Source organism: Pristiophorus japonicus, chromosome 18, assembly GCF_044704955.1.
Source record: "Pristiophorus japonicus isolate sPriJap1 chromosome 18, sPriJap1.hap1, whole genome shotgun sequence".
Lineage (NCBI taxonomy): Eukaryota > Metazoa > Chordata > Chondrichthyes > Pristiophoridae > Pristiophorus > Pristiophorus japonicus.
In genome coordinates this window covers 49,565,006-49,709,184 of record NC_091994.1, presented here as the reverse complement: position 1 = coordinate 49,709,184, position 144,179 = coordinate 49,565,006, and the positions used below count along the sequence as shown (strand labels likewise).

The 144,179-nt window shown below is 46.5% G+C and overlaps 1 protein-coding gene across 2 annotated transcripts; it reads left to right on the top strand.

Annotated features, from left to right (window-relative positions):
* Nucleotides 1-36,738: 36,738 nt before the first annotated feature.
* Nucleotides 36,739-135,369, top strand: LOC139228706 (digestive cysteine proteinase 2-like). Of its 2 annotated transcripts, XM_070859976.1 has the most exons (9): nucleotides 36,739-36,941; nucleotides 94,080-94,190; nucleotides 97,646-97,787; nucleotides 99,608-99,730; nucleotides 102,293-102,463; nucleotides 105,633-105,857; nucleotides 113,923-114,085; nucleotides 121,899-122,004; nucleotides 134,952-135,369. In XM_070859976.1, exons 1-9 carry the CDS (start codon nucleotides 36,754-36,756, stop codon nucleotides 135,049-135,051), a joined length of 1,329 nt encoding a protein of 442 aa, XP_070716077.1. In that variant the 5' UTR covers nucleotides 36,739-36,753; the 3' UTR covers nucleotides 135,052-135,369. The 2 variants fall into 2 exon arrangements, with proteins under 2 accessions (XP_070716077.1, XP_070716078.1); XM_070859977.1 differs by lacking the exons at nucleotides 36,739-36,941; nucleotides 94,080-94,190 and adding an exon at nucleotides 94,425-94,550.
* Nucleotides 135,370-144,179: the final 8,810 nt, after the last annotated feature.

The following is a 144,179-nucleotide window of genomic DNA, read 5'->3' as shown; positions in this document are numbered from 1 at the left end:
TTACAACCACCTGAGGCAGAGCTCTTTAAAGTCAGTACGAAAAGAGGAGCAGGGCTTTGTGTTTGTAACATCCAATTGACATTACAGCAGTTCCTCAGTACAGCACCGAAGTGTCAAACTCCTGGTGTGGGGCTTGAACCCAAAATGTTCTGACCCAGAGTCATCATATCATAGGCAGTCCCTCGGAATCGAGGAAGACTTGCTTCCAGTCCTGAAGTGATTTCTTAGGAGATCCACATAGAGCACTTGCTTTGGGAGTGTCGTGTCTGTCATGCGAACTATGTGGCCTGCCCAGCGAAGCTGGTCGAGTGTGGTCAGTGCTTCAATGCTGGGGATGTTAACCTGGACGAGGACGTTGATGTTGGTGCGCCTGTCCTCCCAGGGGATTTGTAGGATCTTGCGGAGACATCGTTGGTGATATATGGTCCAAGATCGCTCCAACCTCTGGCGTTCAGCTACAGTATGCGGACGATGTCTGCGTCTGCGCACATTCTGAGGCTGATCTCCAGGATATAGTCGACGTATTTACGGAGGCATACAAAAGCATGGGGCTTACACTAAACATCCGTAAGACAAAGATCCTCCACCAGCCTGTCCTAGCTGCACAGCACTGCCCCCCAGTCATTAAGATCTTGGTGCAGCCCTGGACAATGTGGACCATTTCCCATACCTTGGGAGCCTCTTATCAACAAAAGCAGACATCGATGACGAGGTCCAACACCGCCTCCAGTGTGCCAGTGCAGCCTTCGGTCGCCTGAGGAAGACAGTGTTTGAAGGCCAGAACCTCAAATCTGGCACCAAGCTTATGGTCTACAGGGCAGTAGTGATACCCACCCTCCTGTATGGCTCAGGGACATGGACCATATACAGTAGACACCTCAAAGCGCTGGAGAAATACCACCAGCGCTGCCTCCGCAAGATCCTGCTAATCCCCTGGGAGGACAGACGCACCAACATCAGTGTTCTCGATCAGGCCAACATCCCCAGCATCGAAGCACTGACCACATTCGTCCCGCTCCTCTGGGCGGGTCACATCGCCCGCATGCCTGACATGAGACTCCCAAAGCAAGCACTCTACTCAGAACTCCTACATGGCAAACGAGCCCAGGGTGGGCAGAGGAAACGTTTCACGGGCACCCTCAAAGCCTCCTTGATAAAGTGCAACATCCCCACCAGCACCTGGAAGTCCCTGGCCCATGACTGTCCAAAGTGGAGGAAGAGCATCTGGGAGGGCGCTGAGCACCTCGAGTCTCGTTGTCGAGAGAATGCAGAAATCAAGCGCAGGCAGCGGAAAGAGCATGCGTAAAACCAGGCTCCCCACCCACCCTTTCCTTCAAACATTGTCTGTCCCACCTGTGACAGAGACTGTAATTCCCGTATTGGACTGTACAGCCACCTGAGAACTCACTTTTAGAGTGGAAGCAAGTCTTCCCCAATTTTTGAGGGACTGCCTATGATGATGATGATGATGATTCTATAATGTAATAATCTGCATGGTGCAGAGTCTACCAGTAGATGGCAGTACTGCATTATAATGTCATAATCTGTAAGATGCTGAGTTCACCAGCAGATGACAATACGGCCCTATAATGTAATAATCTGCATTTTGCAGAATCCGGCAGCAGAGGGCAGTACTGCTCTATTATGTAATCACCTGCATGGTGCAGAATCCACCAGCAGAGGGCAGTACTGCTCTATTATGTAATCACCTGCATGGTGCAGAATCCACCAGCAGAGGGCAGTACTGTTGTATAATGTACTTAATAACATTTGAATTCGGAGCAGGAGTAGGCCGTACCGTCTCTCGGGACTGCTCCACCATTCAGTAAGATCATGGTTGATCTTCGACCTCAACTCCACTTTCTCACCCAATCCCCATATCCCTTGATTCCCCTGGAGTCCAAAAATCTATCGATCTCAGCCTTGAATATACTCAATGAATCAGCATCCACAGCCCTTTTGGATAGAGAATTCAAAAGATTCACAACCCCGAGTGAAGAAATTAGCAAGGATCGGTGCTTGGGCCCCAGCTATTCACAATCTATATCAATGATTTGGATGAGGGGACCAAATGTAATATATCCAAATGCAAAATACTGCAGAAGCTGGAATCTGGCATAAAAATAGAAAATGCTGGAAATCTCAGCGGGTCAGGCAACATCTGTGGAGAGGAAGCAGAGTTAACGTTTCGGGTCGACGACCCTTCGTCAGAACTGGAGAGTGTTCGGAAAGAACGGATTCTTAACAAGCACTGAAAGAGGGAGGGGAAGAAAGAACAAAAGGGAAGGTCTGTGACAGGGTGGAAGGCAGGAGAGATTAGAGAGACAAAATGGATGATGGGGCAAATTCAAATAGTAATGCCAAGAGTTAGAAAAACATTAGTCGCGATAAGGTGTGAATGGCGGGATAATGACCAACAGCCATTAGAGACAAGGAGAAAAAAAGAAAGAACAGGCTCTGGGCTGGGGGGGGGGGGGGGAGGGGAAGGGGAGGGGGGCGGGGGGAGCTAAAGATGGACAGAGGTTACGCTCTGAAATTTTTGAACTCGATGTTGAGTCCAGAAGGCTGTAAAGTGCCTGAACGAAAGATGAGATGCCGTTCCTCGAGCTTGTGTTGAGCTTCATTGGAACAGTGCAGGAGACCGAGGACAGATTGATTCACAAATTGATTCTCCTCACAAGCACTTGAAGCAGCCTTTCACTACAGATCCTCCGAGTTAGAAAATGGGGTCCGTACTGTCGAGTACTGCTGCGTTAAGGTCAGGTGAGTGCAGCTTTTCTTCAGTGTCTTTTTCGGCCAGCGATCATATTGGCGAATTGTGGGCGAAATGCCGAAAATAGCGGCCGACCATAATCTGGGCGATAATCGGGCCCTAATTTCCACTTTTCATCAAATGTGGGCGATAGTCTGCATCTCGGCGCTTATATGGGCGCTAAATGGGCGATGATGTGCCGAAAGTCTCAGCCTATGATTCTATGCAGATTATGACATTATGGAGCAGTACTGCCCTCTGCTGATGAAATCTGCATTGTGTAATTAATGCACGGCCATCAGGGGGCGCCATGAGTCCACAATCACAATTAAAAAAAAATCTTGCATTTCTTGGGCACAACATCCTATTCTCAGGACATGTCAAGCTGCTTAACATCCAATGAATTACTTTTGAAGTGTATTATTTAGGGAAACGCAGCAGCCAATTTACCTTCAATTAAGTCTCATGAACCGCAATGAAATGAATGACCAGTTAAGCTGTTTTTGGTGTGTTGGTTGAGGGAAGAATATTGACCAGGATACCAGGAGAATGCCCCGACTCGTTTTTGAAAAGTGTGATGGGATCTTTTACAACCACCTGAGGCAGAGCTCTTTAAAGTCAATACAAAAAGGGGAGCAGGGCTTTGTGTTTGTAACATCCAATTGATATTACAGCAGTTCCTCAGTACAGCACCGAAGTGTCAAACTCCTGGTGTGGGGCTTGAACCCAAAATGTTCTGACCCAGAGTCATCATATCATAGGCGGTCCCTCGGAATCGAGGAAGACTTGCTTCCAGCCCTGAAGTGAGTTCTTAGGTGGCTGAACAGTCCAATACGAGAGCCACAGACTCTGTCACAGTCGTTGAGGGAAGGGGAGGGTGGGACAGGTTTGCCGCATGCTCTTTCCGCTGCCTGCGCTTGATTTCTGCATGCTCTCGGTGTTGAGACTCAAGGTGCTCAACGCCCTCCTGGATGCACTTTCTCCACTTAGGGCGGTCTTCGGCCAGGGACTCCCAGGTGTCAGTGGTGATGTCGCACTTTTTCAGGGAGGCTTTGAGGGTGTCCTTGTAACGTTTCCGCTGCCCACTTTTGGCTTGTTTGCCGTGAAGGAGCTCCACATAAAGCACTTGCTTTTGGAGTGTCGTGTCTGGCATGCGAACTATGTGCCTGTAAGTGAAGCTGATCGAGTGTGGTCAGTGCTTCAATGCTGGGGTTGTTAAGCTGGACGAGGACACTGATGTTGGTGCGCCTGTCCTCCCAGTGGACTTGTAGGATCTTGCGGAGACATTGTTGGTGATATATGTTCCAAGACCACCCCAACCTCTGTCATTCAGCTACAGTATGTGGACGACGCTTGCGTCTGCGCATGTTCTGAGGCTGATCTCCAGGATATAGTTGACGTATTTACTGAGGCATACAAAAGCATGGGCCTTACACTAAACATCCGTAAGACAAAGATCCTCCACCATCCTGTCCTCGCCGCACAGCACTGCCCCCCAGTCACCAAGATCCACGGTGTGGCCCTGGACAATGTGGACCATTTCCCATACCTCGGGAGCCTCTTATCAACAAAAGCAGACATCGATGACGAGGTCCAACACCGCCTCCAGTATGCCAGCGCAGCCTTCGGTCGCCTGAGGAAGAGAGTGTTTGAAGAGCAGAACCTCAAATCTGGCACCGAGCTTATGGTCCACAAGGCAGTAGTGATACCCGCCATCCTGTATGGCTCAGAGACGTGGACCATATACAGTAGACACCTCAAAGCGCTGGAGAAATACCACCAGCGCTGCCTCCGCTAGATCCTGCAAATTCCCTGGGAGGACAGACGCACCAACGTCAGTGTTCTCGATCAGGCCAACATCCTCAGCATCGAAGCACTGACCACACTCGTTCCGCTCCTCTGGGCGGGTCACATCACCCGCATGCGCGACATGAGACTCCCAAAGCAAGCGCTCTACTCAGAACTCCTACACGGCAGGCAATCCCCAGGCGGGCAGAGGGAACGTTTCACGGGCACCCTCAAAGCCTCCTTGGTAAAGTGCAACATCCCCACCGGCACCAGGGCCTCCCTGGCCCATGACTGTCCAAAGTGGAGGAAGAGCATCCGGGAGGGCGCTGAGCACCTCGAGTCTCGTCGTCGAGAGAATGCAGAAATCATGCGCAGACAGCGGAAGGAGCATGCGCAAACCAGACTCCCCACCCACTCTTTCCTTCAACCACTGTCTGTCCCACCAGTGGCAGAGCCTGTAGTTCCCGTATTGGACTGTTCAGCCACCTGAAAACTCACTTTTAGAGTGGAAGCAAGTCTTCCTCAATTTTTGAGGGACTGCCTATGATGATGATGATGATTCTATAATGTAATAATCTGCATGATGCAGAGTCTACCAGTAGATGGCAGCACTGCACTATAATGTCATAATCTGTAAGATGCTGAGTTCACCAGCAGATGACAATACGGCCCAATAATGTAATAATCTGCATTTTGCAGAATCCGGCAGCAGAGGGCAGTACTGCTCTATTATGTAATCACCTGCATGGTGCAGAATCCACCAGCAGAGGGCAGTACTGTTGTATAATGTACTTAATAACATAAGAATTAGGAGCAGGAGTAGGCCGTAACGTCTCTCGAGCCTGCTCCGCCATTCAGTAAGATCATGGTTGATCTTCGACCTCAACTCTACTTTCTCACCCAATCCCCATATCCCTTGATTCCCCTGGAGTGCAAAAATCTATCGATCTCAGCCTTGAATATACTCAATGAATCAGCATCCACAGCCCTTTTGGATAGAGAATTCAAAAGATTCACAACCCTCTGAGTGAAGAAATTAACCTCATCTCCATCTTAAAAGGGTGGCCCCCTTACTCTAAGACTGTGCCCTCTAGGTTTAGACACTCCAGCCAGAGGAAACAACCTCTCAACATCTACCCTGACAATCCCCCTCACAATCTATATGTTTCAATGAGATCATCTCTCATTCTTCTAAACTCCAGAAAGTATAGGCCCAACCTACTCAATCTCTCCTTATAGGACAACTATGGAATTATGGTTGTCATCTTCCAAAATTCCATAGATTCTAGAACGGTTCCCATCGATTGAAAGGTGGCTAATGTAAACCCACTATTTAAAAAAGGATGGAGAGAGAAAACTGGGAACTACAGACCAGATAGCCTGACATCTGTCAAAGGGAAAATGGTAGAATCTATTATTAAGGACATGGTAATATGACACTTAGAAAATAATAATAGGATTGGGCAGAGTCAGCACGGATTTATGAAAGTGAAATCATGTTTGACGAATCTGTTAGAGTTTTTTGAGGTTGTAACTAGCAGAATAGATCCAGGGGAACCAGTGGATGTGGTGTATTTGGATTTTCAGAAGGCATTCGATAAGGTGCCACATAAGAGATTATTGAACAAAATTAGGGCTCATGGGATTGGGGGTAATATACTATTATGGATTAAAGATTGGTTAATGGTCAGAAAATGGAGAGTAGGAATAAACGGGTCATTTTCAGGTTGACAGGCTTTAACTAGTGAGGTGCCGCAAGGATCGGTGCTTGGGCCCCAGTTATTCACAATCTATATCAATGATTTGGATGAGGGGACCAAATGTAATATATCCAAACGCAAAATAATGCGGAAGCTGGAATCTGGCATAAAAACAGAAAATGCTGGAAATCTCAGCGGGTCAGGCAGGAAGAGGAAGCAGAGTTAACGTTTCGGGTCGACGACCCTTCGTCAGAACTGGAGAGTGTTCGGAAAGAACGGATTCTTAACAAGCCCTGAAAGGGGGAGGGAAAGCAAGAACAAAAGGGAAGGTCTGTGATAGGGTGGAAGGCAGGAGAGATTAGAGAGACAAAAGGGATGATGGGCCAAATTCAAATTGTAATGCCAGGAGTTAGAAAAAACATTAGTTGCGATAGGGTGTGAATGACAGGATAATGACCAACTGCCATTAGAGACAAGGAGAAAAAAAGAAAGAAACAGGCTCTGGGGGGAGTGGGGGGCGGGGGGGGGGGGCGAGGAGGGGGAAGGGAGCCAAAGATTGACAGTGGTTATGCTGGATGTTGAGTTCAGAAGGCTGTAAAGTGCTTAAACGAAAGATGAGGTGCTGTTCCTCGAGCTTGTGTTGAGCTTCGTAATATATCCAAGTTTGCTGATGATACAAAGCTGGGTGGGAATATAAGTTGTAAGGAGGATGCAACGAGGCTTCAAGGGGATATAGACAGGCTAAGTGAGTGGGCAGAACATGGCAAATGGAATATAATGTGGAGAAATGTGAAGTTATCCACCTTGGTTGGAAAAATAGAAAAGCAGAGTATTTTTTAAATGGTGAGAGATTGGGAAATGTTGGCGTTCAGAGGGACCTGGGTGTCCTTGTACATGAATCACTGAAAGTTAACAAGCAGTACAGCAAGCAATTAAGAAAGCAAATGGTATGTTGGCCTTTATTACAAGAGGATTTGAGTATAAGAGTAAAGGCATCTTACTGCAATTACGTAGGGCCCTGGTGAGACCACACCTGGAGTATTGTGTACAGTTTTGTTCTCCTTACCCAAGGAAGGATATACTTGCCATAGAGGGAGTGTAACGAAGGTTCACCAGACTGATTCCTGGGATGGGAGGATTGTCCTATGAGGCGAGATTGAGTAGACTAGGTCTATATTCTCTAGAGTTTAGAAGAATGAGAGGTGATCTTATTGAAACATACAACATTTTTACAGAGTTTGACAGGGTAGATGCAGGGAAGATGTTTCCTCTGGCTGAGGAGTCTCGAACCAGGGCTCACAGTCTCAGAATAAGGGATCAGCCATTTAGGGTTGAGATGAGGAGAAACTTCTTCACTCAGAGGGTGGTGAATCTTTGGAACTCTCTACCTCAGAGGGCTGTGGATGCTCAGTCTTTGAGTATATTCAAGACAGAGATCGCTAGATTTTTGGATATTACGGGAATCAAGGGATATGGGGATAGTGCAGGAAAGTGGAGTTGAGGTAGAAGATCAGCTGTGATCTCATTAAATGGCCGAATGGCCTACTCCTGCTCTTAATTCTTATGTTCTTATTAACTCTTTCATCCCAGGAATCAATCTAGTAAACCTTTGTTGCACCACCAATAAAGCAACTTTATCCTTCCTCAGATTAGGAGACCAAAGGGGTGAAATTGGGTTCCTTTGCGCCTCCCGTTAGTACTTCAGGGAAATGAGTTATTGCCTGGGCTCGGTGACAACAGAGCCTCCCGTTAAATTGGGCGGGGGTTTTGCGGCGACACTAACAGGTCGCACTTCGCTCGACTGCGCCCGGCGATGATGATAATGTTCCCCATAATAGTTTATAGGGGGGCCACCATTTAAAGTCCGCGCATGCGTTTTTTCCCAATTAAAAGCCGGCTCAGCGGTTCTGCGGGACCGCATAGCTTAAAGGTTGCCAAATATCAGCCCCAGCCGAGATTTTTTTATATAGTGCCTTTTGTGGCCTCAGGGCATCAATGTTCCATCTAATTTATTTTTGTACTGAGCGGGCCACAAATGCCGTTAAGCACGGCCTTGTTGCCGTGAGCAAAGTTTAAAACAACAACAGCAACAACTTTTATCTCAATGACAGCAACAGCAACCACTTAAAGCATATATATAGTTGTGCCAAGGTGCCACCCCACTGTCTCAAATCATGAGACAATCAGACAAAGTTCAATACAAATTTTACATAACTTCTCTGCTTTTGAATTCTCGTCCTCTAGGAATGAACCCCAGTGCTTTATTCACACTTTTCTGACTTTTTTAACCAGTGTTGCTACTTTTAATGATCTGTGAATCTGTACCCCTTGATCCCTTTGCACCTCTACTCAACTATACTCTTATTTTCCAAAGAATAGGTAGCCTCCTTTTTCCTCCTACCAAAATGCACCACCTCGCACTTATCTATATTAAAATTAATTTGTCATTTACATGCCTATTCTGCAAGTTTGTTTATGGTAGAATTTATTAAAAGCTTTTAGTTTGTCATGTACGAACTCGATTTAAAAAATATTTGCCAGAAATGACTGGTATATAAAAGAACTGCATAATAATGCATTAACACTTCAGAAACATCACTCCAGTACATGGTTATGCATCGACAAATAATCCAAAAGCCAAGGTGAGCTGAAACAGGCTATCTATTCGTGCAATTTGTATTAATCTTATAGTTCAATGTATTAGCCCATCCCTCATGTCATTATAGCAATGGCTGCACAAGCAGCAGGAGCAGTGGTCGCCCTATGCCGTTGACATGCTGTACGGCCACATAAGTAATTAGAATATTAATCACAAAGCAACCAGAGAACCAACAAATATAAAGTACTGTAGTTCTTTAGTTCATACTATTAAAAAGAATTGAACAAAAATGGACATCTGTATTTCCAACTTCAATCACTTCCATTAATAAACGTGGTCTTCTTGAACCAGCACATCCCCTTGTAACATGTCAGAAATGCAGCACTTATTCACAAGTGCAGAAAAACACATACACAATTTGCATCACCGAGTTAAAAAAAAAGCTGGAAAAGATATAATTTAACAGAAATAAACATTCATCTTTCTTCCTGGACAGGAGAACCAATCAGACTGATTGGAAATGTTTACTAATATGTTGGCAAAAAGATGTTAATTTAGGCAAATTTCACTTCTAATAATTTTCTCTCAAACATTCTCCACAATATTAATCTCTGCTCTTATCATGAAAAGTGTTAAATTATTTTAGGTACTTCCCAATTAAATAGTGGGAAACAAATATAATTGTACTCTCAAGACTTAATCTCCTATTTCAAACATTTATACCAAATCAAAATTGTACATTATCAGTTTAATCAAAGTATTTTCTGTGTCTTTCTCAATAAACAAATAGCAGTTTCTTCTGAAATAGCTGCCTGCAATTTTTATACATCATTACATGACTCTAGTTTCTATTAACTAACGTTTAAGAGGAAATCTATATTTACATTATTCCTGGGACTTGTTAGGACTATAGAACGACAAACAAAATAAAATGGTTTGTGTTTTTCCCCTTTTTTGGTTCTTTTCCTAAACGTCTTAATTATATTTTTAAAAAAGCAATAAAAAGTAAGATGTATCTCCTACAAATCCTCCCCTGCCTGCCCCCCAAAACTACTCACTTCGGTCGATTGTTCAAAATCAAATATTGAGACATTTTAATTTTAAAATATTTTCAGCATTTCAAACCCTCTTTAAAAGCATTTGGACTTTAAGAACTGGTTGAAACTTGTATAGACGAGGGGAACATTGATTTTTGTTTCTGTTTCTTCCAAAATGATATTCGAAACTTTGGGGGAAAATGTGCTTTTAACACTCATTTTTTGTGAAAAGTTCATTAAAAATCTTTAAGTATTTTCCAGTCTCGTTGCAACTTTGACAGAAGATGTTGCTCCAAATTTCTCTTTCCCTCTTCAATGTTGTCGTTAAACATCCAACAAAAAATAATAAAATAAAATCTAATTCCAAATGGAGCTCAAATAAGAAAGTGAATGAAGTGGTTAAACTTCCTAAGAAGGCTCTCTATCCCCAGCCTTGGCGATGAGATGGGATCAGTTTTGGATAAGTTGTTTCCTCTTTTTCTGCTACCATCCCCTCTGTCTCTCACAGACTCTGAGCTCTCTGAGCCCCTTTCTCATAACATGATTTAAATAACCCTGATAGACTCTTTCAAAAAATGGACAACACCTGGTAAAATTTTAATGTTTAAAGTAAGTAAAACTAATCGCCCAGCAAGAAAATGGGCATTGCACACTCATTGTCGGTTTTTCTCGGCGGTTAAATGGAAAGTTAGCAATATGGGCGGTCGTTACCGGAATGGACGGTAAGTAGTAAAATTTAGTCCGAGGCTGCGGTTGTGCCTAGGGAGGGGGGAGCACTTAAAAATAAAATTTTATTTAAAAAAACGTACAAACCATTCCCAAGACAGTTTTAAACCTAATCGACATTTTTAAATTAAAAAAAAAAAAATAACTTTCCTTTATTTGCAGGGACCCCCCTTACCACTCTGTTTAAGCAGCTTTTACAGGGCGGGTCTCTCGGCGATCTGGATGTCGGCGGTTGAGGCCAACTTATGCTCTGGCCTCTCGTCGGGCGGAAAACCAGCTGTACCATCGAGAAAATCAGCGACAATGATGCCGAAAGTCTAGCCCATGGACTACATTGTCAGTCAGTGTACAACATGTCAATCGATAAGCAAGCAACCACCATCAGTACCATTACAGCCATGGAAATGGCCTCCCAGGGTGTGGCATAGGTTACGTATCGATTTTGCTGAGCTAGAAGGAAAATTGTTCATTGTGATTGATAGCCATTCGAAGTGGGTTGAGGTGTTTCCAACGCATAAAATAACAAGTAAAACATTAGACATTTTGCGAAGATTATTTTCTTCATTTGGCCTCCCAGAAGAAATAGTTTCTGATAATGGACCACAATTTTGTTCAGAAGAATTTGCACAGTTCGCGAGCAAAAATCGTGTGAAACATACCAAGGTTCCACCATACCACCCTGCTTTGAATGGTGCAGCAGAGCGCACAGTACAAATGTCCAGTTCTCTGTGCGGCATTGCAATTCAACTGGGCGGGAGCTCAGGGATCAGTGCACGCCTGCTCACCCATACACCTTAGAGGGATCAGTGCAGGGCATCCCAATGAGCTTTACTGCCAATGAAGTACTTTTGAAATGTATTCATTGTTGTAATGTAGAAAACATGGCAGCCAATTTGCGCACAGCAAGCTCCCACAAACAGCAATGCAATAATGACCAGATAATCTTTTTTAAGTGATGTTGGCTGGGGATAAGTATTGGCCAGGACACTGGGAGAACTCCCTTTCTCTTCTTCGAATAGTGCAATGGAATCTTTGACGTCCACCTGAGAGGGCAGACAGGTCCTTGGTTTAACACATCATCTGAAAGATGTCACTTCTGACAGTGCAGCAATACCTCAGCCATGCTAAAGTCTCTGGAGTGGGACTTGAACCCACAACCTTCTGTCTTAGAGGCGGTAGAGCCCACAGAGTCATTGCTGACACAGCTGTATTGCTACTTGTGGGCATGAAATGCTTCATTATCTGAGAAATTGCAAATGTAGCTGAACACTGTGCTAGGTATGGCTCCAGCCAGTGGAGAGTTTTCCCCTGGATCCCCACTGATTTCAGTTTCACTGGGGCTCCACACACAGTCGAATGCTACCTTGTTGTCAAGGGCAGTCACTTTGACCCCATCTCTGGAATTCAGCTCTTTTGTCCATGTTCAGACTAAGGCTGTAAGTGAACAGATTATTGATAAGTGTCACTTGATAGCACTGTTGATGACTCCTTCAATCACTTTGCTGATGAGTGAGTGTAGGATGATAGGACAGTAATTGGTCAGGTTGGATTTGTCTGGATTTTTGTGGACAGACATACCCCGTGCCATTTAACCTGGCAATCTTCTCCCTATACCCTCGAACTCTACCTGTTACTCTCTCTCCCTCCCTCCAGTTCAATCTATCACTCTTTCCTCCCCAACCCCCTGTTATGTATGGAGAAAGAGTCAGACTGAACACTGTGAGCTCAAAGTAAAGTGTGACCTTAGTCTTTTATTACAGGTCTCCCGAGTGCCTCTCCAACCTGTGAGGCCTCCTTAAATACCTGTGCTCCCAAAGTATTATGGGTCTCTTGGGACTCCAGGGGATGAACCCTTTGGTGGCTGTACAAAGTAAATACAAGTTTACATATATAACAACACTCCCCCCACCACCGCCCCTCCCCCAACATCAATAGTGTAACTATTTACAATGTGAGTCGATCTGGGGCCCTTCTTGCTCTGGTTGATCGTCTCGGTGTGAAAGCTGGTGTTGTTGAATCATTTGTTGGGCCCTCGCTGGGCTGCTGTGCAGCTGGCCTTGCTGGGCTGCTTGGTGTGTTGGGCTCTGCTGGGCTCCTGTGGATGATGATTTCTGTTTCGTAGTCAACCGTGGTGTCGGTTGCCACTGGTGTGTATGTTGGGGGATCAAAAAAGATAGGGTCTAAGGTGGGTTGCTAAGGATAGTCCGTGAATCTGAGTTTGATTTCGTCCAAGTGTTTCCGGTGAATGAGTCCATTTGAAAGTTTGACCCGAAACACTCTGCTCCCCTCTTTGGCCATGACAGTGCCAGGAAGCCACTTGGGACCTTGTCCATAATTCAATACAAATACAGGATTTCAAATATTGATTTCAATCTCGCGTGACACATTTGCGCTATCATGGTATGTACTTTGTTGAAGCCGCCTGCTCTCGACCTATTCATGTAGATCAGGGTGAACTAATGAGAGCCTTGTCGTAAGTGCTCTTTTCATGAGCAATTCAGCAGGTAGGATCCCAGTGAGTGAGTGGGGTCTCATGCAGTAGCTAAGCAGGACTCGGGATAAGTGAGTCTGCAGTGGGCCTTCAGTTACCCTCTTCAAGCCTTGCTTGATGGTTTGCACTGTTCTTTCTGCCTGACCATTGGACGCTGGTTTAAACGGGGCAGATGTGACATGTTTGTTCCCATTACGGGTCATGAATTCTTTGAAATCAGCACTGGTAAAACATGGCCCGTTGTCGCTCACCAGGACATCGGGTTAGCCGTGAGTGGCAAACATGGCCTGCAGGCTTTCAGTAGTGGCAATGGACGTGCTAGCCGACATTATCTCACATTCAATCCACTTGGAATACGCGTCTACAACCACAAGGAACATTTTACCCAAGAACAGGCCTGCATAGTCGACGTGTACCCTAGACCACAGATTGCAGGGCCAAGACCATAAACTTAGTAGCACCTCCCTGGGTACATTGCTTAACTGCGAGCATGTATTACATCTGTGAACGCAGGATTCTAAGTCCGCATCGATACCGGGCCACCACACGTGGGATCTGGCTATCGCTTTCATCATTACAATGCCTGGATGGGTACTGTGGCGGTCATTGATGAAGGTGTCTCTGCCCTTCTTGGGGACTACTACCACAGAAGACAGTCTGCCTGTATAGACATTTCATCTTTGCGCTGCTGGAATGGCTTTATCTCTTCCTGCATTTCCATTGGGACACTGGACCAGGTCCCGTGAAGCACACAGCTTTTGACTAGAAATAATAAGGGGTCCTGGCTTGTCCAGGTTTTGCTCTGCTGGGCAATGATGGGTGATTGCTCACTCTCAAATGCTTCCATAACCATGGCTAGATCTGCGGGCTGCGCCATTTCCACCCCCGTGGTGGGCAATGGCAGCCTACTGAGAGCATCGGCACAGTTTTCTGTGCCTGGCCTGTGGCGGATGGCGTAGTTGTAAGCGGACAACGTGAGTGCCCATCTCTGGATGCAGGCCGATGCGTTGGTATTTATCCCTTTACTCTCGGAAAACAAGGATATGTGGCTTATAGTCAGTTTCCAATTCGAATTTTAGCCTAAACAGATATTGATGCATTTTCTTTACCCCATAGGAACACGCTAACGCTTCTTTCTCAATCATGCTGTAGGCTCTCTCAACCTTAGACAGACTCCTGGATGCATAAGCAACCAGTTGCAGTTTCCCGAAATCATTAGCTTGTTGCAATACACACCCGACGCCATATGACGACGCATCACATGCTAGTACCAAACGCAACATGGATCATACAACACAAGCAACTTGTTTGAGCATAACAATTTTCTTGCTTTTACAAAGGCATTTTCTGGGCATTTGCCCCAAACCCATTCGTCCCCTTTTCATAGTAAGACATGCAGTGGTTCTAACAGTGTGTTGAGACCCGGTAAGAAGTTACCAAAGTAGTTCAGGAGTCCCAGAAATGACCACAGCTTCGTCACGTTCTGTGGCCTCGGTGCGTTCTTGATTGCCTCCATCTTCGCATTGGTGGGCCTGATGCCGTCTGCCACAATCCTCCTTTCCAAGAACTCTATTTCAGGTGCCAGGAAAATGCACTTCGAGCGTTTTAACCTGAGCCCCACACGGTTGAGTCGACTAAGAACCATCTCCAGGTTCTGCAGATGCTCGACTGTGTTCCGATCTGTGACCAAGATGTCGCCCTGGAAGACCACGGTGTGGGGGACGGACTTCAGTAAGCTTTCCATATTTCTCTGGAAGATCGCCGCCGCTGATCGGATTCCACATGGGCATCTGTTATAAACAAAAAGACCTTTGTGCGTGTTGATGCAGGTGAGGGCCTTCGATGATTCCTCCAGTTCCTGCGTCATGTAGGCTGAAGTCAGATCCAGCTTCGTGAACGTCTTTCCTCCCGTCAGTGTTGCAAAGAGGTCATCGGCCTTTGGTAGTGGGTATTGGTCCTGCAGGGAAAAACGATTGATAGTTACTTTGCAATCGCCACAGATTCTGATGGTGCCGCCTCCCTTGAAGACTGGAACGATAGGACTGGCCCACTCGTTGAACTCGATCGGTGAAATTATGCTCTCTTTTTGCAGCCGGTCTAGTTCGATATCTATACTTTCTCTCATCATGTACGATACCGCTCTCACCTTGCGCCCCCGGAATTAGGTGGATCTGCACTTTTGCTTCTTGGAATTTCCCAATGCCTGGTTCGAACAGTGAAGGAAATTTGTTTAAGACCTGGGCACACGAAGTGTCATCAGCGGGCAATAGCGCTCAGACGTCGTCCCACTTCCAGCATATCTTTCCCAGCCGGCTCCTGCTGAACAGCGTGGGACCATCGCCCGGTACCACCCAGATTGGTAGCTTGTACACCACTCCATCGTAGGAGACCTTTTCGGTAGCACTGCCGAGTACAGGAATCAGTTCTTTTGTATAAGTTCTTAGTTTCATGCGAACTGGAGTTAAGACTGGCCTGGATGCCTTGTTGCACCACAATCTTTTGAAAGTCTTTTTGCCCATGATAGACTGGCTCGCGCCCGTATCCAGCTCCATTGACACCATTTAGTTCAACATTAAGCATTATCGGGGGACAATTCGTAGTGAATGTGTGCACCCCATGTACCTCTGCCTCCTCGGTCTGAGGCCCTGGTTCATCGTGATCCTCCATGGACCTGTCCTCCTCTGCAACATGGTTGTTTGCAGGTTTAACAGGATTTGCAGCTTGCCTGCACACTCGTTGGAGGTGTCCCATTGTTCCACAGCAATTGCAAATGTACCCTTTTGAATCAGCATTAATGGAAACATTGATCATCCCCCGAGCGCCAACGAGGTGTTAATGGCCTTTCATTCATCACCCTTGATGGTGGACTCTGAGACATCTGCGGACATGCAGCTACAGGTATGTATGACCTGCCCAGTACGTTACGATTCGAAAACAACATCACTTTGTTCACAATACTTGTAGCAGCACTTGTGTGTTGAGAGATTTGCTTCGTATTGTCACTGGTGGCAATGAATGCTTGGGCTATCGCTATGGCCTTACTCAAGGTTGGGGTGTCGACAGTCAAAAGTTTGCGAAGTATGGTTTCGTGGCCAATGCCAAGTAGAAAAGGTCTCTGAGCATGTGTTCCAAATAGCCTTCAAATTCGCAATGTCCTGCAAGGCGTCTTAGTTCGGCAACATAACTCGCCACTTCCTGGCCTTCAGACCTTTTGTAGGTGTAGAACCGGTACCTCGCCATCAGAACACTTTCCTTCGGGTTCAAATGCTCTTGGACCAGTGTGCACAAATCGTCGTACAATTTCTCTGTGGGTTTCGCTGGAGTGAGCAGATTCTTTATGAGGCCATACATTGATGCAGAGGGTGAGGAGCATCACCCTTCGTTTGGCAGCGTTCTCTTCTCCATCCAGCTTGTTGGCCACAAAGTATAGAAACATAGAAACATAGAAAATAGGTGCAGGAGTAGGCCATCCGGCCCTTCGAGCCTGCACCGCCATTCAATAAGATCATGGTTGATCATTCTTTCAGTACCCCGTTCCTACTTTCACTCCATACCCCTTTATCCCTTTAGCCGCAAGGGCCATATCTAACTCCCTCTTGAATATACCAATGAACTGGCATCAACAACTCTCTGAGGCAGGGAATTCCACAGGTTAACAACTCTCTGACTGAAGACGTTTCTCCTCAACTCAGTCCTAAATGGCCTGCCTCTCATCCTAAGACAGTGTCCCCTGGTTCTGGACTTCCCCAACATCGGGAACATTCTTCCCGCATCTAACCTGTCCAGTCCCGTCAGAATCTTATATGTTTCTATGAGATCCCCTCTCATCCTTCTAAACTCCAGTGTATAAAGGCCCAGTTGATCCAGTCTCTCCTCATATGTTAGTCCAGCCATCCCTGGAATCAGTCTGGTGAATCTTCGCTGCACTCCCTCAATAGCAAGAATGTCCTTCCTCAGATTAGGAGACCAAAACTGAAAATATTCCAGGTGAGGCCTCATCAAGGCCCTGTACAACTGCAGTAAGACTTCCCTGCTCCTATACTCAAATCCCCTTGCTATGAAGGCCAACATACCATTTGCTTTCTTCACCACCTGCTGTAGCTGCATGCCAACCTTCAATGACTGTTGAACCATGATACCCAGGTCTCGCTGCACCTCCCCTTTTCCTAATCTGCCGCCAATCAGATGATATTCTGCCTTCACGTTTGTGCCCCCAAAGTGGGTAACCTCACATTTATCCACATTATACTGCATTTGCCATGTATTTGCCCACTCGCCTAACCTGTCCAAATCACCCTGCAGCCTCTTAGCATCCTCCTCACAACTCCACCCAGTTTAGTGTCATGTGCAAACCTGGAGATATTACACTCAATTCCATCATCTAAATCATTAATATATATTGTAAAGAGCTGGGGTCCCAGCATTGAGCCCTGCGGCACTCCACTAGTCACTGCCTGCCATTCTGAAAAAGATCCATTAATCCTGACTCTCTGCTTCCTGTCTGCCAACCAGTTCTCTATCCACGTCAGTACATTACCCCCAATACCATGTGCTTTGATTTTGCACACCAATCTCTTGTGTGGGACCTTTCAAAGGCCTTTTGAAAGTCCAAATACACCACATCCACTGGTTCTCCCCTGTCCACTCTACTAGTTATATCCTCAAAAAATTCCAGAAGAGTTGTCAAGCATGATTTCCCCTTCATAGATCCATGCTGACTTGGACCAATCCTATCACTGCTTTCCAAATGCACTACTATTTCATCCTTAATGATTGATTCCAACATTTTCCCCACTACTGATGTCAGGCTAACCGCTCTATAATTACCGGTTTTCTCTCTCCCTCCTTTTTTAAAAAGTGGTGTTACATTAGCAACCCTCCAGTCCATAGGAACTGATCCAGAGTTGATAGACTGTTGGAAAATGATCACCAATGCGTCCACTATTTCTAGGGCCACTTCCTTAAGTACTCTGGAATGTAGACTATCAGGCCCTGGGGATTTATCGGCCTTCAATCCTTTCAATTTCCCTGACACAATTTCTCGCCTAATAAGGATATCCTTCAGTTCCTCCTTCTCACTAGACCTTCGGTCCCCTAGTACATCCGGAAGGTTATTTGTGTCTTCTTTTGTGAAGACAGAACCAAAGTACTCGTTCAAGTGGTCTGCCATTTCTTTGTTCCCCATTATAAATTCACCCGAATCTGACTGCAAGGGACCTACGCTTGTCTTCACTAATCTTTTTCTCTTCACATATTTATAGAAGCTTTTGCAGTCAGTTTTTATGTTTCCGGCGAGCTTCCTCTCGTAATCTATTTTCCCCCTCTTAATTAAACCCTTTGTCCTCCTCTGCTGTATTCTAAATTTCTCCCAGTCCTCCGGCTTGCTACTTTTTCTGGCTAATATGTATGCCACTTCCTTGGATTTAACACTATCCTTAATTTCCCTTGTTAGCCACGGTTGAGCCACCTTCCCCGTATTATTTTTACTCCAGACAGGGATGTACAATTGTTGAAGTTCATCCATATGATCTTTAAAGGTTTGCCATTGCCTATCCACCGTCAACCCTTTAAGTATCATTTGCCAGTCTAATCTAGCCAATTCACACCTCATACCATCAAAGTTACCTTTCCTTAAGTTCAGGACCCTAGTTTCTGAATTAAATTTGTCACTCTCCATCTTAATAAAGAATTTTACCATATTATGTTCACTCTTCCCCAAGGGGCCTTGCACAACAAGATTGCTAATTCGTCCCTTCTCATTACACATCATCCAGTCTAGGATGGCCAGCTCCCTGGTTGGTTCCTCAATATATTGGTCTAGAAAACCATCCCTAATACACTCCAGGAAATCGTCCTCCACCGCATTGCTACCAGTTAGGTTAGTCCAATCAATATGTAGATTAAAGTCGCCCATGATTACTGCTGTACCTTTATTGCACACATCCCTTATTTCTTGTTTGATGATGTCCCTAACCTCACTACTACTATTTGGTGGCCTGCACACAACTCCCACTAACGTTTTCTGCCCTTTGGTATTCCGTAGCTCCACCCATTTTGATTCCACATCATCCAAGCTAATGTCCTTCCTTATAATTGCATTAATTTCCTCTTTAACCAGCAACGCCACCCCGCCTCCTTTTCCTTTCTGTCTATCCTTTCTAAATGCTGAATACCCTTGGATGTTGAGTTCGCAGCCTTGGTCACCCTGAAGCCATGTCTCCGTGATGCCAATCACATCGTATCCGTTAACTGCTATCTGCGCAATTAATTCGTCCACCTTATTCCGAATACTCCTCGCATTGAGGCACAGGGCCTTCAGGCTCATCTTTTTAACACACTTTGGCCCTTTAGAATTCTGCTGTAAAGTGGCCCTTTTTGTTTTTTGCCTTGGGTTTATCTGCCCTCCACTTTTACTATTCTCCTTTCTATCTTTTGCTTCTGTCTCCATTTTATTCCCCTCTGTCTCCCTGCATATTAGTTTAACTCCTCCCAAACAGCACTAGCAAACACTCCCCCTAGGACATTGGTTCCAGTCCTGCCCAGGTGCAGACCGTCCGGTTTGTATTGGTCGAGTTGCTCCACAAACGTTTCCCAATCATCTCCCTCTGAGAATTTCTCCAGGATGCCCACTGTTCTCTGCATCTTTGGGTTCGCTATCTGTATCTCATCGCCAGTTGTTATGGCCCCAAGTTTCGGGCTGCGCCTAAAAATGCTCAGGAAAAAAACGGTTTAATTTTCCGGCTCCTCGGAGCTCGAACTCAGCTTGGCGCGGCACGCACATCACAGTGGGGGGCAGAGCCAGACACTTGCGCCGATTCTCTAAGCAGTGGGGGTCGGGTCTAATTCAAATGAGCCAACGTCGTGCCTGCAACCCTGCGCGTGCGCGTTGGAGTGTGAAACAAACATTGGCACGTGGCCATTTTTAAAGGGACTGGAGAAAAAGTGAAGATTTGTCTCTTGGACCCCTGGAAAGGCTTGTAATTAAATTTTTGTGATATTTTTGTGTGTGAGGGAGTGCTTTTCGCAGCACTGTTGAATAAATCACCTGCTGAAATCAGTGAGTTCAGCTTTTCACTGCTAAACTTGCAGCATTGGTGCTGCATTGGTGCATGCAAATTAAGGACTGTGTGTTTTGAGAAATAAGAGTGCCAATTCAACTTTGCAATGGATCAACGTCCACCAAGAACGAAAAATTTCTTGCATGAAGAAGTACAGATATTAGTCAATGTAATTGAGCAGAGATGGCAGGAGCTAGATACCAGCAACAGAGGTCGCATAAAAGTGCCACCAAAAGAAATGAAGAAACGGTGGAACCAAGTTGCAGAAGATTACTGCGCAGTGGTGCATACCATGAGATCTGGAAGCCAGTGTAAAAAGAATTGGCACGACCTTGGTCAAGTAGTTAGTGTAAGTAATATTTCCCATTTTTAATTTAATCATAATTGCAACCTGGCTATCTGTATGTCCAACCTTGCAGACTGACACACTCTGTAAAAAGTAATATTTTACTCTTTGCAGAAGAAATTGGACCACAACAAAAGAAAGGCAACTCGGACAGGAGGAGGCGTGCCCAATCTGCATCCACTGACACCCTTGGAACAAAGGGTAGCTGCTATGATGAGTCGTACATGGAGAAAAGCAATCGGTACAGCACAAGCTGGGCCCGCATGCGAGGAAGAGGGTAAGTCCTGAAAATGCATCGTGGCCCTTTAAATCAACCTGCTGCCTAACCTGCTATGTGTGAGAGTACTCATGCCACCCATCCGGCCCCCTCCCTTGCTGTTAAACATTTGACTGTTCTGATGTATTTTGCAGAACATGATGATGATGATAATGTTGATGATGACGATGCTGCTGCTGCCAACCCTGAGGATCCTGAGGGTACAGAACAAGAACCAGTAGAACCAGCTGCGGACAAACCAGACTGGATGATGGCAGCGATGACTGAAATGTCTGCAGGGGAGAGCTTCCAAATTAATGTTTATGAGCCCCCATCAAGGGGCATCAGAGTTTCAACCCCTAGCATAGGTCTTGGTTCCACCTTCCATGGTTTTGCTTCTGATGTTGCGGGTCCCAGTGGTGCTGCTGGTATAATGCAGCATTCTACAGTCAGTGCACTACCGTCCGAGCCTGCGCCTCCCTCTCGCATAGGTTCTGGTTCCACCTACTATGGTTTTGATTCCAACGCTGTGGGTCCCAGTGCTGCTGCTGCTGATATCATGGAGCAGTTTACACCCATTCGTCCAACATCCCAGCCCATGGCTCGCACTCGAGTGCTGTCGTCTGGAACACCGAGCTCCCCACCATCCCAGCCCGAGCCTCTCTCTCTAGTACTGCCGTCTGCAACACAGAGCGTCCTACCATTCCAGCCCAAGCCTCTCTCTCTAGTTCTGCCGTCTGCAACACAGAGCATCCCACCGTTCCAGCCCGAGCCTCTCCCTCCAGTTCTGCCGTCTGGAACACAGAGCGTCCCACCGTCCGTGCCCCCGCCTCCCAGTGTAGTGGTGCCACGAGGCAGACCCAGGCAGGGGAGAAGGAGATTGGAGACACGCTCTCCTGAGATGCAGCGTGCAACAGATGTGGCTCAGGTTGTGGCATTGGGTGTGGAGACCAATGAGCTTACCCGATCACTCATCGGTGGCGTCACTGCAGTGGGTGAAGAGTTGACGGTCCTGACGGGAGAAATAGCAGTAATGACACGGGAACTTAGGGAGGGAATGTCCGAGGGAGTGCAATCGACGGCACAGGCCGTCAGGGAGGGCATGCAAATGACGGCACAGGCCATCAGGGAGGGCCTGGTTGAGGTAGCTGCTGCAATAAGGGCACACAGCCCGGCCAATCAAATGACACCCCCATGAGGAAGTGAACATTCACTGAGATATGGATGAGACATGGTTGCAGCCTTTCTTTGCTGCTTTTGTTCTTGTTCTTGATGTAGCTGTAGTAGCGCTTTTCAAATTGAAATTGTTTTGTAAGTTTTGTAACTTTACAACTTATAAGTGATCTTATGGTTTTTAAGTGATCTTATAGTGTAAATGCTCTCACATTTTTTTGTATCTTATTTAATTTTGCACCTAAAAAGTGATCCTGAAGTTTAAGTGTTCTTCAGAGTGTAAGATTTTTCACATTGAAACTGTTTTGTAAGTTTTGTAACTTTACAACTTATAAGTGATCTCAGGGTTTTCAAGTGATCTTATAGTGTAAATGCTCTCACATTTTGTAACTTATTTAATTTTGCATCTAAAAAGTAATCTTGAAGCTTAAGTGAATTATAGACCGGTCAGCCTGACATCGGTAGTGGGTAAAATGATGGAATCAATTATTAAGGATGTCATAGCAGTGCATTTGGAAAGAGGTGATATGATAGGTCCAAGTCAGCATGGATTTGTGAAAGGGAAATCATGCTTGACAAATCTTCTGGAATTTTTTGAGGATGTTTCCAGTAGAGTGGACAAGGGAGAACCAGTTGATGTGGTATATTTGGACTTTCAGAAGGCTTTCGACAAGGTCCCACACAAGAGATTAATGTGCAAAGTTAAAGCACATGGGATTGGGGGTAGTGTGCTGACATGGATTGAGAACTGGTTGTCAGACAGGAAGCAAAGAGTAGGAGTAAATGGGGACTTTTCAGAATGGCAGGCAGTGACTAGTGGGGTACCGCAAGGTTCTGTGCTGGGGCCCCAGCTGTTTACACTGTACATTAATGATTTAGACGAGGGGATTAAATGTAGTATCTCCAAATTTGCGGATGACACTAAGTTGGGTGGCAGTGTGAGCTGCGAGGAGGATGCTATAAGGCTGCAGAGCGACTTGGATAGGTTAGGTGAGTGGGCAAATGCATGGCAGATGAAGTATAATGTGGATAAATGTGAGGTTGTCCACTTTGGTGGTAAAAACAGAGAGACAGACTATTATCTGAATGGTGACAGATTAGGAAAAGGGGAGGTGCAACGAGACCTGGGTGTCATGGTACATCAGTCATTGAAGGTTGGCATGCAGGTACAGCAGGCGGTTAAGAAAGCAAATGGCATGTTGGCCTTCATAACGAGGGGATTTGAGTACAGGGGCAGGGAGGTGTTGCTACAGTTGTACAGGGCCTTGGTGAGGCCACACCTGGAGTATTGTGTACAGTTTTGGTCTCCTAACCTGAGGAAGGACATTCTTGCTATTGAGAGAGTGCAGCGAAGGTTCACCAGGCTGATTCCCGGGATGGCAGGACTGACCTATCAAGAAAGACTGGATCAACTGGGCTTGTATTCACTGGAGTTCAGAAGAATGAGAGGGGACCTCATAGAAACGTTTAAAATTCTGACGGGTTTAGACAGGTTAGATGCAGGAAGAATGTTCCCAATGTTGGGGAAGTCCAGAACCAGGGGACACAGTCTAAGGATAAGGGGTAAGCCATTTAGGACCGAGATGAGGAGGAATTTCTTCACCCAGAGAGTGGTGAACCTGTGGAATTCTCTACCACAGATAGTTGTTGAGGCCAATTCACTAAATATATTCAAAAAGGAGTTAGATGAAGTCCTTACTACTGGGGGAATCAAGGGGTATGGTGAGAAAGCAGGAATGGGGTACTGAAGTTGCATGTTCAGCCATGAACTCATTGAATGGCGGTGCAGGCTAGAAGGGCCGAATGGCCTACTCCTGCACCTATTTTCTATGTTTCTATGATCTTGGAGTGTAAGATTTTTCACATAGAAATTGTTTTGTAACTTTTGTAACTTTACAAGTTTTTAAGTGATCTTCAAGAGTCATATTAAAAAGTATCGTTTGATACAACAAATATTTCATTACAGTGATGTTAACTTTTCAATAAAATATTTTTTCATTAAAACTGTTTCATGTTCCATTAATACAACACAACGTAGGAACAACTGCAAAGAATAAACATGTCCATGCGCAAAAGTGGTCGCAGAGCCCTCAGGCATCAGTAGTTGAAGCGTTCACGGATGAGCTGCTGGCGCAAGGCTCGAGCAATTGTTAAAGGGGCACGATGGACGGCCCTCCTCCGAACTCGTGCTCCGGCATCAGGCACTTGCATGCTTTCCTTATCGTCGTTATCATCCACATCCTGCTCTTCCGTAATACTATCATCATGCACTGGACCCTCACGTAGGTCTTCTGGTTCCACTACCATCTCCTGCTGCCTCATGATGGCTAAGTTATGAAGCATGCAGCACACAACAGTGAAGTAACCGACAATCTGAGGAGAGTATAGCAACTGTCCTCCAGAATGGTCCAGGCATCGGAATCGCTGTTTCAATATGCCAATGTTCCTCTCAATGATGCTGCGCGTCGCAATGTGCGCCATGTCAGCTTCTGTCCGTGTCACACGTAGGGGCGTCATGAGCCAGGTGGTCAGGCCGTACCCTTTGTCTCCCAGTAGCCAGCTCTGCCCTTCTCGCTGCTGCTCAAACATGTCAGATATAACGCTGTCGGTAGGATGAACGCATCGTGGGTGCTACCAGGGTATCTCGCATCGACTGACATGATGCGCTGCTTGTCGTCACACACGTGCTGCACATTGATAGAGTGGAAACGTTTACTATTTCGGTCCTGCTCAGAATCCTCCACAGGTGCTCGCAAGGCTATGTGAGTACAATCAATGCAGCCCTGTACCTTTGGGAAGCCGGCAATCCTGAAGAAGCCCACAGCCCTCTCATGGATCGCTTGTGCGGTCATTGGGAAATTGATGAAGTCACTCCTTCGCGCATACAGTGCAGCCATGGTAAATGCAGGCATGTAATGCACATTGAGAGATGGCACACATATCTCCAGTTGAAGCCTGAAACGATCCCGAGGCATAGAAAGAAAGTGCAGCTGTTACCTTCACTGCAACAGACAAGGCAGTTGGTGTTCTGCTTCTGGGCTGCAAATCTGCTTTCACCATATCACAGATCTCAGTGACAACTTCTCTGCAAAAACGCAGCCTTTTCACACAATCAGCCTCGCTCATGTCCAGGTACGAGCGCCTGGCTCGATATTGTCGACGTGGGTAAGGTCTCCTGCCCATCAACCTATGAGCTACGACGTTCCTGTTGCGGTGAGCTCTAATCAATTCTCTCCTATGCAGTGAATTGATGGCGAACCATTGCATAATACGTGGTGTTGACAATGCAGCACCCATTCTGCAAATTTACGTATAAAACTATCTATGTGGCTGCCTCTCCCTGTCCAAATGGCCTCAGTCCCCCTCACAGCTCGAAGGCTGCTTGATTGCTGTGTCTTTGCCTGCCGTCCAGTCAATGACGATGCCCCTATCCCGTGGCCAAATGGCCTCAGTCCCCTCACAGTTCGAAGGCTGCTGCTGTATCTTCGGCTACCGTCGAGCCACTGACGCCGCCCCTATCGCATGGCCGAATGGCCTCAACCCCCTTCGAAAGCTGCGTGCGTGTTGCTTCCTCGGCTGCCGGCCAGCCACTAACAGAATGAAGGCCTGCGTGAAGCACCACAGCTCAGCTCGAAGGCTGCTTGCTGCCGCTGTTGGGGCTGCCGTCGAGACACTGACACCACACCCCTGCCTGTCTCCAACATGAAAAGCCAGCCTGAAGCACAGCAGCTCGAAGGCTGCTGCTGTTTCACACAGGTAGGAACATGGTTTATTTAATCTTTTCTTTGCTTATAAATTTTTATTCAGGTTGGATTTATTTGTATAATATTTGTATAAGTATGACTAAGGATTGATTGTAGAATTTAATGACTTCCCTTCCCCGCCCTCTCCCCCCACCTCGTTCCCTACGCCTAATTTGTAACCTACGCCTGATTTTCTAAAGTGTAGACAAGGTTTTTTCAAACGTACAAAAATCTTCACTTACTCCATTCTAAGTTAGTTTGGAGTAAGTTTTCACTGCCTAAACTTTGAAAACAGGTGTAAGTGGCCGGACACGCCCCCTTTTGAAGAAAAGATTCTGTTCCAAAGTGAAACTGTTCCAACTGACTAGAACTGGAGCAAACTAAATGCCGAGAATTCAAATTTCTAAGATACTCCATTCTAAACCAGTTGCTCCAAAAAAACAGGAGCAACTCAGGCCGAACCTTGGCCCCTATGTATGGAGAAAGAGTCAGACTGAACGCTGTTAGCTCAAAGTAAAGTGTGACCTTAGTTTTTTATTGCAGGTCTCCAGAGTGTCTCTCCAATCTGTGAGGCCTCCTTAAATACCTGTGCTCCCAAAGGATTATGGGATCCCTTGGGACTCCAGGGGATGAGCCCTCTGGTGGCTGTACAGAGTAAATACAAGATTACATGTATAACACCCCCCTAATTCAAACCGGCACTCTACTACTTTCCAGCTTTTTTTCCATTCTCAGTTCCTGTCGGCAATCTCTTCTTCCCATTATCCTCAGGTAAACAGAAAATGCTGGAAATACTCAGCGGCTCAGGCAGCATCTTTGGAGATAGAAAGAGAGTTAACGTTTCAGGTCGATGACCTTTCGTCAGAAACGTTCGACCTGAAACATTAACTCTGTTTCTCTGCATGACCCGCTGAGTATTTCCAGCATTTTCTGTTTGTATTTCAGATTTGCAGCAACCGCGGTATTTTGCCTTTGTATCCTCAGTTAATGTTGGCACTACAATGCCCTACTTCTATCTTCACTTACAGCAGCAGCAGGAACAAGAGTAGTGCCTCTGGGGATTGCCTGATGTGCGCTGATTTTTGCCGGGAACCCTAGTTCCCTGATGTCTGTGTCAAATGTGGACGGTTAGAGTGTTTAATTCTATTTTATATCAGTAAATCGGGGAATAAACTTTGTCTTACTTTAAATTTTGGGAAGTTCCAGTGGTCAAAAGATTAAGAAATCCTGGCCATGACAAGATTTCACTTTTTACTGTTTCTACCTGACCACAAAAGCAGAAGAAATACATTTGGACAAGTATGTTTCTCAACCTTTTTCAGCAGCAACTGTTTTGCAAGATAGAGCTTGGATGGAGTGATGAAAAAACGGACTTTGGGACGAATAATGTGATGTTGGCCCAACAGGCTTCTGTACATCAGGTGCCCGAGCCCTGTGTTATAATTTATCACCTGTCACGTGCCCGGTTCACTCAAAGTTGGAAAAATGCTAATGCTGTCCTGGCTTCCTGATGTAGGCCGAGTGCCTGAACAGTGCTCCGGGTGCCCAGTGCCCACATAAAATGGGTGCTGACTGGGCCACAAGGGTCACCGGGCTGGGGTCTTCCTCTGAAAGTAGACTCATTGACGTGTCCCCCTCAGAAGTTTCCAAATCACCTCTAAATGTTACCTGTAGTTTGGTGTAGTTTAGTTTTTTGCCTCCTTCAATAAAAGTTATTGAATGCTGGATAAAACTTCAGCTTATGTAATGACCAGCCCTTGTCCCACGGCCTGTCCAATGTAATTATTCATCTTCACATGTTGCGAGGCCTACATTCAGGGCTGCTTCTGAGCTATCAGCTTTTTTGGCGTTCTGTACCAGATTGTTTTTGTAGCTGTTGGTCAGCTTTGGCTGGTTTGCTGGATTGTCGTGTCAGCTGCAGCTCAGTGGGTAGCACTTTCACCTCTGAGTTAGAAGATCATAGGTTCTAGTCCCACTCCAGAGACTTGAGCACAGAAATCTATCTGACTTCCAGTAATGTACTTGCACCAAAACATTCTACACTCCACCCCAACCGGAACCATGTGATCTCCTGGGAGAGGCAAAAACCAGATAACCCAGGCCAATTGGAGAAAATAAAATATGGAAAAATTACTCACTGACCCATCCAGGTGATCAAAACTAGTCCAGGAGATCACCCTGGCTGTATTCGATTCCCAGCAGTACTTACCATCGTATCTGCGCCAACCAACAAGAGGCTATCCAGTCTAATCCCACTTACCAGCTCTAGGTCCGTAGCCCTGCAGGTTATGGCACTTCAAGTGCCCATCCAAGCACCTTTTAAATGTGGTGAGGGTTTCTGCATCCACCACCCTTCCAGGCAGTGAGTTCCAGACCCCCACAACCCTCTGCGTGAAGAGGCTCCCCCTCAAATCCCCTCTGAACCTTCCACCAACCACCTTAAAACTATGCCTCTCTGTAATTGACCCCTCCAGCAAGGGAAATAGACCCTTGTTATCCACTATATCCAGGCCCCTCAAAATTTTGTACACCTCGATGAGGTCTCCTCTCAGCCTCCTCTGTTCCAACGAGAACAAACCCAGCCTATTCAATCTGTCCTCATAGCTAAGATTCTCCATTCCAGGCAGCATCCTAGTAAATCTCCTTTGAAACTCTTTTGAGTTCACCTGTGAAAACATAAAAACAATAAACGGTGCCACCCGACCTGGGTGACACTCCAGACATTTTCAAGGCCCTTTTTTTCCCCCCTTTTTTTTTTTGGTTTTTTTTTGTGTTTTTCTTTTTTTTTTTTGGTTTTTTTTTTTGGGCACTAAAATCACAATTTTCCCCAGTGCCCCCTATAAAAGGGAAGGGGGACACTAAAAGCACCGGCAATTAAAACAAATTAAACTTTAAAACGTAAAATCAAATTAAAATTTGGTTGCCGGGCGTGATGATGCACTCCAGTCCCTCCGGTGCCCACCTCTCGTAAATCTCCTTTGAACCCTCTCTAGTGCAATCATGTGCTTCCTATAACATGGCAATCAGAACTGCACGCAGCACTCCAGCTGTGGTCTAATCAGAGTATTATTCAATTTAAGCATAACTTCCCTGTTGTTGTATTCTATGCCTCAGCCAATAAAGGTGAGTTTTCTGTATGCCTTCTTAACCACCTGTCTGCTACTTTCAGGGCTCTGTATGAGAAGCACTCCAAGGTCCTTTGGTTGATTACACTTTTAAGTGGCCTACCACTTAACATGTATACCCTTTCCTTATTAGCCCTCCCAAAGTGCATTACCTCACACTTCTCTGAATTATGGGCTCAATTTTCCCCAAGCCCATTTTCTGGCATATTGCCAGAGTTACGCTGAGTTTTCTAGACCAGAAATACGCTAGAAATATTTTGCCAAAGTTTCCCCGAGGTATAATTCAAATTTGACACCATGCAGAGTGTTCAGTCTTCTCGAGAGGTGGAGCTGCTGTCTGCACCAAAAAACAAAGCCGCATCTTCTGCGCATGCGCGGGAAAAAAAGTTACGTTTTTGACGTCGTTCCAATGGACGCGCATGCTCAGTACAGCTCGAATTTGGCAATCGGCCATTTTTCAAGAGCCAGTTGTGTGTATGTGTGAGAGCATTGGAAAAATCACAGCTGGAGCAATACAAGATGCAATATAGACCAAGGACCAAGCATTTCTTGCTGGAAGAAGTGGAGGCACTAGTTACTGTGATTGAGAACAGATGGCAGGAGCTGGACATCAGAAGAGGTCACATTAAAGTTCCACCCAAAGAAATGAAGAAATGCTGGAACCAAGTTGCAGAAGATTTCTGTGCAATGGTGAACACCACGAGATTTGGAAGCCGTTGTAAAAAGAAATGGCAGCACCTTGGTCAAATAGTTAGTGTAAGTAATATTTTCATTTATTCAATGCAATTGTAAATGTGACCAACTGTATATGTCTCACCCAGCAGAAAGACAACCTATCTAAAAAGTTGCATTTTCATCTTTGCAGAGGAAGGTGGCACATAATCCAAGGGAAAGAACTTGAACAGGAGGAGGCCCGGCAAATCTGCAGCCACTGACACCCTTGGAAGAGAGGGTCACTGCTTTGATGGGTCCTACCTGGAAAAAAGCTATCAGTGCTGCACAAGCTGGGCCCACACATGAGGGAGAGGGTAAGTCCTGCAAATTCATCATGGTCCTTCAAATCAGCCTGCTGCCTGACCTGCGATGTGTGAGCCTACTCATGCCACCCACCCTTCCCTCTCCTCTGCTGCTAACCATTTGACTGTTCTGTTATCTTTTTCAGAACTTGAGGCCAACCCTGATAATGCAGAAGAAGATTCAGACGAGGATGAGCAAGAAGAGGAGAACTTCTTCCAATCCAACCCTCCAGACCAAGAACATAGGGGTGAGGGGGGTGGGGGGGATGGAGCTGGATGAAGCTTCCACTATTGTACTGACTTTGGAGCAGGTGCCATTCATGGAGGTGCCAGCCCCTTCCATGACTAGTGGTTTGAGTGTTGGTGGGACATTCCATGGTTTCACACCTTCCGAGGTTGCGGGTCCCAGAAGTGGGATGCAGTGAGCTACACCCAGGGTGAGGAGGAGAAGGAGAGCTCAACCACACTCTCCTGAGATGCAGAATGTAACAGAAGTAGTTCAGATGATGTCATTGAGTGCAGATAGCATTGACCTTACCCGATCACTCCTGGACACCATCAGTGGGGTGAGTGATGAGGTAGCAGGACTGTCGGGAGAAGTAGCAACACTTGCCGGGACCATCGGTGAAGGAATAGTGGCCATGAGGGAGGGAATGTCAGAGGTAGTGCAAACCACGGCACTGGACATGAGGGAGGGAGTGTCAGAGGTAGTATTGGCCATTAGGGAAGGATTGTTGCAGTCCGCTTAGACACTGTCAGGATGCACGAGGGATGGCATGTGTGAGTTAGCTGCTGCAATAAGGGAACATGCCCAGACCCCGCACCCAGTGATAGAATCAACTGTCATTCCCACTGCAATCCCCACACCAGCCTCTGAAGAGCCCCAAGCCGGGCCCTCCACATTACCACCTGACACCCCCTCCACCCCCGTCCACCCTCCAGAGGTGCGCAGTATCCGAGATGTTAGAAGGAATAAGTTTGTACCAAGCCCAAAAACACTGCCACCGCCTGCGGGCAGGGATGATGGAGAGTCCAAGACCAAGCGCAGCGGGCGGTCTTACACTAAGAGGGATGAGAGATGGGTGCAGCCTTTCTTTGCTGCTTTTGTTGTTGTTGTTGTTATTATTATTGTTACTGTTGTAACTGTTCTCAAATTAAATGTTTTTGTAAGTTATGTAAATTTACAAGTTTATAAGTGATCTTAAAGTTTTTAAGTGATCTTAAAGAGTGATATTAAAGTAAAGTTTGATAACTTAACTTTAATAAAATTATTCTTTTAAGTACATTGTAAACTTTTGAATAAAATATATTTTACATCAAAACTGAATCATGTTCCATTAACACAACACAACATTACGGAACAACTCCAAACAGTAAATATGTCCATTGCTGAGCCCTCAGGCATCAGTAAAGCTTTCACGGATGAGCTGTTGGCGCAAGGCTCGAGCAATCGTTAAAGGAGCACGAGGGCCTGTCATCCTCCGGCCTCAGGCACTTGCCTGGCTTCCTCATCCTTGTCGTCCTCCTCCTCCTCCTGCTCATCATCTGCATCTTCCACATCATTATCATCAGCCACTCTCACCGCAGGTGGGTCTTCCATTACCAGCTGCTGCTGTCTCATGATGTCTAAGTTATGCAGCATGTAGCACACAACAGCGAACTGACTGACAATCTCAGGGGAGTACAGCAAGCAACCTCCGGAATGGTCCAGGCATCAGAAATGCTGTTTCAATATGCCAATGGTCCTTCAATGATGCTGGGCGTTGCAATGTGCGACATCTTGTATTCCCGGTCAGCTTCCGTCTGGTTACGTGTAGGAGCATCATGAGCCAGGTGGCGAGGCCGTACCCTTTGTGTCCCAGTAGCCAGCTCTGCCCTTGTGGCTGCTACTGAAACATGGCAGATATAATGCTGTCGCATTAGGATGAACGCATCATGGGTGCTGCCATGGTATCTTGCATCAACTGGCATGATGCGATGCATGTCGTCACACATGAGCTGCACATTAATGGAGTGGAAGCTTTTTCTGTTCCTGTACATCTCGGAATCCTGCAAAGGTGCTTGCAAAGTGATGTGAGTATAATCAATGCAGCCCTGTACCTTTGGGAAGCCAGCAATCCTGGAGAAGCCCACAGCCCTGTCACGCATTACTTGGGCGGTCATGGGGAACTTGATGGAGTCATTCCTCTGCGCATACAGTGCAGCCATGATCTGGCGAATGGAGACATGTATTGCATGCTGAGAGATGGCGCACACATCCCCAGTTGTAGCTAGAAATGATCCGGAGGCATAGAACGAAAGTGCAGCTGTAACCTTCACTTCAACTGACAAAGCAGTCCTGCTGACGCTTCTCTGCTGCAGGTCTGGTTTCACCAACTCACAGACAACTTCTTTGCGGAAATGCAGCCTTCTGACACAGTCTGCATCACTCAGGTGGAGGTACGAACACCTGTCTCGATATACCCGAGGTGGGTAAGGCCTCCTGCCCAGCACCTTATGGGCTCTGATGTTCCTGATGTGATGAGCTCGAATCAATTATCTCCTACTTGGCACCATGATGCAAAAGGCTCGCACAAGGTATGGCATTGTCAGTATTGCCCCCATATTTAAAGTTAAACTTTCAAAGAAGCTCAAAACGGCAGGAAAGCAGGCAGCACAGGTTCGCAGTTCTCTCTCTCCCCAAGGTCTGTATGGATGGATCACACACAAAGGTCCTGTGACCTCTCCTCTCTCCCCACCCCCCTTGAGTCTTGTGATCTTTCTCTCCCTCCTCCTCCCCGGCTACAAACCGTAAGATCGGCTATCTCTCCTTGCTCTCCTCTCTTCCACCCACCCCCCCATTCCCCACCCCACGGCTTGTTGTGTAGCCGAACCCCGAGCCACTGTGTCCGGACGTGAGGCTGATTCTGCCAGCCAAACCTACAACCCTCCAGGCCTTCTTCAAGACGTTCGGTGGTGGCATGTGAATGAGTAAAAAAGAGAAAACTTGTGAAATCCAACAAAATTACACTTCTACGTTGACAGGTTAAAAAAATGTTTTACTTTATTATTGATATTGACAGTGTTCTTGACTCCCTCCAAAATCTTCGATTTAAAAACAATGGTGTCTTTTCAATGCAGATTTATGAATGGGTGCTGGTTTTCTTAACTCACCAGAAGGTTTTTTGGGAGTGGTCAGATACGCCAATGTAATGGAGAAAAATGTTGGCCAAACTGCGAACAATTGAAAAAAACAGCGCAGATTTGAGGGAACGCCCCCTTTGAGGTGAAAAAAAACTAGAAAAATCGTAACTAAGTCCATTACGCCGGTGCAGATCACAGGGGGAAAGTTTGAAAAAAAGTTTAACCCAAACGCTAAAAAAAGCAGCCTAATCCAAAAAAACGGCGCAAATCACTGGGGAAAATTGAGCCCTAAATTCCATTTGCTACTGCTCTGCCCACCTGACCAGCAGATTGATATCCTCCTGCAGTCTATGACTTTCCTCTTCATTATTAACCACACAACCAATTTTAATGTCATCTGCAAACTTCTTAATGATACTCCCTATATTCAAATCTAGATCATTGATGTATACCACAAAAAGCAAGGGACCCAGTACTAAGCCCTGGGGAACCCCACTGGAAACATCCTTCTAGTCACAAAAACATCCAACAACCATTATCCTTTGCTTCCTGCCTCTCAGCCAATTTTGGATCCAACTTGCCACTTGGCCCTGAATCCCATGGGCTTTAACCTTCGTGTCCAGTCTACCATGTGGGACCTTATCAAAAGCTTTGTTAAAGTCCATATACACTACATCGTATGCACTACCCTCATCGACCCTCCTGGTTACCTCCTCAAAAAATTCAATCAAGTTAGTCAAACACGATCTTCCCTTAACAAATCGGTGCTGACTGTCCCTGATTAATCCTTGCCTTTCCAAATATAGATTTATCCTTTCTTTCAGGATTTTTTCCAATAATTTTCCCACCACTGAGGTTAGGCTGACAGGCCTGTAATTACTCGGCCTATCCTTTTCTCCCTTCTTAAACAAGAGTACCACATTAGCAGTCCTCCAGTCCTCCAGCACCATGCCCAAATCCAAAGAGGATTGTAAAATTATGGTCAAGGCCTCTGCCATTTCCTTTTTTACTTCACTCAGTGGCCTGGGATGCATTTCATCCGGACCTGGGGATTATCTACTTAAAAAGCTGCTAAACCCCTTAATACCTCCTCTCTCACTATGTTTATTTCATCCAGAATTTCACACTCCTCCTTGAGCAGTATCTGATTTGCCCCTTTTCTTTGTGACAACAGATGCAAAGTATTCATTAAAAACCATACCAACATCTTCCAACTCCACACAAAGATTACCCTCATGGTCTCTAATAGGCCCTACCTTGTATTTAGTTATCCTCTTGGTCTTAATATATTTATAGATCATCTTTGGGTTTTCCTTAATTTTACTAGCCAAGAATTTTTCATGCTCTCTCTTAGCATTCCTAATATCTTTTTTAATTTTACCTCTTAACTTTCTACATTCCTCCAAAGATTCTGCAGTATTTAACCATTGGTATATGACATAAGCTTCCCTTTATTTCTTTATCCTCCCCTGTAGGTCCCTAGACATTCAGGGGGTTCTAGAATTTTTATTCCCACCCTTTTACTTTCAGGGCACATGTTTAGCCTGCACCTTCCAGATCTCCTCCTTGAATAACTCCCACTGTTCAGAAACTGATTTTCGTCCGTTCACATTAATCGAGACCAATGTAATTATGGCTTCTAATAAAAGAAGTGTGCCTGATAATCCTCCTATCATTTAATCTCCGGCCCTTCCCTCCTCTCATGCTCCTTCCCAACCTTTTGGGCAGCTGCTGCTTTCTCCTGCAGCCTCCGGTTCTTTTTCACCTCCTGTTTGAACCTTCCCTGCAGTTTCAGCCTCTTCCTTACATTAGGTTTAAGCCAAGGAGCTGCCCCTTCTCCTCCTTCTGCCCCTCACGAACCTTTCCCTTTCCACATGCTGCAGCCCCACCCCCCACGTCCATGTCTCCATCCCCCTCGGACTCCTCACGCTCGGGCTGTTATGTAGTCTCCCGTCCCTGCTCCCTGTCAGATACATAATCTCCCTGAGAGAGTTCTCCTGGTAACATGGTTTCTCCAACAGTGCCGCTCCCTTCGCCTCATCTCCACCGCTGACCCTTGTTCTCTGTTTCTTCTCTCTCTGGGACAATGGCGCGTCTTCACCTATCTTGCTCCCTTTTGGCGTCTTTGTCTTCCGGTCCTGCTGCCCCTTTAAGGCTCCTGCCTCTTGCACCCTCGCCTTGTCTTGCACCTTCCTGCTCCCCGAGATGTCTGATTCCCGTATTTCTTTGGAGTACTTACACTTACACTACACCCCGCTCCTGCCTCCGCTCCCCCCACAGACACCTGATTCTTTAGGGAGAGCCGAGCCATATTATGGCTCGACTCTGTCCTCGATCCGTACTGCCCTCCGCTGTCTTTGTCCTTTTCCACCGTACTAGATGTGTTTTCCATCATCTCCATCCTGTTCTCTGCTCCGCAATTTTCTGCCTCTTCTTGCACTCTTCTCTTTCCGTTCGCCGACTGTGTCCTCCGTGTGCTCCGCTCCTCCGGCCACTCCACTCACACTTCCTGCTCCTTCTCCCATCTCCTTGTCACTCAAGGGGCTTCCTCCTGTCTCACACACAGTGGGTGGGGCCTTTGTGACTCACCCCACAGCGTTCTGCCTTGCAGCTCCAAGCAATGTGTCCAGACTCGCTGCAGTTATAACAGTACAGGTCTGGACTGCTTCTTACAAGGTGGTCATGTCCAAGACAATAATAGCAAACCTGGTTATCATGCAGGACTGCACTCCTTGCATTGTCTCGAATTTCATGCTGTACGGCAATGACTTCACCCCCTCTGGGAACCGCAGCTTTACGTAACGGGTTCCACCTGCTACCCGCGTTCCTGGATAGTATCTCCTCTTTATTGCTGAGCAAATTTTAACATCCCACGCATCCAATTTTTAAATTCACTCATTGTTCTCAATATAAACTGGAAGGTTTAAGAATGAGACCAACACCTCTTTGGAATACAGCAAAGATACATCCAAGAACTTATCACCAACCTTCAAACTCAGTAAAAGTCTTTCCACCTCCTCCTCTGCCACTGACCCTCACTTCGAAGCCAACATTCGGCTTTGGTCGGCAGGCAAAGCAACTTCCCTCGCTGCAGTCCACATGTACCGCCTGGATAATATCCCAAGCTCGTATCTCCTTATCCTCGCACTAAATCACCGCTGTGTTTTCTTTTCCAAAACTCCTGGGGTCCCGACCCAAATCTTTGGGCCTTTTATTCTACCTTCATCCAACATTTACTCCCCTGATTAAGTTCATTTTGGGAACATTGTCCTCTGAGGTGCCTGGCATTCTGGGCCCGGCTGCTGTTTATGGGCCAGAAAGACCCTAAAACCTGAAAGTAAACAACCGAAAAACCCACCACCAACTTTTTACAAACTCACTCCAAATCCCTGCAGTAATCAAGCGCCCAGCAGCACCTGCTCACTCCTAGCCCCTCCCACCGAGAGAGTGCTACCCACTGAGCCACAGCTGACACGAATGAAAAGCTGAGGCCCCAATACAGATCCCCGGGAGACACCACAAGTAACATTCTGCCAATTGGAGTACATATCCATTATCCCCACTCACTGTTTCCTATCTCCTAACCAATTCCCTATCCTTGTCAGTTGTTTCCCTCCAATTCTTTTAACCCTGTTTGTTCCAATGAAAAGAGTCCAGGGAGGAGAAATTCATTGGGGGCGGTAACATTTGAGAGGCGGGAAACATGGCGCCAGGCGCTAAAGTTTCCCCCCCTCAGAAAATTTGGATTAGTGCTCCGGGAGGAACGCTAACGGGGCGGATGCCTCAGTAACGCTGCACACTTTGCAGCGCTGCCGTGGCCATGGAGCCTTTCCCTCCCTTAAAAGGGAAGGGCCCACGCTGCAGGCTCTGCAAATTCAAAAGGACCTACCCGGACCACCTAGGGAGCGAGGGTGCCGCGAAATCAGCCCGGGACAAGAGGAGAGCCGGGCTGTGTGATCGACGCCAGGGCCCCGCGAAGAAAACGCAGCAGCATCGCAAAGAAAAGAGGTACCTTTTTTTTCCTTACCTCGGCCACCTTGCGTTTAATTATTGCCCCGGTAGCGGCCGTCCACCTGATCCGCACGGTCCGTTAAATTGGGCAGAGGCTTTGCGGCAGCGCTAACAGGTAGCGTCCCGCTCGGCTGCGCCTGGCGATGATGATGTCATCGCTGTGCGCAGCACCCCGTTACTGCCGCGGAAGCTAAATTCGATCTCGCCCTCTGTGTTCCTGCCTCGTGCTGACAATGACAGCTTCAGCTGTCAAGTTTCAATCTGGAGTCGGCCGCAGGAGCGCTATTTAAATGGCACCAGCTTTGTGAAAAATTTTAGCTGCCCAATACTGTTTGCAGCTTACTTCCACAGAGGCAGACAGGCTTTTTGACAGATCTCCGTGATTTTCAGTTGAAGGAGTGTTCTGGCTGTTAAACATTTGTGACTTTCACTGAGGGAATATTTGAAATGACATTATATCATTTCATGAGGGCTGTGTTGGCACTCAACCTCCTGCTCCCGACATCACGAGAAAGGCAGAGAGAAAGGCAGCAAAATGTGACCAGAGGGAGGAGACCAAACAGGGTTGTCAACAGGAGGCCTTACCCTCCCAGGGTATTCCACCAGCAGTTCTCCTACATAAGTTTCACTGAGGAACAGTGTGTTCGAAGGCTGCGCTTCAGCAAGGACATGGTCAAAGAGCTCTGCCATCTCCTACAACCAGACCTTGAGCTTCAGACCAGGGTGAGGACAGCTCTCTCAGTGGCAGGCAAGGTCACCATTGCGCTAAATTTCTACGCCAGCAGAACCTGCCAGTGTGACACAGGAAACATCTCCAACATCTCGCTGGTTGCCATCCATTGCTCCATCCGCGAGGTCACAGATGCTCTGCAGAGAAGGAGAAGGGTATACTATTCTTTCTCCATGAGCAGAGCGAAGCAACTGGAGTGTGCATGTGACTTTGCCAAGATAGCGGGCCTCCCCATGCTGCAGGGTGCCATTGAGTGCACCCACGTCGCTTTGTGGGCACTGCATCACAATCCCGAGATATTCCGTAACCACAAGGGCTACCACTAACTGAATGTGCAGTTGGACTGCGACCACACACGCAGAATCCTCACCGTCAATGCCCGCTATCCTGGCAGCAGGCACAATGCATTCATTGTGCGCCAGACCGGTGTGCCAGCTCTCTTCCACCCACCACATCAAGCTCATGGCTGGCTACTCGGAGACAAGGGCTATATGCTCTCCACCTGGCTCATGACTCCCCTCCGAAACCCCAACACTTGTGCCCAGCACTCATATAATGAGAGCCATGCCACCACCAGGAACATCATTGAGCAGAACATCAGCTTGCACGTGGAATTGATGCTGGGACCTCACTATCACGTGCAGGCATTTAGCCAGCACTACTAAGTCTATTCATTAGCTGCACGGGATGGTGGGGGAGGAGGGAAAGAAAATTGGGCTTCACCGACACCACGTAAAGGCAGTCAGCACCACTTAAAGGGTAGCTGCACTCTGGCTGCAGACAGGAAGGAACACTTCTGAAGAAAGAAATGGCTACAAGAAGGGCTTACATGGCTTCCAGATTTTACGATGGTACCTTAGAGACCCTGGAACAGGCCATGGACAGCTGGGGCTGTAGGCCCTCCAGTCAACATCTGAACCACCAATGGGAAGAGGCTGCAGAGCTAGTGAATGTCAAAAGCTTCGATCCCAGGATATGGCTGCAATGCAGGTAAACGTTCAATGATCTCACTAGAGTTGTCAAGTAGAAAGCCTGCTCTATTACTCTCTGTTTATGCCTCCACCACCTCCAGCTACACACAGTACTCCCTTCCTCCCACTTCTCTTCACTGTCCAACAATCACTGCATCACACTTCACTACACCTCCTCCCTCTCACTCTCACACACTCTGCTTTGGAGCAACCGCTCAGAGTGTGAAGGAGCCCAGCTCCAGCTTGTGTTGAGGCTTCACACAGAGCATGGAGAACATGCTGTCCAGTACAGGGAGAGTGCTCAGGTCCATGAACAAGAGGGTTGCACCCGCCATAATGGAGACACTGGTGACAGCTCTGACAGCTTCCATGGTAACTCACACTGCTGCCATGGAAGCTCAGGTGGCTGCCACCTTGGCTCTGGGGAGTAATGTCGACACAGGCTTCCAGAGCATCAAATCACTCCTGCAATCTGTTCTCACGCATAATTACAGGAGTACTGAGGCACAGTCCCAGGTGAGTGGCCTATGCTCTATGGGTGAGGCACTTGCTGTCCTCAGGGCGACAGCTCATCTGTTCAACACCACCCAGTCCGCCAGTGCCCTTGTTAGTGCCACACAATCAGCTAGGCCAGACTGCCCCAGCTGATTCAGGTTGAATAAAATAGGCATCGGTGCCAGCCCTATGGAAGCTCTATGCATGCACGAGGTGGAAGAAAAGGAGAACCGACAGCTGTATGCAATTAAATAGGCAGAGAAACGCTGATCGATGGCTCGCCCAGTGAAGGAGAGTCAATCCAGTTCATCCGGCCCAGACTTGGTGCGTAATACGTTTACTAAATGTAATCTTACACACATTTTAAACAAAGGAACGATGCAGATAGATTTTAGTGATGTTTGAAATGCTAGCAAACCAGCATAAATGGGAATAACTGAGTTTGGGCAGAAAGGCTGGTGACATCATTGGACAGTAAGATTACTGTGTTCTGATGGACAGTGTGAATTCTGAGATTATAAAGTTATTATTTTCATTTTGCTTGTGACTTGAAGCTCAAAGTTTACAGGCAGAGATTGCAATAGTTACATCGAGGTCAGAACAGTACTGACAGAGATCTGGCAATAGAAATGGGGGATGTTTGGAAATTGTGGTTAGAGATAATAACGAACTAATGTTAAGAATATTGGGAAGTTGCTTGAATTGTGATACTTCAATTCCCCACTTCTTGCACCAGCAGGTCTATTGCAGAATCAGAAATCCCGAGGGTTCTGCCATGTTGATGTTCCATTATAAATCTGTAGACAGCAAACAAGTAACTAAATCCTCCTCCCAATATTTGCTTGGAAAGAAATGACCTGTTCTTTAAACGGCAGCTTCAGCCCTTTAAACAGTGGCATCTACATCAGAAATCCTGTCCCCAAATTTGTGAGCTCCCTGTGACTAGTGAGTTATCTGCCAGGAGCTTGGAGTGAATACATAGTGAGGTCTGGAAGCTTTGTTGGGATTGGGTGTGTGTTACTATGGTAGGCACAAAGCCCACACTGCAACGTTCAAACAAGTTATACAAACAGCACAGCAAATCTTCTTCCTTTTAATGCCTTTCTCACTTTTTCTCCTTCTTTCTCACTCTCTCTATCCCTGTGCTTCTTAATGAGACATCCAAGGACTACATTCGTATCTTGTCTTTCTCGTTCCTTACCACAACTGAATAAGCTTTGTGGTGTCTCTGTTCATTATTTGCCACAGTTGGACAGGTGCCTGCTCCCTCCATTCCTTCCCCAGTGCCTGGGAAGTTCCTCTGCTTAAAGTGGAACTCCATCTTGTGAATAAAAAGTTAATGTGGCTAATTCAACAAAGGCCTACGGTGAGAAAATGTATCTCTTTCTCTGCTCAGTTACCGTAGTGATGTTACAGTGCTGGTTAACTTTGAGTCAACTGAGCGGAATTTTCCCGTTGCCAAGCATGTGGGTTTGGGGATGGGACGGAAATAAAAATCCCGGAATTAGTGAGCACGTCGGGAACCCGGCGGTATCCCACTCCCTCGTGCATTTCACTCGGGCGGCTTTGAAAGCGCGACGCGGACCTGATCGGCAGAGGCGGGTGACCTCATTGACATCACTAAATGTTTGTTGAGAGACCCTTATGCGGGTTTTTAACACCTATCTTTGACTTTTACTGCAGGAGCACGTGATTCACACAGCTTGGTTACCTTGCTTGTGGGGAGGCAGAAGCTCCGTGGCCGTTGGCAAGTTCATTCATAGAGAGCTGGAAAAAGCACATAAATACTGCAACATTATGGGCTAGCGCAGGTGCCGTCATCTAACAGACACAGCCTGAGGATCATTCAATGCAGCATTGGCCCTTTTCTTTCAGGGAGGGAAGGAGTCTGTAAAACTGGCAGTGCTGCCCGGACATTGCTCAGCGCTCTGCCCAAACTGCCCCGTGTGGGGCGATAACTTTACAGGGACCGCAAAAGTATCGTCAGGCGGTAAAGATTTGATTCTGTCGGGAACTTCCGCTTTAGTGCTCCAAGGAGGAAGTGGAGTACTAAATCAAATGCTTCCCTTACAGTGCTAAAGGGAGTGAGAGGGGCAGTATCGGCAGAGTGCAGAGCAATGTCCGGGGCAGCACTGCCAGTTTTACAGGCTCCCTTAAAGAGAAGGGCCAATGCTGCATTGAATGATATCTCAGGCTGTGTCTGTTGGATGATGGCACCTGTGCTACGCGCATACCAGCCCCATGAAGTCTGAGAGAGTGCAGGGCTGAACAATTGTGGGGCCAAAAGAAAGCAGGAGGCACCAGAATAGGGACATTCTGACCATCACTGCCTTTAACTAGCGCTCCCCAAGCGGCCAGCCGAGGTGACAATGCCTCCTGCAACTGTGGTTGTTGACGCCCGGCGTTGCCTCAGGGGGCAGAAGCGAATATTACAACCGGGGCGGTAACGGGGTGCTGTGCACTGGATGATGTCACAAACTATGGGTCGCAAGCGATTGAGGCGGTAAGTCTTAGCGCCAGCGCAAAACCGCTGGGAAAGTTAGTGGGTGTCGGTGATTCCACCGCACCCGGTCAGTAACCCCTTAACGACCCGTTACTGTCCCCTGCAGGTGCTAACAGGAGTCACAAACCAGGCCAATTTCTCCCCCCTTATCTCATTACTTGCCTTCTGGAAAGGCTCTTGCTCACTCCATTTTGTCCACAGATTTGGGTGTCAGCAGTTTGCAGATCATTTCTGAAACCTCGGAAGCCACTCTCACAACATTTCTACTCAGTATCACAACATTGAGGGATAGGCCCTCGGATCTCCACTTTACCTGCCATCTACTACATCAGCATAGGTGCCGCTAATACTTTCCCACTTTGGTCCTCAGAAGTCAGCCACCACAAACACCAGCCACAGCAACAACCACAACAGCAGCCTTCTCCTCAACAACCTGATGCTCCACAGGAGAGAGGGGGCCACCACAGGGCTGCAGCGCCCCGGAGGCGATATCCCCAACACAGGGTATACAGGCAGAGGATGAGCTTTCTCAACATGACTGAGCAGCAATGCCAAAGGAAGCTCAGACTATTGCGTCAGGTCATTGCAGGCATTTGTAGCTTGCTGGAACAAGACCTGCTGCCCAGAGGTCCTGGCAGACACTCCTTACCTGGGGCTGTCAAAGTCACCACCGCCCTCAACTTCTTCACCTCAGGCTCCTTCCAGGATTCTGCAGCAGACATTTGCAGGATCTCACAGTAGACTGCCCACCGATACATCACCCAGGTGACCGATGCCATGTTTCACAAGTCATCCAATTATATTCACTTTGCCACTGACGAGGTCAGTGTTACTAAGCGAGCGTTCGGCTTTGCAGCCCTGACTGACTTCCCACAAGTGCAGGTATCCTTGACTGCCATGAAGGAACCCCCTCATCACCCATGAGTGTTTGTGAACCGCAAGGGTTTCCACTTCCTCAATAGGCAGCTTGTCTGCGACCGTAAATAGATGATTATACACATGTGTGCCAGATTCCCTGGCAGCTGTCATGATTTTCGTGCTAGGGCAGTCCACCTTCCCTCCGCTCTGTGCACCTCCAGACTTACTGACTGGCTGCTTGGAGCCAAGGGCTACCTGCTGAAGGCATGGCTCATGACACCCTTGAAGACGCCAAGTACTGAGGCCAAGGAGCGTTATAATGAGAGCCACACCTCCATCAGATGTGTCACAGAGCAAGCAGTAGGCATGCTGAAGATGTGCTTCAGATGCCTTGACAGATCGGGAGGAGCCCTTCAGTACGCGCCAACCAGGGTCTCCAGAATCATCGTCGTTTGCCGTGTGCTGTGCAACATAGCTGAGCAGTGCGGATTGGAGCTGCAGGAGGAGCAAGGTGCAGAGCACACAGCCTCTTGAGGAGGAGCAGGTGGAAGGCGAGGAGCAGGAGGAGGAACCTGAGGTGGAGATGGCACCAGCACCGGTGCACATTGCTGCCCAGAAGGCCCAGGATAACCTCATCATGGCCAGATTTACTTAACTTACTCCAATGTAGTCACATGATTAACACATGCTGTAATAAGCTCCGCCCTCCCCCACCCCCCAACAACACCATAAATCATCCTTACAATGACCGAGTCATTCCTCTCCCCCAAACCTCCAATGTTCAAGGTTAAGTAATGTCTCACCATTCACTCCAACTGACAAAGCCACTTCCAAATTAGCAGGCAGAAATGGACAAGACTGGCAAGTGGTGCAAAGAAAAACATTTATGTCATCAAAATAACTGAAACTTAACATTTTTTATACACCCATGTGTATACCCTTGTGCATCTACTTTTGTGTCATTTTATCTTTTCCGAGTGCTTCCCTGAGGTGCAGCCCCTGCAGCTCCAGCAGAGGTAGAGGAGGCTGCTCACATCCCTGCTGTAGCTCATTAGACACTTTTGGCAGATGTCTTCTGGGTTTTGGAGTCCGTGATAGACCTGCCAAAGTCTGCTCCTCCTGTAACTGTGCAGGGGCAGACTCGGCCATCAGGATCCGAGGAACCATGTGGGGCTCTGACTGAAGGGGAGGCAACAGGGGAGAAGTGGGAGCACTTTCAGAAGAGCCCCCACTCCCATGGCCCCGCTCACCATCATCCCTTTCCTGGGCCACCTGCACGTCCCTGCCAGCGAGGAGTTGGAGAGCACCTTGCTGCAGAGCAGGGGGGCAATGAATGTCCAAGTCTATGTTTATGTTTATATCCCTCCTAGAGAGGAGGTCTATGAGTGCCTGCCATCTGTTGTCCACAGCTAGCATGTGCTCTTGTGACTGGTGCATTTGCCACTCTTTGCAGGCAGCCATCCTTTCCATGGAACAGCACATCGTTACCATCGCCTGCGATATGGTGCTGCTCATGTTGGAGATGGACTCCTCCATTCCTTGCACATGTGCAAACATCACGGCTGCAAAAGATACCAGAGCCTCATGCAATTGTTGCTACCTCTCCAGGATCACCCTCTTTCTCGATGGCCCCCGAGGCTGTGTCTGCATGCAGCTCAGCACAGCTTGAAGCATCCCATGCTCTCCGGCGAGGAGTCTCCACTGCTGTCCCTTTCATCACCAGCTGCTCTTGCTCACTGGTGAATTGTGATACACCAGGTGACAATTCTACTCGATGGTGCACAGGACCCACTGAGGTATGTGTCTGTGCTGTTGCTGGGAGCACTTGGGTCTGCTGACGGTGGACCCTCAGAGGCTGGAGGTTCCTCTGAGGAGTTGTCTTCCTCCTCCGGCTGAACAGTGGGGTGGGCAGTTGATAGACCTGCGGGAGAGTAAAGAGATGAATTAGAAGTGTTATAATAACAATGTGTATTCGTGCTACTTTATAAGTACTCAGACCTTTGTATTTCAGGTTCCACCCTCCTCGAGCAACCTTCAAATGAGTTGAGTGCAAGGCTTCTATTTCTTCTGTTCTTGTGTTCTTGGTTTAAATACCGGCACTGGAAATGAATCATCGATGATGTCATCAGACCCGCTCCATTTAATTGGGCCGGGAAACACAAGCGAGTCTTTCATTTGGGGGCCATTAAGTTAAAGTCGCTCTGAACAATGCGCTGCTCAAAACATCGCGTTCCTGACCCACTACGCTGCCTGCACACACCTGACTTGACTCCACGGTAACAATTCTAGCTGATGCTTTGACTGCTGGTAATTGAGTCAATGTGTAATTATCAGATGGACAAGATAATGTAGCTTTATTTGGTCAGGTTTCAGCATAGCACTGCTCCATTACCAAATAACAGGAAATAATACAGCAGATGCCAGGATAGATGCTCATTACTTTTTGTCCCAAATTGTGAGTCTATTTTCATCCCTTATTTCTGGGAGACAGCTGCACACAACAGGGGTGAAAAAATGCTGATTGGACAAAGGATCTAATCCATAATCCAAAACTGGTTTCAGCCGCTCATTTATAATAAAGAGGTAGGTGCAGTAACTGGATTTATTTCAGCATCCTTGGTTTAGATGTAAAATAGTGGACATGGAATGGTGAGAGTTTTACTCAATTGAAACCAATTAGAAAGAAAGAACTTGCATTTATATAGCACCTTTCATGCCCTCGAAACAGCCCAACATACTTTATAGCCAAGGAATTATTCTGAAGTTGTTTTCTAAACGAATGAGCTAATCTATACAACACAGAAGGAGGCCATTTGACCCATCATGTCCGTGCCGGTCGAAAATGAGCCACCCAAGCTAATCCCACCTTGCAGCTCTCGGTCCGTAGCCCTATCGATTACGGTTCTTTAAGTGCACATCCAAGTACTTTTTAAATATAATGAGGGTTTCAGGCAGTGAGTTCCAGACTCCCACCACCCTCTGAGTGAAGAAATGTTTCCTCATCTCCCCTCTAATCATTCTACCAACTACTTTAAATCTATGCCCCTGGTTATTGACCCCTCTGCTTAGGGAAATAGCTCCTTCCTAGCCACTCAATCTAGACTCTAAATAATTTTATATACCTCAATTAAATCTCCCCTTAGCCTCCTCTGTTAGATGGAAAACAACCCCAGCCTATGAAATCTTTCCTCATAGTTAAAATTTTCCAGTCCTGGCAACATCCTCGTAAATCTCCTTTGCATCCTTTCGAGTGCAATCACATCCTTCCTGTAATGTAGTGACCAGAACTGCATGCAGTACTCAAGCTGTGGCCTAACTAGTGTTGGATTCGGTTCTAGCTTAACTTGCCTGCTCTTGCATTCTATGCCTCGACTAATAAAAGAAAGCATTCCATAAAGATTCTTAAGTAACTTATCGACCTGTCCTGCTATCTTTAAGGATCTGTGGGCATATACTCCAAGGTTCCTCTGTTTCTCCACACTTCTCAATATCGTTCCATTTATTGTGTATTCCCTTGCCTTGTTGCCCCTCCCCAGATGCATTACCTCACACTTTTCTGGATTGAATTCCATTAGCCACTTTTCTGCCCAACTGACCAGTTCATCGATATCTTCCTGCTGTCCACAGCTTTCCTCCTCACTGTCAACCACATAGCCAATTTTTGTATCATCTGCACATTTCTTTATCATGCCCCCTACATTTAAGTCTAAATCATAAGAACATAAGAAATATGAGCAGGAGTAGGCCATACAGCCCCTCGAGCCTGCTCCGCACTTAATAGGATCATGGCTGATCCGATCATGGACTCATGTCCACTTCCCTACCTGCACCCCATAACCCCTTAATCCCTTATCGATTAAGAAATTGTCCATCTTTGTCTTAAATTTATTCAATGTCCCAGCTTCCACAGCTCTCTGAGGCAGCGAATTTCACAGATTTACAACCCCCTGAGAGAAGAAATTCTTCCTCATCTCAGTTTTAAATGGGCGGCCCCTTATTCTAAGATTATGCCCCATAGTTCTAGTCTCTCCTATCAGTGGAAACATCCTCTCTGCATCCACCTTGTCAAGCCCCCTCATAATCTTATACATTTTGATAAGATCACCTTTCATTCTTCTGAATTCCAATGAGTAGAGGCCCAACCTCCTCAACCTTTCCTCATAAGTCAACCCACTCATCTCCGGAATCAACCTAGTGAATCTTCTCTGAACTGCCTCCAAAGCAAGTATATCCTTTCGTAAATATGGAAACCAAAACTGCACGCAGTATTCCAGGTGTGGCTTCACCAATACCCTGCATAACTATAGCAAGACTTCCCTGCTTTTATACTGCATCCCCTTTGCAGTAAAGGCTAAGATTCCATTGACCTTCCTGATCACTTGCTGTATCTGCATACTATCCTTTTGTGTTTCATGCACCAAAACCCCCAGGTCCCGCTGTACTGCAGCACTTTGCAATTTTTCTCCATTTAAATAATAACTTGCTCTTTGATTTTTTCTTCCAAAGTGCATGACCTCACACATTCCAACATTATACTCCAACTGCTAAATTTTTGCCCACTCGATTAGCCTGTCTATGTCCTTTTGCAGATTTTTTGTCCTCCTCACACATTGCTTTTCCTCCCATCTTTGTATCATCAGCAAATTTGGTTATGTTACACTCAGTCCTTTCTTCTAAGTCGCTAATATAGATTGTAAATTGTTGGGGTCCCAGCACTGATCCCTGCGCCACCCCATTAGTTACTGATTGTCAACCCGAGAATGAACCATTTATCCCAACTCTCTGTTTTCTGTTTGTTAGCCAATCCTCTATCCATGCTAATATACTACCCCCAACCCCATGAACTTTTATCTTTAATATGTACTACTAAAAGTAAGGGACCGACTACTGAGCCCTGTGGAACTCCACTGGAAACAGCCTTCCAGTCACAAAAGCCCCCCTCAACCATTACCCTTTGCTTCCTTCCACTGAGCCAATTTTGGATCCAATTTGCCACTCTTCCTTGGATCCCATGGGATTTTACTCTTTTGATCAGCCTACCATGTTGGACCTTGTCAAACGTCTTGCTAAAATCCATGTAAACGACATCAAAGGCACTGCCCTTATCGACCCTCCTTATTGCCTCCTCCAACAACTCAATCAATTTAGTCAGACATGACCTTCCCTTAACAAATCCATGCTGACTATCCTTGATTAATCTGTGTTTTTCTAAATGAAGGTTTATACTGTCCCTCAGAATTGATTCCAGTAATTTGCCCGCCACCGAGGTTAAACTAATTGGCCTGTAATTGCTCAGTTTATCCCTCCTCCCTTTTTAAACAATGGTACCACGTTAGCAGTTCTCCAATCCTCTGGCACCACTCCTGTAGCCAGGCAGGATTGGAAAATGATGATCAGAGCCTCCGCAATTTCCTCTGTTGCTTCTTTTAATAGCCTCGGATATATTTCATCTGGTCCTGGCAATTCATCTACTTTCAAAGATGCTAAACCCCTTAGTGCTTCCTCTCTTACTATGTTTATCCCGTCCAATATCTCACTATCTTCCTCCTGAACTTCAATGTCGGCATCGTTGCCCTCTTTTGTGAAGACAGCCGCAAAGTATTCATTAAGTATCTTACCCACATCCTCCGCATCCCTCATAGACCCTACTCTTTCCTTAGTTATCCTCTTGCTCTTATGTGATGGTAAAACATCTTTGTGTTTTCTTTGATTCTTCTTGCCAGTATTTTTTCATGCCCTCTTTTTGCTTTCCTAATTTCTTTCTTAATTTCACCCCTGCGCTTTCTATACTCTGAGGCTTTCTGCAGTATTGACCACACAATATCTGATATAGGCCTCCCTTTGTTGCCTTATCTTACCCTGTATGCACCTTGTTATCCAAGGAGTTCTAAATTTGGCAGTTCTACCCTTTTTCTTTGTGGGAACATGTTGACCCTGAACTCCATGTACCTCCCTCTTGAATGCCTCCCACTGCCCTGGCACTGATTTACCTTCAAGTAACTCTTTCCAGTCCACTTTTGCTAAATCACTTCTCAGCTGAGTAAAATTGGCCTCCCTCCAATTTAGAACTCTTACTCCTGTTTTTTCTCAGCCCATATTTATAATTATGTTAACATTAACTGAATTATGATCACTACCACAAAAATGCTCTCCCACTGACACTCCTTCCACCTGCCCAGCTTCATTCCCGAACACTAAATCCAGAACTGCCTTCCCTCTTGTTGGGCTTACTACGTATTGGCTAAAAATGTTCTCCGGAATGCAATTCAAGAATTCTGTGCCCTCTGTACCTTTCACACTGATAGTTTCCCAGTTAATATTCGGGTAATTGGAATCCCCTAATATTACTGCCCTATTGTTTTTGCACTTGGCAAAAATTTGCATACAAATTTGCTCTTTTATCTCCTTCGGACTGTTTGGGGGTCTATAGTAAACTCCCAACATTGTGCTCGTCCCTTTATTGTTCTTTAGTTCAACCCATATGGCCTCATTTGATGACCCTTCGAATGATCAGATTAGCCATGGTCTTATTGAATGGCGGAGCAGCTTGAGGGGCCGTATGGCCTACTCTTGTTCCTATTTCTTATGTTCTTATATCATCCCTTCTCACAGCTGCAATTGCATCTTTAACCAATACCCACCTCCATTTTTAACCTCTCTCTATCTCGACTGAAAACCTTGTAACCTGGAATGTTGAGCTGCCATTCCTGCCCTTCTTTCAGCCATGTCTCAGTAATGGCTATAAGATCATACTCCCATGTGTCTATCTGTGCCTTTAGCTCATCTGTCTTATTCCCTAGAATTCTTGCATTAATGTATATACCAGTTAGTATTGCCAAACTACCTTGTTATCTATTTTCTAGGCATTGGGTTGGATTTTCGGGTCCTTTGCAACCCGGTTTTCACCGCGTTTTAATCCGCGGCAAAAAATGGGGCGTTCAGCTGTTTTTCGTCAAGTTGCGATCCTTGGCTCAGGTTTTGCGGCGGCACTTAGAAGCACCGCCGGGGAGAACTGCGCCGGGTGTGCAACGGCTCGCATCGTGACACCCCTGGAAGGTTGGAGAATCACCTGACCCGTACGTCGCGAAACGCGCCCCACAGTGACCACCCTGTCGGCGGCGGTGACTTGGATAACTGGAAAAAAGGTAAGTTAAAGTATTTATTTTTTTATATTTTTGCAGCGATTTGTGAGGTAAGGGTGTTGGCAATGTTTTTTGAATGTTGTTTGGAATTTTTTTCCCCCTCCCAAGGCCTCTCTCGGAGCGCTCCTGGCCCCGCACTAAAGTTGGCGAGGAATGCGTTTTTGCGCCGCGAAAGTAGTTCAACGCCTCCCTTCGCGCTGCACTACTGGCGTAGAGCAGAAATGATGAAAGTTAGCCAATTAATCGGTAACGCTAATTGGGTGGTAATTTTCCTCCCCGCCTCCGTGTTCACCGCGAAAACGGAGAAGCCGAAAATCCAGCCCTTTGTTTCCTCTGCCTTCCAAACTCGCTTACTAATATTCTGCCTTCCATTTCCTGCTTTACTTCTCTCCCTGCCAAGTCTACTCTCAGGTTCCCATCCCCTTGCCATGCCAGTTTAAACCCTCCCTAATTTACCACTGTGATGTGTGATGTGTGATACAGGTTCGATATTATAGTGGTTATGCTACAGGTTGGACCGCCCTTATCCGGGGACTCCCTTATCTGGCACCACACCTTGTCCGGCATGATTCTGGTGGCCGGGGTCGCATGCGCAGAACGCAGCCGACCTCCACCTCGACTTTGGGGCCGCTGACACTCGACTCCCTGACACTTGGCCCGCCGATACTCGGCCCCCCGACACTCGGCCCACTGTGGCCCACTGCCGACACTCAGTCCCCCGACACTTGGCCCACCGGGGCCCGCCGACACTCGGCCCACTGGTGCCTGCCGACACTTCGCTGCCCGCCGACACTTCGGGCCTGGCCGGGGCACAGACCTCCTCCCCCCCCTCCCTGACCTTGGGCCAACTACCCCCCCCTCACCCTGCCCTCGGGCTGACCTCCCTTTCGCTGGAAAAATCCCTTATTCGGCACAGGCCAGGTCCCAAAGGTGCCGGATAAGGAAGGTTCAACCTGTACTGGACAATTGATCTGGGGGCCTGAATGAATAATGCAGTGGTGTGAGTTCAAATCCCACCAAGACAGTTTGTGAAATTGGGCTGGAACTTGGCCGAGGTTCCGACCGGAAAATCTTTTTTTTCACCGATTCCTCATGTACCGCCCATCTGCTCCCCAGGTCCCGCTTGGCGGGAGATTCCTCGGTGAAGTACTGCCGGCACAACTTCCTGCCACCGGCCCATGCCGGAGGTTCAAAAACAGGTTATCCTCTAAGATCATGCTCCCTTCCCCCAGAAGGATTGCTGGCAAAAAGGTAGTCTGAGCTGGCTGTAAATCAGGCAGCAGGGAGAATCGCTCAGAGTGCTGAAGCGCTGCACATCCCGGGTAACGTCCATATGCTGCACCATTATCAGAAGCTCAGAATTATTTATCTGATCGACCTGAGAATGAAAAGTATTCCTTTGAAGGGAAGGCGTGGTAGAGGAAGCGGCAATGAGTTCCGAGAGATGGTAAAGGCTCAATGGAGATGCCCTACAAGAGCTTTTAGACCATTGCAAGCAGAACAGAGTTATTGAGAGAATGTGAGAGCACAGATGGTCTGAGCTTCTGTCAGAATAAATAGGTGAAAATGAGAAGATGTAATGCTCTGGCAGGTCGCAGCATGTGATAGTGAGAACAGCATGACCTCAAGTATAGAAGATGGAAAAAGATATATAAGGTCACTGAGGAACATGTGATATCAGGGGTGGGACTCCGCGATGGTGGACCTAAGAAAAAGTGGACTGAAGTGCAAGCCTTAATGTGTGTCCTGCAAGTAGTGCAACTGTCTCTCATTGAATGGCAGCCTTCCTGTATTGATGACCCTTACTTGTGTCGCAATCGCCTGATGACAGGACCCAGTAAACAGTCGCATCATATGTGGAGGGCAAGATATTCCTCGTATAGCAGTACACCTGAAAGGGATTTGTCTTTTTCTCAGAATACACCCGAGATAATGTAAAAATGAGACACTGACCAAGAGATGGTGAACAATGTGACTGTATTGAATAATGCAGCATGCCAAAGTGACACAACATGCAAACAATTGAATCCAACATATGTACAATTGTTCCAAGACCAGTCAAGTGACATTGACAACGACCCATGTGAAACAACAGCCACAACTTAATGAGGAGTAAAGAACATATCCACCACCAACACCCAACCCTCTACCCACTACCACCACCTCTCTTTCCCCCCCCCCCCCCGGATGTAAAGTCTATCGTCCTCTTCATGGGTTTGCCTTCACCATGGTGAGCCACGCCCCTGCCCCTAACCACCTCTTCTCCATAACGTTGTGCAGGAGGGCAGCTGGAGCGCTGCTGACGTGTTCGTTTTGGAGAGAAGGTGGGGGCGTGATTGAAGGCGCCGGCATCTCCTGCTCCTCATGATCTGTTGGCCTCGAGGGTGTGGGCTCGGGATGTCGGACAAGCAGTCTGACAATTTAGAGACCGAGAAGTGGTCGAGAAAAGTGGTAGTGAGGTAGAACTGGGTGTCATCAGTGTACATGTGAAAACTGATGCTGTGTTTTCGGATGATGTCGCTAAGGGGCAACATGTAGATGAGAATTAGGAGGGGACCAAGGATTAATCCTTGGGGGAACATCAGAGTTAACGATGCGGGGGCAGGACGAGAAGCCATTGCAGGTGATTCTCTGGTAACAATTAGAGAGATAAGAATGGGTCCAGGCGAGTGCAGTCCCACCCAGCTGGACTGTCATGTATGTAACCTTCATGTAACAACACTGCAATACTGTATATACTTGAGAAATGCACACATTGACCACAGAGGGTGAACTTGTGGGAGACAATCCTCACCTGGTCATCCAGGTATATAAAAGAAGGTCCCATGCAGGGTCATCACTTCTAGGTCCTGTGAATAAAGGTGCAGGTCACAGAGTGACCTTGTCCATAGAATGTGCCTCGTGTGGATTTGTGGTATTGTGTAAGGACTTTACAGTGGCGACGCGAAAAGGGAATCAACGACCCACGAGGATGGCCACCGGTAGCACAGAGGAACGGTACTGTGTTGGTGAGGACTGGGACGATTTCATTGAGAGGCTTCAGCAGAGCTTTGTCACGAAGGACTAGCTGGGAGATGAAGCGGCCGACAAGCAAAGGGCTCATCTACTGACCAGCTGTGGATCTAAGACTTATGCACTCATGAAAGACCTGTTAGCACCCAAGAAGCAGGCGGATAAAACCTTTGAAGAGCTCAGCAAGCTAATCAGTGAGCACGTCAAACTGGCGAGCAGCATACACATGGCTCGACACAGATATTATACCCACCGACGTCGGGAAGGACAGAGCATACTGGACTTCGTTGCGGACCTCTGGCGCTTGGCCAGCCTCTATAAGTTCACAGATGCCTCCAGGGGGGAGATGCTAAGGGATTTCTTTATTGAGGGCATCGGTCATGCCGGGATTTTCAGAAAGTTAATCGAGACCAAGGACTTGATCTTGGAAGTGGTGGCGTTGCTGGCTCAGACTTCTATGGCGGGGGAGGAGGAAACCAAGATAATATACGCGCGCAACTCTGACTCCAATGTGGCGATTGATCAGGGGGTCAATATCCTAAACGCGACTCAGAGCCCAGCAGGCAGGCAAGGGCAGTTCGACACATCCCAGGCAGCAATAGACCCCAGAACAGGTTTTCAACGCAGACAATGGCAGGCTGAATAGACATTTACGCCATCCCAGTGGACAATGCATTCTGGGATGGGGCCATTGACCCCCACTAATAGGGTGCTCAAGAGCAGTCGAAGGGACAATCAGCGAGGAATGCCTGGTAACAGCTCTTTTGTTCACAACAATGGGAATCTCAGTTCATGCTGGAGGTGTGGGGGCAGACATGCTGCTAGGACTTGCAGGTTTCAACAGTTTGCCTGCAGGAATTGTAACCTTACTGCCCATTTAGCTAGAATGTGCAGGAAGCCTGCAACCAGGCTAATTTACAAGGCAGATGGACCAGAAGAGGGGTCTGCGAGGCAGCATGACGAGTGGGGCGAATCAATGGATGCTGAATTTCAGCGGGTTCATGTAGCAAACATTCACAGCTCATATACCAAAACGCCACCTATGATGATGAAGGTCCTATTTAACGGCATCCTGGTATGCATGGAGCTGGGCACGGGGGCCAGCCAGTCACTCATGAGCATTCAACAATTTGAAAAGCTATGGCCACTCAAAGCCAGCAGACCCAAACTGGAACGCATTGAGACTCAATTACGGACGTACACCAAAGAAATCATTCCAGTGCTAGGCCGTGCAATGTTGGCTGTCACACACAATGGATCAGTGAACCGGCTGCTGCTTTGGATTGTCCCGGGCAATGGTCTCGCACTTTTGGGGAGGAGCTGGTTAGCTGAGATGAACTGGAAATGGGGGGATGTGCACGCAGTGTCATCTGTGGAGCGAAGTTCATGCTCACCGGTCCTACAGCAATTTGAGTCGCTATTCCAACCTGGCATCAGAACGTTCAAAGGTACCAAAGTAGTGATTCGCATCACCCCGGATGCCAGACCAGTGCACCACAAAGCCAGAGCTGTGCCATATGTGATGCGGGAGAAAATTGAAAGCGAATTGGACCGTTTGCTGAGAGAGGGCATCATCTCGCCCATTTAATTCAGCGACTGGGCCAGCCCCATTGTTCCTGCCCTAAAAACGGATGGCTCGGTCAGGATCTGTGACGACTACAAGGCCACGATCAACTGGGTGTCCCTACAAGACCAATACCCGCTTCCGAGAGCGGAGGATCTTTTTGCCATGCTGGCAGGCGGCAAGCTGTTCACCAAGTTGTACCTCACTTCAGCCTACATGACCCAAGAACTGGCCGACGAATCCAAACTACTGACCACAATCACCACGCACAAGGGACTGTTCGCTTACAACAGATGCCTATTTGGCATTCGATCAGCGGCCGCGATCTTTCAAAGAAACATGGAAAGCCTGCTCAAATCCATTCCTGGAACGATCGTATTCCAGGACGGTATCCTCATCACGGGTCGTGACACCGAGGAACACCTCCACAACCTGGAAGAGGTGCTACGCCGACTGGACCGGGTAAGCCTGCGACTCAAGAAGCCTAAGTGTGTGTTTTTGGCTCCCGAAGTCGAGTTTCTGGGCAGGAGGGTTGCTGCAGATGGGATTCGGCCTACCGAATCCAAAACAGAGGCGATTCAACGAGCGCCCAGGCTCTGCAACACATCGGAGTTGCATTCATTTCTGGGACTCTTGAACTATTTCGGGAACTTTCTGCTGAACTTAAGCACATTGTTGGAGCCGCTACACGTGCTCCTGCATAAGGGTTGCGATGGGTTTTGCGGGGACTGTCAAGAACGTGCTTTCAATCGGGCACGTAACCTACTCTGTTCAAATAAGTTGTTGACCCTGTACAACCCCTGTAAGAAATTGGTTCTGACATGTGATGCATCGCCCTATGGGGTTGGGTGCATGTTGCAGCAGTGCAATGCTGAGGGGCAACTCCAACCTGTGGCTTATGCCTCCAGGTTGCGCTCTCAAGCAGAACGTGGATATGGGAGGGTTGAGAAGGAAGCACTCGCATGTGTCCATGGGGTGAAAAAGATGCACCAGTACTTTTTTGGCAGGAGGTTTGAATTAGAAACGGACCACAAGCCATTAACATCCCTGTTGTCAGATAGCAAGGCTGTCAATGCCAATGCGTCAACTCGCATACAGCGATGGGCTCTCACGCTGGCTGCGTATGATTGCACCGGCCGGGCACCGAAAATTGCGCTGACGCGCTCAGCAAGCTTCCAATGGCCACCACTGAGGGGACAGCGGAGCAAAGCGCTGAGATGGTCATGGCCATTGATGCCTTTGACAGCGCAGGCTCCCCCATCACAGCCCGCCAGATCAAAATCTGGACCAACAGAGATCCCCTCCTATCTTTGATTAAGAAACGTGTCCTGCATGGGGATTGGGCGCCCGCACATGGAGCATGCCCTGAGGAGGTCAGACCGTTTCACAGGCAGATGGATGAGCTCTCCATCCAAGCCGACTGCCTACTATGGGGCAGCCAGGTAGTCATGCCCCAGAGGGGCAGGGAAGCTTTCTTCAGGGAACTCCACAGCGAGCACCCAGGCATTGTGCTGATGAAGGCCGTTGCTCGGTCACACGTTTGGTGGCCGGGAATTGATTCAGACCTGGAACACTGTTTGCAGGTGCACGACGTATGCTCAGCTGGGAAATGCCCCCAGGGAGGCCCTGCTCAGCCCGTGGCCCTGGCCCACCAGGCCATGGTCACGCATTCATGTAGACTACGCGGGCCCGTTCATGGGGAAAATGTTTCCCATCGTGGTTGATGCGTACTCAAAATGGATCGAGTGTATCATTTTGAATTTGTGCACGACATCCACCACTGTGGAGATTCTACGTGCGGCCTTTGCGATCCACGGTTTGCCGGACATCCTTGTTAGCAATAATGGCCCATGTTTCACTAGCTACAAATTCCGGGAGTTCAAGTCGGGTAATGGCATCAACCATGTCAGGACAGCACCATTCAAGCCGGCCTCCAATGGCCAGGCGGAACGTGTGGTCCAAATCATAAAACAAGGCATGCTCCGGATTCAAGGTCCCTCCCTCCAATGCCGTCTATCGCGCCTCCTGCTGGCCTATAGGTCCCGACCGCATTCGCTCACGGGGGTTCTGCCCGCGGAGCTCCTTATGAAATGTACACTCAAAACACGGCTGTCCCTCATTCATCCTGTCTTGTCTGACATTGTGGAAGGCAAGCGCCAGTCCCAAAATGAGTACCATGACGGTAATTCAAGGAGGAGATGTATAGCAATTTGTGACCCCATATTTGTTCTCAATCACGCTTTGGGGCCCAAATGGCTTGAAGGTACTGTAATAGACAAAGAGGGGAATAGGGTCATAATGGTTAAACTTAACAATGGGCAGATATGCCGCAAGCTTCTGGATCAAGAAAAAAAAAGGTTCAGCATGGACTCTGAGGAACCTGAGGAAGATCATGAGATAGTATTCACACCACCGCCAGTGAACGAGCAACAAGAACATTCAGCAGCATGCACAGTCCTGCGGTCAGCCTGGACAGGCTGGAATCACCACAGGTGACAGACACGTAGGCCAAGGCTCAACAGCCAGAGCCCCAACTGCGGCGCTCCACGAGGGAGTGCAGACCACCCGAAAGACTTAACCTGTGATCCCAATAAGACGTTGGGGGGGGGGGGGGAGGTGATGTCATGTACGTAACCTTCATGCAACAACACTGCAATACTGTAAATACTTGAGAAATGCACACATTGACCACAGGGGGTGAACTTGTGGGAGACACTCCTCACCTGGTCATCCAGGTATATAAAGGGAGGTCCCACGCAGGGTCATTACTTCTTAGTCCTGTGAATAAAGGTGCAGGTCACAGAGTGACCTTGTCCATAGAATGTGCCTCGTGTGGATTTGTGGTGTTGTGTAAGGACTTTACATGGGCAATGGTGGACAGGCGTTGGAGAAGGATAGAGTGATCAACCATGTCAAAGGCTGCAAGAAGGATGAGGAGAGATAGTTTGCATTTGTCACAGTCACAAAGGACGTCATTTATGAATTTGATGAGAGCCGTTTTGGTACTGTGGCAGGTGCGGAAATTGGATCAGGGATTCAAACAGGGAATTATGGGAAAGATGGGCACAGATTTGGGAGGTGACAACATGTTCAAGGAATTTGGAGAGGAAAGGGAGCTTGAGGCGGTGGTTTGCAAGAACGGAGGGGCCGAGGGTTTGCTATATGAAGAGAGGGGTGATGACGGCAGATTTGAGGGAGAGGGGGACAGTACCTGAGGAGAGAGAACTGTTAACAATGTTAGCTAACATGGGAGCCAGAAAAGTAAGTTAGGTGGTCAGCAATTTGGTGGGAATAGGAAAGCAGGAAGTGGGTCTCATGGACAGGATTAGATCAGGGAGAAACTGGAGAAAGATATGAGGTCAGGGCGAGTGCAGGGGGAATCCTTAAAGGAAGTTCGGCCCTGTGGGCCAAAGCGGAGTGATAATGAATTTCAGTGCAATACATTCAGTAATGATCCTTCCATCCTTCACGCTGCCTTATTCCAGCTCTTAAAGGGGAGAAAACATATAAAACATAGAAAATAGGTGCAGGAGTAGGCCATTCGGATCTTCGAGCCTGCACCACCATTCAATAAAATCATGGCTGATCATTCACCTCAGAACCCCTTTCCTGCTTTGTCTCCATACCCCTTGATCCCTTTAGCCACAAGGACCATATCTAACTCCCTCTTGAATATATTCAATGAACTAGCATCAACAACTCTCTGCAGTAGAGAATTCCACAGGTTAACAACTCTGAGTGAAGAAGTCTCTCCTCATCTCAGTCCTAAATGGCTTACCCCTTATCCTTAGACTGTGTCCCCTGGTTCTGGACTTCCCCAACATCGGGAACATTCTTCCTGCATCTAACCTGTCCAGTCCCGTCAGAATTTTATATGTTTCTATGAGATCCCCTCTCATCCTTTTAAACTCCAGTGAATACAGGCCCAGTCGATCCAGTCTCTCCTCATAAGTCAGCCCTGCCTTCCCGGGAATCAGTCTGGTGAACCTTTGCTGCACTCCCTCAATAGCAAGAATGTCCTTCCTCAGATTCGGAGACCAAAACGGAACACAATGTTCCAGGTGAGGCCTCACCAAGGCCCTGTACAACATCAGTAAGACTTCCCTGCTCCTATACTCAAATCCCCTAGCTATGTAGGCGAAAATACCATTTGCCTTCTTCACCGCCTGCATGACAACTTTCAATGACTGATGTACCATGACACCCAGGTCTCATTGCACCTCCCCTTTTCCTAATCTGCTGCCAATCAGATAATATTCTGCCTTTGTGTTTTTGCCCCCAAAGTGGATAACCTCACATTTATCCACATTATACCGCATCTGCCATGCATTTTCCCACTCACCTAACCTGTCCAAGTCACCCTGCAGCCTCTTTGCATCCTCCTCACAGCTTACACCGCCACCCAGCTTAGTGTCATTTGCAAACTTGGAGACATTACACTCAATTCCTTCATCTACATCATTGATATATGTGGTAAATAGCTGGAGTCTCAGCACTGAGTCCTGCGGCACTCCACTAGTCACTGCCTGCTATTCTGAAAAGGACCCATTTATCCTGACTCTCTGCTTCCTGTCTGCCAACCAGTTCTCTCTCCACATCAGTACATTATCCCCAATACCATGTGCTTTGATTTTGCACACTAATCTCTTGTTTGGGACGTTGTCAAAAGCCTTTTGAAAGTCCAAATACACCACATCCACTGGTTCTCCCTTGTCCACTCTACCAGTTACATCATGAAAAAATTCTAGAAGCTTTGTCAAGCATGATTTCCCTTTCATAAATCCATGCTGACTTGGACCGATCCTGTCACTGCTTTCCAAATGTGCTGCTATTTCATCTTTAATAATTGATTCCAACATTTTCCCCACTACTGATGTCAGGCTAACCGGTCTATAATTATCCGTTTTTTCTCCCCCTCACTTTTTAAAAAGTGGTGTTACATTAGCTATCCTCCAGTCCATAGGAACTGATCCAGAGTCGATAGACTGTTGGGAAATGACCACCAATGCATCCACTATTTCTAGGGCCACTTTCTTAAATACTCTGGGATGCAAACTATCAGGCCCCGGGGATTTATCAGCCTTCAATCCCATCAATTTCCCTAACACAATTTCCCATCTAATAAGGATTTCCTTCAGTTCCTCCTCCTCTCTGGACCCTCGGTCCCCTAGTATTTCTGGAAGGTTATTTGTGTCTTCCTTCGTGAAGACAGAGCCAAAGTATTTGTTCAACTGGTCTGTCATTTCTTTGCTCCCCATTATAAATTCACCTGAATCTGACTGCAAGGCACCTACGTTTGTTTTCATTAATCTTTTTCTCTTTACATATCTATAGAAGCTTTTGCAGTCAGTTTTTATGTTCCCAGCAAGCTTCCTCTCATACTCTAGTTTCCTACTCCTAATTAAACCCTTTGTCCTCCTTTGCTGTATTAAAAAATTCTCCCAGTCCTCAGGTTTGCTGCTTTTTCTGGCCAATTTATATGCCTCTTCCTTGGATTTAACACTATCCTTAATTTCCCTTGTTAGCCATGGTAGAGCCACCTTCCCCATTTTATTTTTACTCCAGATAGGGATGTACAATTGTTGAAGTTCATCCATGTGATCTTTAAATGTTTGCCATTGCCTATCCACCATCAACCCTTTATGTATCACTTGCCAGTCTGTTCTAGCCAATTAATGTCTCATACCATTGAAGTTACCTTTCCTTAAGTTCAGGACTCTCGTCTCTGAATTAACTGTGTCACTCTCCATCTTAATAATGAATTCTACCATATTATGGTCACTCTTCCCTAAGGGGCCTCGAGCAACAAGATTGCTAATTAGTCATTTCCCATTACACATCACCCAGTCTAGGATGGCCAACCCTCTAGTTGGTTCCTCGACATATTGGTCTAGAAAACCATCCCTAATACACGCCAGGAAATCGTCCTCCACCGCATTGCCACCAGTTTGCTTAGCCCAGTCAATATGTAGATTAAAGGCGCCCATGATAACTGCTGTACCTTTATTGCATGTATCCTTAATTTCTTGTTTGATGCTGTCCCCAACCTCACTACTACTGTTCAACAACTTTCGTGATGATTTGTTGATTTTCCAATCGATCGAGTTCCTCTTTTAGCATTTGTTTGATTGTTATTGGCAGCGGCCTGGATGGCATTACAGCTGTTGTCGCTGATTCATTAAGTCCAAGGTGAACTGTCCCTAGCATGTCTCCAAATCACTTAAACATATCCAGATATGCATTGTTGACATCAGTTTTTGGGACGAGCGAGATGTTTGCCTTGTTCGTAGTTTGCGATTCGAGTGGTTCATTTACCACCGTGATATTCTGCTGCTGCACTTTTATCAGTTGTAGCTGTTGAACAGTGCATGAGCCAATCAGTGTTGCACTTTGGCCCTCAATGATCACAAAGGGCACATTGTACTTTTGTTTGTTCTTTGTATTTTCCAGTGGCACATTACAAGTCCTTACCATTGGATTGGTTGCATGGTTGTCATATAGTGACAGTATTGTCTTAGATTCTTTTATCTTTAAACCTTTTTGGTAAGTTCTAAGAGGTAGCACATTGCAGCCCCACAATCTATTGCATTTGACCTTTAATGCAGAAGGTAACCATAATCTTGTTAGGATAATTTCTGTCAGCTTTGTCCTTGATCGTACGATTAACTTTACCAAGCATCTTTACAGTCATGACTTCAAAATCAGAAACTTAACTCTTCACATAGTGCATGAACTTTTGGCTTGCCCTTATATTTAGGGTTATGTGTAGATTTCTGCTCGATCCATTCTGCCTACACTTTGGAGAAAAGTGATTTTGTTTGCAGCAACTTGTGCAAGTCTTCCCATATGCTGGATATTTAGTTTTTGACAGCTCATGTCTTTTGCCACAATATCTGCAATTGTTCATGAATTCTTTGTCTGTGAATTCTTTCTTTGTGGGTCGGGTTTCTGTCTGACAGCTTTGACATCTTCAGAGTCTGTTTTAGTGAGCTTCATTGATTTCATTTGCGCAACTTTGGCCTCTGTAGCTTTACAGAGCATCACACTTTTAACAGTGTTAGGCTTGATTTTTGCAACAGCCTCTTATGCAGAGTGTTATCAGATATTCTGCAGGCTATGCGGTCTCTGATGAAATCATCTCTCAAATTGCCGAAATCACTTGATGAAGCTAGCTCTCTCACTTTCACGAGATATCTGTCAAATCACTTGTCCCCTTGTACACCGTTGTTAAACTGGTACCGTTCATAGATGATGTTGGTTTTACCTTTACAGTGCTCTTCCCAGAGCTTTGAAATAATCTCAATTTCCTGCTTGTCTTCCTCTGATTTGTAGGGAAGATTATTTTGGATATCCAAGCATCGCTGCCAATGGCAATGATATACGTTGCAACCCTAGCTCTATCTGATTTTTCCACAATAGTCGTGAAATTTTCATAGGTGTCCCACAGCTGTTTGAATTTTTTACAGTTGGCTTTCAAATCGCCAGTCACCTGCAATGGAGGTGGGAGAGGAATGTGCGTGGGAGTTGGTACAATGGTGATAGCTCACTACAGTTTAGGACACAGACATGTATTCAAATAACCAGAGGACTAGAACAAGTCTAATAGTAAAATATCGTGGCCATGTATTTATAGAAATACTTTTTCAATCGAGGCTCTATGATAGCTTATGCAACTTTAAGTTTACTTTACTAATGGCTCTAGATTATTTTACAGGCTTATGACCATTTATCATCCTTCACAGATCCACGCACGATGTGTAGGAAGCATGCTCTCCACTGCACTGCTTAATGTTAATTTCGATCGGCTCGAAAAAGTTGGCCGTAGATGCGTTCGACGAGAGATTGAAAGTCTCCACTTCTGGCACCATGTATTTTTATAGTCTCGTGAACACTCTTGAGCACTCTTAGTTCAACTTAACTCTATTTATTTGGGAGATCTCAGACAGCCATGTGGAGCTTTAAAATGGCATTCCTTCACAGACCCTCTCTCTCAATACAATTCCCTATACCTCCTAGCTAATGGGTGCTACACAGCATTTCGATACCTCCTAGGTTACACCTACATGGTCCCAATGTTTAGGGTACTGGCCAGGCTGCCATATACATTTTCCTCATTGTTCAGACAAAGACACAAACATAAGAACATAAGAAATAGAAGCAGGAGTAGGTCATCTGGCCCCTCGAGCCTGCTCCGCCATTTAATAAGATCATGGCTGATCTGATCATGGACTCAGCTCCACCTCCCTGCCCAATCCTCAAAACTCTTTATTCCCTTATTGCTCAAAAAGCTGTCTATCTCCACCTTAAATATATTCATTCACTGACCATCAGGCAGAGCAGTGGCAGGAAGGTAGTGCAGGGGTCCCCTGCGGTCATCTCCCTCCAAAACAGATGCACCGTTTTGGGTACTGTTGGGGGAGATGACTCATCAGGGGAAGGCAGCAGCAGCCAAGTTCATGGCACAATGGATGGCACTGCTACACAGGAGGGCAGGAAAAAGAGTGGGAGAGCTATAGTGGTAGGGGATTCTATTGTAAGGGGAATAGATAGGCGTTTCTGTGGCTGCAATCGAGATTCCAGGATGATATGGTGCCTCCCTGGTGCAAGGGTCAAGGATGTCTTGAAGCTGCTGCAGGGCATTTTTGAGGGGGAAGGTGAACAGTCAGTTGTCGTGGTGCATATAGGTACCAAAGATATAGGTAAAAAATGGGATGAGGTCCTACAATCTGAATTTAGGGAGCTAGAAGTTAAATTAAAAAGTAGAACCTCAAAGGTAGTAATCTCAGGATTGCTACCAGTGCCACATGCTAGTCAGAGTAGAAATAGCAGGATAGTTAAGATGAATACATGGCTTGAGGAATGGTGCAAGGGGGAGGGATTCAAATTCCTGGGACATTGGAACCGGTTCTAGGGGAGGTGGGATCAGTACAAACCAGATGGTCGGCATTTGGGCAGGACCAGAACCAATGTCCTTGGGGGAGTGTTTGCTAGTGCTGTTGGGGAGGGCTTAAACTAATATGGCAGGGGGATGGGAATCTAGCTAGGAGACAGATGGAAATAAAATGGGGGCAGAAGCAAAAGGTAGAAAGGAGATAAGGAAAGGTGGAGAGCAGAGAAATCAAAGGCAAAAATCAAAAAGGACCACATTGCATCATAATTCTAAAAAAACAAAGAGTGTTAAAAAAAACAAGCTTGAAGGCTCTGTGTCTCAATGCGAGGAGCATTCGTAATAAGGTGGATGAATTAACTGCGCAGGTAGCTGTTAATGGATATGATGTAATTGGGATTATGGAGACATGGCTCCAGGGTGACCAAGGCTGGGAACTCAACATCCAAGGGGTATTCAATATTCAGGAATGATAGATAGAAAGGAGAAGGAGGTGAGGTAGAATTGTTGGTTAAAGAGGAGATTAACGCAATAGTAAGGAAGTACATTAGCTTGGATGATGTGGAATCTGTATGGGTAGATCTGTGGAACACCAAAGGGCAGAAAACACTAGTGGGAGTTGTGTACAGACCACCAAACAGTGGTAGTAAGCTTGGGGATGGCATCAAACAGGAAATTAGGGGTGCGTACAAATAAGGTACAGCAGTTATCATGGGCGACTTTAATCTACATATAGATTGGGCTAATCAAACTGGTAGCAATATGGTGGAGGAGGATTTCCTGGAGTGTATAAGGGATGGTTTTCTAGACCAATATGTCAAGGAACCAACTAGAGAGCAGGCCATCCTAGACTGGGTGATGTGTAATGAGAGAGGATTAATTGGCAATCTTGTTGTGCGAGGCCTCTTGGGGAAGAGTGACCATAATATGGTAGAATTCTTCATTAAGATGGAGAGTGACACAGTCAATTCAGAGACTAGGGTCCTGAACTTAAAGAAAGGTAACTTCGATGGTATGAGATGTGAATTGGCTAGGATAGACTGGCAAATGATACTTAAAGGGTTGACGGTGGATAGGCAATGGCAGACATTTAAAGATCACATGGATGAACTTCAACAATTGTACATCCCTGTCTGGCGTAAAAATAAAATGGGGAAGGTGGCTCAACTGTGACTAACAAGGGACATTAGGGATAGTGTTAAATCCAAGGAAGAGGCATGTAATTTGGCCAGAAAAAGCAACAAACCTGAGGACTGGGAGAAATTTAGAATTCAGCAGAGGAGGGCAAAGGGTTTAATGAGGAGGGGGAAAATACAGTATGAAAGTAAGCTTGCAGGGAACATAAAAACTGACTGCAAAAGCTTCTATAGGTATATGAAGAGAGAACGGTTAGTGAAGACAAATGTAGGTCCCTTGAAGTCAGAATCAGGTGAATTTATAAAGGGAATTTATAAATGGCAGACCAATTGAACAAATACTTTGGTTCTGTCTTCACTAAGAAAGACACAAATAACCTTCCGGAAATACTGGGGGACCGAGGGTCTGGAGAGAAGGAGGAACTGAAGGAAATCCTTATTAGTCAGGAAATTATGTTAGGGAAATTGATGGGATTGAAGGCTGATAAATCCCCAGGGCCTGATAGTCTGCATCCCAGAGTACTTAAGCAAGTGGCCCTAGAAATAGTGGATGCATCGCTGGTCATTTTCCAACATTCTATAGACTCTGGATCAGTTCCTATGGATTGGAGGGTAGCTAATGTAACCCCACTTTTTAAAAAAGGAGGGAGAGAGAAAACAGGGAATTATAGACCGGTTAGCCTGACATCGGTGGTGGGGAAAATGTTGGAATCAATTATTAAAGACGTAATAGTAGCGCATTTGGAAAGCTGTGACAGGATCGGTCCAAGTCAGCATGGATTTAGGAAAGGGAAATCATGCTTGACAAATCTTCTAGAATTATTTGAGGATGTAACTAGTAGAGTGGACAAGGGAGAACCAGTGGATGTGGTGTATTTGGACTTTCAAAAGGCTTTTGATGAGGTCCCACACAAGAGATTAGTGTGCAAAATTAAGGCACATGGTATTGGAGGTAGAGAACTGGTTGACAGACAGGAAGCAAAGAGTAGGAATAAAGGGGTCCTTTTCAGAATGGCAGGCAGTGACTAGTGGGGTACCACATGGTTCAGTGCTGTGCCCCCATCTATTTACAATATACATTAATGATTTGGATGAAGGAATTGAAGGTAATATCTCCAAGTTTTCAGATGACACTAAGCTGGGTGGCAGTGTGAGCTGTGAGGAGGATGCTAAGAGGCTGCAGGGTGACTTGGACAGGTTAGCTGTGTGGGCAAATGTATGGCAGATGCAGTATAATGTAGATAAATATGAGGTTATCCACTTTGGTGACAAAAATAGGGAGGCAGAATATTATCTGAATGGTGACAGATTAGGAAAAGGGGAGGTGCAACGAGACCTGGGTGTCATGGTACATCAGTCATTGAAAGTTGGCATGCAGGTACAGCAGGCGTTGAAGAAGGCAAATGGCATGTTGGCCTTCATAGCAAGAGGATTTGAGTATAGGAGCAAGGAGGTCTTACTGCAGTTGTACAGGGGCTTGGTGAGGCCACACCTTGAATATTGTGTAAGTTTTGGTCTCCTAATCTGAGGAAAGACATTCTTGCTGTTGAGGGAGTGCAGCAAAGGTTCACCAGACTGATTTCTGGGATGGCAGGACTGACATATAAAGAAAGACTGGATTGACTTGGTTTATATTCACTGGAATTATGAGAATGAGAGGGGATCTCATAGAAACATATAAAATTCTGACGGGATTGGACAGATTAGATGCAGTAAGAATGTTCCCAATGTTGGGGAAGTCCAGAACCAGGGGTCACAATCTAAGGATAAGGGGTAAGCCATTTAGGACCGAGATGAGGAGAAATCTCTTCACTCAGAGAATTGTGAACCTGTGGAATTCTCTACCACAGAAAGTTGTTGAGGCCAGTTCGTTAGATATATTCAAAAGGGAGTTAGATGTGGCCCTTATGGCTAAAGGGATCAAGGGGTATGGAGAGAAAAGCAAGAGTGGAGGGCAGAAAAATCAAGGGCAAAAATCAAAAAGGACCAAATTACAGCATAATTCAAAAAGGATAAAGACTGTTTTTAAAAAAAAAAACAATCCTGAAGGCTCTGACTCTCAATGCGAGGAGCATTCATAATAAGGTGGATGAATTGACTGTGCAGATAGCTATTAACGGATATGATGTAATTGGGATTACGGAGACATGGCTCCAGCGTAACCAAGGCTGGGAACTCAACATCCAGGGGTATTCAATATTCAGGAAGGACAGACAGGAAGGAAAAGGAGGTGGGGTAGCGTTACTGGTTAAAGAGGAGATTAACGCAATAGCAAGGAAGGACATGAGCTTGGATGATGTGGAATCTGTATGGATAGAACTGCGACACACCAAAGGGCGAAAAACGTTAGTGGGAGTTGTGTACAGACCACCAAACAGTAGAAGTGAGGTTGGGGATGGCATCAAACAGGAAATTAGGGACGCCTGCAATAAGGGTACGGCAGTTATCATGGGTGACTTTAATCTACATATTGATTGGGCTAACCAAACTGGTAGCAATACGGTGGAGGAAGATTTCCTGGAGTGTATAAGGGATGGTTTTCTAGACCAATATGTCGAGGAACCAACTTGAGAGCAGACCATCCTAGACTGGGTCTTGTGTAACGAGAGAGGATTAATTATCAATCTGGTTGTGCGGGGCCCCTTGGGGAAGAGTGACCATAATATTGTAGAATTCTTTAATAAGATGGAGAGTGACACAATTAATTCAGAGACTAGCGTCCTGAACTTAAAGAAAGGAAACTTTGACGGTATGAGATGTGAATTAGCTAGGATAGACTGGAGAATGATACTTAAAGGGTTGACGGTGGATAGGCAATGGCAGACATTTAAAGATCACATGGATGAACTACAACAATTGTACATCCCTGCGTGGGGTAGACATGCAAGTACAGCAGGCAGACACTCACTCTCCATTCCCCAACACTCACTCCCCATTCCCCAACACTCACTCCCCATTCCCCAACACTCACTCTCCATTCCCCAACACTCATTCCCCATTCTCCAACACTGAGTGCGAATGAGTGAAAATGTACTGAGTGAAATCATCCCACTCTTGTGACTGTTACTTCTCCTCCTCCACATTACCCCCAATACCATGCGCCTTAATTTTGCACACTAATCTCTTGTATGGGACCTTGTCAAAAGCCCTTTGCAAGTCCAAATACACCACATCCACTGGTTCTCCCTTGTCTACTCTACTAGTTACATCCTCAAAAAACTCTCGAAGATTTGTCAAGCATGATTTCCCTTTCATAAATCCATGCTGACTTGGACCGATCCTGTCACTGCTTTCCAGATGTGCTGCTATTACATCTTTAATAATTGATTCCAGCATTTTCCCCAGCACCGATGTCAGGCTAACCAGTCTATAATTCCCTGTTTTCTCTCTCCCTCCTTTTTTAAAAAGTGGGGTTACATTAGCTACCCTCCAATCCATAGGAACTGATCCAGAGTCCATGGAATGTTGGAAAATGACCACCAATGCATCTACTATTTCTAGGGCCACTTGCTTAATTACTCTGGGATGCAGACTATCAGGCCCTGGGGATTTATCAGCCTTCAGTCCCTTCAATTTCCCTAACACCATTTCCTGACTGATAAGGATTTCCCTCAGTTCTCCCTTCTCGGTAGACCCTCGATCCCCTGGTATTTTCGGGAGGTTATTCGTGTCTTCCTTAGTGAAGACAGAACCAAAGTATTTGTTCAATTTGTCTGCCATTTCCTTGTTCCCCATTATGAATTCACCTGATTCTGACTGCAAGGAACCTACATTAGTCTTCACTAATCTTTTTCTCTTCACATATCTATAGAAGCTTTTGCAGTCAGTTTTTATGTTCACTGCAAGCTTACTCTCATACATTATTTCCCCCCGCCTAATTAAACCCTTAGTCCTCCTCTGCTGAATTCTAAATTTCTCCCAGTCCTCAGGTTTGTTGCTTTTTCTGGTCAATTTATATGCCTCTTCCTTGGATTTAATACTTTTCCTAATTTCCCTTGTTAGCCACGGTTGAGCCACCTTCCCTTTTTTATTCTTACACCATACAGGGATGTACAATTGTTGTAGTTCATCCATGTGATCTTTAAATGTCTGCCATTGCCTATCCACCATCAACCCTTTAAGTATCATTCTCCAGTCTATCCTAGCTAATTCACATCTCATACCGTCAAAGTTTCCTTTCTTTAAGTTCAGGACCCTAGTCTCTGAATTAATTGTGCCACTCTCCATCTCAATGAAGAATTCTACAATATTCCCCAAGGGGCCCCGCACAACCAGCTTGATAATTAATCCTCTCTTGTTACACAAGACCCAGTCTAGGATGGCCTGCTCTCGAGTTGGTTCCTCGACATATTGGTCTAGAAAACCATCCCTTATACACTCCAGGAAATCTTCCTCCACCGTATTGCTACCAGTTTGATTAGCCCAATCAATATGTAGATTAAAGTCACCCATGATAACTGCTGTATCCTTATTGCAGGCGTCCCTAATTTCCTGTTTGATGCCATCCCCAACCTCACTTCTACTGTTTGGTGGTCTGTACACAACTCCCACTAATGTTTTCCGCCCTTTGGTGTGTCGCAGTTCTATCCATACAGATTCCACACCATCCAAGCTAATGTCCTTCCTTGCTATTGCGTTAATCTCCTCTTTAACCAGTAACGCTACCCCACCTCCTTTTCCTTCCTGTCTGTCCTTCCTGAATATTGAATACCCCTGGATGTTGAGTTCACAGCCTTGGTTACTCTGGAGCCATCCCAATTACATCATATCCGTTAATAGCTATCTGCACAGTCAATTCATCCACCTTGTTACGAATGCTCCTCGCATTGAGACTCAGAGCCTTCAGGCTTGTTTTTTTTTTTAACATTCTTTGTCGTTTTTGAATTATGCTGTAATTTGGTCCTTTTTGATTTTTGCCCTTGATTTTTCTGCCCTCCACTCTTGCTTTTATCTTTCCTATCTTTTGCTTCTGCCCCCTTTTTACTTCCCTCTGTCTCCCTGCATAGATTCCTATCCCCCTGCCATTTTAGTTTAAACCCTCACCAACGGCACTAGCAAACATTCCGCCTAGGGCATCGGTTCTGGTCCTGCCCAGGTGCAGACCGTCCAGTTTGTACTGTTCCCACCTCCCCCAGAACCGGTTCCAATGTCCCAGGAATTTGAATCCCTCCCACTTGCACCATTCTTCAAGCCACGTATTCATCTGAGCTATCCTGAAATTCCTACTCTGACTAGAATGTGGCACTGGTAGCAATCCTGAGATTACTACCTTTGAGGTCCTACTTTTTAATTTTAACTCATAGCTCCCTAAATTCAGCTTGTAGGACCTCATCCCGTTTTTTTACCTATATCATTAGTACCTATATGTACCACGGCAGCTGGCTGTTCACCCTCCCCCTCCAGAATGCACTGCAACCGCTCTGAGACATTTTTGACCCTTGCACCAGGGAGACAACATACCATCCTGGAGTCTTGTTTGTGGCCGCAAAAATGCCTATCTATTCCCCTTACAATCGAATTCCCTATCACTATAGCTCTCTGACTCTTTTTCCTGCCCTCCTGTGCAGCAGAGCCACTCCTGGTGCCATGGACTTGGCTGCTGCTACCTTCTCCTGATGAATCATCTCCCCCAACAGTACCCGAGGTGGTGTATCTGTTTTGGAGGGAGATGAGCGCAGTGGACCCCTTTGCTACCTTCCTTCCACTGCTTTGCCTGATGGTCACCCATTTCCTATCTGGCTGTGTAACCTTTACCTGCGGTGTGACCAACTCACTAAACAAGCTATTCACGACATCCTCAGCATCGTGGATGCTCCAGAATGAGTCCATGCGCAGCTCCAGTGTCCCTGACAACTACGTGTGCAGGAAGTGTATCCAGCTGCAATGCGGTCTGTCAGGGGCTGCAGCTGGATACACTTCCTGCACACGTAATTGTCAGGGACACTGGTAGTGTCCTTGATTTCCCACATAGCACAGGACGAGTATGACACGGGTCTGGGCTCTCCTGCCATGACTTAACCCTTAGATTAACTTAATTGGTAACAACGCCAAAGGTTTCTTACTGATAAGAAATAGAAAAAAGATTAAAAAAAGAAAAACTACTCACCAATCAACCAGCCAATCACTTACCCTCTTGGCTGTGACGTCACACTTCGATTTCTTTTTACTTCTTTCTTACTTTTGACCCTGCACTAGCTAGCTGCCCTTCCTTGAACTGCCGCCGACCTGGGACCGCCACTGGGCCTTCATAGGCCGCTGCTCGCTCCTCGCTGCTCCTCCCCGAACTGCCGCTGAAAAGACAATACTTTGCTACGATTTGAATTGATGTAAAACAAAACCACCCATTTTAATTAACAAATGTAAGAGCTCACAAAAGGTTATACAGCTTCAGCGCTCGGCACGGAAAAGTGGATGGGGCTAAAACAATCGTAACAGACACCTTTTTTTTGCACAGGTAGACTTTTACCCAAAAGACTTCTCAAACACCCATAGCAGCAAATTCTATGTTTTATTTCTCTCAGCACAAAATCTGGCTGCTTAAATGTCGGTTTCACCTTCATAGAATCATAGAATCATAGAAATGTTTCTTTTTTCTGTCTTTTAAACAATTGCCATGTACTTTCCAGGACTATAAAGACATAGTACACACAATGCTTCTCTCACCCATTAACTTATCCTGCAACTCTTTAAACTTCAATTTGCATTCTAACTCTTTGAACTTCCTTTTGGATTCCACATGGTCCTTCTACCCATCTTGTTTCACACCCTATTTCTACACCACCCTAATGGCAGCTTTCAAATCCTCATCGGTTCTGAATCTATCCATTCCTTCAGAAACTTTGAGTGTTTCTGAGCAGGCTTCTTCCACTGCTTTAATCTCTGACTGTTTATCTTCCACCTCCTTTTCAAACTTCTCTTCAAACTTTTCCTCCAGCTTCTCCTTTTCAAACTTTTCCGCTAACTTTTCCACCAGCTTCCTCTTACTTTGTATTTCTTCTTTTAATTGTTTTTTTACTCCTCTCCTGTCTATCTTCAGACAATTCTTTCATTAACCTCACTCTAACTGCATCCTGGTTACAAATTTGCGATCCATGGCCCAAAGCCAGACCGCCCGTTTGTGTTTTTCTTTTTGGGCCGAACTCTACGACCACTCAAATGCTTAATCCCTCAGATTCAGCACTTCCAAAATGGATTTCATCCATTCTTCCTTCGGAATTACTTTCCCCAAACAATACTGGTACATTTGCTCACGATTCAGTGTGGGCCCCTTACTCTTTCTTTTACTGATTAAGCCCAGCATTGCTTCAGTATAATAGTCTGGCATCAGTGTCCTGCCGGAGTCGCCAATTCTGTAGGTAAAAAGGAGTGTGCCTTTAATCTATGTTACAGTGTTCATGAAACTGGGAATTACAAACACATACACACAATGTTGGATTAACCATGAAGACTTTTATTTGTATAACCAAAGTTAAATCTGACACAAAGGCAATGATTATACTTAGCACAACATATACAAAGTAAATTCCTTAAGGGCTCCCTTTTTATGCTGTCCAGATCCAAGTGCTGGTCAGGCCTACCTTGTCCTGAGTAACCTCACCTTGATGACCAACCAAGGACTCCTTCTCAACTGCAGTAACAGTTATCTCTTCCTCCATGAATTCTTGTGGCTGCAACCAAATGGTCTAACCTTGCTTGATCAATAGCCCCTCAGCTGAAGACTCCTTGGTTGTTTTACAGAACTCTCAAGGCATTAATCAGCCTTCCCCACACAGCAGTTGTCAGAGGTGTTGTGGCCTTACATCTCATTTAGGTTTTATGACTCTTATCATTTGCTTTCCTAAGCACTTTTTGTTACAGCAGCCATCTTACAGTTTAACAATTTCATAATTATAGCAGCCATTTTACAGCTATAAGGCCATGTTCTGCTGTACTTCGTGTGATGACTTGTTTCCACATACATTTGAGTTGCCAAGTTTTGATGATGTATCAGCTGTTTTGAAACAGTCAGTCTTTGCTAGTTCTGTAGATTGGCGTGAATGTGGAAGCTAGTGTTATAAAGTGAGATCATTGTAGATGTACAATATTTTGGGTTTATGTAGGTACGATGGAGATGAACATGGTCTGAGCAGGTCCTTCACTAGATCTTGAACTTCTGTAATTACAAAGGTCCCATCAGATTATAGATGTGATCTTTCTTAGAGAGTGTATTCTGACTTTATTTTCATTTTAAACTCCAGTTAATGTCTTCACAGTTCAGCAGATCAGAAAGAAATGTTTTGGGTGTAATTTTTCATCGTGTATTGATAAAAGACTCCACTTTAACCCAGAATTTTCCTTCAGATGCTGATCGACCGCCCTTCAAAACTGCTGCCACTATCCCACCTCAAAAATCCCACCCTCAATATTTCTGTTCAACCCAACTACTTCCTTGTCTTCAACCTCCATTTTCTCTCCAACATATTGGCCTAGAAATCCCGGTTGAGGGCTCTCGACAGAAAAAGGTAAAAAAGATGCGCACCAACTTATCCTGCTGCACCCATTAGCGATCCTGGTCCTCTCCCGGCGCATTGGAGCGTGTGCACGTCGGGACGTCCGTATGCTGGAGCTGGAGTCACATGGCTCTGGGCAGCCAATCCAGGTCCAGTATTTTCTCATTCATAATAATGGGAACTCTAAGTAGGAGTTCCCATTATGATGATTGAGAAACACCCCCAAACACCCAAACACAAAAAAAAATAGAAAAAGTACACCATATATTTAAGATTAATTTAAATTAAAGTTAATAAATGTCTTAGAAAAAAAAATATCTTTACAATTTTTTAAAAAGTTTTAAAATTATGGTTTAAAATAAACTTGTCTTAGTGGGCAGGGTATTTAAACATTAAAATGTGTTTTTGAAATTTTATTTTACTATGTTTTTGTATGTTTTAAAACTCTTATGCCTGTAAAAGTAGGCTATGCGCGCCTTTTACTAGGCGCAAGAGTTTTCAGGACATCCGCTGGGCAAGATATGGGTAAATACCGCAATCTTGCCCATGCGAATGTGTTGGCAGTGGAGAGCCAGAGCTTGACAGATCGGAAAAGCCGGTATTCAGCGCATGGGCATTGTGCGCTGAAAACCTGCTTTTGCGGAGTCTTCCGTATGGACCCGGGGACGCTGGGATTTCTAGGCCATTGAGTATGGTGCTGCCTCCCAACTCCGTGTTCAACGTTTCCAAATTCTTTGATTCCCTTCAGTTGGCCTTCTGCCATGCTCACAGCACAAAGAACACCCTGGTTTAAGTCACTAATAATATCATTGATGACTGTGACCACAGCACATTATCCTTCTTCGATCTCTCCCTGGCATTTGACACAGTCAATGATGCTATCCTTCTCTCCTGAGTTCCACCTCCACAGGACTGTCTTTGTATGGTTCCAATCCTACCTGCTCTAGTGTAACCAGTACATCCTCAGCAATGGCTTCTTTGCATGGTCTCTTCACATGCATTCCAATATTGGCGCCTCAAGCTCCATATCCTCGGCACCACCAAGCCCACTTACTCTGCAGCGTTGTGTACTTCTATCTCTCATTCTAACAGTGTAAACCTTACTCCACACATTTGCCACATCCAGAACTCCGACACCCACCTCTTTCCAAGCTCCACCCTCTGTGAATTCCAACTCATCCAAAATTACACCAGCCACATTCTCTTATACATTCATTCCTGCTTGACCATTACGCCAATATTCAGCAACTTATGTTGGATCCCTATTCCTTAAAGCATTAATTTCTCCCAAATCTTTTCTAAATCTATTCCTCCTTGTTTCCATTTTTCCACCTTGAAATGCCTTTTCATAAACAAACTATCCTTTTAGTCGCCTCTCCTAACTCCCCCATTTTTGTTGTGTCCATTTTCACTCAGCAGTGAAGCATTGGGTTGTTTATCTACATCAAAGGAGCTATAAAAGTAGAAGTTTGTTGTCTGGATATAAATACCTTTTGCTCTGGATGTGTTGGGTTGGCTTTTGCTGAGCTCAAGAATCGGTGGAAGCTTTCCTCCGTTCCCTAACTATGTATAATGAAATGCACTGATGATTTCATTACAAATGGGGAACAGAGGACATTACTTCAGATCTTATGTCTAATCCATTGAGTTGAGAAGAGACTGTTTCTCCCTTGCTGAGCAATGACAATAATGCTTTTTGTAGTGGAGTATTTAAAATAAACACTCAACACCAGGTCTGGGTTCGAAGATTCAAGTCGTCTTTATTTTTTTACCTGTGGGGAGTTTGCCTGCTGTTTGTCTGTAGCCAGGCCTCTCCAATGATACAAAGTTCCAAGCTACCTTTTATACATTTAGTGATGCATGTCAGCTTTGTGCACGGCCTCCCCTATGCCGTTTAATTGGCCCAAAGCCCGCGTGCACAATTGTTGATTGACTAATTCCCTTTTGCATCACACAATCATTCACCTAAGTCTCATATCAAATGGAGTTTTTCCCAACGTGTCACTTTTGACCCCTTGCCCTGTTTAACTGCCCCTCTGGGCCTCCTGTGGTTCAACAGTTTGGCTATTTGTAATTGTCCTCAGGTTACACAGCTTGTAACAATTAATCATTCTGACATGTTATTTTCTTTTAAATACCTTTCGAAAGTTGACCACTACAAAAGCCTATTTCAGTTCGTTTTAGTTCCGAGATCCATTCTTAACCCTTTAATTATAACAGGGCTCGGAAGCCCCACTTCAGTCCCCCCTTTTATTACTTGGCTATCCAGCCCAACATTACCAACCTAATTCTACTTCATCCTGTGTTCCCTGCTCCGCTCTGTGGTGATCAGCCACATGGTTTGGGGGACTTGGGACATGACGTACGTCTCAAAGTATTTCAGGGTACTTGGCTAACAACTTTCGCTGTTCCATAATTAAAGCTTTTGCTTTCCTTCTCTGCCTCTTTCTGCAGCCATGCATAACCCAATTTCCCATCTGACGCTAGCCCTAACTGTATGACCACTAATACGTGAGAGAATATACGAATCCATGGATGGATATTTACATTCATTCCCCAATTCCATACATGTTCCCACCATTGAGTGTCCTTCAGGGTTTCCTCGATATCCTTTGAATGCTGTATGGAATCTTCCAAAATTTCATGATAATGACGTATGCTTTTCTCAATGTCCTTTTTCAATTGCGTCTTTGAGACGGGGAATGTCTTGCCAACTTGGTATGTCATATTGTTTCATTTCATCATCCCATCTCGGGTTGTTTAATATGATGTTCTCAATGCATTCCTCTCTTCGTGGGAATAGGTATCGATGGCCTAGTTTGACCGCAGCTTTAGGCGTAAAACAGAAATTCTGTTGTGAGATCGCACATATGACATCACCATGCCTGTACTCATTTTCCTTGGTAGATATGCAGTATGTCCCATCATCCCGGGCTGCCACCTCAGTCCCTCCCTGACTAAGCAGGCTGATTTCCAACGTGCATTTAACCGTCTGAGTGAATCCGCATGCTATTCATTGCCCTCCTTCTATGGGGTGTGCGCACACTATCACATCATCCAAATATTGTGTGCAGCCATCGATGTGCACCCCTTGGAATGGGCCACTTAGTTTCACCGCATAAGGGGCATACCGGGAATAAAACCTGGGTTTGACCTTGTATCTCGCCTATATTCTGTACTGCCTACAGAGTTTCAGCCTCCGCGCTCTCTATCTGTGGGATAACTAGGACCATAACTATCAATTTCATTTCTCTGGTAATTCAATTATTTGGGGACAAGAATACTTGTGTTGTCTTGTAAACATCGCAGAGGGTAGTACTGTCCTTAGTCCATTTGGACAACTGCTCATTACTTATCCAATCGGATATTTTTCCCTGTTTCATCTGGTTTAAATTGTATCAGATATTTCCCTAGTAACCACGTGCCATACATTGCACATACTAGTTCTTTATGCGTTTCTTGGGCTAAAGTATGTAGTCGTGCACTAATCTTATTGATAGTCTGGGCATAGGGCTCTTGGATCTCCTCGACTTGCAGCATTTGTCGTCCCCTGTTTCTGACAACTGAAGTCAGGCCGGTTCCCCTTAGTAAGAGGGTTCTTAAGCGTTGGGCTAAGTCTTGGACCTCTTAGTCTATACTGGCTATGTCAAGTGTGTTGACGGTTGCCCCCCTGCCGCATACCCTGCTCCTGCCTTCTCTAGTACTTCCTTCCTTTTCCTGTTCAACCGCTCTTGGGGTCCCTGTAATTGTTTCTCCAACAAAGTTTCCCATTATCCCATGGCGTGGCTATCACATTGCTTAGGTAAAGTTATCCCGTTAATATTGAGGGCAATTTTAACAATTCTGTGGGACACTTGAAAATACCCCACTTTCCTGGTTCACTTCAACACCAGGCCTCCCCAGGGTCCTTCTGTTACTACAGGACAAGGCAGAGGAGCTGGTGGGGCTGGTCCCCATCCTCTTTTTATCCGATACTTTCCATTTCTTTGCCCGCTATCATCATACACATCCCGGCGTTGCTGTCGAGGCATCAAGTCTAGGCATTTAGGGGTCACCGTATCTACTCGTAGCAGCTTATTTTGGACGAACCTGGGCGCATAGCCCCCATCGAAATACCAATAGACGTATCCCGCGGAATTCCATTTTAGTACTACCCTAAATCCTATATTCCCCGCCCCCACCGGTGATTGGAACATGATCTCTGTCCCATCATCAAAGCTTCCACGCATCACACTTGGAGCTCAATCCCGGCATTCACGTACACGTGCTCATCTCGGTCACACCCCTTCAGATGGCTTGGCACATAATATAGGCTGGTGAGAGTGAGGGTGGTGAGAATCATCCATTGGGTTATCTCCATATCGATTAACCTGTGGATTAATGCATACTCTGTTTGTCACCAGGGGTTATTATTTCTTCTTATCCTATCCTAACTCTTCCCTTTCTAATTGGTCCTGCTGGGATCGATCAGTGATCCAGCAGACACATATCCTGTTGTCATCCTTGACTTTATCTGCCAGTGCTCTGCGGGTACCTCGGAAACAAAATAGTTAAGACATCTACTAGTTATCTCCCTGCGGTTTGATTTAACTTCGACTGTCTCCTCAGCCTTATACCTTTTTAATGGGTCCAGTGTTTCCATCTACGCTTACCTTTCATGTCCACACAGCCACAAGTATCATAGAAACATAGAAACTAGGTACAGGAGTAAGCCATTCGGCCCTTTGAACCTGTACCACCATTCATATGATCATAGCTGATCATTCACCTCAGTACCCCGTTCCTGCTTTCTCTCCCTACCCCTTGATCCCTTTAGTCATAAGGGCCATATCTAACTCCCTCTTGAATATATCTAACGAACTGGCATCAACAACTCTCTGCGGTAGAGAATTCAACAGGTTAACAACTCTGAGTGAAGAAGTTTCTCCTCATCTCAGTCCTAAATGGCTTACCACTTATTCTTAGACTGTGACCCCTGGTTCTGGACTTCCCCAACATTGGGAACATTCTTCCTGCATCTAATCTGTCCAGTCCCGTCAGAATTTTATGTTTCTATGAGATCCCCTCTCATTCCTCTAAACTCCAGTGAATACAGGCCCAGTTGATCCAGTCTCTCCTCATATGTCAGCCCTGCCATCCCAGGAATCAATCTGGTGAACCTTCGCTGCACTCCCTCAATAGCAAGAACATTCTACCTCAGATTAGGAGATTAGGAGACCAAGACTGAACACAATATTCCAGGTGAGGCCTCACTAAGGCCCTGTACAACTGCAGTAAGACCTCCCTGCTCCAATACTCAAATCCCCTAGCTATGAAGGCCAACATGCCATTTGCCTTCTTCACCGCCTGCTGTACCTGCATGCCAACTTTCAATGACTGATGTACCATGACACCCAGGTCTTGTTGCACCTCCCCTTTTCCTAATCTGCCACCATTCAGATAACAGTCTGCCTTCATGTTTTTGCCACCAAAGTGGATAACCTCACATTTATCCACATTATACTGCATCTGCTATGCATTTGCCCACTCACCTAACCTATCCAATTCACCCTACAGCCTCTTAGCATCCTCCTCACAGCTCACACCGCCAGTGTCATCTGCAAACTTGGAGATATTACACTCAATTCCTTCATCTAAATCATTGATGTATATTGTAAATAGCTAGGGTCCCAGCACTGAGCCCTACGGCACCCCACTAGTCACTGCCTGCCATTCTGAAAAGGACCTGTTTATCCCGACTCTCTGCTTCCTGTCTGCCAACCAGTTCTCTATCCATGTCAATGCATTACCCCCAGTACCATGTGCTTTAATTTTGCACACCAATCTCTTGTGTGGGACCTTGTCAAAACCTTTTTGAAAGTCCAAATACACCACATCCACTGGTTTGCCCTTGTCCACTCTACCAGTTACATTCTCCAAAAATTCTAGAAGATTTGTCAAGCATGATTTCTCTAGTCAGGCATGATATCACTAGTCAGGATTACCTCATACGGTCCGCTCCATCTGGGGGCGAACTTCGCTCGCCCAGATCATACCTGAACAAACACTCGTTTGCCCATCCCCGGTAAAGATGCTACTGGTCCCTTATTCTGAGCTTCCTGGTCCTAGATAGTCTGCTGTTCCTTCACCTTCTGTCGTAAGTCTCATAACTGCTCGTCTATGAGTAGCACATAGTTTTGAATGCAATCCCTTATTGGACCTAAGTCCTCACTACTGGTAGAATGGCCCGTCCAATCATAAGTTCGTACCGAAGGCATATTCGTATACATGGGAGGGTGTCTACCCACCCCCGTCCTGTTTCTGTAATGGCCTTGCCTATGGCTGTTTTTAACATATGATTCATTCGTTCTACCATTCCCGAGCTCTGAGGGTGGCATGGGATGTGGAATCGTTGCTGAACCTCTAACAATTGGCAGGTTTCCTTCATGACTTTTCCTGTGAAGTGTGTACCCTATCTGAAGGGGAACTCCCCATCAGGGAATTATGTCATATGCGAAGATCTGGACCACTGTTCTAGTGCTACAATCTCGGGTGGGGAATGCCTCCACCCATAGGGTGAATTGATCCATCACGACCAGACAATATATCTTTCCTCGGCTTTGGGTTAATGGTCCCATAAAGTCTATCTGTAAATTCTCCCATCGGTCTTTGGGTCATGGCTGGTGTGCCATCTTGACCCTTATTGGTCTTCTGGATTATATTGACCACACACTGGGTCACTGAATATATTTAAGGCGAAGATAGACAGAATTTTGAGCGATAAGGGAGTAAAAGGTTATGGGGAGCGGGCAGGGAATTGGAGCTGAGTCCATGATCAGATCAGCCAAGATCTTATTGAAAGGCAGAGCAGACTCGAGGGGCCAAATGGCCTACCCCTGCTCCTATTTCTTATGTTCTTATGTTTCCCTGTATGTCATCATCTATTGTCAGTTGATCGGTAGTTAGGTATGAGGACCGCTTCTCACGCAGCTCTTCGGCTGTCTGAAACGGACCGTAGTTTACCGGTATTCAATAACTCTGCTAGGGTATGTTGCGTGGAAGCACTATCTGTCCGGACATTACCACTGGTTCGCAGACCCTGACTGCTCAGGCTGCACAGTCTAACGCAGCCACACACCGAGCCATTCCACTGACCACTGGTGTTTGTTGCGTAGAGTAATATGCTATTGGTCGCATATTTCCCCCATGCTCTTGTGCCACCACAGCATTATAGAAGTTGCCTGCTATGCTGCAATGTATGTGGAAAGGTCGGGTTATATTTGGGAGTCCCAGGGCCAGTGCTGATACTAAAGCGGTTTTAGTTCGGTATATGATCCGGTCCCCATTCTATTTTATCCGTGGAGGCCTTCCTTCCCTTCACCAGCTTCTGGATGGGTTCTGCAATAGCTGTGAAATGGAGTATAAAGTTCCGGCAATAATTAAACAGTCCAAGTACCTTTCGCACCCCCCTCACCGTAAGTAGTCTTGGCATACCACTTATGGCTGCCTTTCGGTCCTCAGGTAGGGCTTTGGAACTGTGACTTATTTCATGCCCTAAATATCACACCTGGGTGAGTTCTACCTGAGCTTTCTTGGAGTTCACTTTAAAGCCAGCTTGTTCCAAGGCCTGTAGGGTGCCCAACAGTGCTCCCATATGCCCTTCCTGACTTTCAGACGCGATCAGAAAATCGTCCACATACTGCACCAGAGTGCTTCCATACTGTGTCAAATCTACATCCTCCAGTGCCTGACTCATTACCTGGTGAAATATATTGGGACTGTTGTGGAATCCCTGTGGAACACTTGTCCAGGTGTAGTACCGGTCCCCCACCGTAAAGGCAAACTTATCCTGGGATTCCCCTGCCAGAGGAATCGACCTGAACCTGTTGCCGATATCTAGGACCGTGAAGATCCTGTGTTGGGGTTTGAAACCATTGAATATAGTCGACGGGCTGGCTACTATGGGATGTTCTCTCGGGGTTACTTTACTTAGAGCCGTATAATCGATAGTCAGACGGTATGATCTGTCCGGCTTCTGGACCAGCCATACCGGGGAATTGGTAGTGGAAATGGCTTCTCTCAATACTCCCTGTTCTACCAACTCCCGTACTATCTCCTGCACCGCCCTCCTCGCTTCAGGTTTTATAGGATATTGTCGATGCGCGTTGTGGACAGGGCCTGGTATGATAATGGGGTCTGTTTTTACCCGTCCGAATTCCTGTTTTTTACCCGCCCACAATCCGTTAACAGCTTCGCACAGTATTCCACATTTCCCCTCTTTAGTCCAGTCTCTCCCCAAGGGTTTCACACTCCCTAGTTTTGTTACATACGGGGCCAGGGCCCGATCTCCCCCCTACCCGTTGCTTTCATCCACTGGAGTCCACCCATATCAATTGTCTATTCCTTGGGTCGATTAATATGTTTAATTCATTCAGAATATCTACTAAAATAGTTCCCTCCAGGTTTTTGCATAACCATAACTGAACTGGTAATAATATTCCTTCTACCTCTGATAGCTGTGTTTCACTTTATATGCTCTTGTTTGGTTTTCCCCCACTCCTTGGATAAGTATGGAGTGGTTGATAAGGGGGAGGTTTAAATTAGTTATTGACACTGACGCCCCTGTATCTACTCACATATCACACTGTCGGCCCCCTAGGTGATAGGTTAGGTGAGTGGGCAAATGCATGGCAGATGAAGTATAATGTGGATAAATGTGAGGTTATCCACTTTGGTGGTAAAAACAGAGAGACAGACTATTATCTGAATGGTGACAGATTAGGAAAAGGGGAGGTGCAAAGAGACCTGGGTGTCGTGGTACATCAGTCATTGAAGGTTGGCATGCAGGTGCAGCAGGCGGTTAAGAAAGCAAATGGCATGTTGGCCTTCATAGCAAGGGGATTTGAGTACAGGGGCAGGAAGGTGTTGCTACAGTTGTACAGGGCATTGGTGAGGCCACACCTGGAGTATTGTGTACAGTTTTGGTCTCCTAACCTGAGGAAGGACATTCTTGCTATTGAGGGAGTGCAGCGAAGGTTCACCAGACTGATTCCTGGGATGGCGGGACTGACCTATCAAGAAAGACTGGATCAACTGGGCTTGTATTCACTGGAGTTCAGAAGAATGAGAGGGGACCTCATAGAAACATTTAAAATTCTGACAGGGTTAGACAGGTTAGATGCAGGAAGAATGTTCCCAATGTTGGGGAAGTCCAGAACCAGAGGTCACAGTCTAAGGATAAGGGGTAAGCCATTTAGGACCGAGATGCGGAGGAATTTCTTCACCCAGAGAGTGGTGAACCTGTGGAATTCTCTACCACAGAAAGTTGTTGAGGCCAATTCACTAAATATATTCAAAAAGGAGTTAGATGAGGTCCTTACTACTAGGGGGATCAAGGGGTATGGCGAGAAAGCAGGAATGGGGTACTGAAGTTGCATGTTCAGCCATGAACTCATTGAATGGCGGTGCAGGCTAGAAGGGCCGAATGGCCTACTCCAGCACCTATTTTCTATGTTTCTATGTTTCTAACAGCGCGCTTATGTACATATGGGGGTCCTGTCGCTTCCCGGGGGCCGATGCTACCGATGCTTTTGTCTGTGCCAGGGACTTGATGATCTCAATCAGCTGGTCTCGAGTCATGTTGTCCTTGCTCGTTTGGGGGTGGGCTTCGCTGTCCTCTGGGTCCCTGCCCCTCGCTACCTCCTCGCTTTGCCCAACAAACTCTGGCCTCATGTCCGGGCTTGTCGCAATTGTGACACTGTCTCGCTATCTTCCTTGAGGCTCTACACTCATTATGCCGGTGCCCGGGTTTGTTACAGCTGTAACAGACTTCGAGTTTCCCGACCGCCCCCACAGCCTCTAATTCTTCCGCTGCGGCCACCTTTAATCTCTGTCGGTTATCTAGTTCGGTTGCCCACCATACCAGGTCATCATACGTCTGCATTGTGACCAACCCAGTTTTTAATATGGCTTGGTGGGCGCTGCTCAATCCGTCTTTATACATCTTTTGAAAGGCTCGATTGGCCCTGTTAGGTTGTGGTATGCCTGAATGGGCCAGAAAATGGATCCATTTTCGTCCTCCATATTCATGCGATGATTCTCCTTTATTTTGTGTGACCCCCATTATTATTCCCCAGTTTACAGGTACCTCTCCCATGAGCCATGTAACATCAGCTTTAAACAGATCATAGTCCGCTGCCTGTTGGGCAGCTGTGGGTGCCACTTCAGCGCACCACGTCCCGTCCCTGAAACTTTGGGCCAGTCGTTGTCACATATCTTCACTCATTTTTGTTCTGACTAATCCTCCCACATCATGATTATGAAAATTACGACATATTCGCATTTCCCTCAGTTTTTGCCAAAACGCCCTGTTACTTTGTCTGGGTTTTAAATCTGGCAGTATCTGTCGTAATTTTAATTTGTCACCCGGGTAGAATGACACATACGTAATTTTGACCTGGTCAGCTATGGCTAGGAAAACTACTGCCTGTCCCTAGGCTGGGATTGCGGGAGCTCCTGGTATGAACTCTACCTTAATGGGGACCGCTGACAGTTGTTTCTCATAGGGAGGTGGTCCAACGCACTCGTGGTCTTGATTGTACTCAGCTGCCTTTCTGCCTAAGACCCTCCCCAGTCTATATTGTCATCCTTTTCATGTGTCCTGACAGGTGCTATCGTCATCACACCTACTGTCGGTTTATCACTATTTCGTCGCTTTTCAGTCAATAGTCTAGTCTGACTACTTAATTCATAATACGCGTGAGTGACTAAAATGAGGGCTTTCTCTTCCTTTTTTTTTCCGACTCCCATCATTTTCTTTGTTCAGTGGGTGGGTCGCCTGGTTTCCAATTTTGTTAAATCATTATTTCAATTATTTTTCGATTTTTGTCTGCTAGGTACCGTGTCAGAGACCACTCAGGTCCCCACTCGAGTTTCTCACTTCCTGTGGCTATTGGTTGTCACTGATACGTCCCTTACTTACTCACCCTGAGTGGGACTAATACCTGAAACCTATTGGTTGTCAGTGGTACGTCCCTTACTTACTTACTTACTCCTTACGAGTGAGACCGTTACTTGCAAACTATATCAATTATCAATCGCAACGTTACACAGACACACTTCTATATAACCGATCGTAATTGTTTTGCTTGGGATCATCCGCTGCCTACCTGAAATCTCGGCCAGACCTGCAGATTCGGATCTCTCAGGCAGCTCACACCAGACAGATTTCTGTTCTTGTCCTAACTATGCATGTTAATTAAAATGTACTCATGCCTTTGGCTGGTGTCCACCATCTGCTTAAGATCCTGCTGACTATGCCAATTGTAGTGGAGATTCAAGTAGTCTTTATTTTTCACCAGTGGGGAGCGTGCCTGCTGGTTGTCTGACTGAACACTGTGCGCTCAAAGTAAAGAGTGGCCTTAGTCTTTAATTGCACGTTTCCAGAGTGCCTCTCCAACCTGTGAAGCCTCCTTAAATACCTGTGCTCCCAAGGGATACCATAATCCCTTGGGACTCCAGGGGATGAGCCCTCTGGTGGCGGTACAGAGTACATACAAGTGCACATATATAACAACACTCCCCACCCCCAAAGTCAATAGTGTTACTATTTACAATGTGAGTCGATCTGGGGCCCTTCTTGCTCTGGTTGATCGTCTCGGTATGAAAGCTGGTTTTGTTGAATCATTTGTTGGGCCGTCGCTGGGCTGCTATGCAGCTGGCCTTGCTGGGCTGCCTGGTGTGTTGGGCCCTGCAAGGCTGCTGTGGATGATGGGTTCTGCTTCGTGGTCAACCATGCTGCCGGTTGCCACTGGTGTGTATGTTGGGGGGTCAAAGAAGGTAGGGTCTAAGGTGGGTTGCTCAGGATAGTCCGTGAATCTGAGTTTGATTTGGTCCAAGTGTTTCCGGTGAATGAGTCCATTTGAAAGTTTGACCCGAAACACTCTGTTCTCCTCTTTGGCCATGACAGTGCCGGGAAGCCACTTGGGACGTTGTCCATAATTTAATACAAATACAGGATCATTGATTTCAATCTCGCATGACACATTTGCGCTATCATGGTATGCACTTTGTTGAAGCCGCCTGCTCTCTACCTGTTCATGGAGATCAGGGTGAACTAATGAGAGCCTTGTTGAAAGTGCTCTTTTCATGAGCAGTTCAGCAGGTGGGATCCCAGTGAGTGGAGTTTCGTGCGATAGCTAAGCAGGACTCGGGATAGGCGAGTCTGCAGTGAGCCTTCAGTTACCCTCTTCAAGCCTTGCTTGATGGTTTGCACTGCTCTCTCTGCCTGACCATTGGACGCTGGATTAAACGGGGCAGATGTGATATGTTTGATCCCGTTACGGGTCATGAATTCTTTGAACTCAGCAGTGGTAAAACATGGCCCATTGTCGCTCACCAGGACATAGGGTAAGCCGTGTGTGGCAAACATGGCCTGCAGGCTTTCAGTAGTGGCAGCGGACATGTTAGCTGACATTATCTCACATTCAATCCACTTGGAGTATGCGTCTACAACCACAAGGAACATTTTACCCAAGAACGGGCCTGCATAGTCGACGTGTACCCTAGACCACGGTTTGGAGGGCCAAGACATAAACTTAGCGGTGCCACCCTGGGTACATTTCTTAATTGCGAGCATGTGAGCGCAGGATTCTAAGTCCGCATCGCTACCGGGCCACCACACGTGGTATCTGGCTATCGCTTTCATCATTACGATGCCTGGGTGGGTACTGTGGAGGTCATTGATGAAGGTGTCTCTGCCCTTTTTGGGACCACTACTCGATTGCTCCACAGAAGGCAGTCTGCTTGTATAGACATTTCATCTTTGCGCCGCTGGAACGGCTTTATCTCTTCCTGCATTTCCAGTGGGTCACTGGACCAGCTCCTGTGAAGCACACAGCTTTTGACTAGAGATAATAAGGGGTCCTGGCTTGTCCAGGTTTTGATCTGCCAGGCAGTGACAGGTAATTGCTCACTCTCAAATGCTTCCATAACCATGGCTAGATCTACGGGCTGCGCCATTTCCCCCCCCGTGGTGGGCAATGGCAGTCTACTGAGCGCATCAGCGCAGTTTTCTGTGCCTGGCCTGTGGCAGATGGCGTAGTTGTCTGCGGACAACGTGAGCACCCATCTCTGGATGCGGGCCGAGGCTTTGGTATTTATCCCTTTACTCTCAGAGAACAAGGATATAAGTGGCTTATGGTCAGTTTCCATTTCGAATTTTAGCCCAAACAGGTATTGATGCATTTTCTTTACCCCATAGACACACGCTAACGCTTCTTTTTCAATCATGCTGTAGGGTGTCCAGCCATAGACAGACTCCTGGATGCATAAGCAACCGGTTGCAGTTTCCCGAAATCATTAGCTTGTTGCAATACACACCCGACGCCATATGACGACGCATCACATGCTAGTACCAAACGCTTACATGGATCATACAACACGAGCAATTTGTTTGAGCATAACAATTTTCTCGCTTTTACAAAGGCATTTTCTTGGCTTTTGCCCCAAACCCATTCGCCCCCTTTTCGTAGTAAGACATGTAGTGGTTCTAGCAGTGTGCTAAGACCCGGTAAGAAGTTACCAAAGTAGCTCATGAGTCCCAGAAGCGACTGCAGCTCCATCACATTCTGTGGCCTCGGTGCGTTCTCGATTGCCTCCGCCTTTGCATTGGTGGGCCTGATACCATCCGCCGCAATCCTCCTTCCCAGGAACTCCATTTCAGGCGCCAGGAAAACGCACTTCGAACATTTTAACCTGAGCCCCACGTGGTTGAGTCGACTAAGAACCTCCTCCAGGTTCTGCAGATGCTCGACTGTGTTCAGACCTGTGACCAAGATGTCGTCCTGGAAGACCACGGTGTGCGGGACCGACTTCAGTAAACTTTCCATGTTTCTCAGGAATATCGCCGCTGCTGATCGGATTCCAAATGGGCATCTATTATAAACAAAAAGACCCGTGTGCGTGTTGATGCAGGTGAGGGCCTTCAATGATTCCTCCAGTTCCTGCATCATGTAGGCTGAAGTCAGATCCAGCTTCGTGAATGTCTTTCTTCCCGCCAGCGTTGTAAAGAGGTCATCAGCTTTTGTTAATGGGTGTTGGTCCTGCAGGGAGAAACAATTGATAGTTACTTTGTAATCGCCACAGATTCTGACGGTGCCGTCTCCCTTCAGGACTGGGACAATAGGACTGGCCCACTCGCTGAACTTGATCGGAGAAATGATGCCCTCTCATTGCAGCTGGTCTAGCTCGATCTCTACCCTTTCTCTCATCATGTACGGTACTGCTCTCGCCTTGTGATGGATGGGTCACGCCGCCGGAATTAGGTGGATCTGCACTTTTGCTCTTTGGAATTTCCCAATTCGAACAGTGAAGAAAATTTGTTTAAGACCTGGGCACACGAAGTGTCGTCAGCGGGCGATAGGGCTTGGACGTCGTCCCAGTTCCACCGTATGTTTCCCAGCCAGCTCCTGACGAGCAGAGTGGGACCATCGCCCAGTACCACACAGAGTGATAGCTTGTGCACCGCTCCATCATAGGAGATCTTTATGGTAGCACTGCCAATTACAGGAATCAGTTCTTTTGTGTAAATTCTTAGTTTCATGCGAACTGGAGTTAAGACTGGCCTTGAGGCCTTGTTGCACCACAACCTTTCGAAAGTCTTTTTGCCCATGATGGATTGACTCGCGCCCGTGTCCAGCTCCATTGACACTGGGAGTCCATTTAGTTCAACATTCAGCATTATCGGGGGACAATTCGTGGTGAATGTGTGCACCCCATGTACCTCTGCCTCCTCTATCTGAGGCTCTGGTTCATCGTGATCCTCCGTGGATCTGTCCTCCTCTGCAACATGGTGGTTTGCAGGTTTAACAGGCTTAGCAGCTCGCCTGCACACTCGTTGGAGGTGTCCCATTGTTCCACAGCCCTTGCAAACGTACTCTTTGAATCGGCATGAATGTAAATGATGATCACCCCCGCAGCGCCAACAAGGTGTTAATGGCCTTGCATTCATCACCCTTGATGGTGGACTGTGAGTCAACTGCGGGCGTGCAACTGCAGGTATGTGTGACCTGCCCTGTATGTTACGATTCGAAAACAACATCACTTTGTTCACAGTACTTGTAGCAGCACTTGTATGCTGAGATATTTGCTTCATATTGTCACTGGTGGCAATGAACGCCAGGGCTAGGGCTATCGCTATGGCCTTACTCAAGGTTGGGGTCTCTACAGTCAAAAGTTTGTGAAGTATGGTTTCGTGGCCAATGCCAAGTACAGAAAAGTCTCTGAGCATGTGCTCCAAATGTCCTTCAAATTCGCAATATCCTGCAAGGTATCTTAGCTCGCCTGGCCTTCAGTCCTTTTGTAGGTGTAGAACTGGTACCTCGCCATCAGAACACTTTCCTTCGGGTTCAAATGCTCTCGGACTAGTGTGCACAAATCATCATACGATTTCTCTGTGGGTTTCGTTGGAGTGAGCAGATTCTTCATGTGGCCATACATTGGTGTCCCACAGACGGTGAGGAGGATCGCCCTTCGTTTGGCAGCGCTTTTTCCCCCATCTAGCTTGTTGGCTACGAAGTATTGGTCGAGTCGCTCCACAAAAGTTTCCCAATCATCTCCCTCCGAGAATTTCTCCAGGATGCCCACTGTTCTCTGCATCTTTGGGTTCGCTATCTATATCTTGTCGCCAGTTGTTGTGCATGGAGAAGAGTCAGACTGAACACTGTGAGCTCAAAGTAAAATGTGACCGTAGTCTTTTATTGCAGGTCTCCAGAGTGCCTCTCCAACCTGTGAAGCCTCCTTAAATACCTGTGCTCCCGAGGGATTATGGGATCCCTTGGGACTCCAGGGGATGAGCCCTTTGGTAGCTGTACAGAGTAAGTACAAGTCCACATATAATAGGCAGAATGGAGAACTAGCACTGAAACTGGATGTCCTCATGTCACCTGAGTCCAGTAGAAATCTTTTGTGGAGGTTGAAGCTGAGTCGAGGGAGCTTTACCCAACACATGAAGCATGATAAACCTTTCGTTGCTGACACTTGGTGAAAACTATCCGAAAAAACTTCCCTTCCCAGTGCTGACATTCTTCCTCTTAATAATGTGAAATTCATCAAAAAGATTCATCAAAAGTAATATAAGGATGACATTTTAGACCAATGTTCCTGTATACTTTGGGCGCTGTTCCTGCCTGTACAGCAGAGAGTGAGCCGGTGCAAGGACCCTGGGTCAGCTTACTCACGTTGTAAGATGCTAATCCCGTCACACTGCACATGATGCATTAGGTGCACAGCAAGGTCAGTGGACAGACTATCTGGCATCAGTAACTCTTAAAGACTCTGGGCCACCCTTAACAATGTCCTGGACACCCAGTGCTGATAGCAAGAGTAACAAAAAATTAATCAAAAAAGAAATGTTTTTTTTAAAAAGCAAGTAATATGTGTCATGTATTTCACCATCTTGCAATGACAATAGTTATGTAACTGTAACTCATGCACACTGTACCTGTACCTTTGAAATGCACACCCTGACCATAGGGGGTGAGCTTGCGGGAGACACTCCTCCCCTGGGTTTCCAGGTATAAAAGGGGAGGTCCCACTCAGGGTCAGCACTCCTTGGTCCTGGGAATAAAGTGAAGGTCACAGAGTGACTGTGTCTGATATATACATGCCTCGTGTGAGTTTGTAACAAGGTGCAGAGACACTACATTGGGCGACGAGAAACGGGAATCACCGAACCACGAGGATGGCCACCGGTGGCACAGAAGAACGCGACTGTGTGGGTGAGGACTGGGACGACTTTGTGGAAAGACTCCAGCAGAGCTTTGTCACAAAGGACTGGCTGGAAGAGACAGTGGCCGACAAGCGGAGGGCGCATCTACTGACCAGCTGTGGTCCACAGACGTATGCGCTGATGAAAGACCTGCTCGCACCCCAAAATCCAGCGGACAAGTCCTTCGAAGAGCTCAGCCAGCTGAGCAGTGAGCATCTCAAGCTGGCAAGTAGCGTACACATGGCCCGGCACCGGTTCTACTCTCACCGGCGTCGGGAGAGTTAAAACGTCTCGGACTTCGTGGCGGAACTGCGGCATTTGGCCAGTCTCTAAGTTTTCCAATGCCTGCAGGGGGGAGATGTGAAGGGACTTTTTCATCGAGGGCATTAATCATGCCGGCATTTTCAGGAAGCTCATAAAGACCATGGACCTGACTTTATAAGGGGCGGCATTGATAGCTCAGATCTTTATGGCAGGGGAAGAGGAGACCAAGCTAATTTATGCACGCAGCCCTGGTTTTAATGTTGCGATGAACCAGGGAGGTAATGTTGTAAAAGTGATACAGAACCCCGCAGGCAGGCAAGGGCAATTCGACACCGCCCAGGCAGGCAGGCAAGGGCAACAGCAAGCTCCAGGGTGGGCCCGCAACAGGGACAATGGAAAGGGGATCGGCAATTCACGCCATCATGAGGAACAATGCAGCCCGTGATGGGACCAATAACACCCTCCATCAGAGTGCTTAGAAACAGCCAAACGGGCTATCAGAGAGGAATGCCTGGGAATAGTCCTTTTGTTAACAGCAATCTCAGCTCATGTTGCAGGTGTGGTGGTAGACACACTGCCAAAAGCTGCAGGTTCCAGCTTTATACCTGTAGAATTTGTAATGTCAGTGGACACTTGGCCAGGACGCGCAAAAAGGCAGTAGCGCGGCTAGTCTGCGAGACAGAGGAACCAGACGAGCGGTCTGTAATGCAGGATGAGGCCTGGGGAACAACCATAGATGCTGAAGTTCAGAGAGTTCATGTGGCTGACGTCCACAGCTCATACACTAAAATGCCACCCATGATGATGAAAGTCTTATTGAATGGCATCCCGATGCACATGGAGCTAGATACGGGAGCTAGCTAGTCACTCATGAGCGGCCAACATTTTGAGAGACTATGACCACACAGAGCTAGCAGCCCCAAACTGGAACGCATTGAGATGCAGCTACGTACGTACACCAAAGAGATCATCCCAGTGCTGGGCAGTGCAAACTTGGTGGTAAAGCATAATGGATTACAGAACCGGCTGCCACTCTGGATTGTTCCGGGAAATGGCCCCGCGCTTTTGGGGAGGAGTTGGTTAGCTGAGATGAATTGGAAATGAGGGGATGTGCACGTCATTTCATCCGTGGAGCGAAGTTCATGCTCGCAGGTATTGCAAAAATTCGAGTCACTCTTTCAACCTGGTGTCGGAACGTTCAAGGGCACTAAAGTAGTGATGCGCATCACTCTGGATGCCAGACCAGTGCACCACAAAGCCAGAGTGGTGCCATACGTGATGCGTGAGAAAATTAAAAGTGAACTGGACAGGCTGCTCAGAGAGGGCATAATTTTGGCCGTTGAATTCAGCAACTGGGCAAGTCCCATCGTTCCCGTCCTCAAAGCAGATGGCTCGGTTAGGATTTGTGGCGACTACAAAGCCATCATCAACCGAGTGTTGCTGAAAGACCAATACCCACTTCCGAGAGTGGAGGACCTCTTTGCCACGCTGGCAGGTGGAAAGCTGTTCATGAAGCTGGACCTCACTTTGGCCTACATGACTCAGGAACTGGCGGAAGATTCCAAGCTTCTGACCACCATTACGACGCACAAAGGATTATTTGTCTACAACAGGTGCCTGTTTGGCATTCGTTTGGCAGCGGCTATCCTTCAGCGAAACATGGAAAGCTTGCTCAAGTCCATCCCTGGTCGTATTCCAAGACGACATCCTTATAACGGGTCAAGACACCGAGGAACACCTCCGCAACCTGGAGGAGGTGCTACGCCAATTGGATCGGGTAGGCTTGCGGCTGAAAAAGGCCAAGTGCGTGTTTTTGGCCCGAGAGGTCGAGTTCCTGGGCAGGAAGGTTGCCGCAGATGGGATCCGGCCCACTGAATCAAAAACTGAGGCAATTCACCGGGCGTCTAGGCCCGGCAACACGTTGGAGTTGCAATCATTCCTGGGACTTTTGAACTATTTTGGGAACTTTCTGCCGACTTAAGCACATTGTTGGAGCCGTTACACATGCTCCTCCATAAAGGTTGTGAATGGTTTTGGGGGGATTGTCAAGAACCGGCTTTCAACAAGGCGAGGAACCTGCTGTGTTCCAACAAACCGTTGACTTTGTATGACCCCTGTAAAAAAACTGGTTTTAACATGCGATGTGTCATCCTATGGGGTTGGGTGTGTGTTGCAGCAGAGTAACGATGACGGCCGACTCCAACCGGTGACTTACACCTCTAGGTCGCTCTCCAGGCAGAGTATGGATACGGCATGGTCGAGAAGGAGGTACTCGCGTGTGTGTACGGTGTGAAAAAGATGCACCAGTATCTTTTCGGTAGACAGTTCGAGCTAGAGATGGAACACAAGCCGTCAACATCCCTGTTGTCCAACAGAAAGGCTGTCAACGCTAACGCGTCAGCTCGCATACAGCGATGGGACCTCATGTTGGCTGCGTATGACTACACCATACGGCACCGGCCAGGCACCGAAAATTGCGCTGACGCACTCAGCAGGCTCCCACTGGCCATCATCGAGGGGACGTCGGAGCAGAGCGCCGAGACGGTCATGGCCGTTGAGGCTTTTGACACTGCGGGCTCCCCCATCACAGCTCGACAGATCAAACTCTGGACCAACAGGGGCCCTCTCCTATCCATGATAAAGAAATGTGTCCTGACCGGGAATTGGGCGCCCGCACACAGGGCGTGCCCCGAGGAAGCCGGGCCGTTTCAGAGATGGATGGATGAATGCTCTAGCCAAGCCGACTGCCTGTTATGAGGCAGCCGGGTAGTCATGTCCCAGAAAGGAAGGGAAGCGTTCATCAGGGAACTCCACAGCGAGCACCCTGGCACCGTGTTAATGAAGGCCATTGCCCGGTCACATGTATGGTGACCGGGGATTGACTCAGACCTGGAACACTGGGTTCGCAGGTGCATGACGTGTGCCCAGCTGGGCAATGCCCCCAGGGAGGCTCCACTCAGCCCGTGGCCCTGGCCCACAAGGCCATGGTCACGTATTCACGTAGACTATGCGGGCCCATTCATGGGAAAATGTTCCTGATCGTAGTTAATGCATACTCGAAGTGAATCGAGTGCATCATATTGAACTCGTGCACGACATCCATCACCGTGGAGAGTCTGCGTACGGTTTTTGCGACCCACGGCTTGCTGGACATCCTGGTCAGCGACAATGGTCCGTGTTTTACCAGCCATGAATTCCAGAAGCTTATGTCGGGCAATGGGATCAAGCACGTCCGGACAGCGCCGTTCAAGCCATCTTCCAATAGCCAGGCAGAACATGTGGCCCAAGTCATAAAGCAGGGCATGCTGCGCATCCAAGGACCCTCCCTTCAGTACCGCCTATCGCGCCTCCTGCTGGCCTACATTTCCCGGCCGCACTCGCTCACGGGAGTCCCGCCAGCGGAACTCCTCATGAAACGCATGCTCAAGACACGGCTGTCCCTCATTCACCCAGACCTGGCAGACACTGTTGAGGGCAAGCGCCATTCCCAAACTGAGCTCCATGATCGAGGCTCAATGGGGAGGTATACAGAAATAGATGACCTGGTATTTGTTCTTAACCATGCTTTGGGATCCCAAATGGCTTGAGGGCACCGTAATTGGCAAAGAAGGAAACAGGGTCATGGTGGTCAGACTAAATAATGGGCAGATATGCCGCAAACACTTGGACCAAGTAAAAACAAGGTTCAGCATAGACACGGAGGGACCGGAAGAAGAGCATGATGAGATAGCACCCACACCACTGCCAGCGTATGAGCAACAAAGACAGCCCTCAGCATGCACAGTCCCTGCAGCCAGCCCGGACAGGCCGGAATCACCTCAAGTGACAGAGACGCGTGCTGAGGCTCAGCTACCAGAGCCACAACTGCGGCGCTCCACGAGAGAGCGTCAACCACCCGATAGACTTAACCTCTGAAACTAAAAGACTCAAGGTGATGTCATGTATTTCACCATCTTGCAATGACAATAGTTATGTAACTGTAACTCATGCACACTGTACCTGTACCCTTGAAATGCACACCCTGACCACAGGGGTTGAGCTTGTGGGAGACACTCCTCACCTGGGTTTCCAGGTATAAAAGGGGAGGTCCCACCCAGGGTCAGCGCTCCTTGGTCCTGGAAATAAAGTGAAGGTCACAGAGTGACCGTGTCTGATACAAACTCACACGAGGCATGTATATAACAAGGTGCAGAGACACTAAATATGAATATTACATTTCAAAGCACTGTTTCTGTGAATCATTGTAAAAGAGAAATTTGATTCTGAAGCAATACTCTTGAAATACAGGAACCAATTCCATTTAATTAGTTTATTACTTTCTTCCATTTCCCAATCAGTGATGTTGCCATAGGATTGAGGGGTGGATCCCGAAGGCTGTGTGTGTATATAAAGTGGGTGTACACCCGCTGTTTGATGGAGCTTCACTCAGAGAGCAAGATCACTCCAAGGTGAGTTTGCTAATGCAAGGCTTTTGTCTCATTCCCGCTGATATTCATTGATGGATTGGGTGGGATGGATTGGGATGGGATGGGATGGAATCCATGCACATTTTGTGTGTATGACCAGATGGAACACGTTACAAATTCTTCGGTTTCAGGTTTTGGGGAAGTGGTTTAATCTGTTTTAAATCTCCAGGTTAATGAACTTCTCCTCTTCTGCTTTTTACTAATATTTGTTCTCAGGATGTGGGCACCGCTGGCAAGGCCGGCATTTATTGCCCATCCCTAGCTGGTTGAAAAGGTGGTGGAGGACCTTCTATTTGAACTGCTGCTGTCCTTGTGGTGAAGGTAGTCCCGCAGTGGTGTTAGGTAGGGCTTTCCAAGATATTGACCCAATGACAGGGGAGCGGCGATATATATCCAGATCAGGGTAGAGTGTGACTTGGAGGGGAACTTGGAGGTGGTGGTGTAACAAGACAGTGCTGCTCTAGTCCTTCTTGGTGGTAGAAGGTGAAAGAATAACCATGGTAATTTTCTACAGCACATCCTGTAGATAGTACATACTACAGCCATAGGGCGGGGAAACTGAGTCTAGTAACGGGCACCAATGAAGTGAAATGCTCTATCTTGGATGCTGTGGAGCAGCTTTAATGTTGTTGCGGCTGCACCCATCCATGCGAGTGGTGATTATTCTATAACACTCTTGACTTGAACCTTATAGATTTTGGAGAGGCTCTGAGGGGTTCGGAGATGAGGCACTTATCTCAGAGGACCCAGTCTCTACCCTGCACGTGTAGCTATGGTGTTGATATGGCTGGTCCAGTCCAGCTTCTGGTTAATGGTGTGCACTGTAAATGACCATGTGCGAGCATAATGAGGGGATTTTTTTTTCAATTGAGAAACCAAGGTGAAGGGCTGATGCCCACCAAACAGAACACCAAGTTTGTAAAAGAATAGGAGGAATGGGAAGCTAAATCAAACAGTGGTTGGGCGATGCCAAACTTGTAAAGTATTACAATGTATTTACAGCACAGAAACAGGCCATTCGGCCCAACAAGTCCATGCCAGTGTTTATGCTTCACATGGATCTCCTACCATCCCTCTTCATCTAACCCCATCAGCATACCCTTCTATTCCTTTCTCCCTCATGAGGTTATCCAGATTACCCTTGAATGCATCTGTGCTATTCACCTCAACCACTCCCTGTGGGAGTGAGTTCCACATTTTAACCAAACTCTGGGTAAAGAAGTTTCTTCTGAATTCCCTATTGAATTTATTAGTGACTATCTTATATTTATTTTTCCTAGTTCTGGTCTGGCCCACAAGTGGAAACATCTTCTGTACGTTTACCCTATCAAACTCCTTTATAAACAAAGATGTTTATCAGGTCACCCCCTCAGTTTTCTCTTTTCTAGAGAAAGGAACCCCGGCCCGTACTATATTTCCTGACAGCTTTAACCTCTTGGTTCTCATATCATTCGAGTAAATCTTGTTTGCACCTTCTTCAGCTCCTCTATATCCTTTTTATAATACGGTGACCAGAACTGTTCACAGTACTCCATGTGGTCTAACCAAGGTTTTATACAAGCTTAACACAACCTCTGCTTTTGAATTCTATCCCTCTAGAAATGAACCCTAGTGCTTTATTTGCTTTTTACAAGGCCTTATTAAATTGCGTCGCTACTTTTAGTGATCTGTGCATCGGTACCCCCAGATCCCTCGGTTCCTCTACTCCATTTAGACACTTATTTTCTAAGGAGTATTTGTCTCCTTATTCTTCCCACCAGAATGTATTACCTCTTACTTATCCATATTGGAATTCATTTATCAATTAGACGCCCATTCTGAAAGTTTATTAATGTCTTCCTGTATTTTGTCACCAGCCTCCTCTGTATTAACTACACCCCCCAATTTAGTGTAAACCACAAATTTTGAAATTGTACATCTGATTCCTGAATCAAAACCATTTATGTAAATGGTGAATAACAGTGGTCCCAGCACCGATCCTTGTAGAACACCATTTTCCACCATTTGCTAATCTGAGTAACTATCTTTAACCCCTACTCTCTGTTTCTGTTTTGTGTTGGTTAGAATATCCTGCAGATTGTCAGGGGAAGGAAGAACATAACATAAGAACATAAGAAATAGGAGCAGGAGTAGGCCATATGGCCCCTCGAGCCTGCTCCGCCATTTTATACAATCTTGGCTGATCCGATCATGGACTCAGGTCCACTTCCCTGCCCGTTCCCCATAACCCCTTATTCCCTTATCAGATAAGAAACTGGCTAGCTCTGTGTTAAATTTATTCAATGTCCCAGCTTCCACAGCTCTCTGAGGCAGCAAATTCCACAGATTTACAACCCTCTGAGAAAAGAAATTTCTCCTCATCTCAGTTTTAAATGGGCGGCCCCTTATTCTAAGATTATGCCCTCTAGTTCTAGTCTCCTCCATCAGTGGAAACATTCTCTCTGCATCAACCTTGTCAAGCCCCCTCATAATCTTATACGTTTCGATAAGATCACCTCTCATTCTTCTGAATTCCAATGAGTAGAGGCCAAACCTACTCAACCTTTCTTCATAGGTCAACCCCCTCATCTCCGGAATCAACCTAGTGAACCTTCTCTGACCTGCCTCCAAAGCAAGTATATCCTTTTGTAAATATGGAAAGCAAAACTGCACACAGTATTCCAGGTGTGGCCTCACCAATACCCTGTATAACTGGAGCAAGACTTCCTTGCTTGAGGCCTGAGGGAGGTAGGAAGTCCCACAGTTTTGGGACACTGGTTAAAAAAATGAGCTGGAGGAGGAGATGGTGATGAGTCCCAAGGGTAGAAACAGCCATTGCTGATGTTATTGTACAAACATTTAATAAGCTCACAGCAAATTCCTGACTCCACTATATTAGAAAAGACATTAAACCATTTATTACAAAGCAGCAAATAAAAGGATTTGATATCAGTGCACTTGGTATTCATGCAATAACATCACAAGCATTACTTTCTACCCATTGACTTCAGACTGGAAGGGTGAAGGGAGAGAAGAGGAGCTGTGTGTAGAGTAGTGCACTTAGAGCTTAGCAGGAACCTAGCTTGAACAGGAAGAAAAATGTCATGAACAGGTGCAGAAAGTAATCGAAGACTAATGGAATGCTATTCGTTATATCGAGAGGATTAGAATACAAGGGGGTAGAAGTTATGCTACAGCTACACAAAGCCTTGGTCAGAGCACACCTTTCTTTAAACTGCCATGGTGGGACTTGAACGCAACAGACTATGGCCGTGAAGTATTTTTCTGTTTAGTGAAGCTAAGATCCAAAAATGTGAAAGCAATTGATAGATGATTGAAGAGAATATATCTGCATATATTGCTCTCCATGCAGAGGAACTTTATAAATCAACTATTTGCAAAGTAATCTATGAATATTGTCCACTCCATGTCTAATGCCATTGGTTTTGCTCCATTAGATTGTCCATCATGAAGTTCTCTCTGTTTCTGGGCTGTGTGGTGCTGTCTATTCTGGCTGCAGCCTCAGGCCACACATTTGATTCAACACTGGATGAAGATTGGAAGAACTGGAAATCACAGCATGAGAAGCAGTACACGGAGGTAAAAGGGAAAAATGGGAATTTGTTCTCGTTCAGACCCTACGCCAAACATTCAGCTCACCCAGAAGGGGGAAGGGATTCCATGCACTTCATAGAATTATAGAAGTTTACAATACGGAAGGAGGCCATTTCAGCCCATCGTGTCCATACCGGCCAACAAGAGGCTATCCAGCCTCATCCCACTTTCCAGTTCTAGGTCCGTAACCCTGCAGGTTGTGGCACTTCAGGTGCACATCCAAGTACTTTTTAAATGTGGTGAGGGTTTCTGCCTCTACCACCCTTTGAGGCAGTGAGTTCCAGACCCCCATAACCCTCTGCGTGAAGACATTTCCCCTCAAATCTCCTCTAAACCTTCAATCAATTACTTTAAATTTATGCCCCCTGGCAGTTGACCCCTCTGCTAAATGATTGAGAATTCCCATTTGGAGTTAAGGCGGGCGAGGTGAGTTCCCTGTTGGATGGAATGGCTGTGAAATGTAAATGAAAATATATTGGCCCTGAAATTCCCTGCGTGTTCTCCCAGACTCCGTAACTCCAGGTGAAGACTTGCAGAACTGACAGGGAAACAGCAGAGACTTGGTGTAACTCAGATCACTGAGGATTCAACTGGTCTGCTGAATTACCGCAGAAACCATAAAAAACCCTTGGGATGCTTCAGGTCCATTAATTTAAAATACATTGACATTGGTACCACACCCGGTAATCAGAACATATATCCCCTACTAATGGAGTACAGGTGACAAAATATAATCCGTGAAACACATAACCTAAATCCTTCCCCTATTATCCAATTTCTATGTTGCTCCTCCAAAATATTATGTACAGGAATAAAGATGATGACCTTGCTCAGTTGTTTATTCCTCGTGTACTTTTCAAAGACACAATTGTCCCTTCCCTTAAGGCCTGTTATCGCTGGAATTCGGCGGCCACGCCGCGGAGTGGAATGGCCGCTGATTTTTCGTTGACTGACCCCCCCCATTTTGAAAATTCTCCTACTGCAGTATCCCGGCAGTATCCGCTCTCCCCACTTCTGCCCCGCTGCTGCCAATCCATCCTAAGTGCGCAGCGACAATGTTCCCCCCCAAAGGCGAAATTCCGCAGAGAGAATCTTGCTGCCAAAATGTGTGTAAAATGACAGTGTGGCCGGCATTAAAGGAGAGGACGCACTGCCATTTCCACCATCTTATTTTTCTTTTTCGGCCGACTGCCAAGTCGGCCTGACAATAATGGCCCCGGGTTCAGTTGGGCCCCCAACAGGCAACATGGCACCCCCTCTTGGGTGCCAGGCCGTTGGCCCGGCCAAAATCCTCCTTGGTGGCCCAGTGGACCTAAGTAAAATAAAGCTCTCCCCTTTAAGTGAAGAGGGGAAGCGTGCTGACAAGCCAGCATGATGATGTCATCAGCACTACGCCAATGAATGACAGCGGTGGACAATCCGCTTGTCCCCACTTCCAGCGAACTTACGCTCTCCACCTCACTTCTGCCCCCCATTATGACTTCCGGTCCGCTCGGGAAAAAAAGCCTAAGAGTACAAGAGGCCACCACACCCACGGAGGCAGTGTAAAAGTTCAAACACGGTCGGTGAGCCGCGTTTCCAGCAGGGTGCAATTTTGGCCCCTTAGTGTTGATTACCCAAGAGTAAGGGCTCAATCTGGTTTATATTTGTGTGTGTATGGGAGGGTAATGAGTGCACCCTATTGATATGGATAGAAACCTGAATGCTAAATATTATTTCAGCTTTTGCACAGGGATTTTAAAACTATTGTATAATTAAACTGATGAAAGGTACTAGAGCTTGACTGGCTAAATGTCTTTTTTCAGGAAGAGGAGACCTACAGGAGACTGGTCTGGGAGGACAGCATGAGATACATTGAACAGCATAACCTGGAGCACTCAATGGGAAAGCACACATTTACTGTGGGAATGAACCAGTTTGGAGATCTGGTGTGTACAAGATATGTAATATGGGAGGCTATTAGATGACAGTTATTGAGGTGCTATTACTGAATGAGGTGTGATATGGTTAGTGATGTCACAGCACCACATTTTAACAAAGACTCCCACTTCCTTTATCAATGTCCGTTTATGTCAAAATAGATTCTCCTCTCCATTGTACATCTCATTACATCCTTGTTGTTCTTGTTAAACAGCGAGGACCATGGGCTGGGGCACTGCCCATATATCTGCTGTACTTTTTGTTATTGCCAGTGCGAATAAAAAGAATGGGATGATCCCACCTGCACCAAGCTAACTGCCACCATAGAAATGATCGGATAGTGTTGACAGTGCTCAACACGCCAGCTGCATCAATCTCTCCTTGGCCCCAACCTCCCTGCAGTGATGGACCAAAACCCAACATTGGGATCAATGGGAATTTAGACTCATTGTCATTATATTTTATCATTAATATTGATTTAACCGCTGGAAAATTGGTGTGAAACAAGGGCAATGACTCATGGGAGATAGGTCCATTAGCAGCCTCTGTTTTCTCAGTCCTGATTTGTGAGCTTCAACAGTTAGTGTGGGCAGAGTATTTGACCAGGGCAGCATCAAAACCCAACCCGATCCTTGAGCAACAGCTGCTCTCCAGTGCACTGACTTGTGATCAGAAATGGGAATCCTGCCTGACTTTCTCCTCTAAGTCCAAGGACACGAAGGCCAATTGTAGACCCAACTGCAGCCCCAGCTGAGATCAGTTCATTATGCACAGGCTGGTGATGGAACCTGAGACCCTCCTGATCAGTACGGCTCAGTTATGCACCAATAAACTCAGCCACCATGAGGAATGGCAGCTTTTAGCCTTTCTCCTCATGGACACGATGAGCCAAATGGCCTCCTGGGGGAATGGCAGCTTTCAGCCTTTCGCCTCATGGACATGATGAGCCAAATGGCCTCCTGGGGGAATGGTAGCTTTTAGCCTTTCGCCTCATTGGTGAAAGTCCTCTAAGATTATAATTACCATGGAAGATTATCGAATGTTTTCACATCAAATAAGGTGCATGTACAATAACTGTTGCCATTTTGATCACTGTACCATAGATCAGAGAGATGCTTTATTGCCTTCAGGCTGTGTTACCCCCACTTTATACTGGACTGTGAAGAAATATATTGAATCATGTTTTCCTGCAGTTCCTTATTTTAGTCAAAGATTAGACATTAGTAATGTATTGGCATGGATTGAAAATTGGTTAACTGACAGGAAACAGAGAGTAGGAATAAACTGGTCTTTTTCATGGTGGCGGACAGTGACTAGTGGGGTACCACAGGGATCAGTGCTTGGGCCCCAACTATTCACAATATATATAAATGCTTTGGATGAGAGAACGAAATGTAATATTTCCAAGTTTGCTGACGACACAAAACTAGGTGGGATTGTGAGTTGTGAGGAAGATGCAAATATGCTGCAAAGCGATTTAGATAGGTTGAGTGAGTGGGCAAAGACATGGCAGATGCAGTATAATGTAGATAAATGTGAAGTTATCCATTTTGGTAAAAAAAACATAAGGACAAAGTATTATTTAAATGGTGATGGCTTGGGAAGTGTCGATGTACAGTGGGACCTGGGTATCCTTGTACACCAGTCATTGAAAGCAAACATGCAGGTGCAGCAAGCAGTTAGGAAGGCAAATGGTATGTTGGCCTTCATTGCAAGAGGATTTGAGTACAGGAGCAAGGATGCCTTACTCCAGTTCTACAGGGCCTTGGTGTGCAGTTTTGATCTCCTTACCTAAGACTGCACACCAAGGCCCTGTAGAACTGGAGTAAGGCATCCTTGCTCCTGTACTCAAATCCTCTTGCAATGAAGGCCAACATACCATTTGCCTTCCTAACTTGCCATAGAGGGAGTGCAGCGAAGGTTCACCAGACTGATTCCTGGGATGGCAGGACTGTCGTATGAGGAGAGATTATGTCGACTAGGCCTGTATTCACTAGAGTTTAGAAGAATGAGAGGGGATCTCATTGAAACGTATAAAATTCTGACTGAGTTGGATAGACTGGATGCGGGAAGGATGTCTCCCCTGGCTGGGAAGTCTAGAATAAGGGATCAGAGTCTCAGGATACTGGGTAGGAAATTTAGGACCAAGAATGAAGAGACATTTTTTCACTCAAAGGGTGGTGAAGCTGTGGAATTCTCTACCACAGAAGGCTATGGAGGCAAAATCACTAAATATATTTAAGAGGGAGATGGATAAATTTCTAGAAACAAAAGGCATCAAGGGATATAGGGAAAAAGCAGGAATATGGTGTTGAGATAGAGGATCAGCCATGATCATATTGAATGGCGGTGCAGACTCGAAGGGCTGAATGGCCTACTACTAGTCCTATTTTCTATGTTTTTATGAGTATGGAGTGTGAGCACTGCTTGATAATCTCACCTCCCTTTGTCGCTAGATTCAGAGAACGAATGAAAATGTAACCCTGGGAGGCTATCTACCCGCCTCCTGCACATGCTCCATTAACAGTCAATCACTTCATTCATTAACGTCCATGAACTTAAATTTCTAGACCACTGAAGAGTTCAATAAACTCATGAATGGATTCCTCCCAGCCGAAGCTGATAACTCGACTGAAGTAGCAGTTGAGGAAGACAATGAAGATGATGAAAGTAATGATGTTGAAATGGATGCAATTGTCGACTGGCGCACAAAAGGCTATGTTACTCCAGTAAAGAACCAGGTAAAAATCAGAAGGAATCCTTCGAGCGATTTTTAATTGTGAAGTTCTGAAGAAAAGTTGAAGTTATGCACCTTGGTCCCATGCTTATTAAGAAATGGGTTGAGACTATCCAAGTTTACACATGACTCTTATAGCCTGAAGTGAGATTATCAACCCATAGGGCTAGAAATTCCCCTGCTGTGCACCTCCCATTAGCGCCTCCAGGGGGCGCAAAAGTCTTTTCGCCTGGGGTGGGTCCAGAGGGTGCGTTCATTACCGGCTCCCGCTAAATTGTGCGAGAGTTAGCAGGGGAGCAAAACCAATAGTGGTGTGCCCCGCTGGTAGCACCCCGGGCTGCTGCACCTCCAGCGATAATGTCGCCGGTGTGCGCAGCCCCCCCTTTTCGTGAAGTGACGGCCCGTTTTCGCCGTGCGGCAGAAATTGTGCAACGCCCCGTGAGGCTGCCGCGGGCAATGTCAGTGGCAGCCTTGCGGGTCGTGAACTGGGCTGTACTCCACTCATGGGGCGAGATTTAAAGGGGAGGTGCGCGGTGCTATTTTGCGCTGGCCTCCGACTTACCAGTCTGACCTCAGTGACAAGTTTCACGGGGTTGTTGCCACAATCGTGCAGCCCGGAATTCCGTTTCGGTGCCCAGCTGCTGCCATGGCACCCCGCATCACCCGCTGGCCTAGTGTAGGCCGCTGAAAACCCTTGGAAGGCATCAGCGCAGAGTCCGCGTAGCGCTCCATGTTTCGCCCGGGTAGCCCCCCTAAGCCGGCCCTGACAGGAAGTGGAGTGCCCACCCTTGTGGTCCACTTCCTATCAGGGGCTGTAACCCCAATTTAGCTCGTGGGAGGGGCTTCTGTGCCGGGCGCAGGAAGACCCGCCTCACAAAGGTTACTGCCCCCAAACGGGACGCTCCGGAATTTCGCCCCCTATCAGGCTAAGTTGGATTTAAACCTGGATCACCAACAGAGTGCTAACTTACTGTGCCCCTGGCTCCAGCCCAAATCTGTCTGTTTAAAACCATTCTACAGTGAACCATGTCTCCGCTCTAAGAAACAAGAGTACAAGCACTGCCCTCCCAAACCTGGCACACAGACACTCATTGAGCCATATGTTTCCTATCAACCTCACTATAGAAGATGATAGTGTCAATCTGCACTCCACCTGACAAGAGATGGATAAAGATTTTGGCCTAGACATTTGTTAGCGTCTGAAAACGGGCTCGGGGATCGGGCGTGATCAGCCCGTGCCGTTCAAAGGAATGCAGGCACGCCGCGAACTTGGTGCAGCCTGCTGATTTGCCTGATTGTGGGGTCCAACCCAGGGTGAACACACTGCTGAGTGGGGATGGGGGGGGGGGGTGGGCGCGGCGCGGCAAGTTCAGCTGAGGCTAGCACCACTTAAACCTAGTCTGCACCTCTTAACGGGGAGGTGCATTCTGCCAGCAGAATCTAATTGAACTGGCTGAGAAAGATATTGAAAATAGGAGAAAAGAAAATTGTCACAACAGGGAAGAGAGTGGGTGCCCAGGTTCTCCGATGCAACAGTTGGTGCAGGATGTTCTGTGAAATTCAGGACTTTATTTTTTTTTCCGGTTCGTGCGGTGTTGTGGTCGTCAGTGGGGTGGAACTGCGGGCAGGTCGGAACGGCCGTCATTCCAATTCATCAGTGCCACACTAATGACGTCAGCCTGACGCAGATGTTCAGTTAAAGGCATAGGCCGCTGCGAACTCTGCAGCCACTTTAGTGGCAAACACTGGGCCACAAGGGAGGGTTTTGTCTGGGCCAGAGACCTGGCACCCAAGAGTGGGTGCCAGGCTGCCTGTTGATGGCCCGGCCGAACCCGTGGGCATAATTGTCGGCCCGACCTGGCAGTCAGCCAACAATAAACAATAAAATTGAGTCACCGGCAGCAAAACCTCCCCTTTAAAGGCAGACGTGCCACCCAACCACAGACAGCTCCCCGCTGGGAAAATCCGTGAGTGGCACCGACCGGCGGCAGCGGCGCTCCAGCGGGGCAATTTCCCGCGGGGATCGGAAAGTGGGTTGGCGCCAGTCGGTAAGGCATTGCCGCATGCCCGAAGTGGCGGGAAAACGGGTGATGCGGTAACCCGTTCCCGCTGCATCCGGCCCGGGGGCAATTTTGGATGGGTCGGCCCATCCATCTGCCCCCGGTCAGTAAGGCATCTCTCCCCCTCTCCTGGCATGAAGCGCGTCTGTCACCTCTCTCATGCAGCAGTGGAGGGTGAACTTGGAGCTATTACAGATGTCGCCTGCTCCAGCCTGGAAGGATCCCGACGTGAAGAAATTCAGGGCCACAGTCACCTTCACAGCCACCAGCAGCGCTGTCCTTGCTCTGGTGTGAGGCTCCGGGTCCTGCTGCAAGAGGTGGCAAAGTTCTGTGAGCACCTCCTTCATAAAGCGCATTTGCCTCACACCCTGCCCCTGGTTCAGGCTGAGGTAAAATGGTTTCACTCAGAAGACCCCAGGTGGGTAAGGCCTCCCGCTGACAGCCCTTCTCACCCTCCTCCTCCTCCCTCTGCGAGCTGGTTGTCCTCTTCGTTGCTGCCTCTGCTCCATCTCCCGGTCATGCTGCAGACCAAGGGGAATGGAAACTACATCACCCTTGACAGGGATCAAGTGGTCTGACCAGAACTCTCGAAGTCAGAACAAAGGCTTTCTCCACGTGCTGCATCACTTCCTCTCACCTCATCAACGTTAAACAACTCTGAACGCACCAAAGACTTATACAGACTTAAACAGCGCCAGTAGAAATTAATCAGCAACTGACTGAGAGTGGTTGCTGATTCCTTTAACTATCGCTGGTGGGGAGGGTCCTTGCTGCTGCTGAGCGCCTGTCCAGCTGTGCGAGGTTAACACAGGACGTTAGCTCCAGCGATGACGCCGAAAATGGCAGCGCTGGCGTCAAATCAGCATTGCACGCTGAGTGACGTCACAATTTGCCCAATCGACATACTTCCTGCGCGCACCTAACGGCCGCCCGACCACTCTAACCAAAATGATGCCCAGCGGCCCCACACCACAAGTGTGCACGCGCGGCGCAGATGCTATTGTTGTCATAAAATGGCACCCGTAGCGCTGAAAAATCAGGCATTACGGAGCTGAATTTCGAGCCCAATTCATCAGAATGTTTTTAAAATGATTGTATTTCTGTAATTACCAGGGACAATGTGGCTCGTGCTGGGCTTTCAGTGCGAATGGTGCCCTTGAAGGACAGTGGTATAAGACTAAAGGACAACTGGTTCATCTGAGCGAACAGAATCTCGTTGACTGTAGCAGAGATTATAATAATGAAGGATGTAATGGTGGATGGATGGACCAAGCCTATAGATATGTGTTAAGAAACAACGGTGTCAACTCTGCTGCAACTTATCCATACACTGGAAGGGTAAATTTCTTTTAAACATGTTTTCAAATTCACCAGGCACAATATATTTACAGCATTACAGCAGAGCTCAGTCCAAATAGATTGTAGGATGACACCCTACTTTGGATTAATTCTTCCCTGGGACTCTGCTCCCTGGCTTCTGCCAATGTCACCGTACAACCAGCGCTCCGTAGGATGCGAGAATGAGGCCTTTCACTTTCCCCCTTATTTTGTAATGATCTGTCAAATCCCCTCTCAACATCTCCTATTGTCATACAATTCAGATGAGGAATTAAGAGTGTTTGGGATAGAAATTGACCCATGCCCGAAACGCACGCTCCTCGTTTCAATGGTCTTTACCGCAGCTGTGTTTCAGGTCACCTCTTGAGCGACATTCCGCCCTTTGTTGTTTTTTTTCACTTGGATCTGGAAGTCTCTCTTAATGGAAACTCTTTTTGGAAGCGGCGGCAAGACCTGAGGGCTGGAAGTTGGGGGCGGTGCGGAGTGACCGCCGCGATGATGTCATCATGGCGCCGCATCATCACGGCTCTCCCCTTCACTTAAAGGGGAGGGCCTCCGCGATTTTAAAACTTCGGCACACTGGGCCAGGAGGGAGGGTTTCAGCTGGGCCAGCGGCCAGGCACCCAAGAGGAGGTGCCAGGCTGCTTGTTTGCGACCCGGCATAATTGTTGGGCCGACCTGTCAGGAGGCCGAAAAAAACATGGCAGCAGCAGTAGTGCGCCCTCCCCTTTAAGGGAAGCCGCATCGCCATTGCAGAAGGCCACAGCCTCACTGGACCGCCGGGAAAAACCAGGTTGGGTGGGCCGAAGATTTTCAGAGGGAAATGTCGCCATCGGTGGTGCACATGGTGATGACGTGCTTACCACGGATCGATAGCAGTGGAGCGGTGGGGGGAGGAGCAGGGGTATCGGGGCACCGCCGGAAAACCTTGGGAGGGCAATTGCGCTATCAGCGGCCATTCCACGAAAAGTTGGCGTCCACTCCACACCGCAATGTGGCCGCCGATTTGCGGTGGTAACAAGCCTTAAGTAGAGGGGCAATTTCTGGACCTTTAAGTTTGTATGAATTACCCGACTGCTCGCCATTCTGTGACCCAGAGTGTCGGTGTGCCAGTGTCAGCTGAGACAACATAGCAACTGCCATGCTCTCTGCTTAATCCGTGGAACTTAAAACACCACTCAGTACAACAGTTACCATGGCAACACAATGATGTACAGGATTGGAAAAACAGAACGAGGAAAGATTATTTTGATCCATCTGGCTCTCCCATACAGTCCTTCTGGCTGGTCAATTACTCAAATATAAGCTGTGTTTTTAAGCACAAAATAAGCAGTTAAAGTTTGCTGTGTGGCCTATATGCAAGTTATTAATATTTGGTGGGAGGCTCAAATTTGGGTGCAAACTATTTGAAAGAGTAGCCTATGTGTAAATGTCGCCATTTGATGAGAGGCATTTAACTTCAGCAATTTAAGCCACAACTTGATCAGTTCAAAGTTTTAAATATTGGTTTGTAATTAAGAAATAACTTGTTTTAAAAGTATTCTTCGGTGAATATTTGTGTAAATTGCCTTCAGTGCTGATGCTGTTATTGCTGCAGCCGCTATTCTTACTGCTGACGACACTTTGCGTCACAATTGTTCCTCTGTTGTAAGAAAGAAAGAATGACTTGCATTTATATAGCGTCTTTCACGACCACCCGATGCCCCAAAGCGCTTTACAGCCAATGAAGTATTTTTGGAGTGTAGTCACTGTTGTAATGTAGGAAACGTGGCAGCCAATTTGCGCACAGCAAGCTCCCATATCAGCAACGTGATAATGACCAGATAATCTGTTTTTGTTATGTTGATTGAGGAGTAAATATTAGCAAGGACATCTCCTACTCTTCTTCGAAATAGTGCCATGGGATCTTTTACATCCACCTGAGAGGGCAGGCGGGGCCTCGGTTTAACGTCTCATCCGAAAGATGGTTTGTAGTATTTGTAATATAGAGCTCCACCTAGTGGACTATTGCTCCACCAAGTGGACTACTGTGGTAATGCAACTGCTGATGTAAATACAATATGGGATTAATCGGGCGCTGGGTGACTTCCATCGCGACAAAGAGACTTTCGTCCTGAGCCGCTGGAAATTGCTGAACGTTATCGTTTTGGAATATGAGATCAATTACATGACGAGAGTGTCAGTGAGTACATTGTAGCTTTAAAAAAGCTATCCATTCACTGTCATTTCAGAAACTTTCAGGATCGAGCATTGCGTGAATGTTTTGTTTGTGGGATGAAAAATGAAGCAAGTTTTTGACAACCCCTAACTTGACTTTTGATTTAGCTTGTCAGACAGCTATGTCGATGGATATGGCCGACCAATACTCTTGAGAATTTTGTGCCATTTCCAGTCGTCAGACAACTGAGGTGAATTGTAGGTTAAAAGTAAGAGACAGTTGGGTCCCAAGGCCTCAGCAACTGGCCAAGGTAACAGTGCATTGAAATCGTGCTACATAGGCGCAGCCATCTGGAGTCTGGCAATGTCAACATTTACCTTGGATTTTTAGCTGTGCTACAAAAGAAAGAAGCTCTCAAAGTCTCTCTGTTATTTGGTCGGAACATCCACCAACAAAAATTTCACCTAGGGAATCCGATTGTCCTATCTTCATCGCCAATGTGATATATTCTTCATGACATCACAACTTCTGGGACGACACATTGTTCAAAGTTGTTCATATGTGAACGCAGAGTGTTTCTTCTGCAAGCAAACAGGGCATTTTGTGAAGGCTGTTCAATCATCATTATCATCAGTGGGAAGCTGTTTAACCTACGCCGCCTCCAGGCCAGGTACAAGATCACCCCAACCTCTGTCGTTGAGCTGCAGTATGCGGACGACGTCTACGTCTGCGCACATTCAGAGGCTGAACTCCAGGATATAGTCAATGTATTCACTGAGGCATATGAAAGCATGGGCCTTACGCTTAACATCCATAAGACAAAGGTCCTCCACCAGCCTGTCACCGCTGCACAGCACTGCCCTCCAATCATCAAGATTCACGGCGCAGCCATCGACAACGTGGACCACTTCCCATATCTCGGGAGCCTCTTATCAACAAAGGCAGACATTGATGCGGAGATTCAACATCACCTCCAGTGCGCCAGTGCAGCCTTTGGCTGTCTGAGGAAAAGAGTGCTTGAAGACCTGGCCCTCAAATCTACCACTAAGCTCATGGTCGATGTTCAATGCTAGAAGTAGAAATCACTAGAGACTACATAGCATTGAAGAGAAGCAAGTGGATGGGGAGGTTCTGGAGATACACGTCATCAGGAGCACGAGGGTATCTAATAATGATTCGCGATGTATCGTCATCCAAGTAGACGTTAATAATAACTTTTATTTATATAGCGCCTTTAACATAGTAAAACATCCCAAGGCACTTCACAGCAGTGTTACAGAAAAACAGATAAATTTGACACCGAGCACAGAAGAAATTAAGGCAGATGATCGAAAGCTTGTTTAAAGAGGTAGGTTTTAATGAGCGTCTTAAAGGAGGAAAGAGGGGTAGAGAGACGTAAAAGTTTAGGGAGGGAGTTCCAGAACTTAGGGCACAGGCAGCTGAAGGCAAGTCCACCGATGGTTGAGCAGTTATAATGAGGGATGTTCAAGAGGACAGAATTTGAGGAGCACAGACATTTTGTGGGATTGTGAGACTGAAAAAGATTACAGAGATAGAGAGGGACAAGTCCATGGGGTGATTTGTAAACAAGGATGAGAATTTTGAAATCTAGGCATTGTTTAACTGAGAGCCAATGTAGGTCAGAAAGCACAGGGGTGATGGGTGATCTTGACGGTGCAGGTTAGTATAGTTGCAGGAACCAAGATATCCATGGAAATCGACACTGATGCATCCGTGAGCATAGTACCGCAATCACTATATCTCAACAAGTTGAGTGAGTTTCCACTGGAGAAGTTAAAGATAGAGCTGTGAGGCTACTCAGGAGAGCAAATCCGTGTGGTAGGATGTATCACCATACCGATGAAGTACAAGGATCAGTTTCAGAGATTGCCTCTCTTAGTAGTGGCAGGAGACAAGCTTGCATTAATAAGTAGAAATTAGTTGGGATTACTGAAGCTGGATTGGAGTGAGATTTTTTTGTATTGAAATGAGATTTACATCGAAGGATGATGTCATCAAACTAATATCCGAAGGTGTTCCCTGAAGCAGGCAGTCCGATCCAAGGCTTCAAGCCGAGTGTCAGAGTACAGAAGGACGCTAGACCAGTTTACTGCAAGTCACTCCTAGTACCATACGCACTCAAGGAGAAAGTTGAGCAAGAAACTGAGAACATTACCTCTAAGGTAGATCTAAGGAATTCGGCTACATCCATTGTTGTTGTACCTAAGTCAGATGCTAATGCTGATGCTATGTCCAGGTTGCCTTCCTCATCACCAGTTATACCCAATAGGGAAGAAGTGTTCTTTTTTCATACATTGATGAACTGCCAGTCACAGCTGAAGAGATTGGTAGAGCAACCAAGCAAGACCCAGTTATATTAAAGGTGTATGATTACCTAGCAAATGGCTGGCCAAATCAGGTATCAGAGAAAGATATCCATCCATACTTCGTTCATAGGAATGAATTATCAGTGTATATAGCTTGTATCATGTGGGGTGAAAGAGTTGTAACTCCAAATAAATTCAGGTCCAAATTGTTCGGAGATCTTCATGACCAGCACCTGGAAATGTGCTTAACCAAGAGTTTTGCACAAAGATACTTATGGTGGCCAGATTTAGATAAAGATATATAGAGTACATTGTTAGTCAGCGTCAATCGGTAAGCAAAAAACCACCATCTGTATCATTATAGCCATGGAAATGGCCTCACAGGGTATGGCAAAAGTTATAGATTTTGCTGAGCTAGAAGGACAGCGATTGTTCATTGTAATTGATAGCCATTCGAAGTGGTTCGAGGTGTTTCCGATGCAGAAAATAATAAGTAAAACATTAGACAATTGCGAAAATTGTTTTCTTCCTATGGCCTCCCAGAAAAAATTGTGTCTGATAATGGGCTACAATTTTGTTCAGCAGAATTAGCACAGTTCAAGAGCAGAAATGGTGTGGAACATACCAAAGTTCCACCGTACCACTCTACTTCAAATGGTGCAGCAGAGCGTACAGTATTAATTGTAAAACGTACACTCATCAAGCAAATGTTGGATCCAGATCCCAAAAAATGGCAGTTGTTGTTGGACCATTAATTCGCAAATTTTCTAATTACTTATTGTAATCTTCTTAGGCGGTCCCTCGTACCGAGGATGACTTGCTTCCGCACCAAAAAGGGATGAGCTCTCAGATGTTTTGATGAAGGACCTGATATTCCAGGTCGCGAACTACATATTGAAGGGTGGAAGATGCCTGTGCGTGAATTTTTTTAACGTGTGGTGGCCATTGCATACCAGCCACCACACGGGCTTAATAGAGCTCGGTCTTGGTCCAGTGGCCAAGACGACTGGAGACCAGCTCTGCTGCACGGACCGAGTGCGCACACATATCATAGTGTGGGCTGGCCCATGCTACTGTTGGGCCCTCGCCTCTTCTGAGTATTATCGTAATACTCCTCATACAACTACTGGTAGAACACCAGCAGAGTTATTTCTCAAATGCCATCCAGGAACATGGTTCTCATTGTTAAAGCCAAATTTGGCACAGTCAGTAGAAGAGAAACAATTAAGACAGAAAGAGACTTATGATAAAGCTAGAGTAAGAGAGAGAAGTGTGAAATTAAATCAGATGGTCAGAGTGAAAAACCATCACCATAAATGGTTAAAATGATTACCAGGAAGGGTAGTGAAGATATGTGGTCCTCGCTCATATTTGGTCAAGACGTTTGATCATGGACAGGTTAGGTTTGTTCACATTGATCATATTTTACCTACAGATGTGGAAGGAGTTGAAAATTAGAATGATTCGATTATTTCTGATGAGTCAGCTAGTCTTATTACAAGTAGAGTACCAGTAGCAAATCCTGCATCAAATGTACCAGAAACAAGTCCAAGAGAAAGTCAGAATTTAAGTCTGAGTCCGAGTCAGGCAGACAAACAGTCTGAAGTTGTAGAGAGTCAAAATGTAGATCAAGGGCATCCCTTTTAGAAAAATTCTCCTCAGGATCAGCCTAGAATGAGTTCGACACCATGTTTGGAAGGTTCTGTTCAAGAGCAAAGATATCCACTTTGACACACAATACCAGTGGTTAAGTTTGATTTGTAAATATGGCGAAATAAGCCCATGGGGCCAAAATTCAGCCTCCCAAAAGGCCACTTACCGCCAGAAAGCAGCGGACAGCCGGCAGAGTCGAGCGACCACTGACATCCGGACCAATGGCCGCCGCCAGCGAAATTCAGTTCGGGGTTTTTATGACAGTCTCCATTTCCACCCCGCTGCTGCCGACAGTCCTCAGTGCAACATCAAATGGCACACTGCCAATCTCCCGCGCCTCCATGGCACCCTGTGCAAAATTTAGCTGGATAAATCATAGATCTGCCGAGCGATACCCCCGACAGCCTTTTCTGTCGGTGCACCTTCCTTTCACTGTGAGCCATGGCTGCAAGGCAGCCTTTCAAGGGGTGGGCGCACTGCTGCGGCCGCCATGTTTTTTTTTGCTGGCCAACTTCCCGATCGGCCGGACAATTGTGGCCCTAGGTTCAGCCAGGCTACCAACAGGCAGTCTGTCACCCCCTTTTGGGTGCTATGCCGCTGGCCTGGCTGAAACCCTTCCTGGTGGCCCAGTGGGCCGAAGCTAAATAGTCGTTGGTTCTCTCTCCTTTAAATGAGGGGAGAGACGTGATGACGCACACGTGCATTGACATCAGCACCCTTCCGTCTCTGACTGACAGCAGCGGAGACTCCGTCGTGCCCCTACTTCCACCCCTATAGAGTACTTACCGTCACACTTCCACTCCCATTATGAACGACTTCCGGTCCACTCCCAAAAAATTGCCAAAGACCTAAAAATCGATCAAGAGTCCACCTCGTCTGGCGCGACGCTAAAAACACTTGAAAACGATAGGAGGGCCAGGTTTCCGGCAGGGGTGAATTTCTACCCCATGCATATCTTTTATTGTGTATAACCATGCACGTTATGTATGATGATTATTTTGTCATGATTACTTCTTCATTAAGGAGGGAGAAGTGTAATATAAAGCTTCACCTAATGGACTATGTGGTAATGCAACAGCTGATGTCAATACAATAAAAGCATCAGGTGACAATGTCACTTGACAGGTACGAAGTAACACTGAGCCATCTTCTAAGTGTGTGTTTGTGATGTCATACAGAATATATCACAGTATTGAATGCCGTCCTGGTCAGTCTGCTGCAAGCATCTTCCAGCAGTTTCTATCAACGCCACACAGCTTCAGCCTGTTCTTCAGTGTATCCTTAAAATCCTTCCTCCATCTACTCCATGCACTCATGTTTGAGCTCCTTGTAGAGGACATATTTTGGGTCTGTTTTCATCCAGCAGAGTTGTGATTTTATTGGTACTGTCACAACTCTGTTTGGTTTTCCCTGTTTCAGCCCCTCACACTGGGTAACGAGGCCCTTTCGATATGCGGAATGGGTCTGAGGTGCTGTGAAACGCTGAAGCTCTTTGATGTGAGGGCAGGTTTCACAACCATAGAGTAACCTGAGACCACAACTACAAGACAGACTTTGAGATCAGTGTTACCTCGCACTGTGCTCTCCCAGACTCTTTACATATAACACGCATTAATAATCTGTTGATTGTGTGTCTCTTTGCTCTGAATCCACTCTGTGTTTCTGGAGCTTCACTAACTGCAGTATTGGTGACCAGATGACTGAGGAGCACGCTGGCCAAAATCTTCCGCCAATAGACAAGAGGATTCTTCAATATTTACCACAATCATAGTTCCCTTTTCATCTGGACATGGCAACAATGGTTGAGTCTCCAGTTTCTGAAGGTCCAAGGGGCTGTTAAAGATCCTGTAAAGATATCGCTGGTACTTTGAAAAGCATCACACGATATTAATGAACTTTAATCTTTAACCTTTTCTTTATCGCTTAGGATGAATCCTGCAAATTTCAGAGTAATGAGTTTGTTGCCACCATCAGTGGATATAGATACATCGTGCGCAACGAATTCGATTTAAAAAGGGCAGTGGAAACAGTTGGACCCATAGCTGTTGCTATTGATGCCGGTCAGCAGAGCTTCCAGTATTATAAAACAGGTAAGAAACAGAAACTATGGATAATATGCATCAACAGGCCTGTCAAACTATTCTATATAATATATTAAAATCATACATCTGCACACACATTCTCGGTCAACTTTTTTTCATTATCAATTTGTTTTCAATATTTATAAAGGAAACTAATGTAAGAAGGTAAGAGATAAAATCGACCATAGATTTCGATTAACATATGATTAAAATTATCAAACCACAGCTGAGATATAAATTACCAGGCACATTTAATGACCATTAAACAGGTGAATGAAGAGTATTCAGTACAAACAATCTATATATTGTGGTTTCAACACGTGTCCCTGTGATCCATGAAACACAGTAACTCACTTCTGAAGTGGTGAAACACTGACCCTTGGGATCAAGTTCAGTCTCCCTGGTACCTTCTCTCACCAGAACTGACTTTTGAGGTACAGTCAGTCTCACATTCGACATCCTTTTGAAGATGTACTGAACAAGGGGCATTAGGAAACGGTATCTCTATTAATTACATTAGATAAACAACTATTCACAATTACCAATTACACAGACTGTTTACAAAAATACATCTGCCATTACAGGAAAGTTCAAAAGCTTCTCTCAGCCTCAGTCTGTATTTGCCCAACATGCCAGGCTGACCAGTGAATAGAATGACAACTAAGCAGGAAGGTGTCAAGAAATGTTTTATTGAACAATATACTGAGTGGCACTTTTGCATTCCAGAGTGTGATGTCGCTGGCAGAAACCAATATTGAGCAAAGAATGCAAAACATAATTAAAAAATATAAATGTTTGCTTACTATCACATGAATTTACAGGAACTGCATACAATATGCAAGACTTTTAACAGATTTCTAGGAAATTGACCCTGGGGCTGCCTATGATCAGTTGATGAATAGAAGTTTTTTATATATGTTAAATGCAACGGAGCTGAGATTGAGACAGTTGGTCCACAGCACCACCTAGTGACCAAAACCCGCAACTACATTGTGATGGGTGACAACAAAACTGAATGGGAAAAAATGTGGGCAATGGTAAACATTGACACAAACATGACCAGAAATTGTGACAACAGGAAGTGTGAAACCTAGACATGGTTTTTAATAATATACCAGTCGATGCACAGGGTGGATTCAGTTAAAGTGGGGTTAAAGTTTTATATACTGTTCTTAATTTTGTATAATACTTGGATTCCATGCTATTATTTGCAGTTAACTAGAAAAGTTTGCAGCAATTTGGGAATTAGAGTTGGTTGGAGAGCAATTGCCCCTCTCCTTAAGGCCTGCTACCACCGCAAATCGGCGGCCATTCTGCGGAGTAGAGTGGCCGCTGACTTTTCGTGGAATGGCCGCTGCTAGCCCAATTGCCCTCACGAGTTTTCCCAGCAGTGCCCCGATCCCCTCCTACTGCTCCACTGCTGCCGATCCATGGTAAGCACGGCATCGCCGTGCACACCATCGATCTAACCCCCTGATGGTGAAATTCCCCTCTGGAAATCTTTGGCCCACCTGGCCATGCTAAGACATGTTTTTTCCCGGTGGTCCAGTGAGGCTGTGGCCTTCTGCAGCGGTGGTGTGGGTTCCCTTTTTTGTTGGGTGCCAGGCCAATGGCCCTGCCGCAATCCTCCCTCGTGGCCTAATAGGCCAATGTTTTAAAATTGCGGAGGCTCTCCCCTTTAAGGGGAGAGCCGTGGTGACGTGGCGCTGTGATGACATCATCGTGGCGGTCACACCGCACCGCCCCCAACTTCTGGCCCTCAGGTGTTGTCACAGCCCCCATTAAGAGCGATTTCTGGATCCAAGGGAAAAAACCAACCAAGAGCCGAATGTCGCTCAAGAGGCGACCTGAACCGCAGCTGCGTAAAAAAACATTGAAACAGGGTGGGAGTGCCCTGTTTTGGGCGAGGAGCAATTTCTACCCCCAGGAGTTTCTCTGCAGTACAGGCTGAGGGGCTGGGAGATGTAAATCTGAGATGCAGGACCACATAACCATAGAAACATAGAAACATAGAAATCCAAGCGCAGAAGAAGGTCATTTTGGCCCATCGTGTCCGCGCCGGCTGACAAAGAGCCGCACGGCCCTCGGTCAGCAGTCCTGAAGGTTACATATAAACCAATGAACAATGGCGGAAAGGTAAAAAGCCTCCAGCCCAACCACTCCACCCCACGCAACTGCGACACCCCTTGCACTGCAACATTATACACTCCACCCCATGCGATCTCCTGGGAGAGGCAAAAAAACAGATTAAAAACCCAGGCCAATTGGGGGAAAAATAAATCTGGGAAAATTCCTCTCTGACCCATCCAGGCAATTGAAACCAGCAAATCACCTTGGCTGTATTCGATTCCCTGCAGTACTTACTATCGTATCTGCTCCAGACCACAAGAGGTTCTCCAGTCTAATCCCACTAACCAGCTCTAGATCCGTAACCCTGCAGGTTACGGCTCCTCAAGTGCCCATCCAAGCACCTTTTAAATGTGGTGAGGGTTTCTGCATCCACCACCTTTCCAGGCAGTGAGTCCAGACCCCCACAACCCTCTGCGTGAAGAAGTTTCCCTTCAAATCCCCTCTGAACCTTCCACCAACCACCTTAAACCTATGCCCCTTTGTAATTGACCCCTCCACCAAGGGAAATAGGTCCTTGCTATCCACTGTATCCAGGCCCCTCAAAATTTTATACACCTCAATGAGGTCTCCTCTCAGACTCCTCTGTTTCAATAAGAACAAATCTAGCCTATCCAATCTGTCCTCATATCTAAGATTCTCCATTCCAGGCAGCATCCTAGTAAATCTCCTCTGCACCCTCTCTAGTGCAATCATGTGCTTCCTATAATACGGTGACCAGAACTGCATGCAGTATGCCAGCTGTTGCCTAACCAGACTATTACACAACTTAAGCATAACCTCCCTGCTCTTGTATTCTATGCCTCGGATAATAAAAGCAAGCATTCCGTATGCCTTGTTAACCACCTTATCCACCTGGCCTGCTACTTTCAGGGATCTGTGGACAAGCATTCCAAGGTCCCTTTGTTCATCTACACTTCTAAGTGGCCTACTGCTTAATGTGTATACCCTTTCCTTATTAGCTCTCCCCAAGTGCATTACCTCACACAGTGTTGATATTTGATGTCTCCAAGATAAGAGGAGACTAATTGATATCCTGTTTCTGACTGCTCCATTTTTCATCGGGGCGGAGGGTGAGAGATTGGGGCCCAGGAGCGTCGTGATCGGGGCCCAGGAGAGGCGAGGGTTCGGGGCCCAGGAGAGGCGAGGGCCCAGGGGCAGCACGGGATAGCCCACACTGCGATCTATGGTTAGTAGGAGCATGTGTGCGCACTAGGTCCATGCAGCAGAGCTTGGTCTCCAGTTGTCTTGGTTAACCCTTGCCACTGGATCAAGACCTAGTTCTGTCAAGCCCGTGTGGTGGCTGGTGTGCAACGGCCACCCCACATTAAAAGAATCCATGCACAGGCACCTTCCACCCTTTAGTATATAGTTCGGCACCTAGATTGTCAGGTACCTCATTGAAACACCTGTGAACTCATCCCTTTTTGGTGTGGAAGCAAGTCATCCTCAATACGAGGGACTGCCTAATGCTATATACTATACCTCACACTTCTCCAAATTAAATTCCATTTGCCACTGCTCTGCCCACCTGACCGGTAGATTGATATCCTCCTACAGTCCATGACTTTCCTCTTCATTATCAATTACACAGCCAATTTTAGTGTCATCTGCAAACTTCTTAACGATAATCGCTATATTCAATTCGAGATCATTGACGTATACCACAAAAAGCAAGGGACCCAGTACTGAGCCATGGGGAACCCCACTGGAAACATCCTTCCAGTCACAAAAATATCCATCAACCATTACCCTTTGCTTCCTACTTCTAAGCTAATTTTGGATCCAACTTGCCACTTTGCCCTGGATCCCATGGGCTTTTACCTTCGTGACCAGTCTACCATGTGGGACCTTATCAAAAGATTCACTAAAGTCCATATATATTACATCGTATGCACTACTCTCATCGACCCTCCTGGTTACATCCTCAAAAAATTCAATCAGGTTAGTCAAACACGATCTTCCCTTAACAAATCCATGCTGTCTGTCCCTAATTAATGCTTGTCTTTCTAAATGCAGATTTATCCTGTCCTTCAGGATTTTTTCCAATAATTGTCCCACCACTGAGGTTAGGCTGACAGGTCTGCAATTACTTGGGCTATCCCTTTCTCCCTTCTTAAACAAGGGTACCACATTAGCAGTCCTCCAATCCTCCAGCACCATGCCCAAATCCAAAGAGAACTGGAAAATGATGGTCAAGGCCTCTGCTATTTCCTCTTTTACTTCCACGCAACAGCCTGGAATGCATTTCATCTGGGCCTAGGGACTTATCTACTTTCAAAGATACTAAACCACTTAATACCTCCTCTCTCATGTTTAATTCATCTCGAATTTCACACTCCTCCTCGATAGCAGTATCTGCATTACCCCTTTCCTTTGCGAAAATAGACGCAAAATATTCATTAAGAACCATACCAACATCTTCAGCCTCCATACAGAGATTACCCTCATAGTCTCTAATAGGCCCTACCCTTTCTTTAGTTATCCTCTTGCTCTTAATATATTATTGAACATCTTTGGGTTTTCCTTAATTTTACTTGCCAAGAATTTTTCATGCTCTTCCTTAGCATTCCTAATATCCTTTTTAATTTTACCTCTGAACTGTCCATATTCCTCGAAAGATTCTACAGTGTATAGCTGTCGCTATATGGCATAAGCTTCCCTTTTTTTCTTTATCCTCCCCTGGAAGTCCCTAGATATCCAGGGGGCTCTAGAATTGTTATTCCCACCCTTTTTCTTTAAGGGCACATGTTTGGCCTGAGCCCTCCGGATCTTCTCCTTGAATACCTCCCACTGTTCCGACACTGATTTACCTCCAAATGGCTGTTTCCGGTCCACTATGGCCAAATCATTCCTTAACTTAGCAAAGTTAGCTTTTTCCCAATTTGGGATTTTTATTCCTGGTCTATCCTTGTCCTTATCCATAACTACCTTGAATCTGATTGAATTATGGTCACTGGCACCCAAGTGCTCTCCCACTGATACCCCTTCCACCTCCCCAAAACGAAATCCAAAACCGTCCCCTCTCAGGCTTATTAAGAATTCTGCACCCTCTATACCCTTCACACTATATTTGTGCCAATCAATAGTAGGATAGTTAAAATCCCCTACTATTACTGCCCTATGGGTTTTGGACTTCACAGAAATTTGCCTACATATTTGCTTTTCTGTCTCCCTCTCACTGTTTGGGGGTCTATAATACATACCCAGCAGTGTGATCGCCCCTTTTTTATTTTTCAATTCGACCATATGGCCTCATTTGATGATCCCTCTAACATATCATCCCTCCTCACAACAAAAATCCTGTAACCAGGTATATTGAGCTAACAAACCTGCCCCTCTTTCAGCCATGTCTCTGTAATGGCTATAATGTTATACTCCCAAGTGTATACCTCTGCTCTTAGCTCATCTGCCTGATTCGCTATACTCCTTGCATTAAAGTATATACCATTTAGCACAAGAAGACCTTCTTGATTACTACTTACTAACTCTTGTTTCCTCTGTCTTATAGATTCATTTTCTACATTCTTGCTATCCAATTTCAGCTTTACTTCCTTCCCTATTGAATTTGTTCTCAGGTTCCCATCCCAGTGCCAAGCTAGTTTAAACTCTCCCCAACAGCATTAGCAAAACTGTTCGCGAGGATATTGGTTCCAGCGCTGTTGAGGTGCAACCCCTCTGGTTTGTACAGGACCCATCTCCCCCAGAAGCGGTCCCAATGCCTCATGAATTTAAAGTCCTCCCTCCTACACCAACTCTCCAGCCACGCATTCATCCTCTCTATCCTTCTATTCTTGTACTCATTAGCACGTGGCACCAGTAGTAACCCGGAGATTACTACCTTTGAGGTCCTACCCTTTAATTTTCCTCCTAGCTCCCTAAAATTCTGCCTTAAGGACCTCCTCCTTCTTTCTACCTATGTCATTGGTCCTGATATGGACCATGACCTCTAGCTGTTTACCCTCTCCCCTCCAGAATGCCCTGCATCCGCTTTGTGACATCCTTAACCCTGGCACCAGGGAGGCACCATACCATCCTTTATTCTTTATCCCTCCCCTCTGTGCAGCTGAGCCACTCATGGTGCCTTGGAATTGGAATTGGCACTCCCCATCTCGCCTTCACCGGTGCTCAGAAGAGAATATCGGTTGGAAAGCAAGATGGACTCGGGGGGGGGACTCCTGCACTACCTGCCTAGTGTTCTTCCTCCGTCTGGTGGTCACCCACTTCCCCTCTGCGTGCACGTTTTTAAGCTGGGAAGTGACCACCCCTGAAACATGCTATCCACGTAGCTCTCAGCCTCGCGGATGCACCGTATTGACTCCACCCGCTGCTCAAGCTCCAAAACGCAGAGCTCAAATAGTTGAAGCTGGAGACACCTCTTGCACACATGATTGTCTAGGCCGTGCGAAGCCGCAGGACATGCACTCCATAGGACTGACCTCCCCTGCCATCCCTCTATTTAAACTTATCTGATTAAAAAGAGAAAGAGAGATACTTACCAATCAAACAGCCAATCACTTACCTGCCTGGCCGAGGGCTGTGAGCTCCTCGCCAGAAGTGAACTCCTCGCCGACCTCCGTGCCTCCTGCTCCCCGGACTCCTGACTTCCTGAACACTCAGACATCCGGGCCTCCCAAACTCACAGGGCCTCCTGACTTGCTGAACTCACAGGGTCTCCCAACTCACCAACCTCCCAACTTGCCGAACTCCCGACTCGCTGAACTCACAGGGCCTCCCCTGAAGAACATAAGAATTAAGAGCCATACAGCCCACCGAGTCTGCTCTGCCATTCAATAAATTCATGGCTGCTCTTCAACCTCAACACCATTTTCCTGACCTATATCCATATCCTTTGATTCCCCTAATTACCACTGGTTGGAGGTTGTAAGTACCACTGGTTGCAGGGTATAATTACCACTGGTTGCAGAGTATAATTACCAGTGGTTGGAGGGTGTAATTACCAGTGGTTGGAGGGTGTAATTACCAGTGGTTGGAGGGTGTAATTACCAGTGGTTGGAGGGTGTAAGTACCACTGGTTGCAGGGTATAATTACTACTGGTTGGAGGGTGTAATTACCACGGGCCGGAGGGTGTAATTACCACGGGTCGGAGGGTGTAATTACCACGGGTCGGAGGGTGTAATTACCACGGGTCGGAGGGTGTAATTACCACGGTTCGGAGGGTGTAATTACCACGGGTCGGAGGGTGTAATTACCACGGGTCGGAGGGTGTAATTACCACGGGTCGGAGGGTGTAATTACCACGGGTCGGAGGGTGTAATTACCACGGGTCGGAGGGTGTAATTACCACGGGTCGGAGGGTGTAATTACCACGGGTCGGAGGGTGTAATTACCACGGGTCGCAGGGTGTAATTACCACGGGTCGCAGGGTGTAGTTACCACGGGTCGCAGGGTGTAATTACCACGGATTGGAGGATGCAATTACAATATGACAGGTTATGTTCTTAAAGGGGAGAGCCTCTGTGATTTTAAAACTTCGGCCCACTGGGCCACCAAGGAGGGTTTTGGCCGGGCCAGCGGCCTGGCACCCAAGAGAGGGTGCCAGACTGCCTGTTGGATGATAGAGATGATAGAGAAAATGATGACAAAGATCAAATATCTGTGGGAAGGAAAAATAGAGATGTCAACTATACATTTTACAGTTATAACTTGTTAACAATAAGTGTCTGCTTACAGGAGTGTACTATGAACAAAATTGTGAGAAATGGAGGGTAAACCATGCAGTGCTGGTGGTTGGATATGGAACTGAAGGTGGACTGAATTATTGGATTGTTAAAAACAGGTACGTACTTTACAAAATGCCACACAACTGATCACAGCTCGGGCAGTGGCAGATCACTGCATTTGCTCTCAGTATTCCTGGGTTGAGAGGGAAAAATCAGCCAAAGTTCCTGTGATATATTCTTACGACATCACTAACACATTGTATTGACATCAGTAGTTGCATTACCACAGTTGTCCACTAGGTAGGGCAGTAACACACTAGGTGGAGCTCTATTATTTCTCTCTCCTTAATGAAGAAATAATCATAAGAAAATAATAATTATACATAACTTGCATGGTTAGATACAACAAAAGATATGGACTTATTTTTCCATATTTATAAAACAAAATGAACCACTGGTTTTCTGCCTTGAAGAGGATAAGTTCGCTCTCAAATAGAACTTTCCAAACCTGGTGTCGAACTCAGACTCATTCTAGACTGAGCCTGAGGAGAGTTTTTCTCCAAGGGCAACCCTTGATCTACATTTTGACTCTGTACAATTTCAGACTGTTCATCTGCCTGACTCGGACTCGGACTTAAATTCTGACCTTCTCTTGGACTTGTTTCTAGTACATCTGATGTAGGATTTGCTAATGGTACTCTACTTGTAACAAGGCTATCTAACTCATCAGAAATAATCGAATCATTCCAACTTTCAACTCAAGGGGCCCAAGTTTCCGATATCCGCTAGAACGGTGCACCTTCGAGAGGCCCGCCTATTTTGTGGAATGAAAAGCATGCCAAAAACTTACCTCACGATTCTCCGAGTGCAGCAGGCCTGTTCAGCTGTCAGCACGACGCAGCACAACAGCGGGGGTGGGGGGGGCGCAGAGCTACAGCCCTGGGCCAAAAAGAGTGCTGGCGGCTGCGCGCGTGCGCAGTAGCTCCTGGCCCCCAGATTCTGTGTGGGAGGGGCCCAAAGCATGCAGCCCCTAGCCCTGGCTGAATGGGCTCTTGGAGTGGGCAGAGTGCCGATTTCCAGCTTGCAGCACACAGCCCCTAGCCCTGGCCGGGCTCCCATTGCTCCCGAACGGGTAGGTGAGGTTGGAACTTTTTTTTTATTGATTGATTGATTGAATGATTTTCTATTTTTTATTTATTGATTTATTGATTTATTTATCATTTATTATTGATGATGGTTCTTTATTTTTAAGTGAAGTGTTTAATGCTTTGGAAAACCCCCTAACTTCCCTCTAACTTCCCTTTCCCCCCCCCCCCCCCAAATCTCTGGCTTACCTGCACCTAATTCTAAAGTGTACGCAAGGTTTTTCTGAGCGTACAAAAGTTGACACTTACTCCGTTCTAAGTTAGTTTAGAGTAACTTTTCGGTGCCTAAACTTGCAAAACAGACATAAGTGGCTGGTAACGCCCCTTTTTGAAAAAAAAACTGAACGAAACTAAACTAACTCACTAGAACTGGAGCAAACTAAATGCCGAGAATTGCGATTTCTAAGATAGTCCAAACTAAACTAGTTGCTCCAAAAAAATAGGAGCAATTCCACCCATTTCAGCCCATCATGTCCGTGCCGGCCAACATGAGGCTATCCAGCCTAATCCCACTTTCCGGCTCTAGGTCCGTAGCCCTGCAGGTTGCAGAACTTCAAGTGCATGTCCAAGTACTTGTTAAATGTGGTGAGGGTTTCTGCCTCTACCACCATTTCAGGCAATGAGTTCCAGACCCCCACAACCCTCTGGATGAAGAAATTTCCCCTTAAATCCCCTCTAAACCTTCTACCAATTACTTTACATTTATGCCCCCTGGTTGTTGATCCCTCTGCTAAGGGAAATAGGCCTTTTCTATCCATTATATCTAGACCCCTCACAATTTTATACACCTCAATGAGGTTTCTCCTCAGCCTCCTCTGTTCCAAGGAAAACAAACCCAGCCTATCCAATCTGTCCTCTTGGTTAAACTTCTCCACTCCTGGCAACATTCTCGTAAATCTCCTCTGTACCCTCTCCAGTGTAATCACATCCTTCCTGTAATGCAGTGACCAGAACTGCATGCAGTACTCTAGCTGTGGCCTAACTAGTGTTTTATACAGTTCAAGCATAACCTGCCTGCTCTTGTATTCTATGCCTCGGCTAATAAAGGCAAGCATTCTTTATGCCTTCTTAACCATCTTATCTACCTGGCCTGCTACCTTCAGGGATCTTTGGACATCTATTCCAAGGTCCCTTTGTTCCTCTACATTTCTCAGTGTCCTACCATTTAATGTGTATTCCCTTTCCTGGTTAGCCCTCCCGAAATGCATTACCTCACACTTGTCCGGATTCAATTCCATTTGCCACTGTTCTGCCCACCTGATCAACCTTCCTGCAGTCTACAGCTTTCTTCTTCATTGTCAACCACACTGCCGATTTTAGTATCATCTGTAAACTTCCTAATCATAACCCCCTATATTCAGGTCTAGATCATTGATACATACCACAAAAAGCAAGGGACCTAATACTGAGCCCTGTGGAACCCCACTGGAAACAGCCTTCCTGTCACAAAAACACCCATCAACCATTACCCTCTGCTTCCTGCCTTTGAGCCAATTTTGGATCCAACTTGCCACTTTGCCCTGGTATCCATGGGCTTTTACTTTCGTGGCCAGTCTACCTTGTGGGACCTTATCAAAAGCCTAGCTAAAATCCATATACACTACATCAAACGCACTACCCTCATTGACCCTCCTTGTTACCTCCTCAAAAAATTCAATTAAGTTAGTCAGACATGACCTTCCCTTAACAAATCCATGCTGACTCTCCTTGATTAATTTATGTTTCTAAATGAAGACTTATCCTGTCGTTCAGAATTTTTTCCAGTAATTTTCCCACCACCGAGGTTAGGCTGACTGGCCCTATCTCCCTTCTTAAAAAAGGTACCACATTAGCAGTCCTCTGGCACCACGCCTGAAGCCAGAGAGATTTGCTTAACAGCCTGGGATACATTTCATCCAGGGGCTGGAGACTCATGGAAATCATATTTTACCTACAGATGTGGAAGGAGTTGCACCTCAACAGAGCTGGGTCCAATATCCTTGTTTGGGGAGGGGGGGAGGATTTAGACTAGCTTGGCATGGGAACCTGAGAATAGATTCAGTAAGGTGAGAAATAAAGCTGGAATTGGAAAACAAAAATGTAGAAAGTGAATTTGAAGGACAGAGGAAACACGGGCTAGAAAGTAGTCAACAAGGCGGTTTGGCTGTACTAAATGATATATACTTCAATGCAAGGAGTATAGCGAATAAGGCAGATGAGCTGAGAGCACAGTAGACACTTGGGAGTATGATATTATAGCTATTACAGAGGCATGGCTAAAAGAGGGGCAGGTATGGCAGCTCAACATTCCTGGTTACAGGATTTTCAGATGGGATAGAGAGGGGGATAAAAAGGGAGGGGGGTTGCGGTATTGATTAAATATATTACAGTTGTGAGGAGGGATGCTATGTTAGAGGGATCATCAAATGAGGCCATATGGGTCAAACTGAAAAACAAAAAAGGGGCGATCACATTGCTGGGAATGTACTATACACCCCAAACAGTGAGAGGGAGATAGAAGAGCAAATATGTGGGCAGAAAATTCTCGGGAGTGTTTGTTGGCCATATCCATCAACATAGCTGTCTGACAAGCTGAATCAAAAGTCAAGTTAAGGGTTGTCAACTGATTGCTTCATTTTTCATTCCACAAACAAATTGGTCATGCAATGCTCAGTCCTGAAAGTTTCTGAAATGACCGTGAATGGATAGCATTGTTAAAACTACAAGGTACTCACTGATACTCTTCTTAATTAATTGATCTCATGTTCCAAAATGATAACTTTCAGCAATTTCCAGGACTGTAGTGCTGTGGTTAGAATCTCCGTCAGTGGTATGTTGTTTGGCTTGATGGGAACAATCACATATTTCAGGGTTTCATACACCTCGTGGCCTGCTTCAGCCAGAAAAATAGTCTGTTTTCTTTCTAACACCAGTTGGTTATGGTTTTCATCATCGAGGACTTTGTCGATACTATTTGCGGTGAAAAACATTTCTAGCCGCTCCACATATGCTCTGAAACTCTCGGTCATGATCCCCCAAGCACCATATTATTCCCATAGGCGTGGTCATCTGGACTCTGGCAATATCAACAGTTCAGCCAGGTGTGCTTGTAATTTACCTTGGATTTTTAGCTGTTCTGCAAAACAAAGAACCTCTCAAAGTCTCTCTGTTGGTTGGCTGGATTAATCACCAAAAATGTTTCAGCGAGGGAATCCAGAAATCCTATCCTTATTCGCCAATATAATATATTCTTATGACATCACTAACAAAGACATGCTACAAGATGGCTCCAACAGAATTTGCACCAGTAGTTGCAGTACCACAGTTGTTCACTAAGTTGAGCAGTAGTCCACTAGCTGGAACTCTATTACAGCTCCCACTGCTGATAACTGTTCAGAGGCACTGGAGATGGCACATAAAAGATTCACAAGCATGATACCAGACTGGTATATTGATATACCTATCAGGAAAGGCTGAACAGGCTGGGGCTCTAGAAAAGAGAAATCTGAGGAGTGACCTGATAAAGGTCTTTAAGATTTTGAAAGGGTTTGATAGGGTAGACATAGAGAAAATGTTTCCACTTGTGGGGGCGTAACTATGGGTATAAATATAAGATAGTCACCCATAAATCCAGTAAGGAATTCAGGAGAAACACCTTGCCGAAATAGTGGTAAGAATGTTAATAGGGTTCGATGAAGAGGGGTGGGAGGAGACTCGTGTAGAGTATAAACACTGGCACAGATCACTTGAGCTGAATGGCCCATTTCTGTGCTGTAGTCTATGGGCTCGATTTTCTGGGGGTTCAGTGGGCGTGATCGGTGGCAGGCTGGTTGGGAAAGTGTTTTTTCCGCCAGTGGGTCGGGACCCTGCTGTGAACACACTGCCACACACCTTTCCCCGATATCGGATCTGTGAGTGCTGAGCATACCCGAGACACAGCGGGGGACCCAATTTAGGTAATTAGTGGCTTGTGGGCTTGTTTACAGCCACTTAACAATGAATTTGACAGTTTGCCCCAGGGTCCACACTAGTTGTGAACCACATCTGTCAAGTTGAGGCGTGAGTTCAGCTGTTGAGTTGACAGCTTCAAATGTACAGCAAAAGCTTCCACCTTACAGAGATATCTTCCCTCAGCCACAAGCTCTTCCTCACTGCATTTCCACAACAGATTCACCATGCTGCAAGTCTTTACACGTGTCCATTCAGTCTGAACTCATTACCTCTCTCACCATTGACAGATTGCTTCTGTCATCTCTACTTCACCTGCCATCTCTTCAATCAGCATGGGTGCCCTTTATACTCTCTCACCTTGGTCCTCAGAATCCCAGCATGATCAGCCACAACACCAGCAGCACCAACAACAACATCACCAACCTTCTCCACAATCACCTGATGCTGCACAGGACAGAGGGCATCAGCACTCGACCACATTGCTGCCTGGGAGGCCAGGGATGGCCTCACCATGGCTAAAGTTACTTCATTTGATGCTGTACTCCCTGGCTGCCACATGATGCGCCAAGTTGGCACCACCCCACACTAAGATCATAAAGCATCCCTACAATTTCCAAGCCATTCCTTTCACAATCACCACCATTGCGAGGGGTAACGTTTTGTCTCACCATTCACTGCAACTCATTAAGCCACTTCCAAAGATACACACAAATCTATCCAAAAATGCAAAGTGTTGAAAATAAAGGTTTCCATGTTTGATACAACATTAACAGAAACTTTACATGAACATTGGCTAAAATTGCCTACCCTTCTGTCAGCTGTAGCATACTCGCCTCTGAGTTGGAAGGTTGCAGGTTCAAGTCACACTCCAGGAACTTGAGTGCATAAATCTAGGCTGACACTCCAGTGCAGTGTTGAGGGCGTGCTGCAATGTCAGAGGTGCCGTCTTTCAGATGAGACGTTAAACCGAGCCCCGTCTGCTCTCTCAGGTGGACATAAAAGATCCCATGGCACTATTTCGAAGAAGCACAGGGGAGTTATCCCTGGTGCCCTGGCCAATATTTAACCCTCAATCAACATAACAAAAACATTGCTGTTTGTGGGCGCTTGAAGAACGCATGTTGGCTGCCGTGTTTCCCACATTACAACAGTGACTACACTTTAAAAGTACTTTGTTGGTTGTAAAGCGCTTTGAGACGTCTGCTGGTTGTGAAAAATGCTATATAAATGTAAGTCTTTCTTCTTTCATTCTTGTGTGTTTTAGTTGCTCTGGTTGCACTGGGATGAGGGTGAGTGTGAAGGGTGGCTAGTGAGATGAGGATGTGATAATGTGGATAGAGAGGGATGGGTGGAGGTGTGAGTAAGGATGTGCAGGAGTAGGGTTGGGAAGACAGAGTGATAGGGATGCAATGAGAGGAACAGCAGGATGAAGTTGAGTATAGCATTTTACTAACATTTCGTCGTCTAATAAGATCATTGCAATGTTTGCGGCACTGCACCCAGATCCCCCTGACCACATCCCAGCTTGTACCCCCCTCAGAAATCTCCTCCGTACTTTTCAGTTCTGCGCGGAGGGGATTCCTGCACGGACTGCTCTTGCACACTCTCCACTTTGCCATCCTCGTCTGCCGTCCGGACATGCCATGGCGTACCAGCTTGCCGTCCAGAGGAGGCGGGGTCCCCAATGGAATGCTCTGTACGCGGGAGTCCTCCCTCTATTTATTGGGGACTTGGCCTGGAGGGTGTGGCATGGGGCAGTCCCTTGCAATCGTTTTTTAAGTCGGTTCACGGACTTCCAGGCCGCCTGTAATTTCTGCGAGCTACAGGAGTCCGTGTTCCATGTCTATGTTCAATGTGTGAGGTTTCAGCCCCTATTCCATTATTTGAAGGGGCTGCTCCTCAAATTCTGGTTGCACGTCAGTCCCACGCTCCTGATCTTTGGGCACCTTGTGCGGAGGGGAGCGGGCAGGTCAGAAGGCCTCTTTGTAGGACTGCTCCTGGGCATGGCCAAGGTGGCTATCAACCGGTCCAGGCAGCGGGCAGTCGAGGGGGTCATTCAGCCCGACTACCTGCCTCTCTTTTGCGGTGACATCCGAGCCAGGGTGTCCCTGGAGATGGAGGACGCGGTGTCCACTGGGTACGCTCGCAGCCTTCCGCAAGAGGTGGGCGCCAGAGGGACTGGAGTGCATCATCACCCCCGGCAACCAAATTTAAATTTGATCCATTAACGTCAAAGGTTTAATTGGGTTATTTTGTCAGTTTTGGTGCCCCCCCCCTTTAATCAGGGGGCACTTGATTATGGTTCTACCAAAAATAGTTGTATCCCCTCAGCAATGTGCACCTAGGCTGTGTTGATCTCCTCGGGAGGTCTTTTCCACTCATGGGAAGGGAAGGAGACCTCCCTGTGTGCTGTGTCTCCCTCCATAAGCATCTGGAGGGAGTCATGGGAGTGCCTTGGTTCAGCCCTGTGCCTTTGTGCAGTCATTGTCAGTCTTTGCAGTACCTCAGTGCTGTAGAACACTGACAGTACAAATGTCAAGTTGGCCATGGCCCCTTTAAGGAAACCAACTGATGGCGTGTCATGAAAGGATGTCACCAGACCAGCTTCCTCTAATTGGCCAGCAAACGTGCTGGGCGGGCTTAACAAGCCCAATCAGGGGAAATTCAATTCAGAGGCCGGGATGGAGACAGCAGCAGGGTCGGGACCTGTCACTGACATTGCCCGCCACAGTCCCGCCGAGGTCAGCAAAATCGCGGCCTATGTTACCGAGACCCCGTCTGCTCTCTCAAGTGGATGTAAAATATCCATGGCACTATTTCGAAGAAGAGCAGGGGAATTATCCCCAGTGTCTTGGCCAAAATTTATCTGTCAAACAACATAACAAAAGAAAAACAGATTATCTGGTCATTATCACATTGCTGTTTGTGGGAGCTTGCTTTGTGCAAATTGGCTGCTGTGTTTTCCACATTACAACAGTGATGACACTCCAAAAGTACTTCAATGGCTGTAAAGTGCTTTGAAACGTCTGGTAGTCATTAAAGGCGCTATATAAATCCAAGTCTTTCTTTCAATGTAACCAACACCGGAAAATGTGTTTGTTTTGATGGAAGAGTTGGGTGGGATGATATCAGGGTTGGATGGGTTGGTAGAATGATTGGGTGAGGTAGATGGTATGAGGGTTGAATGGGGTGATAATATTTGGAAGCAGGTCATTAGGATGTAATATCGTTGGAGGGCATGGAGATGGCAGAAACTCTGAACAAATATTTTGTATCAGTCTTTAAAGTAGAGCACACTAACAATATCCCAACCGTGGATAGTCAAGGGGCTATAGGGGGGGAGTAACTTAACACAATCACAATCACTAAGGAGGTGGTACTCAGTAAGATAATGGGACGAAAGGCAGATAAATCCCCTGGACCTGATGGCTTGCATCCTAGGGTCTTAAGAGAAGTAGTGGCAGGGATAGTGGATGCACTGGTTGTAATTTACCAAAATTTCCTGGATTCTGGGGAGGTCCCAGCAGATTGGAAAACTGCAAATGTTGTTGTGTATCTGTAAAGCATGCACTCCCATGTTCCGCCACCAGGGAGCTCATGTGCATGTTCCACCACCAGGGCCCCTAAGGCGTGTTCCTCACTCTGGAGTGTCTTATTAAAGACTGAGGTCGCTGTTACTTTAACCTTCCTGTGTGCAGCCTCATCTGTGTTAGGAACACAATAACTGCGACGAGAATACAAATCCAATGCAAAGATGCAGCAAACTGTGGGCATCCTGGAGAAGTTCTTGGAGGGCGAGGACTGGGAAGCCTATGTCGAACGGCCAGACCAGTACTTTGTAGCCAACGAGATGGACTGAGAAGGAAGCGCTTCAAAAAGGAGAGCGGTCCTCCTCACAGTCTGCGGGGCACCGACCTACAGTCTCATGAAGAATCTTCTGGCTCCAGTGAAACCCACAGATAAGTCGTATGAGGAGCTGTGTACACTGGTTCGGGAGCATCTTAACCCGAGGGAGAGCATGCTGATGGCGAGGTATTGGTTCTACACATGCCAGCGATCTGAAGGTCAGGAAGTGGCGAGCTACATCGCCGATCTAAGGCGACTTGCAGGACAATGTGAGTTTGATGGCTACCTGGGGCAAATGCTCAGACTTCTTTGTACTGGGCATTGGCCACGAGACCATCCTATGAAAACTTTTGACTGTAGAGACACCGACCCTCAGTAAGGCCATTGCGATAGCACAGGTGTTCATGTCCACAAGTGATAACACCAAACAAATCTCTCAGCACACAAGTGCTAGCAGGACATTTGGAAAAGCATAATTCAGTCAGGCAGAGTCAGCATGGATTTATGAAGGGGAAGTCATAGAAACATAGAAATTAACAGCGCAGAAGGAGACCATTTCAGCCCATTGTGTCTGCGCCGGCCGACAAAGAGCCGCGCTGCCCTTCGTCAGCAGCCCTAAAGGTTACATACAAACCCATGAACAATATCGGAAAGGCAAAGAGCACCTCGCCCAACCAGTCCGCCCCACACCATTGCGACACCCCTTATACTAAAAACATCTGCATTCCACCCCAACCGGAGCCATGTGATCTCCTGGGAGAGGCAAAAACCAGATAAAAACCCAGGCCAATTTAGGGAGAAAAAATCTGGGAAAATTCCTCTCCGACCCATCCAGGTGATCGAAACTAGTCCAGGAGATCACCCTGGCCATATTCTATTCCCTGCAGTACTTACCATTATATCTGCGCCGACCAACAAAAGGTCATCTTGTCTAATCCCAATTACCAGCTCGAGGTCCGTAACCCTGCAGGTTACGGCACTTTAAGTGCCCATCCAACCATCTCTTAAAAGGTGAGGGTTTCTGCATCCACCACTCTTCCAGGCAGCGAGTTCCAGATCCCCACAACCCTCTGTGTAAAGAAGCCTCCCCTCAAATCCCGTCTAAACCTTCCACCAACCACCTTAAAACTATGCCCCCTCGTGATAGCCCCCTCCACCAATGGAAATAGACCCTTATTATCCACTATGTCCAGGCCCCTCAATATTTTGTACACCTTGATGAGGTCTCCTTTTAACCTCCTCTGTTCCAATGAGAACAAACCCAGCCTATCCAATCTGTCCTTATAACTAAAATTCTCCATTCCAGGCAGCATCCTAGTAAATCTCCTCTGCACCCTCTCTAGTGCAATCACGTCCTTCCTATCATACGGCGACCAGAACTGCAAGGAGTATTCCAGCTGTGGCCTAACCAAAGTATTATACAATTTAAGCATTAACCTCCCTGCTCTTATATTGCCTTGGCCAATAAAGGCAAGCATTCCGTATGCCTTCTTAACCACCTTATGCACCTGGCCTGCTACTTTCAGGGGTCTGCGGACAAGCACTCCAAGATCCATGTTTGAAAAATTTAATGGAATTCTTTGAGGATGTAACGAAGAGGATGGATAAAGGGGAACTAGTGGATGTGGTGTTTTTGGACTTCCAGAAGGCATTTGACAAGGTGCCACATAAAAGGTTACTTCACAAGATAAAAGTTCACAGGATTGGAGGTAATATTTTAGCATGGATAGAGGATTGGATAACAGAAAACAGAGTCGTGATAAATGGTTTATTCTCAGGTTGGCAATCAGTAACTAGTGGGGTGAGTGCTGGGACCCCAACTATTTATAATCTATATTCACGACTTGAAAGAAGAGACCGAGTGTAATGTAGCCAAGTTTGCTGACGATACAAAGCTGAGAGGAAAAGCAATGTGTGAGGAGGACACAAAAAATCTGCGAAAGGACATAGTCAGGCTACATGAGTGGGCAAAAATTTGGCAGATGGAGTATAATGTTGGAAAGTGTGAGGTCATTCACTTTGGCAGAAAAAAAATCAAAGAGCAAGTTATTATTTAAATGGAGAAAGATTGCAAAATGCTGCAGTACAGCGGGACCTGGGGGTACTTGTGCATAAAACACAAAAGGTTAGTATGCAGGTACAGCAAGTGATCAGGAAGGCCAATGGAATCTTAGCCTTTATTGCAAAGGGAATGGAGTATAAAAGCAGGGAAGTCTTGCTACAGTTATACAGGGTATTGGTGAGGCGACACCTGGAATACTGTGTGCAGTTTTGGTTTACATATTTTGTGAAAGGATATACTTGCTTTGAAGGCAGTTCAAAGAAGGTTCACTAAGTTGATTCCCGGGATGAGGGGTTTACTTATGAGGAAAGGTTGAGTAGGTTGGGCCTGTACTCATTGGAATTCAGAAGATTGAGAGGTGATCTTATCGAAACGTATAAGATTATGAGGGGCTTGACAAGGTGGATGCAGAGAGGATGTTTCCACTGATAGGGGAGACTAGAACTAGGGGGCATAATCTTAGAATAAGGGGCCACCCATTTAAAACTGAGATGAGGAGAAATTTCTTTTCTCAGAGGGTTGTGGATCTGTGGAATTTGCTGCCTCAGAGAGCTGTGGAAGCTGGGACATTGACTAAATGTAAGACAGAGATAGACAGTTTCTTAACCGATAAGGGAATAAGGGGTTATGGGGAGCGGGCAGGAAAGTGAACCTGAGTCCATGATCAGATCAGCCAAGACTGTATTAAATGGTGGAGCAGGCTCGAGGGGCCATGTGGCCTACATCTGCTCCTATTTCTTATGTTCTTATGTTCTTATGTAATACATGCATACAAGTAAGGACAGGATAAGACCATCTGGTCCATCAAACCTGCACCATCCTGACAAGGTGCAAGCTACATGCACCATCAACTCTCCCTCCGCAGTCACACAATCTCCTGTGAGTGGCAATCTTAGGACAATGCAGGTAAAAACTCTGGGAATTTCTTCTCCCCATAAGGCAATCAGGCAAGCTCTAGGGCACCATGGTGACAGATATCACCCGTCCTGACTGACCCACCTACCTTCTATAGCTTGAGATGTCTTCAACTCGCAGGATCTCACCGAACTCCCTTTTGAAGGCTTGTACTGAATCCACACTCACCGTATGGACTGGGAACTTATGTCAGAGGTCACACAGAAAATAAGTACTTCCTGGCACCTAACCAAACTTTACATTTAGATTACAAAATGTTCCTGTACAGAGGGATCTGGGGGTCATTGTACATGAAACTCAAAAAGTTAGCATGCAGGTACAGCAAGTAATTTGGAAAGCAAATGGAATGTTGGCCTTTATTGTAAGGGGGATAGAGTATAAACATGAGGAAGTCCTGCTACAACTGTACAGGGTGTTGGTGAGACCACACCTGGAGTACTGTATACAGTATTGGTCTCCTTATTTAAGGAGGGATATACTTGCATTGGAGGCAGTCCAAAGAAGGTTCATGAGGTTGATTCCTGAAATGAAGGTGTAGTCATATGAAGAAAGGCTGAGAAAGTTGGGTCTATCCTCATTGGAGTTTAGAAGACTGAGAGGTGATCTTATTGAAGCATATTATATTCTGTGCAGAGAGGATGTTTCCTCTCGTGGGGGAAACTAGAACTAGGGGGCATAGTCTCAGAATAAGGGGTTGCCCATTTAAAACAGAATTGAGGAGGAATTTCTTCTCTGAGGGTTGTGAATCTTTGGAATTCTCTACCCCAGAGAGCTGTGGAGGCTGGGTCATTGAATATATTTAAGATGGAGATAGATGGATTTTTGAGAGATAAGAGTCAAAGGTTATGGGGAGAGGACAGGGAAGTGGAGTTGAGGCCAAGATTAGATCAGCCATGATCTTATTGAATGGCGGAGCAGGCTTGAGGGGCCAGATGGCCTACTCCTGCTCCTATTTCTTATGTTCTTATGTTTTCACAGCTCGTACTGGTGTGGTCTATCTAGCTCAAATAATCCAACAGACAGAATCCAATACCTCCATTATTTTAAAGATCTCAATCATATCTCCTCAAAATCTTTGCTTTTCCAGAGTAAAAAGCCCCAGTTCTCTAAGCCTCACTTGAACACAACTGTGATGTTAATTTCATTCTTTTTTCTTATTTTCCAGTTGGGGAACAGGATGGGGTGACCAAGGTTACATCAAAATGGCTAAGGACAAGGAAAATAACTGTGGAATTGCCAACTATGCAATCTATCCAATAGTGTAAGGGCTCATGTGTTCAACCAGAGCTCCGTAGAACTCCGTCTGAAAGAATGGTGGAAACGCTTCTGCTGACGCTTACTCATCCTACACCATTGCTTTAACTGTCTGCTGCAATTGAAAAAAGTGTGTGTTCAGTGGATCAATAACAGTTTCTACACTCTTCTATAGTTTAGCATAAAATCTAATCCCATTGTGTATTTGATAAATGTAGTCACAGCAATGTACTAATGTTCTGAGAGACTACATTGACCAACTTGTGTAGAGACAATGGGCTGCATGTACTAGTAGTGTCGAGCAATGCAATAAACGCTGCCAGCAATCACTTCGAGAGTCTTTTTATTGCAAAGGAACTTACTGAATTATTTTCTTTTTTTCTCCCTGAATTGTCTAGTTTAATTTGAAATGACGTGTCTTCAAATAGTGTACACAAATGTATAGTGTAAGAATCCTGAGAAATCTCCATTTTAGATACCCACTAGTTAACATGGACGAAATGAAATAAGCATTAGTAGTTGTAGGTTTAAGTTTGTATTATGTAACTATTAGTCAATGTATGCCGACTCTCCAATATTCATGCTTTTAAACTAGTGTAATGTGTCTTGGGTAGACCCAGTTAGATTGTAAAATGGAAGAAAGAGGCCTGCTTGACCCAATATAAAAAATACGGATTACAACAAGCCTTGTTAGCAAAGTGACAGTCAGTCTGTGAGAAAAGCTGAGAGAATCAATAGAATTCCAGAAACTAAGAGAAGAGGCAGGGATGGTAAGATGGTTATGAATGAAATGTTAGTTTTTTTTTGAATACTTGTTTTAACAACAACAGATTGTATTTATATAGCTCCTTTAACATAGTAAAACGTCCCAAGATGCTTCACAATAGTGTTAAAAGAAACACAATTTGACACCTAGCCACATAAGGAGAAATTATAACCAGTGACCAAAAGCTTGGTCAAAGAGGTAGGTTTTAAGGAGCGTCTTAAAGGAGGAAAAAGAGGTAGAGAGGTTTAGGCAGGGAATTCCAGAGCTTAGGGCCAAGGCAACAGAAGGCACGGCCACCAATGGTTGAGCGATTATTATCAGGGATGCCCAAGAGGGCAGAATTAGAGGAGCGCAGATATCTCTGGGTGTTTGGGGCTGGGGGAGATTGATAGTGAGAGGCGAGGACATGGAGGGATTTGAAAATTAGGACACGAATTTTGAAATCGAGATATTGTTTAACTGGGAGCCAATGTAGGTCAGCAAGCACAGGGGTGATGGGTGACCGGGACTTGGTGCGAGTTAGAACATGGATAACAGCTTTGGATGACCTCACGTTTATGTAGGGTAGAGCCAGGAGTGAGTTGGAATAATCAGGTCTAGAGGTAACAAAGACATAGACGAGGGTTTCAACAGCAGATGAGCTGAGGCAAGAATGGAAATGGCTGATGTTGCGGAGGTGGGAATAGGTGGTCTTTATTTTGCCGCAGATATGTGGTCGGAAGCCCATTTCAGGGTCAAATATGACACCAAGGTGGCGAACAGTGTGGTTCAGCCTCAGACAGATATTAGGGAGAGCGATGGAGTCAATGGTTAGAAAATGGAGTTTGTGGCAGGGATTGAAAACAATGGCTTTGGTCTTCCCAATATTCAATTGGAGAACATTTTTGCTCATCCAGAACTGGATGCCGGACAAGCAGTCTGAGAATTTAGAGACCATAGAGGGATTGAGAGAAATGGTGTTGAGGTAAAGCTGGTGTCATCAGCATACATGTGAAAACTGATGCTGTGTTTTCGGATGATGCCGCCAAGGTGCAGCATGTAGATGAGAAGTAGGAGGGGGCCAAGGATAGATCCTTAGACTACACCAGAGATAAAGATGCGGGAGTGGTAAGAGAAGCAATTGCAGGTGATTTTCTGGCTACAATTAAATGGATAAGAATGGAACCAGGCGAGTGCAGTCCCACCCAGCTGGACGACAGTGGAGAGGCGTTGGAGGAGGATGGAGTGGTCAACTGTGTCAAAGGTTGCAGACAAGACAAGAAGGATGAGGAGGGATAGTTTACTTTTGTCACAGTCACAAAGGCTGTCTTTTATGACTTTGATAAGAATCGTTTCGGTCCTGTGGCAGGGGTAGAAACCTGATTGGAGGGATTCAAACATGGAGTTTGGGGAAAGATGGGCTCAGATTTGGGAGGTGACCACACGTTCAAGGACTTTGGAGAGGAAAGGGAGGTTGGAGATGGGGTGGTAGTTTGCAAGGATGGAGGAGTCAAGGGTTGGTTTTTTGAGGAGATGGTTGATGACAACAGATTTGAGTGAGTGGGGACAGTAACTGAGGAGAACTGTTAACAATGTCAGCTAACATGGGAACCAGAAAAATAAATTGGGTGGTCAGCAGTTTGATGTGGGAATAGGGTCGAGGAAGCAGGAAGTGGGTCTCATGGATCAGATGAGTGCAGAGAGGTCATGAGGGGCGATCGGAGAGGCACTAGAGAAACATGTGAGTTCAGGGCTAGGGCAGGGGGGAACCTTAGAGGAAGTTTGGTCTGATGAGCTAGGTGAAGGAAGGGAAGTGACAGAGGCAGCTGAACAGCTGATTACAATCTTAGAGACAAAGAAGTCCTTGAGCTCCTCAAACTTGTTGTCGGAGGTAAGGGTGGAGGAGACAGGGGAGAGGGATTGACGAAGATGGTTATCTTTGCATTCCTGAATGATTCTGGAATAGTGAGCAATTTTGGCAGATGAGAGCAGGACCCGATAATTCTTTATGTGGCCTAGCCAGATCTGGTGGTGAATGGCTAAACCAGTTGTCCGCCATATCCATTCAAAGCTGCGTCCCTTGGACTTAAGGGAGCGAAGATGAGGGACATACGTTAGGGAACGGTCAGGGTGAGAGAGAGTAAGGGCTGGATTTTCGGTCTTCTGCCGCCCCTGTTAGCATCCCAGAGGGACGGCAATGGCAGCGGCAAACACTTCCGGGCGGGTGGCCAGCTTCCAGCGCCCCGCCGGCACTTTCGGTGCTGGTTTCGATGGGGTGCGGAGCATTACCGCCCGGAAGAGGAGAACCGGTGTACAATGCCCTGGTGTGACACCGGCTCAATTTTTGGCTGCCGCCCGATCTGTAGCACTCTGTAGAGTGCCCCGTGGTGGGACTGCCTGTGAAAGCTGCGGTCCGAGTATTAACGACCGCAGTGAGGTAAGTAATGTCGACCTCAGGAAGGTGTGATTTTTTTTTCGCGATTTATGTTATTGAGGTGTGAGTTAATTATTGGGAATAATTTTGGTGTTTTTTTTCAGGTTTTTTCTCCCCAGCCCCCTCTCAGAGCGCTCGGGATTTTCAGTTGCTCAGCCGGCCTAGCGCCCTAAGAGAGATGTGTAATGCCTCCCTTTGCGCTCTGCCCCACACTCAGGGCCCAGCTGATTAAATTTGCTGTCTGTGGCGCAAACTGTTCCCAGTAGCAAACTTTACCGCCCCGCCGCCATTACCGCCCCGAAATGAGCATAATCAATAATCCAGTCCTAATTGTTTTAATCGGGACTAGAGCAAGGTGAGGGTCTGGTTGAGCCAATCGGCAGCTGCAGAACCGTCGTGGTGAATGGAGGGCCAAAGGCTGGACAGTTGGGATTTCGTAAGTGCAGTTGTAAGAGCGTTAGAACAGAGTTTTTTCCAGGGGCAGACGCAGAAGGGGGTGGGGGCAAGGGGGATTGGAGAAAGTGGTCAGAGATGGCCTGATCTGCGACTGACACGATGGGATTAGCGAGGCCATGAGAGATGGCAATGTCAAGGGGGTGGCCTTGAGTATGGATTGGGGAGTTACATAAGAACATAAGAAATAGGAGCAGGAGTAGGCCATTTGGCCCCTCGAGCCTGCTCTGCCATTTATTAAGATCATGGCTGATCTGATCATGGACTCAGCTCCACTTCCCTGCCCGCTCCCCATAACCCTTTATTCCCTTTTCGCTCAAAAATCTGTTTATCTCCGTCTTAAATATATTCAATGGCCCAGCCTCCACAGCTCTCTGGGACAGAGAATTCCATAGACTTACAACGCTCTGAGAGAAGAAATTCCTCCTCATCTCAGTTTTAAATGGGCGGCCCCTTATTCTATGGGCCCGAATTTGATGAAGGGCTTTGCCCGCCCAAGTGCCACCCAAAGGACCGCCGATGGCCGCCTCGGTATCTGACGGTACTTTGATCGGAGAGGTCCCTCGAAGGTCGACGGGCGGCAAATGAGCGACTTACGCCGCCAATCTGAGCAGCCGGTGGGAGCTCTCATTCTCGGCGGCCAAGGCGCTTGCCGCCCAAGTGCCGCCGAGGATAGAGTTGGGCCTACGGAGGGTCGAAGAGCTGCAAAGCAAAAGCATTAAAAAAACTATCTAAAGTCCTTCAAGGGACCCATCTAGGTAAGTCGCTGCGATAAAAACTTTTTAAAAAGTTCACTTACCTTTTTTTCAGGATCTTCCTACCTACCGTCGGGGACGGACCAGCCCAATCCAGCCAGTGGTCCACCCTCGTTCTGGCGCCGACTCCCGCCAACTCCTGCCCGCACCAATCTGGCAGCTCGGCGGGCGGGAGGTCACTTACGCCACTCGGTCGTCCGCTGACGTCAACGGGCGATTCCCGGCGACTCTCCCCTCCCACCCGCTCCAGGCCACCTCAAAAGTAGCACTGGGCGGATCTTCACGAGGAATGTCAGCGGCAGCTGGCGGCAGTGGGCAGTAAGGAGATCACATTTGGGCCCTATGTCCCTTAGGTTTAGTTTCTCCTATGTGGAAATATCCTCTCTGCATCCACCTTGTCGAGCCCCCTCATTATCTTATACGTTTTGATAAGATCACCTCTCATCCTTCTGAACTCAAATGTGTACAGGCCCAACCTAGTAAGCCTATCTTCATAAGTCAACCCCCTCATCTCCGGAATCAACCTAGTGAACGTTCTCTGAACAGCCTCCAATGCAAGTATATCCTTCCTTAAATATGGAGACCAAAATGCACACAGTACTCTAGGTGTGGCCTCACCAATACCCTGTAAAGTTGTAGCAGGACTTCTCTGCTTTTATACTCTACCCCCTTGCAATAAAGGCCAAAATTCCATTTGCTTTCCTGATTACTTGCTGTTCCCCCATACTAACTTTTTGTGTTTCATGCACAAGGATCTCAAGGTCCCTCTCTACTGCAGCACTTTGCAATTTTTACTCCATTGAAATTATAATTTGCTTTTCTATTTTTTCTGCCGAAGTGGGTAACCTCACATTTTCCCACACTATACACCATCTGCCAAATTTTTGCCCACTCACTTAGCCTGTCTATATTCCTTTGTAGATTTTTTGTGTCCTCCTCACAATTTGTTTTCCCATCCATCTTTGTATCATCAGCAAACTTGGCTACATTACTCAGTCCCTTCATCCAAGTCATTAATATAGATTGTAAATAGTTGAGGCCCCAGCACCGATCCCTGTGGCTCCCCACTAATTACTGTTTGCCAACCGGAAAATTACCCATTTATCCCGACTCTCTGTTTTCTGTTAGTTAGTCAATCCTCTATCCATGCTAATATGTTACACCCAACCCCGTGAACTTTTATCATGTGCAGTAACCTCTTATGTGGCACCTTATTGAATGCCTTCTGGAAATCCAAATACACCACATCCACTGGTTTCCCCTTATCCGCCCTCAATGATATCCATCAAATTTGTCAAACATGATTTCCCTTTCATAAAACCGTGCTGACTCTGCTTGATTGAATTATGCTTTTCAAAATGTCCAACAACTGCTTCCTTAATAATGGACTCCAGCATTTTCCCAACGACCGATGTTAGGCTAACTGGTCTATAGTTTCTTGCTTTTTGTCTGCCTCCTTTTTTAAATAGGGGTGTTACATTTGCGGTTTTCAAATCCGCTGAGACTGCTCCAGAATCCAGGGAATTTTGGTAGATTACAACCAATGCATCCATTATCTCTGCAGCCACTTCTATTAAGACCCCTGGATGTTAATCTTTAGTGATAGTGATTGTATTAAGTTCCTCCCTCCCTATAGCCCCTTGATTATCCATTATTGGGATGTTTTTAGTGTCTTCTACCGTGAAGACTGATATAAAATATTTGTTCAACATCTCTGCCATTTCCCTGTTCTCCATTATTAATTCCCCAATCTTATCCTCTTGGGGAACCAACATTTACTTTAGCCACTCTTTTCCTTTTTATGTACCTGCAAAAAATCTTACTATCTGTTTTTATATTTCATGCTAGTTTACTTTCATAATCTATCTTCCCTCTCTTTATTATTTTTTTTAGTCGTTCTTTGCTAGCTTATAAAAATTTCCCAATCCTCTGGCCTCCCATTAGTCTTGGACACATTGGGGCCAAGTTTCGGCCTGAGTTGCTCCTGTTTTTTTGGAGCAACTGGTTTAAAATGGAGTATCTTAGAAATTGCAATTCTCGGCATTTAGTTTGCTCCAGTTCTAGTCAGTTAGAACAGTTTCAGTTTGGAACAGATTTTTTTTTTCAAAAGAGGGTGTGTCCGGCCACTTACGCCCGTTTTGAAAGTTTACGCAGTGAAAACTTACTCCAAACTAACTTAGAATGGAGTAAGTGTAGATTTTTGTACGCTCAGAAAAACCTTGCCCACACTTAGAAAATCAGGCGTCGGTTACAAATCAGGCATAGGGAATGGCGGGGTGGGGTTTAAAGGGAAGTTTACAAACATTAAACACTTCAGTTTTACAAATAAAGAGTCATCATCAATAATAAATGATAAATACATCAATAACTCAACCAATAAATCAATCAAAAAAAATTAAAAACAAAAAAAAATCAATAAATAAAACATTTTCTACTTACCGACTGCAACACCGGGAGCCCTCCAACAGCGTGCTGAGACGATCCCCCCCCCCCTCCCCCCCACAGTGTGTCTCTGTCAGTGTCTCTATCTCTCTGTCTGTCTGTCTGTGTTTCTTTCACTCTCTGTCTGTCAGTATCTGTGTTTCTGACAGCGAGGGGAGGGGGAGGAGGGGGGTGGAAGTGGAGGAGGGGGATGGAGGTGGGGCGGGGGAGGAGGGGCGGGGGAGAGAGGGGGGAGAGAGGGGGGAGGGAGGGGGGAGAGAGGGGGGAGGGAGGGGGGAGAGAGGGGGGAGGGAGGGGGGGAGGAGGTGAGGGGGAGAGAGGGGGGGGAGAGGGGGAGAGGGGGAGGGGGAGGGGGGGAAGGGACGGAGGGGGAGAGGGAGGGAGGGAGAGGAGGGAGGGGAGGGAGAGAAGGGAGGGAGGGAGGGAGGGGAGAGAGGAGAGTGAGGTTGAACGGGCCGGGCCCGGCCGGGCCCAAGACTTGATTTAAAGGTGGGTGGCCGGGGATCGGATCATGTCCATGGAGCGGGGGGGCGGTCGTGTCCGGGGGTGGGGTGGGGTCGGTTCCGGAGGTGGGGGTGGGGGGTCGGGAGGAAGCAGGAGCTTGGCGGGGGAGGTGCAGCCTGATCCACGCAGCCCCAGTGAGGCCATTCGGCCAGGCCTAGGGGCTGCGTGCTTCGGGCCCCTCCCACACAGTTTTGGGCGCCTGGAGCTACTGCACATGTGTGCCCACTGTAGCGCACCTGTGCAGAGGTCCTGGCATTGTTTTCAGCGCAGGGACCTGGCTCCGCCCCCCACAGCTCGTGCTGCGCCACGCCCAGCTCCAGAGGGCTTGCAGGGAGCCGGAGAATCTGTAAGTATTTTTTAGGTGCACTTTCTGGCACGAAAAACGGGCGTCCAGGTCGGGGCCATGCCGTTCTAGGCGCGGCCCGAAACTTGGGCCCATTGTCATCCCTTGTTTTCAATTTGATACCATCCCTTATTTCCAAGTTAGCCATGGATGGTTATCCCTTCTCTTACATTCTTTCCTTCTCATTGGGATATATTTTTGTTGAGAGCTGAGAAATGTCTGCCACTGCTCTTCAACCGTCCCATACTTTAATCTACTTTCCCAGTCCACTTTAGCCAACTCTGCTTTCATACCTTTGTAGTCTCCTTTATTTAAGCTTAGGACACTGGTTTGAGATCCAGCTTTCTCACCCTTCAACTGAATTTGAAATTCCACCATGTTATGGTCACTCATTCTAGAGGATCCTTTACGAGGAGATCATTTATTAATCCTGTCTCATTACACAGTACCAGATCTGATAGCCTGCTGCCTGGTTGGTTCCGCAATGTGCTGTTCAAGAAAACTATCCCGGATACACTCTATGAACTTTTCCTCAAGGCTACCGTGGCCAATTTGGTGTGTCAAATCAACATGAAGGTTAAAATCGCCCATGGTTATTGCTGGTCCTTTATTACACGTCTCCATTATTTCTTAATTTATAATCTGTCCAACAGTGTAGCTACCGTTAGGAGGTTATAGGCTACGCCCACCAGTGACTTTTCCCCCTTATTATTCCTTATCTCCACCCAAACTGATTCAACATCTTGATCTTCTGAGCCAATATCGTTTCTCACTAATGCACTGATCTCATTCGTTATTAACAGTGCTACCCCACCTCCTTTTCCTTTCTGTCTGTCCTTCCGAATTGTCAAATACCCCAGAAAATTCAGTTCCCAGTGCTGGTCACCTTGCAACCATGTCTCTGTAATGGCTATCAGGTCGTACCCATTTGTATCTATTTGTGTCGACAACTCATCTATTTTGTTCTGAATGCTATGTGCATTCAGATAAAGAGCTTTTAAATTTGTTTTTTTCCTGCTTTGACCCCACTTTCTGATTCACCGTTATGTTTATACTTTCTGTCCCTTCCTGCCACACTCTGGTTTTAATTTCCCCCCGTGCTGCCCCACTCTATTGCCATCACCTTATTCTTTGACTTTTAAAATTTTTGCTCACCTGATTCCTCGCCTCCACTCATTAGTTTAAAACCCTCTCTGCAGCCCTAGTTACTTGATTCGCTAGGTCCCTACTCCCAGCATGATCCAAGTGGAGCCCGTCCCAACGGAACAGCTCCCCCTTACCCCAGTACTGGTGCATGCCAGTGTCCCACGAACCAAAACCCATTTCTCCCACACCAGTCTTTGAACCGTATTTAACTCTCTGATCTTATTTACCCTATGCAAATTTGCTCGTAATCCAGAGATGATTACCTTTGTGGTTCTGCTTTTTAATTTGGCCCCTAGCTGCTCACAATCCCTCAGCAG

Coding starts and splice junctions, on each gene's coding strand:
- LOC139228706 (XM_070859976.1), top strand. CDS start 36,754: ATGGAGCCTTTCCCTCCCTTAAAAGGGAAGGGCCCACGCTGCAGGCTC. Junction 102,464..105,632: donor TTACTCCAGTAAAGAACCAG/GTAAAAATCAGA, acceptor TGTAATTACCAG/GGACAATGTGGCTCGTGCTG. Junction 122,005..134,951: donor TATTGGATTGTTAAAAACAG/GTACGTACTTTA, acceptor CTTATTTTCCAG/TTGGGGAACAGGATGGGGTG.